We start from the raw sequence: 144,179 nt of genomic DNA, 5'->3' as shown, positions 1-144,179 counted from the left end.
AAATACCGTATCTGTATCCGACGTGATTTCTCCTTTGACATACTCAAATAGAGTCAACTCACCAGGATTGTAAATCTATGATAAAAAAGGGCAGTGACAAATTCACCCCATTTTTCAATATGGACTGTATAGCCCTACCGTAGGATGATCCAAACCGTCCATGGGCCACAATGTAAATAGGTTGTGCCCAAAAATCATTTCCATAGGGTGATCCTAGCCGTCCGATCTATATAGGTTTGATTATATGGAGTTTCTCTATAGCTCGGAGGGCTAGGATCAACCTATGGAAATGACTTTTGGGGGTATAAAGTCAGTAAGTGGACCACACTGGTTAAAGAAATTAGAAGTCTTGTGATTTCCTTATTGGGTTGCTTGGGTAGAAACATAGAGTTGAGAAAAAGATTCTTCTCTGCATCAGAAGAAGAGAGATCTTCCTTTTCCTCTTTTTCCTCTCCTCTCTCACTCGGAAGATGTTAGGGAGGATGGGAATTTAAAGGATGAAAATTGTAGGAAGCGTGAAATGTATGTTAGTTAGTTACGGACGTATCCCACTAAATCCCAAAATTAACGGTGAGCAATTAGTGGGGTAAAATGAAATTAGTAGTGGCTTGACTGTGTAGGGGAAAAAGATTTCCAAAAATTTGTTTTCTAAATAGGGAAAATTACATTTACACCCCCTCTAGTTTCTGACACACTCAACTCTAACCTGACTTTCAAAACGTGACAAGTACACCCCCCTGAGGTTTCAATTTGTATAAGTTAGACCCCTTCCGTCAACGGTCCCTCAGTTTAACCTGACGGAAAGGCTAAAACTAATCATGGTTAATATTTTGAGGAGAGAAATACCCTCATTTACAGAGGGATTAGGGTTACGCCATTTCCCACTGCCGCCGTCGCACCTCCGGCCACCGCCGCGGTCGCCATCTCCGGCCACCGCCATCACCTCCACCACAGACATTGAAACCCCACCCGGTGACTACATCAAACCCACATTTCAAGAAAAAAACATTGATAAAAACAAAAAAAAAGCCCTAAAATATTAGGGTTTATGTGCAAATCATGATAAGGATGTAAATGAAGACAAATAAAACTCCTAAATTGAGGGTTTATGTTGATAAATAGACAAGGGTTTGAATCAAACCCTAATTTTTAGTTTTCAAGTACAAAAATCCTAATTTTTAGTTGGGGAAGACGAGGGCATTTTGGTCATTTCCACATCGCCGTCTACTAAGTCACGTTAAAAAAACCTCAGGGGGTGTACTTGTCACGTTTTGAAAGTTAGGGTTAGAGTTGAATGTGTCAGAAACTAGAGGGGGTGTATCTGTACTTTTCCCTCCTAAATAAATACCGCAATTAACTGTAAGTCAGATTAGTGGGGGCTAGTGGGGCAAAACAACATTAGTAGTGAGTTAGTGACCCATAAATACTGCAAGATAATTATTTATTGCAGGTTGCGTTGGGTTGCTGATTTTAAGAGATAAGGCCTTCAAATAAGAAGGTTTGCCATCTTTTTAGGAAGAGGATAGTTTTTAACGGAGTTTGAATGCCAAATGGGCGGGCTCTGGATTTGGAATTTACATTTATTTGCTGAATCGATTGTGATCTTAGGCCCACACAACGGTTGTTATACCATGTTGGGCCCACCATTTTACACTTCTTGGTTTGATAGGTGGGGCCCACCATCTCCCCATGACCCAAGAATGTTAGTGATTTAGTAAATTCGATCTGCCTAGAAAAAGATCGTTTTTTTCTCAATAATTCTAGAGGTTTTTATATGTTTGTGAGTATAGTCTAATCATTTTTCAGCAATCCCGGGACGGCAGGAATCGGGAGTGTCATCTAGAATTCGTGTGAGAAGGTTCTTATGTCTTATTCGGGACCGATTTACGATTTGTATTTGTGATGCAAATGAAGCTGAAGCCAACACTCTTCTTCTCGGCCCTAAAATGATTCTCAAACAGCATGAGGGGTCTGTTCATTATTGAGGGTGATTCATCCAATGTAATCTCTTGGGCTTCTAATAAGTCGAATGGGCTGTGGCGTCTTCAGCAATATATATCCGAGATTCAGGATTTGGTTTGTTTGATTAATACCATTGAACACAGGTGAAGGTCGGCAAATGAAATGGCGGATACTACAAATTAATACATTTGTGGTTTGATTGGAGTAATTTTATTTTATTTTTATTATTATTTTTGCGTGTGTGTGTGTGTGTGTGTGTGTTGGGGGCGAGGTTAATAAGGATGGGTGATTTTTTATTATGTTTAGGGACAACTTGTCCCCTTTGTACTCTTCTTATGGGTAATGAAAGTCAATTTTTAAAAAAAAATAAAAAATTTCGGATCTATCCTTGCAAAGAATACGTTGCTGCTGTTATTGCCTGGACTAGTTAATTGACATGAGTCCGCCTTAGTAGTTTTTTTCAACCAAATGACCAAAATACCCCTGTACCATAAGAAAATTTTTGTAACAATAATGGAGATCACATGTGGATCGGATGCGACTAGAGACAACCGCAATCTCTCCACCCAGTCTATACAATGTCATAGGTAAGTCCCTAATGCAAAGGGTAGTCCTACAAACGGATCCAAAACCTAAAATCAGGCAAAATATATAGGAGATTAAAAATCATTCATCTGTTGGGGCCATCATAGTTTGTGAAAATTTGTAATTAAATGGTTTGTGTAAAAAAAAATTCAGAATGTTTTTTACACAAACCAAGGTGCAGATAATCAAGAATATAGAGGAAGTATATGTGCAGAAAGGCATGGTTTCAAATGCCAATTTAATATATCACAATCCCTTTCCACTCTGTAACTTCAAAGTTGAAACAAAGAAACATATACAGAAGGAACTTTTCTCTTTCTAAGTGCAGTATCTATCTATACAATAGATCCCCCTTCTATCTATGAAACTAAACATCTTCTTTTAACCTTTTCTGTATTATAAATGGAACCCTCTTCCCCCAAAAACATCTAGTATAGTTCAACCATTCTGATGGCTTCATCAATACATAGATTTACATGATTCCTCTGAAGAAACAGAAACATTGTGGTGGTGAACTAAGAATCCTCATCTTCCCTATTCACTTTTACCTCTGTTGGAAATTCAATACCTTGATGCAGTACGCAAACATGAAGGCGAAGAAGGCTGTAAAACCGACCAAAACCACGGCAACAGGACCCATGAAATCACTCCTATAACCAAAGTGGTTCTCCACATAGAATTTGACCGTCTGCTCTTTTTCACCTGGTACGTTGATCTTATCATTTAGATCACCGTATTGCGAGACAATAAGCCCATAAACTGTCCATGCCACTGGACAAATCCAGTAGTACCAGATCCACCACTTGGGAATTTTCTGCATTTTAAATAATTCAGATAAACAGCATTCAAAAGAGCATGAAACTATGCCATATATAGAAACACTAGTTCTTCTCCATGTTTAGAAACTTAAATTCAAACATGAATTAGAGTGACCAAGACAATTACACTCTGACGAGTCATTAACTAACCCAGCTGAGTTCAACTAGATTTTTCATTGACTGAACAGAATTTTTCCAGTTTCATTGACTAGGTATGGCCAAAACCAGTTTAACCAAACTGGGCCAACAAGCAACAATATTAATAAACCACAAACTTACAGAAGTGACATGAGCAACCAATATAATTAACAAACAACTTATTTATCTCATTTTAGTCCCTAATCATGTTTTTAACTAACTCAGAAGTAAAATTTCAAATGAGGGAGACAAACTTACTGGTCTAGGGATGAAAAAGCCAGAGAAGAGGTTAAAGAGAGAATAGAAAGCAGCTGCAAGGATGGATGCGACTTGGTGATTTGGAGTGATTGAGACGGTCATCATGCCATAGTAAGTGAAATATAGGAATGTGAAGAATGTGACGAAGAAGAACCAAAAGAACTTTGGCGCGGTCCACTCGAAGCTCACCATGGCATATACGATGACTGAATAATATGTCGTCTGGACGAATATATATGGTATCTCTATGATCACCTGCACCAAAACATACAAGATTGTGCTTGTTACCACTGTTATTTATCCCTCAATTTGATCATAACAACTGAGATAATAAGGTATCCTAATTAACATATATAATAATATATACCCTATGATAAGTTTATCACATCAAAATCAAAACCCAAGTATGAAAAATCCATTTTATACACGAATTCCTAGCTATAAAAGCTCACAACCCATTCAACTGCAAAATTGCGACCACATTTAAAGTCTACTTTTTATTTCCACATGAGAATAGATCTTAACCAGCACATGTTAGGGAACCTTTATCTTACCTGTGCAATGGCGTAGGGTAACGCAGAATACATTCCAGCAGCTTTCTCTCGATAAAACACTGTCCTTTCAATTGCAACAACCGGTTGCACGGTCGAACAGTTATTAATGCCAACAAATAGGACAGCAGAGTACATGGCTCCAATGATAATAGTTAGATCATTCGCATTGTCCCTATACCAAACAAACAACAACATGGTTTTATATCGGTCGATGAAAAGATCGTCTTATCTTTTAAAGAATCATAAGGTGCTACATCATTTTTGAGATTGAGTGAGAGAAATGTTTGATTTGCCCTAGTTAACTATGAGATTAATATGGTAATCTTTCAAAGATGAAAATTAAGCTCCCATCACCTGTGCTAAAACAGCTTACTAGAGGAAGAAGAGATGTTTACCTTTTGCTCCCAACCTTCCAGAAGATTGTGCCAAGCAGTAGAGCAGCGACTAATGTGAAGAAGAATCTGACAAGGTTGTAGTCGGGGCTTCTCCAGTAAGTCCACCACTGCTTCCAAATGCAGGATTTGAACTGCCCAAGAGGAGATTGAGAGTATTTTGTAGGAAAGTATAGATCTTTTGCTCCTGGAGCAGGGGTGCTCAGCTCCTTAACCAGTGCTTTGTTTCGCCTTATTACAATCGAGAAGCGAGTTAGATCGAACCCACAAAATCCATTAATCAACACGAAATGATAATCAGTAGTCACAGTAAAGAGGGATCATTTTGTATATACATTAAAACAAACTTAGGGAGTTGGCATACTTAACATCCATCTGATCTTGATGTGGCCATCATCTTTTGTGGGGACAGCCACTATCCCAGTTGCTGGCCCCACACTTGATTGGTTTTAGATTATGAAATGTGCATGTGATAATAGAAGGACAGGGATTTGACCATTTTTAGCTATTGCTTAGACCGAACAACCCTATTGCTTAGACCGAACAACCGATGTCAGCAACAGCACAAGATCATTTCTAACATCTTCAAATTGTAAAAAGATGATTATTTACTTACTGATACAAAGGCGATGACTGGTAATACTCGGCAAAATCCATTCTGAGTCTAACTTCAGCAGAAATCGAGCTCGCTTCTAGCATCCAAGTCGCAGGGTTGTACTTCTCTTTGATTTTTGGGACTCCTGGAATTTCCTGCAAGAAGAGCATCAATGGCAGTTAGAACATATCACTAGCTAGAAGAAGAAGAAAGAAAGAAAAATGAAAAATGAAATTGACATACCTCGAAATATTCAATTATCTTGTTAGAATTCCTCCCTAAAGGACCCGAGTATATTATTTGTCCTCCTCTTTTCATCAGTAGCAGCTGTTGCACAAATTTCTATGAGATTTATCATTCATCAAATTGTTCACATTTTCCAGGCTGACAAAAAACATATCCCTCAAACATCGAAAAGTACATCACATAATTTGTAAAAAGACAAAAAACAAGGGACAAACATGACATTTCCTATCTATGAATGATACAAGCAGCTAAGATTATATGGGTTATGTAGTACTCTATAAAATGTAAGGTCAGCCAATAGGGATGCAACTTGCGTCAGGTCAGGTTGCGCTTTCGCTAAAAAAATAAATTGGAATCAACCCGAACCCAACCCGATTTTATGGTAAAAGCTCAACCCAAATTCCCAAATATAGACCTGAGTTGCACCCCTATTAATAGTCAACCTCTAAATGAACATGAACCCCTGATCACCACTAATGAACAAAGAGACAGAGCGATGAGTTACCTCATCGAAAGCTTCGAAGATGTCAATACTAGGTTGATGGATCGTGCAAACAACCGTTCTTCCAGTGTCGACGGTGTTCCTCACTGTTCTCATAACAATAGCTGCCGCTCTTGCATCAAGACCAGATGTTGGTTCATCCATGAATATGATCGAAGGGTTTGCAACAAGCTCTACGGCTATCGTCAACCTCTTCCTCTGTTCTGTAGACAACCCTGTAACACCTGGGAGTCCGACCATAGCATCTTTGAGATTGTCAAGCTCTACCAATTCCATCACTTCATCCACAAAGACCTGAAAATAAATTATCGTTAAACATTTATTTCAATGTGGAATGTGCTTAAAGATCACTCAACCCATAAATGATTTTAACATATAATACATCTGAGTTTGCAAGGATAAAAGAAGAAAATGATGGTGATGATCAAACATATAAACTGTACACTATTTCTTAGTATATAGATCCACCTTCCATTCCCATAAAGATATCAAGAAGTAGAGTCTTGACTTGATTTTGGAGGTTAAGGGTAGACAATAGATTACACACTAATTAATTAGGATGGGGTGGATGATAGAAGACTATACACCATATAATGTTATAAAGTTTGACCAGTTGGTTGGCCCTCTTGTCACATTTACAACAACAGAAGAAACAACAATCTCACCATTTTATCTTCATTTTCGACCTCCTTGGGCAGACGGAGGAATGCAGAATAAATCAAGGATTCCCGGACAGTGACCTGAGGAGAGTGGATATCAGTTTGTTCGCAGTACCCAGAAATTCTAGCAAAGGTTTCTTGTACTTTAGGAAACCCAGAGATCCTGATATCTCCCTCAATATAACCCCCAGTCTTTCTACCGGCGAGAACATCCATAAGGGTTGTTTTTCCAGCGCCACTAACACCCATAAGTGCAGTAAGGACACCAGGTCTGAAGGCCCCCGTCACTCCCCTAAGCAGTTGGAGCCTGTCTTCGTTAACTCCCTGCGCTTTCATTTCCTATGCAATCAACAAAGTCACTCATTACCACTTACATAATTCAAATACATATGTACATAAATGAATATATGCACACATAACTATATACATTACTACATATATTAATACACATGTAGAAAACCAACAAAATCCCTCTAAATTCTACTGTACATATATTCATGCATATACCCACACATATGTATTATGGGAATCCTTGTATGTTTGCCTCAATAGAGCCATCAGCATTCATACAACTTTCTTTGACAAAAATTGCCCCCATACTTTCTATTTTTAATAAAAGAACAAAAAAGAAAAGAGTGAAACTTACTGCAGGCATGTCAACGTAGTAATTTACATCATCGAAGGACATAGCTAGGGGAGTGAATGGAAGAACCATTCCTCTCTTAGGAGCTACCCCTATTGCTCCTTCGAGAGCTGAGTCGGAATTTCGACTGAGTCCTCTGTTGACTTGGCTGCTCATACGTTGAATCGCCATTTCTCCTGAAAGAATCCAATTCAGGATCTAAATTTTAAATCACATTCTATCAATGACCTAGACTTTCATGTATTATATATATTTCCACATGAAAAGATAAATTTTACAGAGATATCAGGAAACTACAAAATCAAAAAAACTTTCTTGGGTTTTCTTACTAGTATTGTTTCCATCCTTAGCCGATAAAGATCGAGGGACGGAACCTCTTCTTGATCCTGCTATCCTAGGTCTTGAATCTTCCTTTGATTCATCTTGATTGCCTTCAATTTCATTAGCTTCCTCTTCAGAAATAATAGCTTGTGGTTTTCCAAGAGCTGTTGAGAAGAAGGAAAATAATACATTCATACCCTCCAGTATCACAAATCAAAAACTTAAGAGAAGAAAAGTAAAAAAAAAGGTTCATTTCAAACATCAATAAGGTAATATGGTCTTAACAAGTTTTTTCCAATATTGATCTTAACAATTCCAACTATAACTAAATTACATTTGGTGTGGAGACATCAAACTCCGCCCCCAGGCCTAAAAAAGAGATGAGAAAAAAGTACTCACGGTTTAGATACATGAGTGAGAAAGTGAAGAGAACATTGAAGAGGATGACAAACCCAGAAAGGGCAGCAGCTCCAATCCAATACCAATATGCATATGGGAAAACAGCAAAATTCTCCAGCACTGCAACTCCTAACCTTGTGACCCCATCAGATGCCTGAAATTTGATAAAAATTTCTGCAGTATATGAGACTACCTAACGAAATATTTTGACATCCATTTGGCTTTATTATCCAAAGAAATGATATAGGATTAACACTCCAAACCATGTGTATCACCATAGAGGAAGAGTGATACTCGTCGTCCCTAAGAGGACATGGTTATTTTGGTCTTTTAAGTGATGAATTTCTTGCTATCTATAGATTGATGTGCTCATGTGCAACATTAGAAGAAAGTGAATAAAAAGCTCTTTCCTTCTCACATATGAACATGTATTTCTAAAATGGCTGGGACATATTCATAATTGTCGTAAATTTTAGAGGCAAAACAGGAAAGAGAACTTACAAATTTGTTCATCCACCTCGGAGCGAGCAACTCATTGACAGCAATGGCATTGTAAGCATAGGTAAGAGGCGAGATCCAATAACCCCATATCCACCAGTTGGGAATTTCACCTGTCACCGAGATTCCCGTCCCCTGTTAGACTTGATACCCACAAAAATGCCATGACAAGGTGATGAATTTAAAAAATTATTGATAGGTTGGGGGGCAAAATCGAAACCTCGAGGGAGGATGAAACCTCCAAGCATAAAGACGATTAGCAGACTGAGAGCTCCTCCAGTGTTAGCAATGATCATGGTCCTACACACTCCTGCTATAAGTCTAAATATGCCAGATGCCATTTGTTGGATCAAGAAGACTATAAGGAGTTGCTTGAAGAACCTGAAGCAAGAGGAAGTTAATAAATTATTTTCTAATAATATAATGGCAATTTTTCTTGGTATGGTTAGAACAAAGAAGATGATTCATTGTTATATGGTAATGTAATTAATAAAGTTATACTTGGGTAGGAGCCATGACTCTAAGACAAGACAGAGTTCATAAAAGTAGACTAAAGGCTATTTATAGAGACTAACCACAAGTTATAAAGCCAAAAACCTATTAGAATGTAACTTCCTCTTTGGATACCTCTAAAAACTATTTGGATACATTCTTACATGCAAGTGGTTTAAGTTAAAAATCAGTATCAGTACAAAATAGTTATAGATGTTCTTTGAAATTATATAATTAATTAGTTTTCTAAATAGGCCTCAGTATTTCATTTGCAAATATGATTAACTAAAAATAATTTTATTTTGGAAATAAGAACTGATTTTGGCAGTATCCAAAGAGGCCCTATGGGCCCATTTGAGCAGCCACCAATTTGGAAACTAGATGATACCTTAAATCATGTCAGCAAACCATAAGAACACAAAGCCAATTAGAGAAATGTAAAACAATTGGAGTTGTCTCATTATCAAAACTGAGTTATTTAATAGCTATAAAAGAAAATTACAATAGCTATAGAGAAAATCACATTTATAAGATACTTAGTAGCCATAGAGAAACTTAAATTTGTGAAGAAATTCGTTTAATAAAACATCCAACTCTTCCTATTATGCATAGTATAGATAGGATATGATAATTACCTGGTAACTTCTGGTGCAAAGCCCATTGAGTAATAAATTGTGCCCGTCCAAACTAGACTCTCCACAACCGATATTGGGACTCTGAGGACAAAGTTTGGGACAGTGAAAGCCCAAGCTGGATAGAAGAGAAGATCTCTCTGCTTATAAAAGACAGGAAGCCTTAAGATTGTGAGAGAGAGCTCTGCAAATCCATTGAACATGTTTATGATTAAGGCAAAAAGAAGCGCCCCAATATAAAGAGCACCATCTGCTTCATTTCTAGCATGTAATCTCGTCCTCAAAAACACAGTTGAGGCAATCGCTGCCACTATGATAATCTGAAAAACAAACAGAATGTCAAAAAATGTAAAGAATTTATTTTGGATATTGATATTGGCACTGCCTTCTTTTTGGGTTTTGTGGTTAAGCATCATTTAATAACCATTGGAACATGATTTAACACGTACTTTGATGAAAAAATTCCAAAACGGGTGTAAAAGTATAAGGTTTAAAGTACTTTTATACTTTTACACCCGTTTTGAGATTTTTTTAATCTAAGTACGTATAAGATCATGTTCCCAATTGTATTTAAATGATGCTTAACCATAAAGGCACTAGTTAACAAAACCCTTTTTAATACAAACTCAGCTTGTTGGGAACTGTAATAACTTTTGACGGCTCTTTAAGTAATAAAAAACAACATGAGTTAGTGCAATTATCAAAACATTGTAGTGCCAATATCAGTAGCCTTATTTTTTCTAGTGATGTTAAACTAGATGGGGAATGAGAGTAGAGTTGAAACCTGAACGGTTTTGAAGACATAAACGAAGGAATTCCTTTTGATGAGAAGCCATTCCTTAGCAAAGTTGGCTTTGAGGAGATCCCATTTGGGAACTGAGTATTTTGTGAAGACTAGAGAGGCTTTGTGGGACTTGGTCTTGTCATAGGGAATGGAAAGCTCATTCTCTTGGTGAGCACCTACATGAAATCTCTTAAATAGGGAGGCGAATTCCGAGACTGGTATGTATCTGTAAGGCTTGTTGTGGTCGGCCCAGTACTGCTCTTGGTCCTTCCTCGAAGTAACCTGGCCAAGAGAAACACAATAAAAGTTGGAAAATGATATATTCAAACTTGCTTGGCTTCCCATAAAATGGTGGGCCTTAGTCATGGGTGTAAATGGTGGGACCCATCCATCATAACATTAGGTGTAAATGGTGGGACCCACCCTAATGCATGGCTATAAGTGGAGATGGTGGGAATCAACCATGGGTATAAAATGATGGGCCCCCTCCATTAAAAATTTTGGTGCTAAATGGAGAGCCCCACCCTTTGAATAAGTTTGGTAGAGATGATGAGCCACATCTCATGATAACATGATGTGGTCGCCACTCCATCAATATATGAGGTGCAAAATGGTGAGCCTCACCTTGTGCATGCACCCATGCTATGAGTGAGGTATTAAAAAAATTCATGGAAAAAAAATCGAATGGCTAGTAGGTTAGTGATTTTCTTGGATAATAGAGAAGAATATTTATTTTGGAAAATTTATTTTCCAAGGGGAAAAACTTCCAATAATCTCTCATTCAATAAAAACTGTCTCGGGAAGAAAAAATTATAAATATAAAATTTCCATGGAGAAAGAAAGGAATGACAACTGATGTTTTAGTATGAAGTCCCGTGCAGGCAGTACCGCGCTTGATGTTTGATCCAACAACAGCCCACTTTTTAAGAGACTGACATTGGATCAAATATCATAGGTGGTACTTTTGTCGTACCACCTAGATTGGACTTCACGGCCGTGCACCATTAGGAAGCGATCATGTGTCCAAACTCTTCTACCATTAGAAGCAAGGGAAATGTTATACAATTGGGTTTTGGTATAAAAAATTGGAAATTGTAGAAGAGAGATCGTGGACGTTGATCACTTAATCTGGAATGTATTACATACCTCTTGCAAGAAATCGGCGGTCCCTTTTCTATCAGGGCAGATGAATCCACAGCTCTGAAAGAAGTCAAGAATGTGGACCCTGGGACCTTGATAGATAATGTGGCCTTCTGATAAGAGGAAGATGTCATCGAAGAGCTCAAATGTTTCGGGGGCTGGTTGAAGGAGAGACATGAATATGGTGGCCTCTGTAAGATGGACGATTTGTTGCAGGCATTTCACTATCTGGAAGGTGGTCGAGCTGTCTAAACCCGTCGAGATCTCGTCCATGAACAGCGTCTTCGTTGGCCCCACCATCATCTCCCCTGTGTTTCTCATTTTTTCATTCTTCATTGAATAAAAGGACAGTCTTTTTTTTTTTCGTTCATCAATTGTTCCCAATGTGGTGTGTGATGCTTGTGTTGCTTGCCTTTTTATATGATGTTTGCGCGCGAAGTCTAGTATTTTACAAAAATTACAATGGGCCCAGTTTATTGGATGATCTAAGCCATATATTTGTTGACCCACAACGTAAATAGGTTGTACCCGATAGATCATCTCAATAGGATGATCCTAATCCTCTGATCAATAGAGGTCCCCTATAGCTCGGAGGATTAGGATCATCCTATGGAAATGATCTTTAGGGTACAGGCTATTTATGTTGTGGTCCAACAAATGAACGGTTTGGATCATCCTGTGAAGTTAGCCTCACTGTACTTTCCAAAAAATATTGCATCTCTCTCTCTCTCTCCAATATGGGTCGCGTGTTGGAAAGAGAGGCTGGTTTGTTAAGATTAATATTGGGGAGAGAGAGGGGGGGGTTATAAATTGAGAGGTTTTATTAGGGAATGAGAGGGTCGGTCGGTCCACTCCCTTCAGTCCAAACTTAGGGAATAATAGATTTAAATGTTCAATTTAGTCTAAGACTGACTATTGGACTCAAAATTAAAACCAATTTTGATTCCAATAATTAGTTTTGGACTCAAAACTGATTCTAAAAATCCAAAAACGATCAGCGCCTGTGTAGAGATATATCGGTAGAAGAGTGCTTTTTTGTTCTTGTGATTGCGACTCACCAAATGGATGGCCCAGATGACAGCAATGTCAAGAGGGTGCCAAATGGGTGGCCCAGATCTTACTAATGTCAAACGGATGGGACAGATGGATGGCCCAGATCACACTAATGTCAAGTGGGTGGGCCATATGGATGGCTCAGCTCTTGTATAAGACTTTCTGTGAAATCAATATTTGAGTAAAAGAAAACGAACCAGTGGTGACCCGCTTTTTTTGTCCACCTGAAATCCCTCTCATCATCTCGTTTCCGACCATTGTATCTCGGCATATGTCAAGCCCTAGTATCTGTTCCAACATTGTAACATAAATATATCAAAAATTCATAATGTATGAGAGAGAGAGATCCGGATTGATATTCACACTACATATTTGATAATGGCACTACTCAATTTGTTTAATACTTTATTTAGCTTTTCATGCCTGTTATAATACTCAAGATGATATCAACTAGGGCTGCAACAGGGTCGGGTTGGGTCAGGTTTTTCAAAACCCTAGCCCAACCTTGGATCCCATTATCTCGGTCATGACCCGCCCCGACCCTGAGTCAGGGCCGAAAAACCTCAACCCATTGCCCACCCTACAGGGCTCAGCGCGGCCGTGGCCCGCCCTAATTGGCCCTGATTGGGCAGGGTCGGGCCGGGCTGGCCCTGATTGACCCTAGTGAAAATACCTGTTAAGAGTGTCAAAAATAAAGCAACCAGATATCATATAGAACAAAATGATCAATAAACAGAAAAGGGGAACAAAATAAGACAATATGAATTCAACTACATGACGGGCAACAGAGACAATTAACAATAATAATCTAAATCCAAGATAATAGAAAACATTAGCAAAAGAAAGAATGCACAGCGGAAACTTAGGGTCGGGCTGGGTCAGGGTGACCTGAGGCATTAACCCAGAACCCGACCCGACCCTGAGTCAAGGGCTAAAAAATGAACCCTGACCAGCCCTTAGGGTTGGAAATCCAGCCAAGACCCTATTCGGGCTCAGGACAGGTTAGGACTGACAGGGCCAAACTTGCACCCATCAACATATGCAGGGTGGATATCAGTTCAAGCTTGTAAAATAGAAAAAACTTATTTGAGGAGAAATGTTTGTGTCAATGAAAAAAATCCGCATAGACCTATTGGCACTTATACAACGATATGGTCCATGGATACTGTTGGCCATCACACAAATCCAAAGTATATATTGCCTTTGATCTCACTACAATTGGATAACAATAATAAACCTTTGACTAAGCACTACGATGTCTGAATCATTGCACAAACTCATCTTATCTTTTCTTTTTTTAATTGGCTTCTTTGGAAATTGTAGTAACCTTTGACAGCTATTTAAAAAAGAAAAGACGAACTGAGTTTGCAGAATTATTGAAACATGGAAACATAGAGACTTTGTCAAATGCCTCGATCTTGAAAATGAGATCTCTTTCAGAATCAGACATGGGCCTATTGGGTCATCTTGTGATCATTGGTCCTTATCACCAAGCACATTGCCATGTGTACACTTAAGTCATGATCGTGATTGTCTTGCTAATCGATCTCTTCTAAAAAGTTGACCACAAATTCGCCCTTTCGTAAAGCTTGTATGACCATTTTCTTCACTTATAAAACAACTTCCTAGGGTAGCCCTATAACTAAAAGGGGTGAATTTATGATACCCATTATAAGGGGGGTCGCTCGTGGGTCAGCCCTAATCAAGAATTGCTATATGGTTGTTGATCTAGGGTTTCACTCTCGACCATACCTATTCTGGTATACCAGCAGACCCATTGACTGCTTACTGCACATGGTGATCTAGGTTTAGGTGCACCAAATTCGGGTTAACAGTCTATGGAAACCGAACCCAACTGCTCTATTTGGGTCCACCCCCACCTAATGGACATCATGTTTACCCAAGGGTTGTTAGCTTGCTGGGTCAGATCTATAATCCGATTTGGATATACAAAATTCGAGTCCGGACTGAATTTTGAATATCTGGGTCCTACACAATTAAGACTCGGATCGCCCATCTGGGTTGGGTCCAAGTATGAGTAGGTACACCTAATGAGGTTGGGTAAGGTTAGGGTGGATTTGGTTTGTATCTAATCTATCTTATCAGTTTTCACCAATTTCATTGTCCTAATATTTTATGAAAGAAAAGTGGCGGACGTAGAGTCTCATACAAGGATAAGTTAAACCCAGGCTTTTTCAGGAATTGTAAAATAAGGAGAGGAGTGTCATTATTAAAACAAAGGAAGAGTATGAATATGACTTCCCTCTTCTAATAATTTATCAATAGAAACGGCTCACCAACCAAAACAAAGGCCTCAGAAGTCAAAAAGACACTAGTCCATTTTCAAACAAAAAGTAAAAAAAAAACAACGTCATTTTCTCAACAAAAAAACAAATGGTCATTTTCTTCACGTTTTTTGCACTATGAGTTGGAAAAAGTCTGTGAAACTTACCCTAAGCGTGTAATCAGTCTGAAGGCTGCTTTCACCTCCTGCCATTGCAGTAGCCTGAAACAAGGAAAAAGGATAAAATAAAGTAAAATTGACTCTAGGTTTTATAGGAGATATCCGACGTGGAATTCTCTGCTCCTAATTATGATTTTATCATCTACAGTTTCGATCAGAGCAGTAGACCTATAAAATTGAGTTCAGCTACAGCTTTTAAAGATTTTATTATCTTCTCTTATCTTCTATAGGTTTTTTATTCAAGTAAATAAAATAGTTTTGAGCTTGCCTTCATGAAAAGATCAACTTCTGCTTCAGGAAATATCCCCGCTTCCTTCTCTCTCCTTGCCAGTTCACTTAGGAGCTCTACCACAAAACCCGGTCTTTTAATAAGAAGCTTGGAATTGAAAAAAATAAAAATAAAGAAAAGAAAATTGATACTCGTGATTGCAAGCCCCGTGTTTTGATAATCCCACGCCTATCGCGCTAAGAAAATGAAAATTAACAATGAAGTAAATATGAGAAATAAGAAAATACCATATTTGGATCCAACCCCTTGGCACCATGCTGAGAAATCTAGGGTTTCCTTGACCGTCATTTCCCCGATGTGAACATCGTTTTGGCTAATGTAGGCCGAGGTCTTTTGTGGCACGAACTCGTCGAGTTCGTGGCCATTATACGTGATTTCGCCTTTCACCTGCTCAAGATGAAGTGAAATCAACAAGTTCGTAAATCTACTCAATGCACCAAATAGAAAAAGGCTACTAATATTCCCACTGCCATGTTTTGATAATGAGACGAACTCACCTTGTCTCTTATTATTTAACCAGCTGTTAAAAACTATATCGATTCAGTTCTCAGTGCCAATTAAAAAGGAAAAGACAAGGTGAGTTTGTCTAATTATCAATACATGGTAGAGCAAAATTAAAACTTCGTTTAAGAGACTTTGAAGAACTTAAAGTAATATATATCGTTTACCAACCTTCAATGTTGGATCCAACTTTGCGGCAAGTGCTAGCAGCAAGGTCGTCTTCCCAGAGGAAGGGGGTCCTAACAGAAGAGTCATTCTAAAAAAAAAATGAAAAAACAACAACGGATTAGCTTCAATTCAATTAATGCCCTGTTTTGAATTTTGAGAACCGATTGTGAGTCCAAAACTGATTATTGGACTCAAAATTAACGTAATTTTCGGTTCTCAAAGTTTAAAACAAACAAGGTCTAACAGGGATTAACGAACTAAATTTTCATGTGTACTAAGATAAATTGAAATTTTTCATGGGAACCATCAAGTGCTTAATTTATACACTATTATACAGTGTATTTAACGTATCGCTTTTGGATTTCCTACAAAACCCATGATTATACATACCTTGAAGGTTTTATAATCCCAGAAACATCTTTGAGGATTTGAAGTTTTGCTCTCTTTGTCAGATTAATTCCTACCAAACTTAAAGCTGATTCTGCAACGTTTCTTGTACTGTTTAAAAGAGTAGGAAGTGCTCTATCTCCAATGTGGCAATCCGCTTCAATGGTCAACTTCTCAAACCTAACTTCTACTGTAGGAAGGCGAATCCCAACCCTACAATTCAAAAAAATTAAACCCAGTTATAATCATTCACTAATTTCTACTATCTCAGATACATCATGGTATGGGATTCTTTTCGATAATGAATCCTTTTCAATTTCAATTATGCAATCAGATGAGCAAAGCCAATAGGATGAATCAAAAGAGTTCTGCACCATGAACTTTGTACCGTGCACATCACTTAGGTGGAACATGAGTCTCATAATTTACTCTCGTGGGTCGCCCCAATTGAGTTGACTCGGGCCTTCGAGCGAGTCAATGATTTGAAGCACTCGCAAGGATAATCATTCATGACGCAATTCATCGATCACGTGGGGTAACAATTTTCAACTTTTTTTCTTTAATTTTATTCCTTTGTTGACTTAGTAGCTTGCTTGTGAAGAGCAAATCTTGTGATTAGCATTTTGATTATTGTTTTAGAGTTTTTATATGATGCCCGTGAGATTTACAAGGGCTAGGTGCAAACCTAGCCCTTGTTACTTTGACAGTCGGGCATCATATAAAATCTCATTGTTTTATGTGTCAAGTCCTTATGTGGAATGTGAAGAGAAGAAAATTTAGGACTTCTTTGGAAACAATTGTAATTATTGGGGAATAAACAAATGGGTGGAAACAAGAGAATCAAAATTGCCTTAAGAGACTCCATCAAGCTTCAAAAAACCTGGCAGAGAAATGAAATAATTATGGTGGAGAAGGTTGCCTAACACAACTTTAATGAACATTTTATGTGTCATAAGAAAATAGATGGAAATAATAATTCATTCTCCTGCTTTTCTTCCCCATGGCACCCCTTGTGTCTGAAAAGAATAGCCATAAATACACTAGGGCGTGTGGCCCACGGAAGAAAAGAGAGCGAATATATCACTTCCCAAAATACATCCCAGAGGAACACTGAGGAATTAGTGGGTCCCCGCCTTTGCTTAATCAGAACCGTCTATTTGATCGGCCTTGACCTGGGACCCTAATAGCCCAAAAATAAAGTTAATCAACCAATCGCAATGTTAAATATTGTGCTTTTTTTTTTTTGTAATTAAACATGAACAGTACAAAATATATATAAGCAGAATTCATTAGTTGGGGTTAAAATTGCTTGATTGGTGGGGGCCATATGAAATCCAAGGCAAGGCCTATCAGATGAAATCAGCAAAAGATAGGGCCCACTGTGACTCATCCAATTGCCTATTGGAATGCAAAACGAGACCTCTAGCAATAGGGTTTGCCTGTTGGTCCCATTGCCTGCCCAATGAATTGACATGCATGTGACATTGCTGCCGCGAGTGAGGCTAGTTGTTCTTCAAAATTTACAACAACCTATACCAATTGAGGAATGATAGACTGAAAGGCGCCCTTGCAAAAATCCAGTTACAAGGGCGACCCCATTGGTCCATCTCACCAAAATCAGGGAAATGGCATCGACAGATATAATAATTAAGGAATAATGAATGCACTTTATTTACAAGGACCAATGAGGTGCCCTTGTAACTGGTTTTTGCATGGGCACCTCTCAGACTATCACTCGTCTTACCAATTAAATCAGATTAATGATTGTAATATGATGAATGATAAACTTTAGCGCGTGCTTGCAAAAACCATCTACAAGGGGATCCCTATTGGTCCATCTCCATAAACTATGTATTTCCATTATAAATTCACTTTATGGAGATGGACCAATAGGGACACCCTTGTAGATGGTTTTTTCAAGGGCGCCCTTTAGCAAAACTAAAACCCTTTTCACAGCCATAGTTAGGAAAATGCGACTATGCTAAAAAAGGGATGGAAAAAATGGGTATTGGTTCAAAATGACTAGTCATAAAAAACTTATTCCTCAAAAAAATGGACATTTTTTTTTACTAAAAGGGCACATTTGGCTACCATGAATTTGTTTTCATGATAGATAAGTTTCTCCGGTGGAGATAAGTGGGAAGTCTCTAAAAATTAAGAAACAAAATCCAGAAAACTAATGTCTCCGGCGAGGCAATTAGATGTGGCTAAAAATCAACAATAAAAAAACTCTACTCAAAATCTGATTGACCTTTTCTCATGATTTAGCGACTTCTCATCAATGGAGACACTAGTTTCCTAGATATCTTGATTTTTACTTTTTAGAGAGTTCACCCTCATCTCCCGTGGGAGAAGCCAAACGTGCCCTAAGAGTTTTAAACGGACTATTAAACAACAATGGAAGCAACAGTTGAGCCAATAGCAGCTCCCAAAGAGAAAGCAAATGACAGAAATTCCTCCAATCACTTTCACTCAGAGGAAACACCATTGCAGTTCTTGTATGCTTCAATCCATACATAGAAAATCTAATAAAAGTATAAGACAAGAATTCTTTGTTTTTCTCTGTCAAAAAAAAAAAAAAAAAAACACACACACACACCATCCAAACCAATTAAAACATTGAAAAGAAGAACAATCAAGCAATCCCAATTTCCTTAAAATCTTTCAAGTTTCAGAGAATAGGTTTCTTCACTACCCATTAACTCTAATCACAAGAGAAGAAGAAAGATAACAACTTTGAGGTTATCAAAATTAGAAAAATGAAAAATACCCATCAAATTGCAGTAAAGAAATTGCTAAGAGAAGGGATTAAAAAAACTTACTTGTCAATCCTCTTCCTGAATTTCTTCAAGAACTTCTCGTTATCTTCCTCTGCCACTTTAAATATCCTCTCGATGAATTCTTGTCGCTCGTCCACATTGAGCTTACGAACATCGACCTCTTTGTTAATTAGTCGACTCGTTTGATTTTCGTTCCCGACGTATGATTTCAAAATACTCGTTCTAAGCCTATCATACGTAGGTAATTTCTCTAACGCAGCCCATTTAAGAGCCTCTTCATCATCTACGGCTCCACGACTGCTCCTATGAGATCCAAACACATCCTCCACGCCCCAATTTCCCCTGCTCACACTCCTACTAATGCTCCTACTCAGCTCCCTACTTGTTCTCCGTCCCGAATCGAACACTCTCTCTATGTTTTCCATCTCCAGGAAGAATAAATCATTCAATTAAGAAACAGAGGAAAACAGAGGAAAACAGGGGAAAACAGAGTATTAGGAAAGTCACATAAATATGATTGTAGAAAATGAAATCAATGAACTCTTACATAGGGAAAAAAACACAGAAATGAAAGAATAACATAAAAAAGAAGAAGAAGAAGAAGAAGAAGCCCACACTCTCTCTATGCTTTCAATTTTATTGGAGAGGAAATCAGTCATTTAAGAAAGAGGGGAAAACAGAGGATTAGAAAAGTCCTGTAAACATGATTGTAGAAAATGAAATGAATGAACTCTTAAACAGGAAGAAAACACAGAAATGAAAGAATAACAACAACAACAACAACAAAAAGAAGCATGTAATTGGAAAACCCAATAGAAATACTTACTCAGATGAAGTTGAGGTAACAAGAATTACTTCTTTCTTTGGCAAAGAGAGGATAAAAAAAAACTAAGTTACTTGGGACATTGAAATAGTATTGGTTTTGTATTGGGTTCCTTTCCTCTTTGAAAAGATTGAGGAAACTACATGAACTTCATTATAAAGCTCTGAGGAAATATATTGTTGAGGAGGGGAATCTCCAAACGGTGAGATTTTTTTCCCCTCCAATTGAAGTACTTTTATGAATCAAATTCTCAAAGAGGATTTTTTTTTCCCACGTATTGGGTTACTTTCACAGAACAAAATCTAAAAGATTTTTCTCTCCACACTGCTATGTTTTCAAGAGATTTCTGAAACAGATATGGAGCTCTTTATTGGAGACCCCTTGGTGGGAATATTTAAAGGGGAAAATTAATGTATGTAGTAAACACAGGAAGACTGTGAAGTGAATTCTCGATTCTTTTACGGATTAAATTACCATTTTTTTTTATGGCCGACACCTTGACCAATCCCAATTTAGTGAGTCATATAGTTTCAATTCGTGGTAGGTTTAGTGGTAAAACCAGGATAAAAGAATCCCGGAATCTGAAATTGCCATCAACTTAACCGGAAAAAGTTGTTGGAAAGTAGTGGGAAAGTCATGGTCTAGTACTTTTAGGTGGGCTGAATTGAGTAGGGTAAATGACCAAAATACCCTTTATCAGCTTTCATCAAGTCCAAAATTATTGAGGTTGCTTAGGCCTCTGTTTAAAAATTGTTGGATTCAATTCAGCCACACCCAATTGTTTGAATTTGCACTAACACTAAGTAGCGTAAATGACGAAAATACCCTCCATACGTTTTCACCAAATCCAAGATTATCGAGGTTGCTTAGGTATTTGATTAAAAATTGTTGGAGATATTTGCCATTTTGAAGAATGTAATTGTAGAAGAAGTTAAGTTATTAAGATAAGTTAGTGCAATAGAGACCAAAAAGAGGTGCGTTAGAAATAGTAAAAACGGGAAGTGTGCGTTTATCAATAATATTTCACCTTGTGGTTATAATTCGGGATGAATTTTTGTGGAAGAGAGTTGGTGGATTACCTTCACTTTTTAGGGGTAATACGGTCATTTCAATAGAAAGTTGGTGTGATTGTGGATTTCTCGTTTGAGGCTAGTAGAGCTAATCCCCATTGGCTTCCGTCCATATTGGGCCATGATGGGTTTGGATGGGCCCAAGGGAAAAGAAGAAAAAGATGGGAAAAAAGGAGGAATGATGAACTAAAGGGTGTCCTTGCAAAAAACCATCTACAAGGGCACACCCATTGTTCCATCTCAATTCTATCTTTTTCTAGGTCATTTTTGTAGTTGTTTATGCCGATTTAAATGCACTTTGTTGGAATGGACCAATGGGGGGCTCTTTTAGCGGGTTTTTGCGAGAGCGGTGGGCGGCCTTTCATGCGCATGCAGCACACAAAAAATGGTGGGGCCCACATTTTTAGGTTATCCAAACCGTTTATATGTTGGGCAATGATGTAGATAGGATGTACCCAGAAAATCTTCTCCATAGGATGATCCTCACCGTGTGATCCGTTGAGGTTTCTATGCTATACCGTCCCTTTTAAAACTCCACAAATTAGAGGGTTAGAATCAACGGATCAAAAGGTGAGGATCATCGTATGGAGAAGATTTTCTGGGTATATCCTATGTACATCATGGCCCAATATATAAACGGTTTGGATCACCCAAATAATGTGGGCCCCACTGCCTTTTTTGGGCTGCACGGCCATCGTGTTACCCAAGGCCTCAACCTTAACCAGGTCAAAATAAAATCGGGTTGGCATTTTGGAACCCTAACCCAACCCAACCTCAGGAATACCAACACAACCCGGGCTGACATTGGGTTGAACTGTAGGGTTCAGGTTGAACCCGGCCCAACTTTTTCTTTTTCTTTTTCTTCTGAATGTTAAAGAATTCAATTGATATCAATGGAAGAGGGAAACCCCCATCAATCGAGAAGATAGGATACAAAGAAGAGCAAGATGGAAAAAAAGATACACAATACATTAACCCCTCACAGAGGAAGGAAATCAAAAGTTTTTAGCTCCACCCTAGCTAGAAACTCCTTCCCTAGCTAATAGATCGACCTCACTATTTGGCTATTCGCTAATCTATTACATGATGAAACGAAATGAAATGGATGAGCCTGCCACAATGACCTTATCAAGAATACGTATGATCTAACAGTCTGATTCCTTGATGCACCGTTCTTATCTGTGGCTCATTAGAGTCGTTAATTTCAATGGGGCCACCAACTCCAGCTGGCCCTAGATTTCCCACACTAGATCCATCGAAGTTTAACTTTAGAAACTCACTACTGGGAGGCTCCAAAGTTTGAGAGATGATCAGCCTCATCTCACCACCATTACATATGATGTCACAAGGCATGCGCTGAGACGAAACATAAAGTAGGCAAACTCCAAAGTTTGAGAGATGATAAGCCTCATCTCACCACCATTACATACTTATGAAGTCACAAGACATGCGTTGAGACGAAACATAGAGTAGGCAAAGATCGAGCCCAAGCGATGGTCAATGCTAATACCTTGATACCCATACCGTAGCTAAGAGTATCACATTCCAAAGGACTCTACATTTACGAACAAGATCGAGCCCGGCCCAAGTTGTACCTCACGTAAAATGCCATATGGTGTCTCTCCCATTCCGAGTATGCTCCCCGCAGACCAAACTGGCCTACTCATGTCAAGAATTTTCAGGATTAGACATTCAAGTAACACTACATGAAGCATACTTGGATAAGTGGGGCCCAACTTGTGAAAGGGGCCTACCATGATTGATTAATGGTTCAAAAATTTACACTGATTGGATGATATTAGCCATTAATTTCAAGTCCATTTGCCTTGAGCTCATTGATTTTTTACGGTTCCTAGCAAAACTGGATTTTGTTTGAAAAAAAAATCACTACGTACTCTATGGCTCTGTTCACTTCTTTTCCCTGGTGCTGTTTTCCCTGGAAAACACCCTTTTTTTTCCCTGACAAGACATTGACAAGACAGAATTTCTGTGTTCACTTCTTTTCCAGGGAAAATGATTATCAGATGTGAAATTTCTTATTTAAAGGCTAAAAATGACGTGGAAATTGACTTTTTCCCTGTTACTTGAGATTTGCTTTCCGATTAAATATATCGAAAAGAGGCTTTCCATGGAAAACGAAGCCTTTTCCTCTTCATTCCTTTCCCTTTTGCCATGTCACCTGGAAAGGAAAGGAAAATGAAATCCTTTCCTTTCCTTTCCGGGGAAAAGAAGTGAACAGAGCCTATGTGACACATGTGCAAGAAGAAAAGAAAGTAAGCTCGCATCCCCACGAAATGTTAAAAGAATATGAGAAAATGGCTAAATCTTGGGTCATTTTCGAGCTTCTCTTTATTTTCTGAACAATCCTGTTTCACAAGTGTTTTCCTATAATTTTTTAGGGAAATGATATATTGGTCCCCCCATTTTTTGTCAACTCGGGACAGCCTTTCACATCCCCACGAAATGTAAAAATATGAGAAAATGGCTAAGTCTTTGATTTTTTCTGAACAATCCCTTTTTAGAAGCTTTTTCCTTGAATTTTTAAGGGAACTGATGTATTGGTCCCCTATTTTTTTAAAAAACTTGGGACAGCCCCTCTAGTGTATTTATGACCATGGTTTAAAATTTTGGTGGGGACCGAAACCGAAATTTTCCGAATTTCGATAATTTCTGTAATTTCGGTCCGAAATTTCGATTTAATGACATTATTTATTAAAAAAAAAAAAGTGTTACAAAATTTCGGTTTGAAATTTCGAACCAAATTACCAAATTTCGAACCGAATTTTCGGCGAAATCCAAAATTTCGGTTTTTGGTGGGGTCTGAAACGGCTACCGAAACCGAAATTTTAAACCATGTTTATGACTACCAAAGAGGAGCTGTCCCAAATAGAAACGGGGCGACTATATCAATTCCCTTTTTAAATTACAGTTTTGGGCCTTCCAAACGACACCTCAGTTGATAAAATACATGGCGAGGCATTTTCAGGTTCTTAGAAATCATTTGATTAAACGTTATATTGGTTTGATTTTTGAAGCAGTAAGGACTAAAACAAGAACCGCAAGAAACAGAGACTATTCAAAAGATTCATTAATGATAAAAGAAAAATGGAGGTGACCCCAACATCAGAAGAAGGAAAAAATAAGTGTTAGGAATGTATCACTTTCCTTCCAAATTTCCAATCAGGCTCAAACCAAATGTTCTTAACTCTCGCTACTCTTTTTCTTCAACAACAGTGAGCATTTTGGGAATATATCAAAACTTTTAGAAAATTTCACGTGTTTCATAACCTTTAGCTAATTGGGGCAAATGCAACAGTTTAATTTTCTGTAATATTTCGAAATTGCACCTTTAGGTAGGGGTGCAACCCGAACCCAACCGGTTCAACCCGAATATGGGTTGGGTCGGGTTAAGCATTTTTGCAAATCGGGTTGGGAAAAATCAACCCAATTTCGAAATCGGGTTGGGTCGGGTTGGGGTGTCGGGCAACCCGACCCGACCCGAAACCCGACAATTCTTCCACTCATGGCTATGGATATGTTTTGTACTAAATACTAATAAAGACAAGTATAGATATTCACTATCAGTCTCTGTTTCTTGATCCTCATGAAATTGTTTTAATTGAGTAGGGGTTTTTACAATCCACTTCAAAACAGGGTATTTCTGTGAAGCACAAGGAAACAACAAGGAAAGATTATAAAGGGTTGTTGTTTGAGGGTACAATTTGGCAACATTTTCAAGATAATGGGAAAAGAGAGCTTTCAATTATTGGGTGAGAAGTTTGAAATCTTTTGAATCATATCCAAACAACATGTGCATGATGGGCGGGTCAACCTGACCCAACCCAACCCAACCCAACCCAAATTGGAAATCGGGTTGGGTCGGGTTGAGCCCAGCCGGGTTGGAATTTGGGTTGGGTCGGGTTGGCCTCAACCCGACCCGACCCGACCCAAGTTGCACCCCTACCTTTAGGGCTTTTTAATTTGGTTAGAATGGAAAACCTTTTCTATGTTTTCACCACTTTCCCTTGTTTGGTTGTACAAGGTAAGGGTTTCGAAGTTGGAAAGGTCCATCAATGTGGAAAGGAAAAGAAGGAAAACCCCCATTTTTTTAGGGAAATGATTTCAGCGCTCCAGTGTATTGATAAACCTGAGCTCCACATTTTTGTCGTGTAGTATTTAAGGGCTTTAAGAGCTTTTTGAGAACCGTAATATTCCTCTAACAGTCCTTTAAATACTACACCACAAAAGTTGGAGCGCATGTTTATCAAAACAATGGAGCGCAGAAGTCATTTCCCTTTTTTTATTTTAAAGTTTTCCATCTTGAAACCTCAGATGCAGCTTTTCTTTCCACCTGAAAAGAAATATAGAGGAACATTCACACATGTAATTAGTATGGGATTTGCTAGGGATCATCGCAGAAGGCATTTCGCGGACAGGCTGTTGTATAAGAGTGGACACATAGGCTCACTTTTTGTCTTATTCTTGTAATTCATCTGAGGTGGTTGCTCTTTCATGCAACAGCCGGTCCGTGAAATGCCTTCTGCAATTGTCCCTAAATAATCCCAATTAGTGTATAACTTTTTACTAATTAGTATATAACTTTATCACATTCGACGATCGGGATGTGATAGAAGGGTTTGGATTTGAAACACCTCAGGAGTATTCGCAGTCAAATCATTCTACATTCATCTTGCTTCTTCCTACCCTCCTTCGCAGCTCTAAAAAATTTGGGCCATCTTGGCTCCACCTAGAGTCCGAGCGTTTGGAGTGATGGATCATCTTCGTCATTTCCACATGATTATTATCAGCCCTATGTGTGGAGGTGGGTGAGATAGTGGACCACACCCTCATTCACTGCAGGTACACCAGAGATGTTTGGTCTAGAATTTTGGCCCTGTTCGGGATTACATGGGTTTTCCCAACATATATTTCTTATCTTCTTGACATTTGGTGGTTCGTACCATGGCCATGTAAGGGAAGGGTCCTATGAAAGCATTCTCTATTGGCCTCTATCAGGGTCCTCTGGAAGGAGAAAAATGCCTGAACCTTTAAGAACGTTTTTAAGTGCTTTCTCTTCCTTTTATAAGAAAAACTACGTAACTGGTGTTAAAAAGAGGAGGTATATTAAATTGAAGGGCGCCCTTGCAGAAGAGGGCTGAAAGGGCGCCTTCATTGGATGAAATTAGCTGCATTTATGATGGCAAAAGTCAAAAAGTATTAAATGAAGCCATGTTCAGCCAATGGGGGTGCCCTTTCAACCTTTATTGCAAGGGCGCCCCTGAGTTTAGAATTCCCCTAAAAAGAGAAAATGGAAAACTTTAAGGGTCCGTTCACTTGTTTTCTCTGGAAAGGAAATGAAAGGAATCTGACGTGTGGCAGAAAGGAAAGGAAAGGAAAACAAACTCTGCTGGAAAATGAATCCTGCGGCTGTTCACTTGCGTAGGAAAACTTGAGAAATTCAAAGAAAAGGTTTCCTGCGCCTGTTCACTTGCCAATTAAACTGTAGTGGGAAAGCTAAATAGAAAAGTCACATTGAACCATATTGCATAGTCTGACATAGTTTCAGGCCTACAAAATGAAAATCAGAGTAAAAAAACCCACAATAAAACCTAACTGAAAGAGGAACTGGTCACAGTAGAACTTGTTGAGGCTTGGGAATCCCCAAGAATGTTGGTCTCTTCTTTCCTATCTTTGCTGGGCCCACTAATGCCATGTAAAAACGCCATAAGTTCAACTTTTGCCTCCTCCCTACTCCTATACGAACGGAAGCACACTCTACTAAACCCGTTAACTTGAACATGACAGTATTGTCAACTGTCATATACGCCTACCTGCCTTCCCTTAAAAACCACATAGAACTTGTTTTTTGCCATTAACCTACAGAAATGCAAATAAAAATAACCAAATAACCAACACTACTGAATCCATAAAGTCTACATAAACAGAGTATGGGGGCTTTAAGTTTACATTGCTAAGAGCCATAAACATAATAAGAGCCATAACAGTACAGAAAGCAACACTGAATCCATAAAGTCTAAATAAACAGAAACACTACTGGACTACAGATGCCACTACCCAGTTAGATAATTAGTAACCTAGTCGCGCGATTCTACTGAACGAGCCCACTGCCCATTTGCATAATCATCTCCAAAGACTACAAGGGATTCGTCAAACAAGTGATGTCATTGTGTTAACACACTTAAATCTTCAGGGTGAGACTGTATGGAAAACATAGAGTAAGAGATGTAGCAATTGTAATTTTATAAGAGAACAAAACATAAACATAGTACATGGACAATCGTACCGTAATATATGATGTGCCTAGTTCATTGCATATGAAAATCATCTTACTCGTTGAATCCCAAACAAACCCACCGTGTTCTAACAATGCCTTGACTTGTTTGTAGTTCTTTTTTAATGTTCTCAACCTCTTTTTGATTTGGGATATGTTTAGGTGCGGATTATGGGCATTGTTGACATGGATGAGGGCATTGTTAAATGCCATGTCATTGAATCCATTCATCCCTCAATTTTCTTCTGTTATTTGAATCATCATGCCAATTAGCAAAGTCTTGTCCATGTTTAGAGTCCACATATTGCTCTAATACTACAAGAATATAGAAAATAAAGTATTAAAAAGTAACAACATAAACATAAGAGACAAGTCCAACAAAATAAATCCGTGTAATAAACAAGTACAACAAACAAGTAGATAATAGGATAAGCGCCCACCAAACAAGTCCAACAAAATACAACTAGGATAAGTGCCCAACAAACGATAAGCACCCAACAAACAAGTCCGACATAAGATAAATAAGTCCGACAAGCAAGTCCGATAACATAGGATAAGCGCCCAACCACTAAAAAAGTCGGACAAACAAGTCCAACAACATAAACAACATCACAATAAAGCCCAACAACATAAACAACATACAAACAAGTCCAACAATGTAAACAACATAGCAAGTCCTCTAAAATATAGATGCAGAAAGTATCAAAGTCATATTACGATCATATCCTACGATCGTATGATTCCCAAAAAGGACCCCAACCCATATCAATCTACGCCAAACGCGCCACAATGCCTCTCATCATATGCAGACGCTCATCCTCGGAAAGGGAAAGGAAGACTTCAGCATCCTTGTGACTTTTTGTGCAGGTAGGTGTAGGCCCGAATCAGCTCCATCATGGCGAAACCATGCATGCACATCACAACGGCTTTCAGTTCAGCAAGGCTATGGACCTCACCAGTTGTTATGATGGCCTCAGCAACCATCCTAACACTATCTGACAAGTAAGTCATATCAGATGAAAGTTGTGCACCACTTCTTCGCTTGTTCCTCTTTCCCCTACTACCTGATGCTGGGGCTTTCAGTGGCGATGAGTCATTAAAGCCCATACTGGTGTCTCTGACTGGAGATAAATACGTGATCTGGAAGCACAAGGAGCTGGGGGAGGAGTAAAAGCAGGGGTCGAACCGTCGAACATATCATCGAGCCCTACTGCCTGGTCGATGAGAAAGGCCCCTCCACATCCTGTGTGTGTTCTGACAAGGGGCATGTCTGTCCCTAGCGAACTCCCCAGTGGCATAATCTTCCTCAAACACTTCTTTCATCTCCTCATATAGCTCCCAACGGTTATTAAATAAACGAAGATGTTCAGGATTCTTCTGAAAATAAAACGAGGCATTGTAAGGATTATGACCAAATTGTGATGAAAATAATGAAGGAATTATGACGACTTATAATTACCGCCAAATAGTCATTCTTCACTTGGTCTTCAACGGATATTTTTTTCAGCTGTGGATCCTAGCCAAATCCGCTCAGATTGACGATAGTGTTAAGAATCCTATAGTTGGTTTTCATCATCTTCATAAGGTTCTTAACATGCTCCTTTGTGATCTTCTTTTTAATGACAGTAGTAAGCTCATGCGCTGCGCCACTGTACGCAGCCTCTTTAGAACCGCTGGGGGCCTTCTGGCCCTCGGCAATCTGATGTTGTTTGGCTACTATGAGATGCCTATCCATATCGTCGCTCCAGGAGTTATTTTTCTTCCTCTTCTCTACTGAAGTTGATTCCATGATATCTGCAACATTATGAAACATAGTATAAAAATATCCAAATAATCAGTCACAACAATATATCATCAAATAGAGTACGATGAAACAGATTACTATTACAACCCAAAAATATTCCAAATCCTAATACAATCAATCAACATATGATGAAACACAGTTGCAGAAGTCTACTCGAAATAGTCATAAAATTATTACAACCTAAAAACATGTCATCCTAATGACGACCACGTCGTTGTGCTTGGAAATCATTCCACATATGATTCATAATTCTTATTCGAAGTAGATCGCCCGTTGTCACATCTTCAGACCTAGAAATAAAATGATCTTCCTCCTCTTCATCCTCCTCCTCCGATATAGTTAGCCCCAACTCATTGTCTACAATCAGAATGTATGTATCGTTCGACATCTCCCTCCTTATGTGATTGTGGACGCAGCAACAGGCTAAGACTATGTCGACCTGTCGTTCAAATGGGTACATGGGTGGCGTATTTATTATGTTGAATCGCTCCTTCAAGACACCAAAAGTTCGGTCGAATATATTCCTTGCTGATGAATGCCTTTGATTATACAACTCCTCTGCAGTTTGAGGTCTGAGCCCTCTAATGTCATTTAGGTGGTAACCAATTCCTCGGATAGGAGTTACAAAATTTCTCAAGCATAGGTACCCACCATTAGCAAGGTAAAAGTTTCCTACAGACACACGAAGGGATATATATAAGTTTCATAACCGAGACCAACAACAATGGTACGGAGTAAAAGACAAACTCAGTACTACCTGGTAAACTAGGAATCCCGTTCGGCTTTGATAAAGTAGATGCTAAGACCCTAAACTCTAATGCCAACCCTTCCCACCCAGCTAACACGTAAGTAAACTTCAGGTCGAAGTCACATACAGCTAGCACATTTTGAGAAGGCCACCCCTTACGACAAATAAATATGGGTTTCATATCCTTGGGTATTGTTGCTTAGATGTGTGTCCCGTCAATTGCACCAATGCAATCCTACAATATGGACATTCAAAATGCCAAATGTTAGTGCTAACATATGAGTCACTTGCTATGCAACTTACATGCCCACTACGTAGGTAATAAACAGTACCTTAAAGTACGGCATAAAATTTGGATTGTCAGCAATGTGACGTGGTGTTTCCCTTGATGGGGGAGAGATAAACAAGTCTTGCAGTTTAAGCACAGCAGCCAGAACCTTGTTAAAATACTTTTAAACAGTCGCCCCTAACCGTCTGAATCATGCCCTAAAACCGCCACTTGTTCCTCAACACAACAATGTATTGTGTCTTCAAGCAGGGCCGTGTTTCTAAATATGGCCACGAAGCTACGGAAGCAGCGAAGATCCATACGCAGAAGGGCAACACAATGATTCTTTGCATGCGTAATACGTGTAACCAACGTCCTACGAGTTAGATACCCACTTTCATAAGAGGCTTTTGTCACATTTTCTTCAAAGTAAAGTCTAATCCTAACTGCCGCTAGTAAAGCTGCAGCTCGAATAATCAACGTCGTCATATTAGCTGGTTCTCGAGCCATGATGCTTGATGGTAGCCCTACATGGAGAGATTCCAGTTCCAATCCATTAGAAACCCTACTTTGAAACCCAAATATTAGCAACACCAAGACATTATATCAGAAACACCGACATATCTTCTACTCCCAACCACCAAGGCATTATATCAGAAACACTCTCATAACCCATCACACATAGCAAAAAATATACCGATCACACAGGAAAAGAAGAAGAAAACAAAAAAGCTATACAGAACATGCATTAAAAAATCAAATTAGTACGCTAAACCAACAAAACAAGCTAGGGATTTTGATAAAAACCAAACACAAATGTACAACACCCATCCACCCACATATCATCAACACCATATCTTCAACTTCTCTCGGGAATTCAGATTGTAGATTTCATTTCCAAGCCTCTGAAGATTTATTGTGACAATTCTGCGGCAGTTATATTCTCAAATAACAACAAGAGTTCAGATGCATCAAAGCATATTGGCATAAAGTTTCTTGTTGTCAGAGAGAAAGTTCAGAAACAAGAAATATTAGTAGAGCATATCAGCACTCATCCACCCACATATTATCAACACCCAACAACCAAGCCATTATATCAGAACCGCCAATGCAAAAAACTATAATCTTAAAAATCAATGCAATAACCCATAATCTGCAACTCAATGAAAAAAGCCCCAAAAAAGTTCAAAATCAGTGAAATAAATCTTCAACCCCATTGCAAATACTCCAAAAAGACCCAAAAAACTAAAAAATCAGTGCAATAACCCATAATCTGCAACTCCTTTGCAAAGAGCCCCAAAAATAGAACCCTACTGTACAAAAACACCCAAAAGAAGGTTCAAAATCAGTAAAATCCCTCAAAATCTGCAACCCCATTGCAAATACCAAAAAAATCTGAACCCAAATGTTCAAAAAGACCCAAAAAACTTACAAATCAGTGCAATAACCCATAATCCGCAACTCCATTGCAAAAAAACCCAAAAATTCGAACCCTGGCGAACCAAAAACACCCGAAAAAAGTTCAAAATCTGTGAAAAACCCCAAAACCAGCAACCCCATTGCAAATACCCCAAAAAACTGAAACCCAAATGTACAAAAAGACCCAACAAACTTACAAATCAGTGCAATAACTCATAATATGCAACTCCATTACAAAAAGCCCAAAAAACAGAATTCTATTGTACAAAAGAAACCCTAAAAACTTCAAAATCAGTGCAATATCCCAAAATCTGCAACCCCATTTCAAATACACCAAAGAAACCCTAAAAACTTCAAAATCAGTGCAATATCCTAAAAACTTCAAAATCAGTGCAATATCCTAAAAACTTCAAAATCAGTGCAATATCCTAAAATCTTTGGCCTATTATGTCATGTCATGCCTTAAATCTTAAGTTTATCTAAGGCCAATGACAAATACTAAGGGGGAGAGCTAATCTTTGCTATTTTTATGTTCACATGGATCATTGTGAGATACTCACATAGTCCATTCAAATATATCCCAACTAATAGTGCTAAAAGTTGCATATCCTTCTAGATATACATTCATAGGAGTAAACTAAAATTGCTAATCTTAGTTTCTATGAATTTGAGTGCTTATCATTTGTATTTCTACTTAGCTATCCTCGTGCCCATGATAGAGCTAGCCGTCATGCCATATATCATAATAGTTAACCGTATTAGGATCAAATGTCCATTTATATGCATGACAATTTAAGAAAATATTTTTAACTTGAAAATATATATTCTTGCTTATCATGATGAGTCTATAACTCCACATCACCTCATGATAAGATTCTAATAGGAATTTTAAAAATAAAAGGGGGATTATCATGCTAAACTATACACTTGCTTATTTTCTTTCATGATAAGTAAAATATAAGCTTTAACTTGCTAATCTATTATTTTATTACGGGTCATAGGGTAGATTTATATTGGATTTATATATATATATATACTAAGATACACCCTAAAAATTTGTGCTAAAATTGAAATGTCTCTTTGTTTTGCCAACATAGGCTTGATTTGTTTTGTGATTATTCATTTCCTATGTTGATTGTCTCTTATCATGCCATATATACTTTGATTTTAATTGGTAACTCATGATAAGAAGTTAGGGGGGCATCATATTCTCATTGAATATCTTTGATGCATTATATAATTGTGCTTAAATGCTTAATCCTTCCTTTTTGCTAATGCCAAAAGGGGGAGAATTTGTGTAATTGATTAGATCCATAATCATATGCATTCTTGTACAATAATTTGTTAAATATAACTTATGCATATGTTGAGGGGGAGTAGTTGCACTCATCTTGCTTATCTAATCCTCATAAGAGGATCCTCCCACCTCTCTAATCAATTTGGTTTGTCATCATAAAAAAGGGGGAGATTGTTAGCCCAAGGGTTCCCCATGGGTTCACTCAGTCACCTTGTTTTGATGATTAACAAACGCAAATTGATTAGTCATTTATTGACTAATTATTTGCCTTGAGTGTTGTGCTATAGACAGGTAATTCACAAGTCAAATCATACTAGCACGCACCTTGTTGGCCTATGCTTGAAGATGGACCAAACACAATGGCAAAGGAGCTTGGAACATACTTGGACCAATCACACCTTGGATGTACCAATGAGAAGTTCATCATCAACCATCTCAAAGCATTGAACAAACAAAGGAAGATCAATGAAGGCCAAAGCTTGTGGATCAATAACTTGCAAAGGAGCTGGAACCAAATAGTGGCATCATCCTTGGAAGGTGTCAAGCAAAGAAGCTCAACCTTGAAGATCTCAAAGCAAGCCATGCACTCAAAGAGAAGATCAAGCAATGGCTACCTCAAGAGTTCATTCAAGAGAGTGGTAAAAATAGTAGATTGTATCACCTATCTCTCTTGTGTTTTCTCTTATCAAGGCACATCTTAAAACCCCTAAAAATATGTTTTTCAAAGAGACTAACACATCCTTTAAGGACTTAAATGGATAAGTGAATGGCCATGGTGGTGTACTAACATGTTGGGACCCATATGGCATTCAACACAACATTGAACAAAATAGAGTTCCGAATAAACAACCTGGACCAGCAAGTAAATCCTATCAAAACTTATTTAAAACATTTTCAAATATTTTTGAAAATATTTTTAACAGATAGCTCTCATTTTTCTCATATCCGTAGAGTACAGGAACGTCAAAATCCGACGAGAAATGAGGGAGATACGAATTTTACAAGTTGGACGCTAAATGTTGGAAAACCAGTCTCCGAATTCCGAGAAAATTCTCGGAGCTCCGAGAAATGATCCAGGTTCTAAAATTAAAAGCTCTGTTTGAATTCTCGGAACTCCGAGAATTTGCTCGGAACTCCGAGAAGTGTTTTTGTTCAAAAAAATATAGCCGTTGTGGTCCAACGGCCAGTTGACTGTTTGACCCAAAAATAATCGTTTTGCCCCTGAAACGGTCATATTGAGTTGGGACACCATATATACCCATCTAATGGGTCTAAAACATGAGATGAACATTGTCCAACTCTAACAAACCCTAGAAAATCATTTGTGAATCATTTTTTGGGTAAAAACTCTCACCAAACTCATTGTGCCTTGATTTTGGAAAAATCATTTGAGATTGGTTTAGGCTTTCATTTACAAATTATTCTTGAGAGAAAGTGTGTGAGCTACATCTTGTAGTCAAGCCTAGTAAGAGGCTAATACTTCTTCTTCTTCTTCATTCGATCGGTGGCAAGGGCATCCGTATTTAATTCCCTTGGGTGAAGCGCTTAGAACTCGGCGGAGAAGGAGAGTCATTGTAAAGGTGGAAGGGCATCCTCATTTAATTCCCTTGAGAGTGTAATCGCCTCGGAGCCGGGCGTCGTAGAGGTTTCAATAGTGGAAATCCTCAAGTGCGACCTTGAGTAGAGTGGACTAGGCCTTTGGCCGAACCACTATAAATCCTTGGGTCGCTTGCATTGGTATTTATCGATTTCTCACTCCCTCTCTCGCTCTCTTATTTGTGCTTGTCTTATTATTTAGAATTGAGTGAGTTAGCATTGCCATCCAGCGTGAATATCTTTACATTGCTAATTAGCCCACTAAATCTCCTAATTAAGTTGGTTGTTTAAACAAGGGTTTTAAGCTTATATGCATTTGTGAAAATTGGTTAAGCTTAGCTAATTCAACTTAATTAACCAAGGGATAAAACTAGGGTGAACTTAGTAAAAGTTTTCAAAAGGCAAAAGTTTTATAAACATCCTATTCACCCCCCCCCCCTAGGTTGCCAAACCAAGTCTCTACTTGGATTTCAAAAATGAGTTGAAGAGGTGAGGGTTTCTTGGTTCGTGAGTTTTGAAAGATGAGTCCCGATGGATTTTCCAGCATGAGAAAGGAAATAGAATCTCGCATATTTGATGGGAAAATAAAATGCCTCTACGCAAGAAAGTAACATTTCCACGTATTTTTTTTATGGCCACGTGGGTATTTACTCTTTCTCAAGCAAACAAGTGAACACCGACAAATGAGGTTTCTCGGAAAAAAAAACGCAGTTTTCATTTCCTTTCTCGTCTTGGGAAAGCAAGTGAACACTGCCTAAGACAAAAGAATAAAGGAAAAGGATATCAGCACAACTATATTATGATATTTTTACTAACCCATCTTGCCTTTTAGTATTTAAAGAGTTGTCAAAAGGTTACAAAAAGCTCCCACAAGCTCTTTAAATAATAAAAGACAAGCTGGTTTTGTGCAAATATCAAAATATGGATGTGCTGATAACATTTTCCAAAATAATAGTTTCCTTTTTTGACTTTAGCTCTTTCAACTTTGGAAATTAGTGAAACTTGGGAAAAGATATTTCTTTTTCCAATTTCAAAACAAGAATGGCCCTGTGCTTATGAAGAACTCTATCTTTTCCTTACAATTCTTATGGTTAAACAAGAGAATTGTTACTTTCAGTGCAAGTTCCAATTCTTTTCTTTCCCATCCGAGGTACAACTACAAGTTCCTAATTAAAAAGAAGGGATTTGCTAGCGTCTTTTGTTTCCATTCACGAGGTGGCGGTCTGACATGCGACAAACCTGCCGTGAAATGCCTTTTGCATGGACGCTAGCAATTCCCTAAAAAGAAATAGAGCCAACATAAAACCAATTGGCTGTTAAGGTGTTAAGAGACTAAAAAGAGTAGGAATGTTTCAGTGTCTGTTGGTTCCATACTCGGTTACCATATCATTATTCTTTGGACAAAAGTCGCTCATATTTTCAAAATACGCTAAACATAACAAAATAAATAAATAAAGAACAACATTAATACAAATAGGGAGGATTGCTTCAGTCGGGTGTGATCGACATCAATGGACCCATGCAGTCACTTATCCGAATCCAAACATTAATGGACAAGATTTAGACTCATTAGCAAAATCCATGTGGATAGATTTTGGATCCCTATCACAGGATCGAATAGCATTTCTGATTATTAGATATAGATAATTAATATCTAATATTCATCACATGGGACACGCAACTGCAGTGTACGTGGTAATCAAATCCGTTGAATCCTTTTTACGTGAAGTACATCAGCTCCTCTGCAGTCATTGATATGCTGCTACTGCTACTGCGGTGTCCCTAGTGATGAAAAGGGGAGCATTTATCATTTCCCTTTTGAAAATTCCTTCTGTTTTTTGGAATCGCAATAAACTTTTAACAGATAATTAAGCAATAAATTAAGACAAGTTTTGTTAGTTCAACCATCAAATCATAGTAGTGGGAATATCGGTAGCCTTGTATTAATTGTTAAAAAGTAATGGACTCCTCATGATTCGATGCTGACTGAAAAGGAAAGCTTCATTGAGGGTTTTAATTCTAACTCATTTTTCTTAGTCAAAACTCACTATGTGGGGAGTAAAAACAGGGAAAAGATGGAAAACAGAAGAAGAAAAATAAGTGCTTCTATTTTTAGATTTTAAGGCCTTTCAACTTTGAAAATTGGTGAGAAGTGTGAAAAGATTTACCACTTTCCTAGCAACAAAAGATGGAAAGATGCCATGTACTATGAAGAAGTATGGTTTTCTTTCAATGGTTATAGTAAAACAAGGGAACTGTTATTTTCAATGCAAGTCTCTATTCTTTGTTTTTCATGTGAGCACAAGTTCGGGAATAAAGAAGCATTTAAGGAGGTCAAGTAAAAGAGACAGACCAAAAAAATACTTGAATTGAATGGGATTTGGTGACGATCTTAACGTGTAATGATTATCTCAGCTTTTGATGGGTCATTTTGTAATTTCCTTGAAACCTTTGCAACAACCGGCAAAATCTCTCCCTTGAAAACATCGCTGATTCTTGTGCTCACGTTGCCACCTGGAAAGACTAAGAAGGTTTCTTTCAGCCGAATCTAGACATGTAGCAGTGGGACCGGGTTCAACCCGATTTTGGCTCGTATTGGGTTGGCATTTCCTTGGGTAGGGTAGGGTTGTGTTAGGGTTGGTAAAAGGGAACCCGAGATTGGGTTAGTATTGAGGCCTTGGCAACCCAACTCGAACCCGACCTCCATCCCCTACTTTTATCTTGATTTGTATTTTTCTGCTTGGCCCAAGATGAACCCGACTCAAACCGACCCGATTTTGGTTAGATAGGTTGAGTTACGGCTGAGAAATTTAGAGGCGGGTTGGGTTAGGTTTGACCATCCTCAACCCGAGGCCTGGATTGGGTTGGCTTAGGGTTGAGGTAATACTTGTTCATTGATCAAAACCTCTTTCTTTCTTGGCCTTGCTATGATGCACCATGGAGTGAAAACTACTTACCTTAACAATTCTAAAATCTAAAACCCTCATTTGAGGTCGTTAAATGGACAAGAAAACAAAGACGCAAAAGTTGATCTTTTTATACGGCAGGGAATATACACCGTTGATCTTTTTGGTTCCATCACCCATTTAATGACTACAAATTGATTTAATGACTACAAATTGAATGGTAAGAACTATCCAATGGGAGTTAATTTTGATGCGTGGCCCATCTACAAATTCTCATCAATTACTAGGGATGCAACTTGGGCCGGGTCGGATCAGCTTGAGGCCAACCCTAGCCCAACCCAAGGTAGCATTACCTCAATCCTAACCCGACCTAACACAAGCCTCAAGTCAAGAGGGTTAAACCCTAACCCAACCTACGTCAAAATCTCTCAACCCTAATTCAAACCATCTATTACGGTTTTCCAAATTGGGTCGGGTTGGCCAGGGATATAAATGGAAAGAAGCATAATCCTAAGATTCTAAAAATCATGATAATGTTAGAGGGACGGAGTCGGTCTATGGTCAGGTCAGGTTGCCCAAGGCATCAACCCTAATCCAACTTGAAATTAAATCAGGTTGATTTTTTGCAACCCTAACCCAACCCAACACGAGTTGAAATCAGGCTGAACCCATCAGATTGGGTTGAGCCTGGCCCAATTAAGTTGCTGCCCTACCATTTTACCCACTGATGTCACTTACTCATAAGTCATAACTGCATTTGGAACCGCTTTGCACTGATATTCACACCCCTCTTTATTTTTTTTTGAAATTCTCCATGTTGAGGTATATATTCCTCTGCGTTTTGATCCGCACACACACAAATTGCACCGCTAATATTCGCGATTTGTGTGTACATCATGCAATTTGTCATCCCAAATTGCACCCGGCCCCCATATTCCCGATTTGTGATATCTCTCACACATCTCGCATGGAACAACTTTTTCCCTTTTTCAAATACTTCCATAGTGTCATCTCCTCATTGCAACTTTTTAGCCTCATTAGTCAAAGCTATGGGACCCAATGGAACTATATAAGATATTAGGAAATGGTTTGGGTGGCATTGTTTGCTTCCTCCAAATATATGGAACATTGACGACAATTACCAATGTCACTACATCCCCACCCCCTTATCTTCTTCTTTCGCCCCCTTATCTTCTTACTTTTGGTTTGTTTAGTAGGTAAACTACGCTTACACAAACCAAAACCAAATGTGTGTTGGTTTTGGAATATGCAAGTGGAGGGTGATTACTGATTAGGTAAGTCCTCTACTACATTTATCAAATAACATTTTTAAGATTGAGAAGTGGCATCTAGGAAGACTTGATTTGATTAAATCACTTAAGAAATACTTCCTCAATCTAATCTTTCTTGGGTCACTTACATTGAATGTATCTCTTTCTAAATATTGTTATGGTTTCACGTAATTGTCATGATTATTGTATTTTAAAGAAGTACGTAGAAAAAGTCTACATGCATTGAGCGCTGTCAACACACTCCAGTGTGTGGTGTCACCACATGAATCCCGCACATCACTTCTTATGGATTGACGTGTGGGTTTAAACTTGAACTATTTTAGTTTGTGAGACATTTAGTTCTATTTGTTCTAACAAAAGAAATTTAGTGGGGAATCATGAAGGAGAAAATGGGGTCTGTATACTGATAAGGAAATCATACCATTCTCTTTGTTTTACATCCTTTCTTGGCAGGTAAGTCAAAGTGCTATAAAGAAGGGCTATATCCAAGAGTCTTATCGATACAAGCATACAACTAAGTCGTTTTCTGAAAGGCAAGTGGGACTTTAGTAGCCCCAAAACCATGATTATTAATTAATTATGGTATTTGCACTCCCTTGCTTTCATCTTGGCATTCCTGTTTGGAATTATTGAATTTTAACCAATTCGATCATACCCATCTCATAGAAAATTAACTGACTACCTTATCTCGTGAATAAGGACCAAAGTGCTCATATCTCATAAAATGACGGAAATATCCATGCCGCATGCGAAATGACAAAAATACCCTTTTCTCATAGAAAATGAATATATCATAGAACATGAGACCCAATTTTGTAAAGAGATGGCATGTGTCCAAAGTGACTGGATCTCTGATTTTTAATTCAAGCCAATGACCTCAATTAAAGAAATTTTGATTAGTGCAGAAGAAATCTATCTATGCTTAGGTTATCAGAAGGCTAAATTTCTTATTATTTTACACCCTTTAGTCTGATCCCTACACTTGGCAAAAGTCTTGCGTTACTGTTAAGAATGTTGATTTTAGGACACCATTCACTCATAACCCATGGCTTTTTTATTAGAAAAAATGTGAGGATGTGCCTCGAATATACTCCTTACTAATCATGTTTTGCCATATGAAACATTTCTTGCATAAATTCCATGACGGGGGAGCTCTGATTTGGAAAGATAGCTTTTTTGAAGATGGTTAATATGTCTAGACTTCTGTTGTCAAAAAATCATTATAGGTCGTTAAGCAAATATATTCACACCACATCTTGGTGTTGGTAACCCTAAATCTTCTAATTTCTTCGATTTAGGGCATGTTTGACTACCATGAAAAAAATATTCCATGGAATATTAATGGGGCCGGTTATGAGGATGGGTGGAGAGGGAGAGACTTGAGAGTGGGGGAGTGAGTGGAGCATGAAAAGCCCTTGAAAAACAGGAAAGAGAAACCTCAATCTGAAGTAGGGTGTTTTTTTCACTGGTTTTAGGAGTTTCTCATGCCCTCTCATGCTTTCTCTACTATCACCCTCTCATGTCTCTCCCCCTCCTTCCTTCTAAAGTCCTCTCTTACAATTGGGCCCACAAATATATTTTTTTTGAAAAGGAATTGGGCCCACAAATATTTAATGTATAATTTTTCATGGTTGCCAAACATGCCCTAATTAGGGGGAAATGTTTTGTTTGTATTTCAAGAAGCTGATGCAAGCGCCTTCACTCATGCATGTCTGTACATCAACTATAGTTTGGAGACTAGAAGAGTCGATTCAAAAGTCGGCCTACTCTACTATATTCAATAGAAAAGTGAATCTGACTCGCTGAATAACTCAACGGAAATAGAAGCCATGTTTTGGTACAGTGAATTTTTTTCATTGGAATATTAGTTACCACAGTGTTGAGAGAGGGGTAGGGAGAGTAGGAAAGGGAGAGAACTGAGAGAGCATGAGCGAAATAAGGAAACAGAAAACTATATGTTAATAGAGTTTCTCTTTTTCATAATTTTCAGCCCCTTCTTTTTTCTTTTTTCTTTTTTTGATGGGTAAGCTGGGGTTTGGTGGGGACCCCTGCTGGTTTATTTCATAAAGAGAAAGATGATCCTAAGTCAGAACATGTGAGAGACAGAGAACCAAGGCTCAGCACGTATGACCGACAAACACTAAGTCTAAGAGCTCTAAATGCTTATTACTTGTAAGTTACATAATCAGCTAATTTGCTAGGGTATGTTGGGCTCTTTTTTAGCTTCTTGGCCAACTTTTCTTGTGAACTTCCTGCCATGATTCATTTGATTCCTCAAGTTTTGGATTCTCTTCTTCACTATCCTCTTGCTCGACTGGGATCAGGTGGACTAGATGACATTTATCCGCTCAGGATACTTTCTTTTTTCGAGCTTCTTTGGGACCTTTTGTGTTTGGTGGAAAGTCTTCCTTTTCTGAGGAGGATTCCAATGTCGAGGGAATCTCTTCAGAGTCGGAGTAGTCCTCTGATTCCGTGTCCTCCTCACTCTCTATTCCTTCCTCTTCGTGTATAGCATAGGAATTGCATTCTTGGGTCTAATTTAAGATCTCTATGCCCTCCTCGGGTCAAGGGATTCAAGAATAGTGAAGTTGTTTTTAAGTTGGGTTTCATTTTGGCCGGTAGAGGATTTGATAGTCTGAACCCTATTGGTTTCTTTAGCATGGCCTCGATCTTTGAGTTACCTTCTGGACCATTAGCACTTTGATTTGAAAAGATTGCATGGCGCCCAAAACCAATTCCCATCAGAGTTTTGAGTTTTCCCGCTTCCACAAGTCTTGAGTTGATTGTGGGACCCAAGCTCTGAAGGGAGTCAACAAACTAAAATGGAAGCCTTGGGGAGTGGGTATTTTTCTTTTCAGCCAAGTTTCCAGAACAGTGCAATTTATCTTTTCCAGATTCAAGGACATCTGATGAGTCAATATCAACTACGGGTGGACATGGTTCCGGTTCGAACGTAGGAACCGAACCGAACCGGCACATTTGGTTCTGTTCAGTTCGGTTCCATTTCTATATGGTTCGGTTCCGGTTCAGAAATCTAGGAACCGGTGCAAATTCGGTTCAGTTCTGGGTTTGGGATCCCGGGGATCCCGGAACCGAGAACCGAATTGGTTTAATGTGATTTTTGCTTTGGATATTAGGGCCTGTTTGCTTTGGATATTAGGGCCTGATTATTTCCCAATTTTGTAGTTCATGGCTTCATGCATTGCCAAAATTTGTGCATGATTATCCCACCTGTTTGTACTTCTTCATATTTCATATAAGTTTTGCATTGCCCAAATTTGTGCCTGTTATTGTTACTGTTAGTGCTTGTAATTCATATATAAACAGAGCCATTGGTGAAGGTTGGGTAAACCCAGAACTGAACCGATTATATATGGTTCTGGTTCGATTCGGTTCCACACATATATGGTTCGGTTATGGTTCCAATTTCACGGAACCGATTATATATGGTTCGGTTCTGGGTTTGGACCCAAAACCGAACCATGTCCACCCCTAATATTAACTGATCTTTTTTTTTGAAATGAATATCAACTGATCTTAAGCCAACAATGTTTCCATTTTTTCTATGGGTTTCTTGGGTTAGATCGAGGTTACCCAAGGGAGTAATCGTCTTCAACCTCTCTATTTCCTCTATCTAGTTAGTGTACTGAGATCTTCATCCACTTCTAACCCTCTCCTCACTCATGCCATCTCAATTCGCTTCCTTGCCAATCTCCCACCACTTGATAAACCAATAATATGATATGTACATGTTAGTGGTGTATATGGGGTTAGTTAGTACATAGTTGTGGGTATATGTTTTAGAGTTATGGGTGTTAGTTATAACTTGTGTGTTGAGGGTAGTATGTGTTAGTTGTTGATGATGTGTCTTGTAAGTGGGAAAATAGATAGCTAAGTGTAACTATGTTTGTATTTAAATAGTTGTATTACAATGAAAAACATGAGAATTTTACAGCGCTCAACAAATAAACTTTGTTTTTATGAGAGTCATGGTTCCTCTCGAATTGAACTATTAGGAGGCCTAGTTGCCTCGAATCAACCTCTTTCCCCTCTTTTACTATCTTTTCATTATTTATTTGTCTTACGGCCAATTAGGCATGTAACAAGTGCTATCAGAGTAACGATAATGCTCCATAGCTGCGTCTGCGGAGTTTTTGGAATCCATTGGTCATGATTTCTGACAAATCAAAGTACTTGTTTCAAAATTGATAGAAGAGCAACGATTATTTGTGGAAGGCTTGAAAAAATTAGAATAGCGATCGAGGAAATACACAAAGATGAAGGAAGGATGAATCTTAAAATTTTGATATTCGAATAGAGATAAAAGCGACAATTGATGATCATGGAAAATCATGTCTTTTCAACTTTGGTCACAATAGATTTCAAAAGTGAGATTCGAAAGATCGTGATCATTATTTATGAAGAACATGACAGTTTCAACAAAATTATGTCCAGTAAGATTTAGGACCCCGGTAGAATAAAGCATTTTCTCCAATAATTCAACCTCAAGGACAAGGTCGTTTGTAAGGGTGAAGGAATGATATGTACATGTCAGTAGTGTATATGGGGCTAGTTATGACATAGTTATTGGAATGTGTTTTAGAGTTATGGGTGTTAGTCATGGCTTATGTGTTTAGGGATAATACATGTTAGTTGTTGATGATGTGTCTTGTAACTACCTTTGTGTTTGTGTTTGTACTTAAGTAGTTGTATTACAATGAAAAATAGGAAAATTTTACAGCAACAAAGAAACTTTGTTCTTATAGGAGAATTTTACAGCAACAAAGAAAATTTGTTCTTAGGAGAGTTATGGTTCCTCTCGAATTGAACCGTTAGGAGATTTGCTTCCTTGAATCAACCTCCTTCCCCTCTTTTCTTGTCTTTTTCATTGTTTATTTGTGTTGCGGCCAAATAGGCAAGTAAAATATCTATGAAAAGCACTTTCATGGCTGCCAAATATGGCCATAATGAAGATATATTAAGGTTCGTTGGCTATCTAAACAGAAATTATATGGGAAACATAATTGAGTTCTTTTTTAGTCCTGAGCGACTCAGTAGGGTATATTTGACTCACCTCACTTTACGATTATTATCGAGTACTCTCGAGTGTTTGTGATTTCAAGTAGGGGCCAGGGTGATCACACTTATCATAGATGCATTGTATTACCATGCTTCCGACCCAACAATATTGATGTAAACAAATCATTTGATAGATCTTGTTAAGAGATAAGATCTCAAATTTTTTTTCTCCCCATATATATCAAGAGTTATCAATCCATTTCTCTTTTCAAAGTTATTATATGGTGTAAGGTCGTATAGTTCAGTATTTTCAATAAGTATTGTACGGCCCACACAATAGGTTGATTCAAGCTGTCCATTTGATGGGCCACAATGTAAATAGGTTGTGCCCAACGAATCATTTCCATAGGATGATCCTTGCCCTCTGATCTATGGAAGAATTGCATAATATGGAAACCTCTGTAGATCGGAGGGTTGGGATCATCCTATAGAATTGATTTTTGGAGCACAACCTATTTATGTTGTGGTTGTACAGTTTTTATCTTTCTATGGTGTGGGCTCTATAGTACTAAAATTGGACAATATGGCCTTAGACTATAAAACAACTCAGCTTTTCATTAGGGCGGTGCCTCTTGCACGAGCATGCCTGATAGGGGACCATATAATTTCTCCTTTTCAAGTTATCTTATTTGATGAAATACTCATTTCTGATGAAAAATGACCAAATATCTCTATCTCATAAAATAACCAAAAATGACCGTCGGGTTATATAAGGCGGAGAGAGAAAACCATCTCTCCCCTGATTTTTTAATCCAAGAGAAAGCCCTTTTTCTTACTTTTCCTTGGTTCAAAAACCAAGGCAGCAGATTTTGTCTCTACCCGCCCTTTACATTCTCACCGTCGAGCATCATATAATTTCTCTAAAAACCCATATCTTAAGGGAAATGAAATTATGGCAGTTTATTTTCACCTGTTGAAAATTGACCGAGGCACGCACTCACTAAAGAGACCAAAATACCCATATCCCAAGAAAAACGACTAAATATCAATATCTTATGGTAAATACCAAAATACCCCTCTCTCATGAGATATGGATATCTTGGTCATTTTCTTTTTTATGTCGTTATTTTTTCCATTTTATGTTACAGGGACATTGTGAGCATTTTTCAAGAGATAGGTCCCTGTTTGGATTGCCGGAATTTCCGGGAAAAGGTTGGAAAGGAAAAATATTTCTAAAATTTCCTCCTTCTTTTTTAACACACCGAAGTGAGATAATTTGAACCAACCCTATTCAATTTTTATTTAGAGGGACCTTCAATTTATAATGATACCCCTCTAAATTAGCCATAATCATGTGTCATTTCCCCTAAATCATGGAAAGAAAAAAAAATCCCCTAAGAAATTTTTTCCTCCAGAAATGTTTTTCTTACAATCCAAACAGAGCGGTATTTTTATAATTTTCTATTAGGGTTACCTTGGTCATTTTATATGAGATATTGGTATTTTCGTTTTCTTCCATGAGAGGGGCACTTTGGTTATTTTCTATATTATATTTTTGACATTTTCCAAGGGAGAAATTTCGGGTCCTTTCGGTTGCACCAGAAATTTAGGAAAAGGAGAAGTCAGAGGACACATTTTCTATCTGCCAATTGGCAGGTTTCCTAGTCACATCGCATGTCAGTACTTGGTCGCTGTAAATTTTAATTTTTCAATAGATGGGCAGGTTGTTTTAGGCCTCATTTTACAGACTGAAAAAACAAAAGCGGTAGGAAAAACAAAAGAAATCTAACACTAATGGCCAAATGGTGAAGATTCATTGTTGCCCCTTGGTTGGTGTAGAACATGGGAACCAATCTCTCAACAGTTGACAAGTGTCTAAAAGTGATTCGGTTCTTTGTTTTTGTTCTAGCCATTCACCTAAGTTTCCTCTGCTGAAGGACTTTTGATGAGTTTTGAAGATACTCATAGATGCATAGGTCATCAGGATATTAAATTTCTTGTTCCTTTAGACCTTCTAGTCAGATCCCTTCTTTCGCTAAAAGTCTTGAACCTTTGTTAAGAGTTTTGAATTTTAGGACAAGCATTCAATTCTCTAAGCTAAACATTTTTCATTAGAAAAAAGGGTACCCCCAATCATGTTTTGCCACTGAGCATATCTCTTGTCACGACCAAGGTTAGCTCACCACTTCATAATAGTATTGATATGTTTACACTTTGTTGTCAACAGTCATTGGGTCATCTTACAAATTCAAACCAACATTGGTGGTGACAAGTGACAACACAGAAGCTTCTAATTTCTTGGATTTAGTGCAAAAATACGTTGTTAGTATTTCATTAGAAGCGGATGGTAATGTCATCAACATGTGTAACAAGTAGGGGTGCAACTTGGATCAGGCACAACACGAACCCGATGGGTTCAACCTGGTCTCTGACTATGGTTGGGTTAGCATTTTTTCTCAGGTTGGTGGGAAAAGCTAACCCGGTTTAATTTTGGGTTGGGTTACGGTTGAGGCCTGGAGCAACATGGCCCTGATTGAACCCAACCTCCATCCTCTAATTTTATCAATATGTTCAAAATCTTAAGGTTATGTTTCTTTGTATTTGTTTTCCGTTTTTTCTCTTGGCTAAGCCAACCTCCATCTCCTGTCACGACCAAGGTTAGGTCACCACTTCATAATAGTATTGATGATATGTTTACACTTTGTTGTCAACAGTCATTGGGTCATCTTACAAATTCAAACCAACATTGGTGGTGACAAGTGACAACACAGAAGCTTCTAATTTCTTGGATTTAGTGCAAAAATACGCTGTTAGCATTTCATTAGAAGCGGATGGTAATGTCATCAACATGTGTAACAAGTAGGGGTGCAACTTGGATCAGGCACAACACGAACCCGATGGGTTCAACCTGGTCTCTGACTATGGTTGGGTTAGCATTTTTTCTCAGGTTGAGGCCTGGAGCAACCTGGCTCTGACTGAACCCAACCTCCATCCTCTAATTTTATCAATATGTTCAAAATCTTAAGGTTATGTTTCTTTGTATTTGTTTTCCGTTTTTTCTCTTGGCTAAGCCAACCTCCATCTCCTGTCACGACCAAGGTTAGGTCACCACTTCATAATAGTATTGATGATATGTTTACACTTTGTTGTCAACAGTCATTGGGTCATCTTACAAATTCAAACCAACATTGGTGGTGACAAGTGACAACACAGAAGCTTCTAATTTCTTGGATTTAGTGCAAAAATACGCTGTTAGCATTTCATTAGAAGCGGATGGTAATGTCATCAACATGTGTAACAAGTAGGGGTGCAACTTGGATCAGGCACAACACGAACCCGATGGGTTCAACCTGGTCTCTGACTATGGTTGGGTTAGCATTTTTTCTCAGGTTGGTGGAAAAAGCTAACCCAGTTTAATTTTGGGTTGGGTTACGGTTGAGGCCTTGAGCAACCTGGCCCTGACTGAACCCAACCTCCATCCTCTAATTTTATCAATATGTTCAAAATCTTAAGGTTATGTCTCTTTGTATTTTTTTTCCGTTTTTTCTCTTGGCTAACCCGCACCCAACCTAACTCAATTCGACTCAATTTGAAAACACCAGGTTAGAGGTTAGGGTTGAGAGCTTTAGAGGTAGGTTGTGTTAGGGTTGGCCAATCACAACCCAAGGCTCAAGTTGGATCGGGTTAGGGTTGAGGAAATGCTATCATAGGTTGGGGTAGGGCTGGCCTCAACCCGATGGTCCTGGCCCAGGCCCAATTGAGTTGCAACTCTAGTATCACGGGCCTAATGTTTGAGCAACGGAATAACCCGTGCGGCGCCCCAACATGCACGAATGCTATGGCAAGCCTTCAATCGTGCAAGGCTCTGAAGGCCCTAGACGCCAACACCCCTTGATGCTTCAAATGTGCACACAGTCTCTAAGCTGTTCAACGGGCTACTTGGCTCAAATCTTGACAAGCACTCTAGATACCTACACTCATGATCAGCCTGCATCATGAGTATATTGAACATCAGGCCTTGGAGCCCAATGCAAAGTTCATCGAATACGAGGCATGACGATGCCACGCACCAATCCGCCAAGCGTTGGGGCTTGGTCATCCAAGAAGCAAGATGCTCCATGTACGGATCCGCAAGCTGTACACCTCGCGAGGGCAACCGAAGTCGCCCCGGCACGAACTCATGGAAGACCTAGAGATTGGCCTGCCCACAAGACGTACCGCGATGCAGAAGGGCAAACAGTATAGCTAGTCCCCTGCACCGGTCCGTACGCGCAATGCATGTAGGAACCCAACCCAACATGCACTGTCTTTGGCCCCCATTCTCGACCAAATTAAGAAACTGGAGCATCCCTGTGGATAGCTCGCAGTCCGCAACCCAAAGCTCCCTTAAGGCATGCCTACTAGTTGTAGTATGATTTATTGTTGTGTGCGTCACATGCACAAGCAAGTCCTCTTGCAACCCATGAGTAAACTGCCAAGGTTCCGGCCTACACCTGTTAGGCCTAAAAGGGGAGGAGTCAACAGGTCACGGGGCCAACTCTCCCTATGGAGTTTGGCTAACCAACCCTCTCAGCCAGGAGTGGCAACCAAAGGTGTTATAAATGACGAGTTCTCAAGATGCAACGAGAGGAGGTACGTTTGGATTTTAATACCGGTTGTGTCCTGAACTGTTTCCCCGTGACACTAGTAACAAGTAGTTTTTATATGGTGTCCAAGATATCAAGCGAGGCACTTTTGTCCTACCGAGTGTAACAAGATATGTTGGCACCCAAGCTTCTAAGCATGGACATTGAATGAGTGGAATGCAAGCTGGATTCAATGCTCTCATTGGAAAACACACTTACTCTTTAGTGCCGCCTTCATCCATTGTAAACCAAGTTGGAGACAATTGAGTTTTCAAGACCCACTTGTATTTTTGTCTATAAAATAAATTTCTAACATCCACATATTTTGCAATTTGTCGTAAAATTTCATGACAAAGCCAAAAAAAAAAAAAAAATTAAAGTATTTCCAAAATGTCGCTAATTTTATACCAACCAATTCTTGATGAAAATGCTTTAAATCAATTCTAAAATCATCATTTTTGTCTTCAAATATTTAGGCCCTGTTTTTTTCATTTTGAGAACCGATTGTAAGTAGGGGTGTGATACGTACATGTTATGGTATATAAGATTTAGTTGCAATTGAAGTAGTTATTGTATGCATTTTAGATTTGTGGGTGTTAGTTACATGTATGTGCATGTAAGTGGGTAGTGGTTACTTGTTATGTGCTATGTAAGTGGGTTAATGAGGTAGTGATGTGGCACTACATTTATGCATGTATTTAAGGAGTGTATGTTAATGAAAATGGGAGAAATTTACAGCAAACAATTGAAACTTTGTTTAGGAGACTAATGGTTCCTCTCGAATTGAACCTCTAGCAGATCCGGTTGACTCGAATCAACCAATTTCTCCATCTTTTCTCTCTTTTGTTTTTTGTTTATTTGTGTTATGGCCAATTAGGCATGTAACAAGTGGTATCAGAGCCGTCGATCTTGCATCATGACTACATCTTTGGAGCTTTTGGAATCCATATGCGATGATTTCCTGCAAATTGAAATACCAAAGATTTGCTGAAGGCTTAGAAAAATAGCAAAGCAATCAAAGAAATGCGTAAAGACGAAGAAAAGTTAAATCTTGAAAATATTGATGCTCATGCAAAGAAAAATACGAGAATTGATGGGGACAAAGGTAATTGGTTTAATAGCATGCTAATGATCATATTGATATTGTTCAACCATTTGATAATTCTATTTTGTTCAACCATTGGATTTGCTAAAGGAGGAGTTGGTTTCTCCTATTTGGTCGTCGCCTGATCCAAGGTGGCTCAAATTAAATTTTGATGGGTCTAGCTTTGGCAATCCAGGGTCAACCGGGGTAGGAGGTCTTCTAAGGGATAAAGGAAGTGTGACTATATGGGCTGAGGTATCAAGGAGGTGTGACTATATGGGTTTACTTTGGCCCAATTGGGACCAAGGACTCCAACGAAGGCTGAGGTAAGAGCAATGCTTGAGGGCATTGCTCTGGATAGACTAATAGTTGAGGGTGATTCCTTTAACACCATCAAATGGATTGATGAGAGCATACCACATCCTTGGCGATTTCGCAGAGTTGATCGATGAGATTCGAGACCGAGTATAAGGTCATTCGGACCGTTTTCAACATTTACATATATCGGTGAATAGTGAGGAGGACTGTTTAGCTAGGGATGGGGTGATTAGATCATCTTTGGAGATCTTTGATTATCTCCCCCTGTGATATAGCTTTGTTTTTTGTTTTTTTTCCTTCTTATTTTATCACTTTCCTTGTATTATCGACCTCCTTGGTCGAGGTTTTTGTTTTCATCTTTTAATACATATTCCACCATTTCAAAAAAAAAAATTGATCATTGTACCATTTTGAAGCGACTTCACGAAGAATCATATTTCTTTTTAACTTTGATCACAATGGATTTTGAGAGTTGGGTTCAAATGATCGCGTCCATTAAGATTTGGGACCCCGATGAAATAAAGTTTTCCTCAATAATTCGACCTTGAGGACAAGGTCTTTTGTAAGGGGGGAGGAATGATACGTACATGTTATGGTGTATAAGATTTAGTTGCAAAGTATTCTTGTTGGATTATGCATTTTATATTTGTGGCTGCTAGTTACTTGTATGTGCATGTGTAGGTGTTTGTTACTTGTTATGTGTTATGTAAGTGGGTTAATGGGGTGGTTATGTGGCACTACCTTTATGCTTGTATTTAAGAAGTGTATGTTAACGAAAATGAGCGAAGAAAAGAACTTTACAACAAACAAAGGAAACTTTGTTTATGACAGTAATGGTTCCTCTCGAATTGAACATTTAGGAGGTTTGATTGCCTCAAATCAACCACTTTATCCATCTTTTCTCTCTTTTGTTTTTTGTTTATTTGTGTTATGGCCAATTAGGCACGTAACATGGTGCAACTTGGATTAGGCACAACCCGAACCCGATGGGTTCAACCCAATTTTGGCTCGGGTTGAGTTGGGTTAGGGTTGGGAAAAGCCAACCCGATTTAATTTTAGGTTAGATTAGGGTTGACACCCCCAGCCGAACCCAACCTCCTTCCTCTAATTCTATCTTGACTTCCCGATTTAATTTTGGGTTAGATTAGGGTTGACACCTTTGTAACCTCAGCCGAATCCAACCTCCTTCCTCTAATTCTATCGTGACTTTCTTTGGGTTGCATTTTTTTTTTGTATTTTTCTATTTGGCCTTAGGTGAACCGGTCGAACCCAACCCGACCCAGCCCGACCCGATGGGTTAGATTGGTTGATTAGGGTTGAGAGATTTAGATTTGCTTTGGGTTATGGTTGACCATATAATCCTCAACTCGAGCCTAGCATGGGTCGGGTTGAGTTTCACGGAAGGAATGTTATCTCGGGTCGGGCTGGGGTTGGCTTCAACCCAAATCAACCCGACCCGAGTTGCACCCCTAATTGTAGGTCCAAAACTGATTCATAATCGGTTCTCAAAGTCCAAATCAATCTTCATTATATAAATCATGTAGTTTTCGTATTTTGGTGAAATTCTTAAATGGGGATTAGGGTTTTTATTTCATCATATAAAATCATATAGTTTTTTTCAATCTTTTGTTTTTTTATTTTCAGTTAATTTTTCAACCTATTTTTGTTTCCATTGAACCCTACAACTCATGGCCTTAGTAATTCCTTTAAAATTTGTGTTTCGGGATGGAAATCAAACTGATTGAGGAATGCTAATGTCACTCACCCTTGTGAAGAAAATTTATGTTGGGTGCACTAAAATTGGCGTTAAGGAACATGACACAAATTGCATCATGAGACCTAATTGATGATTCCAGTGGGTCCCATTACTGATTATACAATAGGCAAGTATGTGTACGAATGTTTATAGCTGTTAGAAAGTTTCTAGCAAGGTATATGTAGCATAATGTTGCTACTAGCTTGCAGGCATAAGAAGCATGCTGGATGGTCTTAGGTACTGTAAAGCACTTGATCCGTAAACAATGGATTGAAGCTGATAGTGAAGTACCGATTGAATTTATCTAGCAGGAACTACACTCTCATCCTAGAGTTGAAACCTAGGGCTGCAACTCGGGTCAGGCGGGTCGGGTTTTGGAGAACCCAACCCTACCCGAGAAATATCTCGGGTCGGGTTTTTTTTCGGAAAACCCACGATTCCCAAACCCGGCCCTACCCATGATAAATCTCGGGTCGGTTCGGGTCGGGTCGGGTTTTTTCACGTTGACGCAAATTTTTAAGGAAAATTCTTGTTTGGCAAGGCAACTCAACTCATTAGAAGCAGAAATTACACTCACATTACACTTGAATCAAACAATGATGTAATTACACTCACATCACACTTGAATCAAACAATGCTGTAATCAAATAATGTTGTAATTACAATCAAACACTTGAATCAACTCAACTCATAGAAGCAGAAATTACACTCACATACAGTAACAGTGGGTGCGTGGGTTTTCACTTTTAACTTTGGGATAATTACATTTACACCCCCTCTAGTTTCTGACACATCCACTTCCACCCCTATAGTTTAAAACGTGACAAATACACCCCTGTAGTTTCAATTTGTTTAAGGTTTGCCCCCTCAGCTGAAGGTTCGTCCATAGATTGAAGGGTCAGGATGATCCGATGGAGCTGATTTTTTGGGCACACCATATCTATGTCAGGACCCATCAAATGAACGCTTTGGATCATCCAAATAATGTGGGCCCCTACCCGAATCCAAACACTACCAAAAAATCATCCAAATAATGTGGGCCCACATTGTTTGGATGATCCAAAGCGTTCATTTGATGGGCCCTGACATAGTTAGAGTGTGCCCAAAAAATCAGCTCCATCGGATCATCCTAACCCTTCAATCTATGGACGAACCTTCAGCTGAGGGGGCCTACCTTAAACAAATTGAAACTACAAGGGTGTATTTGTCACGTTTTAAACTATAGGGGTGGAAGTGGATGTGTCAGAAACTAGAAGGGGTGTAAATGTAATTATCCCTTTAACTTTTAACTAACAATAGAAAAAAATGTACATACTATAACTTATGTAACTCGGGTCGGGTCGGGTCGGGCCCCTTCAAACCCGGCTCGACCCGAGATTCATGCGGGCTTTTGAATGCTGAACCCGGCTCGACCCGAAACCCATGAAACCTGAACCCGACCCAGGCTATTTTCGGGTCGGGTCGATGCGGGTCGGGTTTTACCCGGCTCGAGTTGCAGCCCTATTGAAACCGAAGATGTCTCATCAGAATAGAGATGCCAATCTAGTTGCCAACCTTTTGGCCAATTATGCTTGTGGTATGAAATCTAATAAATGCATTTAAGCAATCGAGGGATATGTGATGCCTTGGGCTTCCAGGTATTCGATGTAAGTAAGTCCAGTACGTACAGCTATGGGTTCTGAAGGAAGCGGGACCCCCCTCTTGTATTTTTGACCTTATTAATAAAAATTTTGGGGGAATGATATCCCCCCCTGACGGATAAAATCTCCCCCCTTTAACGTTTTCTGTGAGAATGGCTCACTGGCTTTTTAAAGTTAACGGATAACTAAAGGGGGGGGATTTAATTTATCCGTCAAAGCCGGGGCGGGGGGGGGGGGGGGGGGAGGATATCATCTCCCAATTTTTGGTGTCGGTCCGGATCCGTAGATAAATTCTGGGTTAAAATTAATAAAGTGGTTATAGATGTTAGAAAGTCTCTAACATTATATGGCTTTGCATAGCCGTTGCTCAAAGATTAGCTGCAAGTGCATAGTTTTTGGAAGCTTGTCATTCAAGGGATTTGGAAGGTTTCCTTCATGGTTTGAAAGATAAAGGACCTGTTTGTTTTAGATTTTTGTCTTTTGAGAACCTGACTAAGTCCAATACTGATTATTGGACTCAAATTTTTAGTCCAATAATCAGTTTTGAACTCACAGTCAGTTCCCAAAAATCCAAAACGGGGCCTCAGTTAGCAAGATGCATGCTACGTTGAGGAAATGGAAGACTAGAAACATACTAAGTTGGTAGAGCTAATCATGGAGAGGAAAGCTTGATGGAAGCCTTTCCAACAAGTAAAAAGGCTCTAAAGGTCCCTCTTCCCGCACCACTTGCAAGAACCTTGAATTTTTGCTATCAAGCAAGGGCATCCTGTAACGCCCCGGCTACTGTGTAGATATTGTCCGGTTCTAGGTCGCAATTCTCCCTGGTTTTAAAACACGTCTACAAAGGGAAAGAGAGGGTCTATATATATATATATATATATATATATATATATATATATATATATATATATATGATTGTGAGCTTGAAGCTCATATAACTTATATGAGCTTGAGGCCCAAACACATGTGGCCCCATATTGTTAGGATGATCCAAAGCATTTATTTGAAAGGCCCTTACATAGATAGGATGTGTACAAAAAATCAGCTCCATAGGATCATCCTAACCCACCCAAAAGTGGAGGGCAAAATGGACAGACACTGTTTGCCACAAATCTGCCCATTTTTGCCCTCCGCTTTTGGAGGGGTTAGGATGATCCAATGGAGCTGATTTTTTGTACACACCTTATCTATGATGGGGTCTTGTAAATGAATGGTTTGGATCACCACAAAAAATGTGGGACCCATGTGTTTGGGCCCTCAAGCTCATATAAGCTATATGAGCTTCAAGCTCACAATCATTTTCCTCATATATATATATATATATATATATATATATATATATATATATATATATATATAGAGAGAGAGAGAGAGAGAGAGAGAGAGAGAGAGGAAACTGTTGGCTCACCAAACTTATGGTGAGCTTAAGCGCCCAATCACATTGAGGCCTACTTTGTTAGGATGATCCAAAGCATTCATTTGAAAGGCCCTTACATAGATGGGGTGTGTACCAAAAATCAGTTCCATCACCCATCTTGGTGAGAGGGAAGAGAAGGCCAAGAGCCAAAACTCCAGAGAAGATCCAAACGTCCAAACGGCGACAAAATGATCAATTAAAGCTTGTGTAATCTTCGCAGAATGTTCAAGAATCAATGGCAACTGGTATGTTGAATTCGTTGTTGACTTATCGTTTTACACATCTTCTAAGTCCTAGATCTCTTAGAAAAAACCCCTTGATAAAGAATCCGAGAGAGTTACCGTAGTATCCAGTAGAAGGTTTAGATCTGCTTCACCATGCAATGTGTTAATGAACAACCCCAATTCCTGGCATATTGTAATATATCAGTGAGTTTTATATGGTTATCAGGTGCCACCCTTGATGTTTGATCCAACGACAACTGATCTTTTATCCCGATTGTTTTACGGAAATGTTAATCAGCACTACTGGGTTTTGATGAGGGCACTCCTCACTTTATTAAAAGTACGGTATGGCCCGTACCATACGAAATGATCCAAACCGTCCATTAGATGGGACACAGCCTAATGGACGGTTTGGATCATCATATGGTACAGGCCATACCGTACTTTTAATAAAGTGAGGAGTGCCCTCATCAAAATAGAGTAGTGCTGATAACATTTCCCTTTGTTTACCATAGTTAGATAAAAAATGAAGGGCGGCACCTATGCTGTACTCCCATCACAGAATTTCACCTAGCAGTTTGCTGCGCATGTATAATTAAAGAATGTTAGGATATTTTATATGCTGTGTGCACGTGAAGTCCAGTATTTTTCAAGGAATATAGTAGAGCCTACGAATCCCGGGACGAGAGCTAGCTAGGAAACGTTCAAAACTCAAGGATGATCAAACCATTCATTTGTTGGGCCACAACCTAAATAGGCTGTAACCTGAAAATCATCTCCATTGGATGATCCTAACCCATTTGGGTTGGGGGGGGGGGGAGTTGGGGTTGTAAAGCATATTGAGATGATTTATGAGTTGTGGCCCAACAAATGAACGGTTTGGATCATTCTATGAAGTGGGCCCCACTGTACTTCTTGGGAAACACTGAACTTCATGGGCACACAGCACGTAAAATCTCAAACAATGATAGAAAAAGCAACGAAAGAGGTGGTGAGAGGGTGGGGGGCAAGAAAGGACGGGACGAAGGCGTAGAAGGAAAAGCCAAAAGAATAAAAAGACTACAAATATAAGAACTAGGGCATGAAATTCTTTCGAGATGGACTGATGATCCGTGATCTCTTTTACTGTAGTAAGATGAGCAATGATAGATACAAGGGAGCCCTTGCATAAAGAGCTGCAAAAGGGCTCTTCATTGGATCCACATCATTTTCAGTTATATTTTAAATTCGGTTGAAAAAGTAAAATCAGTTACATTTGATGATGTGATCCAATCAAAAGCCCTTTTTTGGCTCTTTATGCAGGGGCTCCCTTGTATCTATCATTCCTCTAGTAAGATATTCACTTTATATATAAATTGGGGTCTAAGGAAAGGGATGTGGATCCAGTAAGTAGTTGGGTGCATTTTAAAAATAGGTGACTGAATAAAGTTGTGGATGCAACCAGGGAAATTGAGAGAGAGATTAGAGTTTTGTTTCTATTCGCTCAGGAGAGTGGGGACCCAAGTGGTGGCAGTTGCTTTATTTTCCAACTACTTCCTTGGAAAAGTTTTTCCACCTCATCAACTGAAAGATTTTCTATTTCTAGCCATGACCCATTCACAATCGATCAAGGTCGTCTATCTGGGTAGAGACTTTTTCATCTCCGCTACGACCCATCACTAATCATGCACACACACCTATGATAACCACCCTCTTACAATAGGAGGGGAAGTAATTTGTGTTATAGTCAAGCAACACCCTAGGTATCTAGTTTGGAATACCTAGTTTGTTGCCTCCATCCCCTATATATAGAGATACACTAGGGTTATTGACTGGTTAATAGACTCTAGCCCATGTAGGCCCACTATACCTTTCCATTATCTTATTGGGCTTATATTAGAACATAATTAGGGTTAAACCATTTGTAGGGTAATCATGTATCTTTCTATTTCTTTGTTGGTCTCTCTATATTTGCGCCTTTGCGGTGAACCTTAAGCCTCAAGCTTTGGATGAAGAACTTGAGAAGAAAAATAGTGTATATCATTGTTATTTTATAGATCTTTGACCCGTAGTTTTTCCTTTCACATTATGTAAATTTTGTGTTATGGTTTGGTTTGTAGATGCACTATTATTGTTCTTGCTTTCTAGTTTTTCCTTATCTATATGTGATCTGGTTTATTTTTTACATCATTTGTCCAGACACATTTTCCTTATGTGAACAAGCCTGGCATCTCCAATTTAAAGAATACAAGTCCCATGAAACTTGTGACACTCTTTCTTCCTCAAATTCTTCATCCTAGATTATTCGAATCACAACTAGTTTTGGGTTTCTATATTAGAGAGAGACTAAAACACCCCTCTAAAATCCGTTGTTAAGGTAGGACGTTTGAGTAATTCCCAACAAACAAAACAATAAGAAAATCAAATAGAAGGAAAGAAAAAGAAGAAGAACAAAAGGAAAAAGCAAACAATCGATGTTGTCCAACGAGTTCGAAACATGGCATCATTACTCTCTCTTTCTCTCCTTTTCCTTTCCTTTCTCCTTCACTTCTCTCCCCTCCCTTCTCTTCCTCAATGGCAACATCACCCCATAACTTCCAAAACAATCCACCAGAATTCCGTGCTCCCCCACCGTCCCCGGCCGGAGGCCGACGATCCACCGTCATAAACGATGACGTCCTCGCCGAATTCTTGGAGCACTCTCTTCACGTTCCCGATCTCATCTTACCAGATCGGATTTTCCCTCGAGAAATCTCGGCTGTTAATCCGCTAGAAATTGATTTCGAGTCCTTGATAACGCTTGATCACGATTCCGTCTCGAAGGTTCTGGAATCGATCGCGGGAATCGGTTGTTTTCAGCTGGTGAATCATGGGATTTCAAGTGATCTGATCGGATCGGTTAAAGCGTCAGCGGCTGGGATTTTCCGGATCGCGCCGGAGAAAAGGGAGATTATTTCTAGGTCAAATGAAAGGAGGTATGGATTTGAAGAGTTTTCGAGCGAAGAGGAAGAGGAGATGAGTGGAGAGTTCTTTTGGTGTAGAGATGATGAGGAGGAGGGTTTGAAATCGGCTATGGAGGGAATATGGCCTCTAGGTTACTCAAATTTCAGGTAATTTCTACCGATTTTCTATAGGGTGATTATCTTTTCGCCCCCCATGCAGGATAATACACCCCACTTTTAACGTAAATTGACAAGGGGGGCGAACAAATCATCCCCTTTTTCTATGTGGTGAAACCCTGTACAGTCCAGTATGTTTCAAAAAAAGTAATGTACGGCTTACATAGGATGATCCAAACAGTATGCATATCTACTTGCTTTGCTACATAGACACTGCTTGAGACACTCGCGCGTGTGAAATATTAAAGATTGGATGTGCATTTTCATGTCTGTGCTTACAATCCTATATGGTAGGGCCCACCACTTGAGAGCGTAGTGGTATAACTTGAGCTGGGTCGGGTTGAGGCCAACCCTAATCCAACCCGAGATAGTATTCCTGTCAATCCTAACCCGACCTACTTTTCAACTTTAACTCGACCCGTCTAACCCGTTTTTCTAACTTGGGTCCCATTGAGTCAGGTTGGGTTCGGATCTAGACCGAGAGTGTAACGTAACAAATCCCTACGTGCCGAGGGTTGAACCAGATGCTGATTTTCCTGAACCTTACGCTGGCTTACCTCACTTGTGATGATGTGGCAAGAACCCATTTGTTCGGTCTCCTCCTCGGTCTTACTCTTGGGGTCTCGCTAGAACAAAACTTGGGTCTAGAACAGCTTGGAGGAACTATTCTGGAAATATCAATTCAATGCTTACTTTAGGAATTGATATTTCCACACCCCTTGCTATTAGAGGGGTTGGAGGAAGTTCCTCCAAACTGTTCAGGAGCCAAAGTTTTTCCCGTCTCGCTAGCAATACTCTTTTGAAAATCACAGTAAAATTAGATGAAAGAGGTAGGGTCTAGTGGCCAAGGCCTCAATCCTAACCTGACCAAAAATTAAATTGGGTTGGCTTTTCCAAATTCTAATCCAATCTAACCGAAATCGGGATGAACCCAGGCTAGAGTTGAACCCAACCCAAGAAGTACCCACGCACATGAATGGCCCAGATGTTGCCTATGTGTAGACTCGTGATTTGATTTAAAAATTCCTTTTGGTGTTTCAGAAGTAAGACAGAAAGCCTTTGGACGGAGATAGAGAAGGTCGCTACCAAAGTTCTACAAACACTACTGGAAAATACAGAGAAGAATTCGAGAATTGAGACGAGTGTGACACTAGAAGGGGAAGAAGTGGTGACTCCGGTTCTATGTTTCTACAACCATGGCCGGAATATATCCGGCGGTGAGTGCGTCAGCTCGCTGAAATCTTACGTCATCCGTATGCTGATACGAAGATCCGATTACTCACATTCCTTATGTCTCCATATATGTGATGGTGCATCTGAATTCTACGTTTACTCAAAGAAAGGCTGGATTTCTTTTTCCCCAACAAAAGAAACTATAGTTGTGACCGTTGGAGATCAAATAGAGGTAAGCATAGTTTTAAAATTTCTTCATATTTCTTTGGACCCCAATCAAAAGAGACAGAAATGAAGGTAGACCAATTGGAAAGAGTAAAAAATGAAACAGGCTCAGAGCTATGTTGCTAGGGTCATACAACCCGGGCTCACCTGCAAATGCTACTTTCTTTGTGTGATTGTGGGTGGGCCCAGGTGTTGGGTCTAGCTGATGGAGTCAAGGGTGCAACTAGGGTCAAGCTGGGACCCATTCTAACCCTAGTTGCACCCCATTATGCTAGCCATGTTACAAAGTGAATAGCTGTCCCTGCTGTTTATAAACATTTTTTGGTTATTCTCCGGTGGCCCACAACTTGGTATGCACTAAAGTATGATTTTAAGGTCCTGACATGGCCCATATATCAAGGGCAATGATAAATTCACTACACCTTTACCGTTTGTAAAGCCACAACCGGTACAACACCGGACAGTACACACTACTTGACTGATTGTTATACACTAGTTGTACTTACTCTCTCTTCCCCTCTCCTCTCTTTGACCCGGCCCGCCTGTAATTTACGGGTCTGGGTCACTAAATCATGACCCGTTGAAAATTTGACCCTGGTCCGGGACGGGTGGACCTGCAGGTGCCCGTAAAAGCCCAAATAGGTCACCCACCAAAAATCATTTCCATAGGATGATCCTAGCCCTCCAATCTATAAAGGTTTCCATGAATAATAATATGCAATTCCTCCTTAGATCAGAGGCCTAGGGTCATCCTATGGAAATGATTTTTTGGACACAACCTATTCACATTATGGTGCATCACATGGACGGCTTGGATCATCCTATTATAGTGTGGGAATAAAAAAAGCAAAAAAAAAAAAAAGGGGGGGGTGGGGGCGCCACCTGCGAGTCCACTGGACCCATACGAGTGGGGTCCGGGTTCACCAAATTGTGATCCATAAAATTCTGGGTCATTTTTTACCCGGCCCATACGACCCGTACGGGCTGGGTGAAACCCGGCCCAGCCCACCCGTTTGCCAGGTCTATTCTCCATAAACCCTTGGTGGGGCCCAACAACTGAATTGTTTAGATCTTTGGACAAATTAGGCCCCACCTATACTTATTCTCACAAGGTCGAAGGAAATCAAAAATTTCCAAGTCCACCCTTGAACTCTTTCCCCGGCTAATCTATCAACCTCACTGTGATGGAAGGAGAGAGAAGAACCAACCACTCGATCTATGATCTCCTCAATCCAATGAGCAAACGTCAGAAAACCAGCTGCAAGTGCACCCTGATTGGATCCACATCAAGAAGGTGCATTTATTATTCCTATACATTTATTACTACTTATACGCAAATAATGATGATAAATAGTTTTATATCTAAGTTAATGGCTTCCGAATTAACCTTAGTGTCCCATTTGCAACTAAGATTAACTTAAAATAATATTATTTCCAAAGGACTAATTTTAGTGGCATCCAAACAAGTCCTACAACTCTTTGTGGAATTATCATACATGACTTGAACAACAACTTGAATCGATTGATAGACAAGACTGATTACTGGACTTAAAATTCAACATAAATTTGAGTCCAATAATCAGTTTTGGACTCACAATCTCAAAATCTAAAATAAAAAGGCCTTCTGAGAACACATCAATTGAATTTAGACATCATATCCATATTCCTACACTGTCATAACATTTCTAACATGGCACGTCAACACTGGGTCTAGCAAAATGAATTTTGAGACATGAGCAGTGCCAATGGATAATTGATACCTTCCCTTTGGTGCCTTGGTGGGCCTTATTATGGATATGAAAAATGACCCCAACTATGCTTTTTGCTCTGTTTTTTCAGGTATGGAGTGGAGGTCTCTACAAGCATGTCATTGGGAGGCCAGTTTTCAATATGGAAGTCCATGATTCAATATCAATGGCGTTCCTTTATTCTCCTTCAACACTCACCCAAACCTCCTCCTCAAGAGGCAACAACAAGACCATCTCACTCACCCAACAGGTCATAATAGCAATATTCCTATCAATTATCTATCACTTCTTAGTCTTCTTCTACAAGAAATTCTGAATTTTCCTAAGGAGGGTACTTATTTATGGACATTGGAATCTAAAACTGCTGTTTTGATGGTGATTTTTAATCTTGTTGCTGAATTTTATGGGGGCAATTGGTGAATATAATTCTCATTTTTGGCTGCTTGGCATTGTTTGATATATTGTGAATGCAAGTGAGAAGGTTTTGTTTTGACACCCAATGAAGTAAGGCCTTGATCCTTTTTATTTTGAGAATTTATTTTAAGTCCACAACTGATTATTGGAATCAAAATTAAGGGCCTGTTCGTCTTGAATTTTGAGAATTGATTTTGAATCCAAAACTGACTACTGGACTTAAAATTGAATCAGTTTTGGACTCAAAATCAATTCTCAAGATCCTAAACGAGCAGGGCTTAAGAGAATACAAGGTTTTGAGAATTCGACGGGGATTATTCTCTCTTTTCTTTGCCAATTTTTCTTGTAGAAGAGTTGAGATATCATTTTAGACAAGTGAATCCTATTGTGCATGTGTGCAATTGGGGAGAAACATAACTAACATTCTTCATTCCCACCAAATAAAAGGGAGAAACCTCAATAGAAAACCAGAGGAAAATCGTGGTAACACTGTTAGTGGGCATAGTCGTTGCATCAAGTCCCTTTGTTGTTTTCCTACCTCCCTGCAGGCATCTACCTCTTTTCCTCTCCGCCCTACACACTTATCTACAGTCCACCTTCCATTCCTTGCAAGTACACTTCCCAGCCTTGTGGAGCTCACAAACAAGACTTCCAAGAACCCTGACAGTCACCTCCTGAGCCATTTTCACCTATCCTATCTGGAGCCCTTTTATAGTCCTTCCACAAGATTTTGGCATTTTACAGGTTGGTGGGTCTTTTATTTTTTGTTCATAACTTCATGTACAGTAATAAATGAGATGTGGGTTATTATAGATTATTGTGAAGTCTTAGCTTTGGATTTCTATTTCTTTGTCAAGTATTAATGTGCATGGTGAATGTCACACTTTGGCCTGCTCTTACTCATAAAAGCTTCCGGTTATCAAAAAAACTGTGTGTGTGTGTGAGTGAATGAGTGAGAGAGAGAGAGAGAGAGAGAGAGAGAGAGATGGGTAGGGTCTCTTTGGATACCCAGAGATGCTTAAGCGAGAGAGAGAGAGATGGGTAGGGTCTCATTGGATACCCAGAGATGCTTAAGATCTCTTGGGATACTCATAAAAAGAAGGATGATAGATGCAAGCCCTTGCATAAAGAGCTGGGAAAGGATCCTTGATTGGACCCACATCATTAAGTGCAACTGAATTTACTTTCTCAACTGATTTTAAAAGGTTACCGAAAGTGACGTGGATCCAATCAAGGGAGCAAGGGCACCCTTTCATCTATCATTCCTCGCTATTAAACTTATTTGTATATATGATCTTATATGCGCATGTAGTCTTATTTACAAATAATTGGGAAGTGATATATCCGCCCCTTTTGATTACTTGGGACACCCCATGGCGAGTGTACGTGGCAATCAGCCCCATTGAATTCTTCTGACGTGAAGTACATCAGCCCCTCTACAGTCATTGATACATTGTTGTCGGGTGTCCCGAGTAATCAAAAGGGGCGGATATACCACTTCCCAAATAATTTTATATGAAAAAACGGTTATAATTGGCTTTATAAATATCTTAGTTGATGAGTTTCAAAGTGGCCTTAATGCCCCATTTGCAAATAAGATCAACTTAGAATAATCTTGTTGGCAAATTTTGCATCAATTTTGATGTTATCCAAAGAGAGCACAGCAGTAGAAAACAGGTGGAGTGAGCCCCACATCTTTGGATCATCTAAACCGTTCATTTGTTGGTCCCACTATAAATAGGCTGTACGCCAAAATGTTTAAAGGCTTATTTTCCGGCGACGCACGGAGATGAAACAAGCATTTCGCAGATGGTGTCGCATGTCAGACCGGCCAACTCGTGAATGATGACAAAATCTGCAGAAAAGTGAGCCTCTGTGGCTGGCCTGACATGCGACTGACCATCTGTGATGGTCCCTGCAAATCCCTGGATGGATACTCAGATTAGCGTGGCGTTGGTAATGATGGAGAATTTTGAGAATTATTTTTAATTTAGGCCATGTTTGGCAATTATGAACTCATCTTCCACGGATAGTAAGGGCAACGATATTTTCACCCCCAGTACGCAGGCGCCCCCTTATAATGTGATTTCACGTCAAATAACGTTATAAGAGGGCGCATGCGTACTGCGGGGGAGTGAAAATATCATCTCCCAAAACAAATTGTATTTTTAGAAGTTATTTTTCCCTTGATTTTCAGTCTTTTCTCACCTCCTCAGCCCCTCTTTAGGTCTCTCCCTTTCCTGCCCTTCCTCAACATTCTATAAAGCAATATTAAAAATACATTTTGGTTGCCAAACACAGCCTTAATGTGTAAGAAACGATTATTTCAGATGGTATTGACAGATTTGGAGTTTCTTTTTTTTTACAGGTAAGCTAGCTTGAATTTTGCTGACGTTCAAACCAAAATGTTTTTAGTATTGGTAATGTCTAAGAGCAGTTAGTAATGTCTAAGAGCCGAGCATGCAAACAGAAATCCCATCAATGACGTAAGATTTTATAGAGAATTACTTGAAACTAGAATGGAGGGGAAAGGATTGAAGGTCAGAGATTGAAGACTACAAGAGAAGATCAGTTTACTCCCTAGACAGCAATAAAGCCTAAAGTCCACTGCCAACAGGAGGAAGATGAGAGAACAAGAAAGAGGATTCTTCCCTTTCATTTTCTATTTGTAGAGTACACTCCAAATGCAACTCCAAATCTTCTATGGGAGTGACTTTCAACTCCAAATTTTCTATTTTCACTGCGTTAAGTTTCCATGTAACTAACCTGACTCATCTCATCTCTAAGAACTCGGGCAGTAGCTGTGTAAGTAGCACACCCTTGCTAAGCCATCAATCACATGGTTATGTACATGATTTTGCATAAATCTTAAAGTATTATATTACTTGAACTGGTTTGCTATGTTGAGTCACTCAGTGGGACCTACGTAGACCCCCTATAAACTCCAACTGGAAGATTAAGGCGATAAAAAAATCAATGATTTAGCTTTACTCGGCTGAACTCAAAAGTAGAAGTAAAGCCCTCTTTGTTTTGGATTTTGAGAAGTGATTTTTAATCCAAAACTGATTATTGGAATCAAAATTACATTTAATTGAGTCCAATGATCTCTTTTCTACTTTTTTTTCATATGAACAAAAGATAACTTAAATCAACACCATTCAATTTTCACTTAAAAGGGACATTCGATTTATGATAATACCCCTCTAAACTAACCATAAAAATTTTCGGTAAGAAATGTTTTTCTTGGAATCCAAACCGGTCAGAAGCGATGTAATAAGTTTATAAAGTTAAAAAAACAGGTCTAATTAGGATGTTGGTCAAATCTCGAATTAATTAGGATGATGGACCATCCTAGACTTGAACTAGAGACCTCACCCGTGAAGTAAATCATCGCACCTATGATCCAACCAATTGGGAGAGAATCAATTGAGTCTTCTTCGGAAGGGAAAGTACTTCACAAACACAGCATGCAACTCATTGTAGTGTGCTCTCCAAGTGTGCTTGTTTCCCCTTCTTCTTTACTCCTTACCATGGCAAGTCTTTGTGAAATAACTCCGATGAGAGACTACCAAACTTCCATGATTTAAAGGTAAAACTCATTTATATTCTACATAATAGCCCAAACATTGCAGAGTCAAATGATTTTAATTGTCCGATTAATGGACTTTTACCTTTAAATGTGAATTGTTGGCCATATTTGTCTTAACCTTCAATTGCGGAAACATAGGCCAATTTGATATAATCGACCTTATAGAAGAAGAATTTGGAGAAAGATGCCATGTGTAAGGCTAAGATTAATGCAAAATACCAAGGTTGTTTGGCATAATGGGGTTGTTTTACATGGGAATAGCAAGATGGGCTTTGTAATTATCAATGACTAATTGGAATATATACTACACATTAGAGATTTATAGATAAAAAGGAACCTTGGCATGATAAAGAATGCATGCTAACTGATGACTACAAGATTAGTGATTAACCCATTAAATTACAGAGGTTGTTGCCACGAAAATACCAGCTTTACTGCCATCGCTTCGCAGGTCTGGGTGAAGAGCTCGTCATCCCTTGGGTGGTCGTCGTCTTCCACAAACCTGAGCATTAAAACAGAAAATAATGGGAATTGATATCAGTACTCCCTTAGTAATGCTACTCTTTTTCAATTTACACTACCGTAGCTAGCTTTTAAAGGTACTTACAATTTCCCAAAAGATATCAACAGCCAATCAAAAATGTTTTTAATAAAGTCACACGTGCCATTATCAAAACAAGGAGTGTGGGTATCATTTCTATAAATAAAGAGGACCAATGTTTATATCTCTGCATTTTCTTAACGAAAATATAAGCTATGCAATACGTTCACCACGAAACAGTTCGAAGAGGAGTGCAAGGAGTAGGGAGTCGTAATAAGCACTAGTGACACGAGAGGTCGTTGATGTTCTCTTTAAAGAGAAGTTGAATATTCCTGATGCAGGAAGTTCTTATAGACTTAAAGAGTTTAATTCTTGATGAGATGCCAAAAAAACTATCGCAGATGCAAGATATTCAGCATCCCAACAATCTTGTTCCAGGATCAGTGTTACCTAACTTGTCAGTCTAAGGTATAAATCCAAAGAAACAAGAAGAGTTGAAGAGGAAAGAAGAGGAATTATGGCATAAAAGATTTATCTGAGCAAGCCAACGTTCATGCACAATGCCCGACTTGCTTGCTCCAAAGAAAGAGTATCTGAGCAAGCCAACTTGCTCAACGTACATGGAGGATGTATTTTGATCGTCGACTTATAAACAAGATTTCCGTAAAGCATAGATTTCTAATTCCTCGCCTTGACAATAAGTTATGGCCTACAGAGCTACCATTTTCTCTAAAATCAATTTTAGAAGCGGAGAACATCAAATCAGAATCCGGCCTGGTGACTAGAGGAAGATAGCATTAAACAGGTTTATGCAACGAGTTGAACAGGATTAAGCACAATACTGATGGTAGCCTTTGTTATGACAATACAGCAAGTTTATTTTTCTTAATGGCAAATTAATCTATATTGAAAAGGCTGTGACCGAATACAACTAGGAACATAGAACATAGCAAAGAACAATAAAGCATAACAAACAAAAGCAAATACAGAGCAACTATCAAGGTAGTAAGAAATAAAATATAGATGGGCTGTCTTTCTACTCGTGACCAAGCTAATCGATCGGTGTTGGTGTTAGCTGATCTACGAACAAGCCGATACATCAATGAGGCATCCTCCGCCCTGTCAAAAATCTCATCGAACATGTGCGTGAATCTCCATGGAGGCAGCTGGCTCCCACTTGCCCACCAAATAACATTGAGAGAATCCCCCTCAACAATCAATCTATTGAGATCCGAGCTTTCTATGAACCTTATCACTTGTAATAATGCTTTAACCTGAGCTTCACTTGAATATGTTATTTCGATCGGACCCGAAAAGGCCCAAATTGCAACATCCTTGTTGTCCCTAAGGACACCACCCACCCCAGCTAGTCCTGAGTTACCCATGCTAGATCCGTCAAAGTTGGGTTTCAGCTTGTTTTGGCTTGGGGGTTCCCAGCTAGGAGTAGGGACGTGTTCTTGCGCTCTACTGGCACATATCTCTCTCTATCCCCTCCATAAGTACTAACAAGAGATGAAAGTGAAGCTGGGAAGGCTCTTAACCCAGGATATCGTGAGTGCTATCACCTTCATGTACAAGAAGGGTGAGCTTTTTGTCAGACCCCTAAAAACGCTGGCATTTCCTTCCTTCCATATCACCCATATTGTAGCCAAAAGAACCACACGCCACTGAACCTTTCCTTTTTTTCATCAAAGGAACAGAGAACCAGGAGTCTAATAAGTCGGACAAATGTAGCGGAAATACCCAAGACATCCCAAATCTCCTTAGAATACGTTAGCATACCCAAGGAGCTCTCGACAGTGGTAGTAGCTAAAGATTTCAAAAGGGAAGTGAAATAGTTATTCAGCATAGTGGCAGCGTATGGGAGAGTGGTCCCCACTGTAGTGGTTGACCCAGTAGATCACTTCTTTTGGTGTTCAATGGCTCAGGCGTATGCTCCTAGCCACCTTTAATTGATCCTATGTAATGCAAGTAGGGACCCCTGGTCCCCAATGTAATCTCCATAGTATCGAAATTGTCAATTTTCAAAACAAAAAAAAAAAAAAAAATGTGTGCATATCTCCCTTGCTGTCCTACAGTGAATAAAAATGTGGTCCACAGCTCTCCTACTTCCACGCATAATGCACAATGGTCCCCCATGATGATCTCACAGTTTCTGAGGCGATCTACCGTCAGAATCTTGGCTATCCAATTAAACACATTGACCCTTGGAGGGACAGGTATGCTCCATACCTTGGTTATATGCGCAATTGGGGAGGCAAGGCACAAGGTGCTAGTAGAAGGATTTAACGCTGAAAGATCCAGACGAGCATCTCATAAAAATCCTTTTTCATCTCCCGATCTTTTAATGTAGCAGGACTCCAATAACACCATTAGCCGAGCTACCCTTCCCATCTCCCTCTCAAAGAAGTCCCGTCTAAATTGAATCTTCCACAATATCCTTCCCTACATCAAATGAGGCGGGGGGATTGGAGTTATGTAACATGCAACTACCAGAATTTTAAATGGCGTAAGTATTGCAGAGGGTGTCAACGTGGAAAAACTGGTGAGCTACCAGTGCCTTCAACACCTAAATGGGAAACCTTGCAACCTCAAAGTTCGGAGGAAGAAAAGGTTTGGCCCGACCCTGGGGTGAACTCATTTAGATTAGAGGATGGGTATCCGGTAATCTCAGTGTGTCTGGAAAGGAGGTGGACGAACGAAGGCAGATTTTGAAGTCATGCTTGATTGGAAGATTAAAGAAGACGGAGTGGAACCTAGAAGATTTGTGGAATTGGGCTAAGTGGTTTTGGGATATCCCTACTCTCACTAAACCTTGTATCCTTGCTCACAATGAAGTTCTTTTCATGTTTGAAAAGGAAGATATGGCTACTAGAATCCTGCAGTTGGGGGGAAAGGCTTGCGGTCATTATCTTCTATCTCTCATAGCGTGGCATCAGGATTACCAACAGGGGGCCAAAGCAACTTGGGTCAGATTTTTTGGGATCCCACTCCATGCGTGGGCTATATCAACGAAGGAAGCTCTAAGGAAAATTTTTGGCACAGTTCTTGAAACAGATATGAAAGGGAATCATGAAGATTGTATGAGCTTTGCTTCGGCAAAAATTTTGCACTAGATTGGAAATTTTCTAGGCCTTTCGTTGATCTTTGGATCCAAAATAGCCATTTCAAAAATGGTGTTGAAGTCCATGACCCCCAGTCAATGGAAAGGGCGTCAGCTCGAGGATCCACCAAGATTCCCAAAGAAATACCTCACAATGTAGATCCTTTACCCGCAAGACATCTGGCAATTGACCAGCAATCGGAGGGGCTTCTTCCTGAACAGGTTCCTGCCGAGAGAAGGCATGCGGTGGTACCTGATTCTAGTCCGGCGTTTTCCGGCGACACAGAGAGGGCCGGTGGGATGAGCGTTGGCACTACTGCCACTTGGCAGGCACATGTACAGGATCTGGGTGACCCAGGTCCCAAGACTCAAAGAAGGATCCATAGGGAGATTTCAAATTTCAAATTTCAACCTCATCTGACAATTTAGAATGGTCCTTCCCTAGCTAAGCTGGCAAGTAAGTCCAAGATTCCCGATGAAGAAACCCTTTCTCCGAAGCTTTTCTCATCTACTAGTCAAAAGGATTTGGAAAACTCTTTTCCAATTGTGTTTGGCCCACCTCATGTGGACACCCGATTGGATGGTCCTGACCATAGAAGCAGGAAACGCCTAGCGTAGGTGGGAAACACGTTTCCGAAACGGGTACAAAACGCTTTTTGGAAAATAGTGAAACGCCTGCGAAATGTTTGTGAAACGTGTTTCCCATTTCTTGGAAACGCGTTTCCAAGAAATGGGAAACGCGTTTCACTTCCATGGAAACGCATTTCTTGGAATTTAATACTTTTAAAGGGTACATTTAAACCCCCTATAGTTTTCTATGAACAACCCTATCTAGTTTAAAGATAAATACACTAAAGAGGGCTGTCCTTATCAATATATGTGTTATCATCACATTTATGTGTTTCACTAACATTTCCTTTAGGATTCACGTACGTTTCACTAGCGTTTTCTTTAGGTTTCCCTTGCGTTTCCCAAGACGTTTTCCAATGCGTTTCACATGCGTTTCTCTATTGTTTCCCGTTTCTCGTTTCCCCTTTGATTTTTTCACGCGTTACACGTTTCCGTTTCACGTACCCTTTCCCGAACTGGCAACTATGGTCCTGACAACACACGTGATGAACCTGTGCATACCTTAAGGGGACGAATAAAAACCCATTTGCCCCTCATTCCGTCAAGATTAAAGGAAAAAGTCATCAGAGCCCTAGAGGTTCTAAAAAAAGCTCGAAGAGATCTGTATCTTCAGGACTGATCGTAAAGACTCGAAACCCTTATCGGAACACTGCAGGGCGGTGGAAAATACCCCACCAAGCTTTTAGGGAGGAACACCTGGAGGAGGTTACTGGAGAAAAAAAAAACAAACAAAAGGAGGTACTGTGTAACAAGGGAGTGTCCTCTATATCCTGGAGATATAACGAAGCTGCCTCAAACATTAGGGACGTGGGCCCCCTCACAAGCACTACCGCTCGAGTGAAGTCCTCATCTAATAGGACATCAAAGCCGTTGGGAGCTCCAGTTCCCGCTCCCAATGAAGCTAGGATTTTGGAACATTAAGGAACTGAGGGATGACAGAAAGACACAGGAGGTGAAGGATTTTATCTATCAACGCAAGCTAGACTTGATGGTTGTCATTGAATCCAAGATAATGGGGGTAACAGACAATATCATCAATAAAATATGGGATAGAAATCATCGAGAATGGGTCGCAAAAGAAGCAATGGGTACAGCAGGAGGGATTATTGTAATTTGGAAAGAAGTAGATTTTATAGAGGAAATTCGAATGGGGAGGTTCTCGATTTCGATAATCTTCTCCTCCTCTGACTGGATTGAAAAATGGATGCTTACGGTCATCTATGGACCGGTCAAGGCCACTGAGAGATGAGAATTATGGCTTGATTTGATGAGCATTCGAGCCTCCTGGCAGGGCGCGTGGATCCTTGGTGGTGACTTTAACACGATTCGATTCTCATCAGAAAAGAACTCGCATACCAGAATCACAACCAGCATGAGAAATTTCTCAAAATTTATTCAGGATCACGAATTGATAGATCTACCATTAAATGGAGCAAGGTTCACATGGTATAACAATCATGAATGATTGATAATGAGCAGAATTGACCGGATTCTTATAACCCGAGAATGGGAGTGCTTCCCCCTAATCTCTTAGAAGGCGTTCCCAAGGTCTTTGTCTGAACACAACTCGATTGTGCTGGAAATTTCTAATTTCTCTGGGGGACCCTGGCCCTTCATATTTGATCTGGACCTCTTGGAGGTCCCAGGTTTTGGTGACAAGGTCAAGCAATGGTGGGAAGAAACTGAAATCAATGGCTAAAAGGGGTATGTCCTATGTCAAAAATTGAAGGTGTTGAAACTAAAATAAAAGAATGGCAAAAACTTGTGGATGAGGAGACCAGGCGAAGGAAGGATGAGATCCCTACCACCTTGGCGTTTTTAGAACGAAAAGAGGTTGATGGCCTGCTTTCAGTTGATGAAAAAATGGATCGTCTGAAACTTTTGGAGGAAAATGAGGCAATTTTACGAAGAGAAGAAATCATATGGAGGCGAAAATCACGAGCTCTTTGGCTTAAAGCCGGAGATATGAATTCGAAGTTTTTTCACCGAGTTGCAAATTCAAGAAGGATAACTAATTCAATCAATTGCCTGAGGGATAGGGATTCAGTAATTGAAGACCAAAACCTGATCAAAGCAAAAATTGTGGACTTCTACTCGGTACTATATCAGAATGGCGGCCGAAGTTGGCCGGAATTCAATTCAGAAGCATTACCCTTAGTCAAAGAATATTGCTGGATCGAAACTTCTCTGAGGAGGTCGAATAGACCATCTTCTCCATGGCTGGGGATAAGGCCCTGGGTCGGGATGGTTTCCCGATGGCTTTTTTCTAAAAGTTTTGGGCATCCTAAAGAAAGACATTATTGCCCTGTTTGGTTGCAAAAAAAGTGGAAGACGGCTGGGCATTTTATGGGATATGGAATGCCAAATGTTGTTTGGTTGTAAAATTTGAGCTCAAATTCCATTTGACTTCAAGACATTGAAGAGACATCATCATTACACTTTTTCCTAGGTGGCGCTGATGTGGCGGGAGATGTCCCCTCTACTAAAATTCCAATGGCAAACCTCCTTTTCGGAGTTTTTTGTGAGAAGCGTGGAATTTGTTTGTCTTATTTAATCATTGTCTTTTTCCTTTCTTTCTCTCTCTTCCCTTTCTCTCTCTTCCACGACCCATTTTGATAATGACACCCTGTAACGACCCGGATTTTTACTACACGACTCGCTACGGGCAACAAAACATATTTATTCCTGTAATTAGAGTTTTACTGCACGAATCGCTACGAGCAACAAAACATATTTATTCATGTAATTACACGGCGGAAGGTCAAAGTACATCCTGAATTTTAAAAAATCCCAAGTATGACATATTTAAAACCTTTTTACATCTGAGGAGATTGATTAGGTTCATCATTTCCGTATTTCCTCAAGTTGCTTTCACACTTCTCATAACTAAGGTTCCTTATTGACATATACTCCCGCATCCAAATTTTCAAATTCTGATGGGAAAAGGTGGGTTAGGAGAGCAGGTATATAGAAGCTTCGACAAGTAGCTGAAATCAATACTAAGATACAGTTCTATAAAAATATGTAGTATTTTGTATAGAACATAATGTGAATTTAAAACTAGTACTAGTAGGATTTTTTATGAAAACAATTTAATCAGATAGTAAAACAAATCATTTAAAGCCCAATAGTTTCCAGTTGTTTCTATTTCTAAAGTTTCCTGTAACGATCCGCCTCACCCTCGCATTGTCCTCTTTGGACTTGGCCTCTCTTCCTCTTTTGGGTAAGTCGACGGCTCAGAGGTACAAACACGTCACACGAGAGACTATCATACATTTACCTCTTTCGTTTCTTTCATTTCTCATTTTCGTTCATATGAAATCCAACATTTCATTTTATTTTCCAAAATAAAACACATTTCATCATTTTGAAACAAATAAGATTTGATATTTCCCAAATGTAAACAATGAATATTTGAAGTTAAACAGATAAGAAATATCTCAATAAAACAACATATAATCATATCCCTATCACTTTCATTGAGAAAAGATACCAGTCGAGTCTAGCTATCACCTGCCTTATCAAACCTGGGAAGTGGGAATTTGAAAATGCTTGACCTTGAAGATGACAACGATCAGGGAGAAATGATTCTCCTAGCCTTTTCATTTTTCTCCCTCTTCTTCCCTTTTCTTTCTCTTTCTTCCTTTTCTCTTCCCGGCTGCTCTATTTATAGGAAAAACTGTGGGGAATAGTAACATGTGAATAGTTTTTATGCATAATAACTGTTATTTTTACCAGGTATTACACACCCAAATATTTCCACACCTCTTCTAGCAACCAAACGCCGACCGCTTTTTTCCTTTTTGACTACCACTCTTCTCCCCTAGACAAGCCTACACAACTTCCATGCTTGTCACCTCCCCCTTTGACTACTTCTTCCAATAAATTCTCAGCAACCAAACAGGGCCTATGGCCTTCTTTCAGGAATTCCAGGAAAGGGGAATCATCAGTGAAGCAGCAAAAGCCACCTTCATTGCACTAATCCCTAAAAAGGAAGGGGTAATTGGGATCATGGACTTTCGCCCAATTAGCCTGATGCATAGCATTCCTAAGATCATCTCTAAGTTGCTGGCTAGGAGAGTGAAACATATCATGGGGGATATCATATCCCAATTACAGGGAGCCTTCGTTGAATCAAGGCAAATTTGGATGGGGTGCTGCTCATTGCTAATGAAGTTAGTGACTCGGTAAAAAGAAGTGGAAGTCCAGGTTTAGCGTTTAAGATAGACATCGAGAAAGCCTATGACCATATAGACTGGGATGTTCTTGACTTCATACAAGAAAGGATGGGCTTTGGCCAAAATGGAGGGTCTAGACTAGATCGCTCATATCCTTCAATTCTTTCTCGGTTATCAATAATGGCTCAGCGGAGGGATTTTTCAAGGCCACAAGGGGTATCCGACATGGGGACCACTTAGCCCCTTACCTCTTCATAATGGTGGTGGAGGCCCTTAGTCAGATGGTGATGAAGGTGAATAGGTCGGATCTGATTCGTGGGTTGCAAGTTGGGCCCACTGGTGAAGAAATAACACACCTCCAATTTGCTGACGATACACTCGTATTCCTGCAAAGCAATTCTCAGGCTATCCCTAATATCATGAAGATATTTAAATTGTTTGAGGTCACTCATGGCCTTAAAATTAACTTCAACAAAAGTATGTTTTTTGGGCATAAACATGGACCAGCGAGAAGTTCAAAATCTGGTACGGGTGGTTGGATGCAACGCCAGGACCTTTCTGGTGACCTATTTGAGTTTACCATTAGGTTTTGGGATCCCGTCGACTGCTCAATGGGACCCGGTGGTGGAAAGAATAGAAAGGAAACTAGCAATGTGGAAGAAACGATATATATCTCTTGGGGGAAGAATTACATTAATAAAAGCGGCACTCTCAAACATGCCGGTAAACTTTATGTCTCTCTTCAAAATTCTGGTGAAGGTAGCATTGACAATTGAAAGACTACAGTGAAATTTCTTGTGGGATGGAGATGGCCAAACAAAGAAGCTAAGACATTTAATCAATTGGGAGAGGGTGACCAAATCAAAAAGAAATGGAGGCCTAGGGATTGGGAAGCTAAGACTGCGAAACAAATCCTTACTTGGGAAGTGGCTATGGAGATATGACTCAGGGAAAATGGCATTGTGGCATCGGGAGTTGGGTCGAAATATGGATAGGAATGGGGGGACTGGAATATTAAGAAACCAACGGGAAGGAAGGGATCAGGAGCATGGAAGTCTATCTGTTCGGTTAAAGAAGACTTGGAACGAGAAATACGTTTTAAAGTTGGAAAAGGCACGGATGTGAGATTATAGTTAGACCTTTGGTGCGGTAAAACATTATTGAGTATGGAATTCCCACGACTACTTAGAATTGCAGTAAGGCCAGAAGCCACGGTATCAAACTATTTGGTTAGAGACGGCAAAGAGGCAGAGGTTTCTGGGATATACGCTTACGTCGGGATCTCAAGCAGCAAGAAATCCATGATGTTTTACCGCACCAATGGAGAATTCACAGCAAAATAGTTTGACCCCGGAGTCCAATGGAGAATTCAAAGCAAAATCCTTCTTTGTGGTCCTAAATGTTGGCCAGCCAACAGCGATCAGGCGTATATGGAAATCCCTAGCCCCCCCCCCCCCCCCCCCCCCCCAAGAGTGGTTGCCTTTGGATGGACGTTGGTACACAGGAAAATAAATACTTGTGATCACCTAAAGAAAGACATTTCAGTGATACCAAGCATGTGTGCAAGGTTCTGAAAATCAGAATTGAGTCGTAAATCGTAACAGGGTTCAACTTTTATCGAATCGTAAATCGTATCATATATATATATATATATGAGGAAATAGTTTGTGAGCAGCTGCTCAGATAAGCTTATCTGAGCAGAGCTCACAAACCATGTGTGTGTGTGTGTGTGTGTGTGTGGGGGGGGGGGGGGGGGGGGGGCATATTTTTTCGGGGATCCAAAGCATTCATTTGGAAGGCCCTTCCATGGATAGGGTGTGTACCAAAAATCAAAATCAGCCCTATAGGATCATCCTAACCCAATCAAAGGTGGAGGGAAAAATGGGCAGACACTGTGTGTCCATGGATCCCCCCCATGGTTTGTGAGCTCTGCTCAGATAAGCTTATATGAGCAGCTTATCTCAGCAGCTGCTCACAAACCATTTCCTCTCTCTCTCTCTCTCTCTCTCTCTATATATATATATATATATATATATATATATATGAGAAAAAAATATTAAAAAATAAAAAAATGTAACAAATAAAAATAAAATGAGTAATTATCTATTTTCCATTTGAAACTATTAAATTAAATATAAAATGCCATGATTAGTAATCTGAAGTACAAACCATATTCATCGCACAATAAATTACTAAGCAGAGCACAAACAATATTCATCATATAATAAATCATTATATAATTTATCACAACAGTAAACAATGCACATACTCAAATCTATAATAATAATCATACAAACAAATGTCAGCAATAAAAGCATTTTGAAAGGATTTTTATTTTGAAATCACAATCAGTTCTCAAAATCCAAATAGACAGAATCGTAAAAATCGTAAAAGGAATAGTAAAAATCGTAAAAATTGCATGATTCAAAGTCGAATCGTAAGTTTTTACGAAAAAAGATTCTTCGTCCGATTTGAATCGTTCAGCCCACGAATCGATTTGAATCGTAAGATTCAAATCATAAATCGTAAAATTTTAACAATAGAGCATGTGTGTCCTCTGTCAGAAGAATGAGGAAACATTAGACCCCCTTATGCTGCATTACCCATATTCATACCATTTGTGGGTAAGAGCGGTAGGAGTCTTTGGTATGTGCTGGGTATGTCCTGGCTCAATTAGCTCTCTTCTTCTTGGTTGGCAAAGTGGACCTTTCAGTGATACAGGAAGAGCATTATGATCGACCTTCCCCTACGCCATAATCTAGAATATCTGGAAAGAACGAAATAGACGGACCTTTGAGGAAAAAAGCAAAACTTGTGGTCGCCTTGCACCAGATATTAAGGTGGAATTAGTCTCATGGACCAAGGTTAAGAAACGAATTCCTTATGGGATGGGAGATCTCATAAGGAATTGGTGGTCAGTTATATGGAACAGAACAATCAGAACCAAGCCCAGACCCAAATGACCGCCACTGGGGTGGTTGAAACTCAATTTTGACGGGTGCTCTCTCGGTAACCCAGGGAAGGCTGGTATAGTGGGAATCATTAGAAATGATAGTGCATCCACAATTATGACATTCTCCAGACCGGCGACCGGCTGGCATCTGTGATGCAAACGAGGCGGAAATCAGGGCACTCCTTTTCGGATTGAGGTGGGCATACGAGAACAATCAGCGTCCCTTAATTGTTGAGGGTGACTCCACAAATGTCATGGCGTGGGCCTCCAGTTCCTCAAAGGAGCCTTGGAAACTGCAGGAACTGGTTCCGGTGCTGAACTTGATAAGACTCCTGGATCCTAGGATTGAACATCGTAGGAGATCGGCGAATGAAGTGGCTGATAGCCTAGCAAAGGCTGGAGCCTAAAGGGAAGAAACAGAGATTGTATCTTTTTTGCAGGCCCGTTTCAGGGAAATGACTATAATACTACTTGTAACCTCATGGGGACACCTTGTCCCAACCATATTATAACAAATTGTCATTTTTCAACAACAGAAAATATCCTTCCCTACACCCTTTCATAGCAATCTAGTACAATTGTCTCCTTGTCAAAAGCCACCATGCACAACTCAGGAAAAAGCTCCACTAGAGGACAGGTTCCGCACCATTCATAATGCCAGAAGCTAACTCTATATCCCTTATAAACTCTAAATGTGATCCCTTCATTGAATTTAAAATTGCCTCGGAATTTCTCTCCACATTGTCAACCCATTGAATCTACACCTATCGTCAGATGTCAACTTGGGTCGTGCCGTATTTGGCGTCAATAACTTTGGTCCACAACTGATTTCTCTCTTCCCCATACCTCCATAACCATTTTCCAAGAAATGCTTTACTAACTTCTTCAATTTGTGAATTCCAAAGCCCGCCTTAGTTGGTCTGCATGCTTCTTCCCAAGTTACAAGATGTAGTTTTCGTTTTTTCATCTGCCCCTCCCCAAAGAAATCTCCTTTAAATTTTCTCAATTCAATGATTACACTCACTTGGCACTGGAAAGTAGATAGATAGTATATCAGTGTATTCGTCAAGATTGCTTTAATTAAAACAATTCCTTCGCCCAATGAGACAAGGTTTCGTTTCAAGGTGGCAAGCCTTCTTTCCAGTATTTCAACAATCGGATCCCACATATTCTTCCGCGCTTTACTTTCACAGAGAGGGAGGCCTAAATAAGTCATGGGGAAGTGATCGATTGAGCACCCTAGAAGCCCTGCAAGATGATTGCTCTCCTCCTTTAATGTTTGAATACCAATCAACATGGATTTACTTAAATTTGATCGTTGTCCCGTCATCATTTCGTAGCATCACAGTATAGCCTTTAGCATTAAGACCTTATCTTCATCTACTCCACTAAAGACTTGTGTATCATCTGCAATTTGAGGGTGAGACGCCACTAGTTCTTGTGGCCCAATTGAAGCCTTCAATGAGTCCATGCCTTATTCCTTTGTCAATCATTCTACTTAGCATTTCAGCTATTATGATAAATAAGAATGGGGATAGACAGTCTCCCTCTAGAGGATTTGAAAAAAGCCTTTTGGAAGCCCTTTATTCAGATTCATAACCAAGCTGATGTTAAATATCTCATAATCCATGCATGCTATCCCGACCAAAATCTCATATCATCTTTCATTGGCTAGATTGATGTGAGATAAGCCAGTTTGCCACGTCCTCCGACAAAGCTCTTTCCCGGCTTGCTTACTCGATTGGCTATCGGCCCGGACCTCTTGCCCACGCGTGACCCAACGAAGTGGGATGCCCAAGATTAAACAAACGCGGGACCGACCCCTCCTTACACTTCTGGCATGTCTACTTGCGACACGCAATGCGCTTTCTTCCCCACCCGAGCCAACAATTCTTCTTGCCCTGAGATTGAGTTCCCGCTTGATCGAGTTGCTCAAGAGCGACTAGGAGTGAAAGCCTGGTAAAAGTATACACTTATCTTAAAGAATAGGCTAAAGCTAGAAACAAAACGTTTCCCTGGAGTGATAACGAGCTCGACTTTCATGGTTCCACTCTTCGTCGACATAAACTAGGTCCTTTGCGCACATTGGTTGGCTTCTCTATTCAAACATGAGGCGGTGGGATGAAAGTTCCCCTTTGCTTCTTTATTTGTTCCACATCGAGATGTCTCTTTCCGGCGCCACTATATTGTCGAATGGTCTCGATTCCACCCTTTTTTTTGGATGATTGCCAGGGAGTTCAATGATTGATTGCGCAGCTCGATTCTATTCAAGCATCGGGAGTAGTTTGTCGGAGAGTTCCCATTTTAGTCCTTATCAGCAAGAGAATCTTGGTGAACCCCCCTTGCATTGGCTTCAAAGCTGTTAGTAGAACGAGTATCGATGTTGTTTGACATTTCTATTCCATGCCAACAATGATAATCAAATAATATTTTTAAATGGCAATTGTTGAAGGAAATGGAGAAAGAGAATTGTGAGTTAGGGCACGGCTCCCCCTCACTGATGTATTTATATAATAAGAGAGGTACAATGACAATAATGTCCCTACTCGATTTTGTGAACATATCAGCCAACTGATCTACAGAACGAGTGAATACAGTACATATCTCCCACTTCTGAATTCTCTAACGAATGAAGTGAGTCGACTTCGATGTGCTTTGTTCGCTCACGGAAGACAGCAATATAGATGGAAGGCTTGTTGTCACAGTACAACTGTGAAGGCGAAGAAGATACAATACCAATCTCAGACAAGGGTGATCTCAACCAGATAATCTCTGTACTCACGTGTGCCATCGCTCTGTATTCTGCCTCAGCACTTGACTTTGCAAGAACGTCTTGCTTCTTGCTTTTCCATGACACCAGGTTACCTCCTACAAAGGTACAATAACTGGTAGTTGATCTCCTGTCTGCAGGAGATCCAGCCCAATCAGCATCAGAGAATCGCTCAATTTGCATATGACCATGTCTCTTGAATAATAGGCCCTTTCCTGGTGCACCCTTCAGGTATTTAAGAATCTGAATCACTGCACTCCAGTGTGAGGTATGTGGGGAGCTCATGTACTGACTGACTACCCCTACAACATAAGATATATCAGGACGAGTAACGGTAAGGTATATGAGCTTGCCCACAAGTCTTCTATACCTGCCAAGGTCCTCCAACAGGTCTCCTTCTGAAACTAATTTACATTGGGATTCATAGGTGCAGACACAGGTTTTACGCCAAGATTCCCCGTCTCCCTTCAACAAATCCAAAACATACTTCATTTGTGATAGAGACAAACCACAAGAGTATGCCACCTCTATCCCAAGAAAATATCTAAAGCGTCCCTAGTCGTTTGTAGCGAACTCTCTCTGTAAGAAGATTTTCAGTTTCTGTATTCCCCCTGAATTACTACCTGTGATGATGATATAGTCAACATACACAATTAATAGAATGCACCTTGCTAAGGACTGATGATTAAATATTGAATGATCTACAGCACACTGTCTCAAACCAAACCGCATAATTGCCTCACTGAATCTCTCGAACCATGCTCGTGGAGATTGTTTCAAGCAATACAGAGATTTCCTTAGGCGATAGACAGAGGAGGACATCTCCCCCTAAGCAGCATACCCTGGAGGCTGCTCCATATAAACCTCTTCTTGGACGTTGCCATGTAAAAAGGCATTCTGGACATCTAACTGATGAAGATCCCAACCATTATTGACTGCAAGGGAGAGAAGAACACGAACTGAAAGTATCTTTGCAACCGAAGAGAATGTCTCATTGTAATCAACCCCAAAGGTTTGAGTATATCCTTTAGCAACTAGGCGTGCCTTCAATCACTCAACAGTTCCATCAGGTCATTACTTGATAGAAAATACCCATCGACAACCAACCAGTCAAGCACCAGATGGAAGAGAAACCAGATCCCATGTCTGGTTGGAATGTAGAGCACCCATCTCAAGATCCATGTCAGCACGCCATCCTGGGTGAACGAGAGCCTCCTGTAAAGACTGTGGCAACACAACAGAAGACAAAGAGGAAACAAAACTTTTGAAAGTAGGAGTCAGACGATCATAGGAGACAAAGTTAGAAATAGGATTGCAGTACAGTGAGAACGGGTACGAGATGCAATAGGTGAGTCAGAAGCAACGACTGAGGAACGTAGAGAAGATACATGCGTAGATGATACTGGGATCTCGACCTGCGAAAACGATGTCTCGATTCAAGTAGGTGGAGGCTATTGGTTGCGCTGACGCCTCTGATAGTGCTTTTTAGTAGGCAGTGGAGCCGATGGCATTAAGAGAGGAGGACTAGTCCCACACGGAGGACTAAAGAAGGGCTCAGACTCAAAAAATGTAACATCGGCCAAAACAAACCACCGATGAAGACGGTGAATGTAACAACGATAGCCTTTCTGAGTGCGAGTAACCCAGAAAGACACAGCGTTCTGACCTAGGATGGAGTTTGTCGCTACCAGGACCTTAATGATGAACAAAACAGACACAACCAAACACAAGTGGTGTGAGTGGAAAAGGGTCCTGCTGAGGATATAAGACCTGAAAGAAAGAGGCACCACGAAGGACAGATGACGGAAGGCGATTTGCAAGGAAGCAAGAAGTCAAAATCGCCTCACCCCAAAAGGAATTAGGGACTCGCATCTGAAACAGTATGGTTCAGATAACCTCAAGTATCGCAATTTTCTCTCGGCCACACCATTCTGCTGAGAACTGTAGGCACAAGAGGATTGGTGAAGGTCCCATGAGATGAGATAATCCTGAAAACCATGAGTACTCGAGAAAAACTCCTGAGCATTATCAGTACGAAGACATTTAATACTGCAATTAAAATGATTCTTTATTTCAACATGGAAAGAATGAAAAGAAGAAAAAACCTGAGAACGGCCCTTTAGCAAATACACCCATGTCATACGTGAATAATCATCGATAAATACTATGAAATATTTAAATCCATTATTTGACGCGACCCTAGAAGGTCCCCATACATCTGAATGAACTAAATTAAAAGGACTATCAACTCGACTAACGACTCGGGAAGGAAAGGACACCCGGTGGTGCTTCCCGAGTTCACAAGACTCGCACTGGAATGATGAAACAGAAGAAGGAACTAAGAACGCTTGTTGGAGCCGTTGAAGTGATGGGTGGCCAAGACGACAGTGCCACTGAAAGACTTCCACAGAGCTATGCAACACAGTAGGAGAAGGTCTGCAATCAAGACGATAAAGGTCATCCACCTCACAACCCGATCTAATCGTCTTTTCAGTCGAAAGATCCTGAAACAAACAATAAGAAGGATAAAATAAGATAGAGCACTGAAGATTTTACGTTAGTTGACCAACAGAAAGTAAATTGAAAGGAGATTTAGGAACACATAGTACAGAAGACAATGAAATACTAGGAGAGGGACACACGGTACCAATAGTAGTGATGAGAGTAGTGGACCCATCAGCTAGAGTAATGGTCTGATTGTCAGATGAAAAAGAGCGAAAAGATGAGAGCTGAGATGAGTTACCAGTCATATGATTCGAGGCTCCCGAGTCAGTAATCCAGGACCCGGAGCTAGAGAGTAAGGTCGCGGGTGAACTACCTGGCTGAGCAAAGCCTGCAGTGGCAGAGCGAGTACTCAGACGAAGGCGTTGTAGCTCCTCATTATCCGCCCTAGTGAAGGTAAAGGAATCATCAACAGGGGCAGGCACAGCACTAGACGATGGAAGAGGCGCCTCAGAGGAACTGGCTGTCGAGAGATGAGCTGAGCGAAACAAATGAAGCTCAGGGTGAAGAGTGTAGTAAGTATCAATCTGGTGGCCATCTAAGGACGACCACGGCCACGGCCTCGTGGAAATGAACCACCGTCCCGAATAGACCGACTATCACTATCAAACGCTGAGAGGGCAGAGCTATCAGCAGGGAGCCGCGACGGAGGCTAGCCAAGACACTGTTGGGCACGTGAATAGGTCTCTCTCAGTGACAGAATGTTGCCTGGACAAAGGACCTGATAGCGCAGATGAGTGAACTAAGGGCCCAGACTCTCAAGATAGTGGACCACACAAATCTGTTTCCGTTGTCGGCGAAGAATGGTAACATCAGAGGTAAGGGGCAAGAAAATGTCAAGCTGCTGACACAAAGAGACAAACTGGCCATAGTGAGCCTCAAGTGGCGTATCACCACGAAGCAGTTACATCCACTCATAGTACGTGTTACAAATACGGGTGAGGTTCTCAATCCCAGAATACATCAAGGCAGTGTGATCCCATATCTCCTTCGTGGTCGGTAGAAGAATCACGGTAGAAGAAATGGAAGGGTCATGCTCTGCCAAAGGACTGTCTGAATCAGTGCGTCCTCCTATTCCCAACGAGCATAGGTACGATCCTTGGATGGGGGAGGATCCTGACGAAGGAAACTAACCTTGCCCCGGCCAAGAAGATATGTCTCAACCGCAACTTTCCAAGATAAGTAGTCGGTCCCATCAAGCTTGGCAGTGGTCAGCTGTGGGTAAGGTCCCTCCACATGTGCCATGCCAGGAGAAGAAGAGGTAGCCGAAGGAGGTGGTTGGGCACGGATTCAGTGATCATGCCCAGAGAGGAATCCACAATGACAGGTGGCTCCATAATGACAACAAACGATGAGGTGGAAGAGATACCCACACCAATCGCCCACCAGAGAATGAAAGAAAATATGAAGTGAAAAGCATACTGACGAGAAGAGGGAACTCCAATGATGGAGATCGAAGAAATCAATAAAGGAGAACACGGCTCCGAAAGGAAACACCACAGACCGAAGGCATAGAGAGCCCTGAAGACATGCAAAAAGAAAATAAGAAGAATTCGAAGCCGCAGAGAAAAGAGAAGGTTATTAGAGCTTTTAGGTTTCTTAGAAAACCTAAGTATAAAAGTGAAGACGTGAGTGTCTCTTGTGTGGCTAGAGAAAGAGAGTCAAAAAGAGAGGAGACAGAAAAAGATAAAGAGAGGAGAGAGAAAAATAAGAGAAAGTGGGCTTTTCTCTTGGGTTTTTTTTCTCTTGGCTTTTCTCATGTACGATTTTAGTTTGGGAAGCAAGGAAAGGGTTGCGGGTTTTGGGTTAAATCCATTGTAATCCTTGTATATTGTTTTTCTCATAGTGGAAGATCGTGTTTCTCGCCCGTGGAGTAGGCTTGGCCGAACCACGTAAAATCTCAGAGTTCATCTTATGGCTTGTTTGGTTTATTTTATTTTTCCGTTAAGTTTGTGCACGGTCGAATTGGATTGCCCGGCGGATTTTCTCAACAGGGGGATGGATATGGAGGTTTGGGGGCGAGGGGGATGATACTAGGGTGGATACGGGAGGGGGTTGATATTGGGGTGGCTACCGAAGAGTCGGGATACGGAAAAGGGGATACGGGAATACGGAAAGGGCGTGGGTACGAGGGTGACGTGGTGATACGGGAGGGGTTGATACTGGAGGGATACGGGAGAGGGTTACTGAGGAGAATACGGAAAGGAGGAGTGGGGTGGATACGACTGGGGAATACGGAAAAGAGGGCGTGGGTACGGAAGTGGCGTAGGGGGGTGGGTTGGATATGTGGGTATGGTTGTTACGGAGGTGGGGAATACGGTATACGAAGAGGCCGAAGGATGGAGGGAGGAGAGAGGAGAGGTTGGCGAAGGGGTCGACGATGGTGGTCCCTAGGGGATCAATACCCTAGGGCTCTGATACCATGTTGAAGGAAATAGAGAAAGAGAATTGTGAGTTAGGGCACAGCTCCCCCTCACTAATGTATTTTTATAATAAGAGAGGTACAATGACAATAATATCCCTACAAGACTTATTCTAACAGCAATGATAATAATATAGGGTCCAGTTACACACCAAGAGGCCAAGAAACGTAAAACTGGATTCCGTACACATTAAACAATCCAAAGGAAAAATTCTACCTTGGTTTGATTTACACAAAGGATGGCTACAAGCCAAGGATCATTGATGTTGATATCTAAAACCCAAACTCGAGTTTTTTTTTATGCATGGTGTAGGGTATACACAGTTAAAGTGGGATGATGATTGATAGGCAAAAAGAAATCACAGAATATGCCAAAACCCGAAAAACAGCCAGCGTAAAGTTTCATAAAAAAAAAGGATGATGATTGATACTTGACAGGTAAATAGAAATCACAGAATATGCCGAAACCCAAAAAAACACCCAGCGTAAAAATCCCCAACCCCCCCCCCCCCCCCCCCCCCCCCGATCTGAATTCAAGGCTAAACATTTAGGGTTTTGTTATATGAAATAGAAGAACAACATAGAGAGAACTTGAGTTCTTGCTCTAATACCAAATAGAAATCGTTAATTTGACGAATGGAAAGTGGACGATGGAAGGAGGAATGGAGAAGAGAGATGGAAGAAAGAGTTGGGAGAGAGTTAGAGTGCCTTGGTCGACCACTCTATCTCTCCTTATACAATATATGAAGTATTTACAGGTACGCCACTGGTAAGTAAAATAGAGGGAAATATAATTATACCCCTGTAAACATAAAGTTTCCCCAGTAAACCCCTATATCTCAACAAGTTTGCATTCGTGCTAAAGCACAAAGCCAGACTGCCAGAGTAGAGAACAAGGCTGCAGATGCATTGAGAAGACTTACCTTTTTGCTACCATGGCATTAGAAGTCATTGCACTCTATCAGCTTAGACAAGAGTACGAGAGTGATTGAGACTTTGGAGCCGTCTAGACAGGTATTGTGGTAGGATGTCTAGAAAAGCATCCATATTACTCTCTTCATGATGGATATCATTTCAAAAGGTACAAGTCTATGTTTGCCAAGCACATCGATGCAAGAACACCTTATCAGGGAGTCACGTGGTGGAGGCCATGGTGAATATGTTAGTTATGATGAGCCTATAAGGGATGGAAGAAAGACGTTGATCAGGTTATTAAGCAATGTCTTACTACATGGAATCAGACTGTCATTGCTTAGAACAGCTAAGTCAAATGTACTACAAGTCATAGCCTTTTGAGGTTGTATTGAGAACTCGGCTGAAGGGGCCAATTGGCTTGGTTCCATTACCTCCAAATGTCAAATCTAGTGATTATACAAAGGTATTCACTCACCATATCAAATAGATCCATGAAAATATTCCATGAAAGATTGCATTCAGTAATGAGTCTTACAAAGCAGACGCAGATATCCAATGACGGTTTGTGAAGTTCACAGAAGTAGCTACACTGATAGTATCCAATTGGCTTGGTTCCATTACCTCCAAATGTCAAATCTAGTGATTATACAAAGGTATTCACTCACCATATCAAAGAGATCCATGAAAGATTGCATTCAGTAATGAGTCTTACAAAGCAGACGCAGATATCCAATGACGGTTTGTGAAGTTCACAGAAGTAGCTACACTGATGGTACATATTATGCTAGAGCGGTTTCCTAATGGGAAATTCCAAAAATTACATTCAAGGAGTAGGTCCATATATAATTCTCGAGAAAATTAGTCCTAATGATTGTCTCCTAGAGCTTACCTGAAGATATGGCTATTATTAATTTTTTCAATGTTGAAGACCTGACTATTTACCATGGCCATCATACAGACGACGTAGATGGTGAAGAGGCATTAGACCACCTATTGTGTCCAAGAAACAAGGGGAAATAAAAGATACACTAAATGATCAGCCTGTTACTAAGAGGCGTGGTGGTTATCACGACTACGGATTTTCAATGACTCAACCCAAGCCAAAGACGAATGGTTTCAAGTAGGGGAGAGAAATGGTGGGGGCCGTCAACCGAAAGGAAGACCAAGGCCCCACAACTATTGATGGAACCAACTTCACGAGTTAGTGGGATCCATCCCACGCCCAGCTTAAGTGGGGTCCATCCCATGTCTAGTTTGAAGACAAGTCCTACCGACTAGCGGCTTTGAGTGTTTTTTAGTCCTATAAGGACTTGTGTTGTTTGTTTAAGTAGGACTTTGATTGCTTAAAGTTATTCGAGTCAGTTACAACTTTACTTACCTTTATAAGTTATTGGATGAAATTAGGATTCACATGAGAATCCTAGTTAAGTTTTAATTTGTTTAATTGCTGGGTTTTCTATTTAAGGAGAAGGGTATAACGTCCATTCATTTATGAATGACTAAGAGATTTAGCCTTTGTCAAGTAGAATCTTGGTATATGTGTGCAGTCTAGGTGGATTCCTAGAACCCTAACGTTATATCCTTGGGTGTCCGTCTCCTTCCTCTCCCTTCCACTTGAACTCCAACTCAAGAACAGGTTAGCGTTGACTTCGTTTCTTTTGTTTTTCAGATTCTAGTTCTGTTCTTTCCTTCTCTTATTATTCTACTTGTTTTTCTTCTACTTCTGTTTTTTCCCCTTTCCCGATGGCAACAGTCCTAAAACTATTGTGTGTGGTTTTGTCCTTGTTATCAGCAGTGTTCTTTCTGATTTCAAAACATCCCCTCCCCGACTTCCTTACTCTCCCTTCTCTTTCCATGGCCTGTTTTATGTGTGGTAACAGTTTATTAATGTTTTCTATTCAATTTATGCTGCCACGGAATCTAAATCTAGCTAATATTTTATTTTGATCACCGTGTGACAGCAGTTTTCAGCCTCGTTAACCATAGTGCTTGTTTCTGATTCTGGTTTTACAGCTATTAATCCCTGATATCCCCCTTATAAATTCCACTACATTAGAGCCCAATCTGACAGCTGTCCAACCTTGATCAGAGGTTTATGATGGTTTCCTACACTGAAGATTTGGTGAAAGTGGCTTAAAAACTGCATGCCATTTCCTAAATTTTATTTAGATTTCAAGGGCAAGTTGGCATCGCTGTAAGCTGTGTTCATTTCGAAGTTCAGTTGCTAGTGTCAATCTCTGACTGAATATCCTCAAAAGGGCATCTGCCTAAAATTCAATATGACTGGATAATCAATATGACTGGAAAATATGTAAAAAGATTCAACGCAGTTTAGAAATGACACTTCCTCATCATCAGCAATTCCATATTGATGATTCTGAATTTATCAGCAATTACTCAGATGTTTTAACCAGCAATATGAGTAATATTTGTATAAAATATAAATTTGGTCCATTAGAATATCTATCTTAATTCTTGAATGAGATATTCCACCTACCATTAAGGTTACTTTCAAGAAAAGTGATCTATCAGAAATATTTACAAATAAACTGACAAAATAGCAATATATGGGACCAGCAAATATGTGGGATCATTCAGTTGTGCATCAAAAGGACTGCCAAGCAAGGAAGCACGGGTACTCTTCCGGGGCTCCCGCACCCGCACCCGACACGTATGGGGTGCGGGTACGCCTCGGTACATCCGGGGTACGTACCCTTTTTTGTTTTTTGTTTTTTAAAAGCTAGTTTTGCGTGTCGGGTGCGCACCACGCGTACCCGACACGTCCTGCTTGTTCCTAAGTAAATGTCTTTACTATTTTATTGTCCATTTACTTAAGATTTACATGTAAATAACGGAATACCCCCCTTTTGGATTTATTAAAAATAGTTTCAACACCCAAATCTAGAAGGAAAAAAAGTCAACTCTCCAGTTCTAGTACAAAATTCAAAGAAAAAGCGTCGGGTCAAAATTTTAACTTTCTTAACTTCCAAACGGTGGGGTATTTTTCAAATTTTAAAAATTCATAAAATCTATTTTGTCCAAACATTATTAAATCCCAAAAGTCCGGTAAAAAAAATCTCATAATTTGGTCTCTAAAAATTATTCATCTTGTCAGGCACTGGTCAACACACCGGTGACAGACTTTTTTTTCTAATGAATGATGTATTGATGCCTCATGTTATGAAATATGGAACTTAATCACTTATGAAATGAAGAGTAATATTAGAATTTTCCATTTTGGTGATGTTATTGTTATTTGATTGCTCTATAATTATTTTTTTAAAATTTTTATAAATATATAATAAAATATTAAAATATATTATTATATTCGGCGTACCCGAACGTACCCGCACCCGGTTTTTTTGGCAAATCACGTACCCGTGTCGTGTCGTACCCGCACCCCGTACCCGTACCCGTGCTTCATAGCTGCCAAGCAATGCCTAATATCAACTGTAAAAGTGATGCAGTGCCAACATGGCAGCCAAGTCATGCCTAGGTGGTTTTGGTGGAGTTCCAAGGTTCATTCCCTCATTAATGTTGCTGGACCGTTTTGAACCTGATTGTTGGGCTTTTAAATGGCAGAATCATGGAAAGTGCTAAACTACAAAGTTGTTGGCCTTTTTGAGATCTTTCTAAAAAGTACTTGTGCTCGAAAATTGGCCAAGTGGAAAAGTTATGGCAGTTTTAGTGGACTGTGTCTGTGGGTTCCCAAACCAGTCAAAGTTAGATGTTATGTTAGTCCCAAAATTAGCTAGTGGAGGAGCTTGAACGAATTTTCTTTGCTTGTCTTTTATTTAAAGGGTTAGAAACCATCTTGGGAGGGGATTTTGGATTTAGATAAACTTATGTAATTGATTGAATATCAATTGGGTTGAACATTGCTCCCATTTTCTTCTTTTCTTGGATGTGATCTTGTGTTCTTATTTTTCTTCGTCTTCCCTCTTAAGCACCAGCATTATCTGGTATCAAAGCCAACATCACTCTCTTGGGCTAGCTTCAATTTGATTTTCATGGCGGCACGAAGAGGTAGAGGAAGGCGTGGTAACCAAATGATGGAAGATTTGAGAGATGAAAGAGATGATGAACTTCAAGCGCTTCAAAGACAAGTTGAGCAACTTCCCATGCGTCTTGAACACCAAGAGGCTCGTAGTGAGCGTGGTGGATCAAGCCGTGGAGGTTCTAATGATGAATCCGATGTGAATCCCTTCGCCAATACTTGTGAGGAGGCTAGTTTGGGAAGTATCTATCGTGATTTTGACACTCTGAAGATTGACTTGCCGGAGTTTCATGGTCGTCTACAACCCGAAGAATTTCTTGAATGGCTTATGGCCATTGAGAAGTTCTTTGATTATAAAGAGACACCTGAAAGCCAACGTGTGAAGCTTGTGGCTACAAAGCTTTGTGGCTACGCTTCAACATGGTGGGATAAAGTTAAAGAGATGAGAATCCGCAAAAGAAAGCGTAAGATCTCTTCTTTGGAGAAAATGAGAAATTTCTTCCCTTGGATTTTTCTCAAATTATCTTTTCACAATTCAACAACCTACGCCAAGAATCCAAGAGTCTGTTAGACTACACTGAAGAATTCTACAAACTCATGGCTCGTAATGATATTCAAGAGGGTGAAGATCAACTTGTGGCAAGGTATGTTGATGGTTTGAAGTTTTCCATTCGTGATGAGGTGAAAATGCATCGATCATTGAGCGCAAGGTTTTAAATCTCGGTTTCGGTTTCGGTCATCAACGAAACCGAAACGTTTCGGTTTCGGTACGAAATTTCGGACGAAATCTTGTAAAAATTTCACCGAAATTTCAATTTCCGAAACGTTTCACCGAAATTTCCGAAATTTTGGGTGAAATTTTGTACTTCACCGAAACGTTTCACCGAAATTTCCGAAACGTTTTACCGAAATTTCCGAAATTTCACCGAGATTTCAGAAATTTCACCGAAATTTTACCGAAACGAAACGTTTCGGTGAAATTTGGTACTTTTCAGACTCACTGTGAATTTCGTTTCGTTTTCCACCGAAACCGAAATATTTCGGCCGAAACGAAACGTTTCGGCCGAAATTTAAAACCATGATTGAGCGTCAATAATGCTTATCAACTAGCCTTGAAGGTGGAGGCTAAGCTTTCTCGTCGTGGTGCTAAAAAGTATGTGGATGTTCGTAGTCTCTATCCTTCTTCCGAAGGTGAATCTTCACATGATGGAGGTACAAAGTCAAGGTCTGAATATTTCAACAAAAATTCTACAAAATCAGCCCCTACACATCAAGTTGGAAATCAACTCAATCGTCCCAACAATTCAAATGCTTGTTTCAAGTGTGGTCAAGTTAGCCATCGTTTCAAAGATTATCCAAAGAGTCAAGTAGTGGCCTTCGGTGATGAAGAAAATGATGATGATTTTGTTGATGATTCAAAGCAGCCCATATATGATGACGAAGATGACATAAAACATGAGGAAATCAAACCTGAAGAAGGAAAAAGTTTGGTGATCCAAAGAGCACTTGCTACACCAAAGGTTGAATCCGAGATGATGATTGGCTTTGTTCCGATATTTTCAAAACTCGATGCGAATCTCATGACAAGGTTTGCACCATTGCAATCGATGGTGGAAGTTGTGAGAACATCTTATCTCATGAAATTGTGAACAAGCTCAAGCTCAAAACCGAACCACATCTAAAGCCCTATAGGATCACATGGTTCAAGAAAGGGAAGGTGAGTAACTTTTTTCTTTCCAAGAATGAATTTAATCAAGAGACCAAGGATAATGGTATATCCGATGCTCTACTTGTTGTTGAATCTAATGAAGAGCACGAGGAATTTCAACGGCAATTCAATGAATTCATCACCAAAGAAATTGGATCTGATTGCATATTAGGTGAACCGATGGATATTGAAGTGATGGGTGAATGGAAAAATATTACATCGATTTTTTCATCCAATTACATCGATCCATTTTTATTCGATCCTACATTGAAGCTCACAGTGGATATTTGCGTATTCAAACATGTTCAAAATCTAGACAAATTATCACTTCTTCATGGAGATTATGAAGTGGAGTTTGATCCTCGGATGTTACAATTGATGATCATTCTTCGATACTTCAAGGTTCGAGGGCGAGTTTTCTTGAACTAAGGAAGTTTGGCAAATTTCAAGATCGTGTGGATGCCCCTTTGCGAGTGCTTAAGAAAATTGGGGATAATGCATTCAAGGTTGAGCTCCCTCCAAATATCAATACTCACTAACTTCAATGTTAAAGACTTGATAACTTATCATGGAGAGCTTGATGAGAACTCGTGGGCGAGTTCTTTCTCACCCGGAGATAATGATGCAGTGCCAACATGGCAGTCAAGTCATGCCTAGGTGGTTTTGGTGGAGTTCCAAGGTGCATTCCCGCATTAATGTTGCTGGACCGTTTTGAACCTGATTTTTGGGCTTTTAAATGGCAGAATCAAGGAAATTGGTAAACTACAAAGTTGTAAGTCTTTTTGAGATCTTTCCAACAAGTACTTGTGCTCAAAAATTGGCCGAGTGGTTAAAAAGTTGTGGCAGTTTTAGTGGACTGTGTCTGTGGATTCCCAAACCAGTCAAAGTTGGTGAGTTCCAATGCAATTAATGTTACGTTAGTCCCAAAGTTTGCTAGTGGAGGAGCTTGAACGAATTTTCTTTGCTTGTCTTTTATTTAAAGGGTTAGAAACCATCTTGGGAGGAGATTTTGGATTTAGATAAACTTATGTAATTAATTGAATATCAATTGGGTTGAGCATTACTCCCATTTTCTTCTTCTTCTCTTGGATGTGATCTTGTGTTTTTATTTTCTTCTTCTTCCCTCTTAAGCACCCGCATTAAAAAGGCACGAGGTGGAAAACATTAAAGTCAAAGCACTCACTTTGAACAGCAGGAAAACTATGGTAAACATCTTATAGCTTGGTCCACACTCCGGTTTAGTTTACGGCAGCTTGAAACTAGTAATGGGGAAATAGCAGCATGAAAGTACGTACTTGCTGACATCTTTGAAGAGTCCTTTAAAGCAGGTCGAGTTGATGCTGTTGGCCCAGGTTTTTGTGGTGGTCGAGGAATGCGTGCTGGAACTTTAGCTCTGCATCCAGTATGCATGACAATTAATAAGCATTTTTTTTTAAAGTAACAATTAATAAGCATTAAGATTCAATGATTACTAATTAAAAAAACCTTCAAGAATATGAGTTTGAAATGTACAGGAAAAAAAGGAGAATCTATTCACCCATTGTATCCATAAAATATTCAATTCAACAAAAATATGCAATTAATCAACAGTACAGAAGTAATTACATAAATTAAATTCACTAGAACAAAAAATGCGATTAATTGGGAAGACAGCTAATAAGATACTGGCCCATGCTGATGCTCAGGTCAACCAACCAGAAAATTATTGAAGAGAGCAGGGGCAGAATGGGAGCAACAAGAACGAGTTGGGATAAAATGATAATAAGAAATAACTGGACATATATAGGTACGTTTAATTAAATAAACGGAATTAAGTTGTTGAGAGTGGTGGATTTGTGATAGCAGTAGAGTAGCTGGTCAGTGGAAGAGGAGATCTGGAAGTTTGGGAGTGGGAGAAGCATTCCAATGCAATAGAGGCACAGTGGGTAAATGATGGTTTCTGTTAAGAATAATTACTCGTTGAAATTTTAAAAGTAGGGAGTTTCAATACGTTTTCATTCAATCAATACTAACTAACCTAGCGAAGAAAATTTATTCAAGGAATATTACACATATAAGAGATCTGTGCATGAGCATGCAAAGAAGTCTAAAGGATATGACAATACTCACTTCTCCGGGCTCTCTGCTGGTTTTACACCTTCAGGGAAAAGGGTGAACTCGACGACACTGCAAATTGAACCCTCAGTTTCTGCTCCCATGGAAAGGCCACCATCAGATATATCGCTTAATCTCTCTTCAGAATCTGCATCGCCAAACCCTAAGAGCTCAACATCTGCAGGAAAATTCTGGCCTGTGTCCCTCCCATCAAGCTTTGACTGCCGACCATCATCTGTAGACTGCTGAGAACTGCCCTCGGAATGTTTATCGCTGAGCTCCGAGCAATTTTCCAGATCAGAAGCTGCTTTGTCAGTGGGTCCCATGGCTCTGCCATTTGACAGTCTTCGGCTTCGGATGGAAGGCCCACCATGGGAGAGCTTCCCGGGAGAGGAGGATGAATGCCTCAAGGAGTTCACACCACGCTTTTCACAGTTTACACTGGGGGATGAAGGTTTGAGATCTTTGAGTAGATGCAACCGTTCAATCTCCTCATCTTTCCTCACTATTATGTCCTTAAGGGATGCCACCTTCAGGGAACAAAAAAATGATCTTTTTCAACAAAGCATTAATTCATTATAAATAGTTGTTGCAGAAACCACCATTCTCGATGAGCTGTCAATTTTCTGAAAGAGAAAGATGGTTTATGTTGATAGTTTGTATCTGAAAATTGTATTGTATCATATCCTTTTTTGGACTCTCAAAATTAATTAATTAACCTCATAAAAATAACTCTTCAGTTCTTCTGGGAAGGAAAATATCCAAAGCCATTAAGGAAATACAAAAGTATTAACATTGAACCTGTTCCATCAATTCTCTAACATCCCTGCCATCTTTATTGCTCCTTGCAGCACCTAGCTCAACCCCGGAGGTCCTTTCAGCAAACTTCAAAGTACTTATAGTCTCAGAATATGATTCCACATCTGGATTAAGCTGTACAAGCATAAGGGTCTTTGCCTGACCTCCTGCAAACCGGAAAAAAAAAAGGAATGTGGAAATTCACTGAATTTAAATGGAATATATAAAGTGTTTAAAAGAAAATATTTTATTTAACAGTTGATGCAATCTAGTGCAGACCTTTACAACTGAAATGAAAATATCGGGACAATACCTATAGAACTCTGAAGGACTTGAGTTAATTTGCTATTTCTGTATGGTACATGAGGACTCTTTTGTGCAAGAGCAAAGATGACGTCTCCAAGCGCAGACAATGATTTGTTGATATGCTGTGCTTCCCTAAGCCTGTCTCCAGTTGCTTCAGAGCGATCTACTCTTTCACTTCCAGCAAGATCTACCAAATGAAGAGAACCACGGAGAGAAGCACCATTCTCCAAATCCGAACCCCGAACATGAACAGTGAGAACACTGTGGACATAAATCTAGTGAAAAAAACATAACAAGGAAATCCAAAATCCATCTAAGATAGACATATTTATGGATAAGATCAAGAACTAAAACCTATGGGACCGGCTACTTCTTTCATTGAGAGCGGTGGCACCAACAGCCCGGTTCATTAGTCCAATTTGCATCAATTCCAACACATCTGAGGTTGATTTGACAGGATACATACTGGCATCAGGAACTGCAAGTCCGTTGGGTTGAGAGGTACTCCAAATCCCAAGTGTGTGCAGGTCAAAGGAAACACAAACTCATTGAATAGAAAACGAGAGATTTTTCCATTTTTGAACTAGAGTAAACAGGAGATACTTCCTCAGAAAATTCCAAAAGATTACAGAATAGCTCAATAGATGAACTCCAAAACTAAAATATATATAAATTGAGAATTTGGATTACCAACATAAATCATTAGTTTGGCCAAAAGACGCAATATTAAGTAACGAAGTTGGAAATCTAGCAACAAGTGAAATCCCCAATTATCTCCATAAACCAGAAAATACATCTCAGGCGAAAAGCAAAAGAAATGAATTGAAGGATATCTCTTTTGTTGACCATCAGTCGTAAGTAGATCACGCACTTGTTCGTTATATATTTCAACCATTTGAACTCCAACTTCATAGAAAAAGGTGCTTCTCCTACTCTGGGAAATATGGAAAAGGTCATTTAGAGCTCGGTAGTTGACCCCCCAATCCTCCTTCGACGATTCATTGGGACCACTCTGTAAAAAACACAGTTTGGATACATAAGGAACAAATTTGAAGATATAAACAGATACAATGAAGAATTGCAGCCAAACAAGCAGAATACTGATAAATGCATCAGCAGATATGTAAAGCAAGAAAAGAGACGCTCATACCATTGTGTAAGTCTTCCCTGAACCCGTTTGACCATATGCAAATATACATACATTGTAGCCATCAAGAACAGACCGTATTAATGGCTGAGTGTCCAAAAAGACCTCCTCTGTCAACAATTTTAAAAAGGATAAGCATACGAAAAAATAATTTAATTGATTCTTAAAAGCATCCCACTGGTCAACTAAAACTATGTAATGTAATGTGACAAGAGCATTAAAGACCATCCATCTCATATAGATATTCAGAAACACTAGTGAGACAACCCGTGCGATCCACGGGCCAAAAAAAAAATAAGTGCACCAACCGTGAATGCAATCCAATGAATGCATTTTTGCTAGGGAAGGTTTATCATCCCTCATTCTTTGCAACCTTTTATAATAGCTAATGTAGGAATCCCATGTATAAAATAGAAGAGTTCCATTATCAAAACAATAGGATGGGGATATCATCTCCAGTCAAGGGAAGTCTCATAGACGCTATTCTCAAGTTTTTGTCTGACTTAAGTAACACATGCAGCAAAAGAAGCGATCAATAGCAAGGGCCTGTTGCCCTGATTCACACTAATATATGATCAGTATATATGACACGTGTTTGTGATTAGGACCTTTGATTTGATGGGCAGTCAATATGTGACCAAGACAGTCCATGTCTCATGGGAGATCCCTCCCACAGGATCAATGTATTGGACAATAAATGGCTTGGAGAATCCCAAAATGATACCTACTTTACCACACTTGATCAAGGAGCTTAGATATCTTCTCTTTGGAAGCTTTTCATATGAATAAACACAACCCAAAAGAGCAGCATTGCAAGTTTATAAACAACAATAACTTCAAGAAATATAATTTCAGAATGGCAACTAAATTCTTGTAGGCATTTCATTAAACAGATGATATATCTTATGTACCCTTGCATTTTAATTTTAAACAGATGAAAAACTCAAAGAGAACTAAAAAAATTTAGAAGCCATTTTTTCCAAAATAGAACCATTTTAATTATTGGACATTGAAATCAAGAACAATACACACCAAAAACTTGTACTGAAAGAAAACGAATGTATTGAATGAATGGAATAAAAATTGGCAATGTTCAAAGCATGGTTCCTAATCTCAAATTTGACCCAACACCAATCCCGCAAAACCAAAGTCCCATGAGACCAACTATGATTGATCTGGCAATTCAATGTGGTAAACTTTTTGTTAGTTTGAAGCCCAAAATATTTTATAATCACGAGATCCTAATTATATGATCAAGATCCATGCAGAAATAATAAAAGTTGTAATCATATAAATATACAAATTAAATGACCAAAAGAACCAAATTAGTCGGCTTTGGATCTATGTCCAATCCAACATGGAGAAAATTCCCAAATTTGTAGCAATAGCCACATAAAAAGCAAAACCATTGATCGACTACGGCATGACAAAATATTCTAAATTTGTATCAACAGCCAAATCAAAAAATGGAAAACTATGGACGGATTCGACGTTTAAAAAAAATACCAAAGTTGTAACAACAGCCAAATAAAAAAATGGCAACCATTGATCAATTCTAACATCACTCCCCAAAAATATATATATCCCAAATTTAAATCCACTCAGGTCCATCGATTCAAACAACTCAACAAACAAACTCTAGTAACATAAACCCATGTTTAAAAGAAAAAGATTAAGTAAACCAAATTTGTAAAAAAAAAAGGCAAAAAAGAAAGAAAAAAATAGAAATGCTTATTACAGAGGATTCGACGACCCTCTAACCGTCACGCTACTTAGAATATATTGGTGTCGTCAACCAATCTCGCTGAGAATCCATTAATGGGATGCTTTCTGCTTGAATCCTCTTTTAATCGGCATCTACATCTCAAACCAACCCAAAGACTGTAAAAAAATGGGGACTGTGAACGATAGAGGGGTGGGGGAGATAATTTTATTTTTTTTTTGCTACACCAGGGGGTTGGGGTTAAATTAAAAATTGCATCGCTGATCTGCTTTTAATACACAGAATGGAAACTCGGTGGAGGTGAGGAGGCCATTCTGGAAACACAATGTTTTGGAGGTTTTGGGTAAATGGGAATTATGGCTGGCGTTTCTGGAGAGACACGACGTTTTAGAGGTTTTGGCCTTTTGGGTAAATGGGAATTATGGCTGGGTGGGAGATCTGGTGTGTGTGTGTGTGTGTGTGTGTGTGTGTGTGTGTGTGTGTGTGAGAGAGAGAGAGAGAGAGAGAGAGAGAGAGGGACTTTATGCAAGGGTTTCACAAAGATGTCGTTTCAGATTTTAGGGATACATGTAATTTCCGTTGGGCCCTCGAGATGCCTTTTGGTATAGTGACTCTCTCATCCAACCTAGCATGTCGAGGGATCTTTAGAAGTCAGAGTGACACGTAGGATTGGGTGCCATGTTGGCAGAAGGTGGGGCTGTCTACCCCATCAAAAGACGGTTACACGTCCATCATCTTTAATATAATAGATTTAACTGATACTTGGGAAGAACAGCAACGCCAAGCTTGATACTCTAGAAGAACCTCATCAAGCTCCAAAGCAAGATATGATATGGGCTTAATATAAGGGAATGCTAGGTCAACACTCAACACACCCTGCACACTCCCTGTCAGGTTGAGAATGATAAGGCCCCCACATTGCTTGGTGCATCAGTCTAGCATTTACCTTAGAGCTAAATGTCTTCAGCTCTACTAATAAAAAGTTTTGGTAGGATTTGAATTGTATATTGTAATAGATATCCCTTGCTTGGAAATGACAAAGGCAATGTTCATTGGGAAGAAATAAGGCACCAACGATAAGAGATCAGACAATTGAAAACCATATGCCACTGACATAGTAATGTTGGGCACTTCCTACGATGACAGAGAGATGAGATTCCTAGGGAACGTTATGGTTTCTTCTACGTGTCTTGAGTTATAAGTTGACTACTTAACTATTCTGTGTAATCTCTTGCTGTTGTCTTCGTATCACTTGGTTTATTGACAGATCTGGTCAAAAAAAAACAAAGGGTGCTTGTGTCGAAATAACAAAAGGAAATCAAACAGAAGTTCATTTCGACTCTAGGGTGCCACCGACAAACCTAGGACCCCAACTTAAGAAAATCCATTGACAGACCTGGACAAAAAAAAACAAAGGGTGCTTGTGTCGAAATCACAGTAGGAAATCCAACAGAAGTTCATTTAGAGTCTCGGGCACCACTGACAAACCTAGGGACACCCAACTTAAGAAAATCCACATGCATTAACCATAATTGCATTTTTTTTTAAAAATAGAAACACCAAAAGACAGAATCAACTCACCAAAATACAACAGAATCAGTCGGTCAACTCCACCTTTTGTGTGGGGTGACTCCTAGGATTTGGTATGGTAGATTGTTACATCGTCTTGAAAATCTATAATTTGATTTCCTATTTAAATCTTATGACTCAAATCAAATCTTATGGATTACGAGTTGAATCCCATGATTGAATCTTAATTTGTATGAATCTTGCAAGTTTCGATTAAATCTTATGATTCAATCATAAATCGTATGATTCATGCAATTTATCCTAATTAAGTTTTGTATAAAAGGAAATATGATATTCTTTCAAAAAAACTCCCTCTCTTTTCTGCATGAGAAGAAGCCTTTAAAAAACCCTCTTGAGAGACGGAAGAAGACGAAGGAGTTTGAATGAATCGAACTATTTTGAACCAGTCAAGTACAGTGGATGGACTTGAGGGAAACGACTATAAAGGGAACAACATCAGTAACTTACCAGTTTTTATAATTGATATTTGAGACTTTGAGCATTGATAGGATCTTGTGTCATTTATTATCCAATATGTATGGGCTTGGATGGGAATTAGATTATTAGCATGTGACAAGTATGGTAGCTTTTATTAAAATTAATAGATTTGGATGAAAAAGAATAATTAGTTATTTTATTATTCTCTAATTTATTTATGATCTTTTATATTTTTTTGATGTGTGTGTGTATGAATCCTGCGATTTACAATCCGATACAATTTGAACCCTATTACGATTTACGATTTGATTTCGATTTTCAAAGCAATGAGCATAATTATGGCAGATGATAGGGCCAATTAAATAATGTTTTTTTCTAAACAAAGGAAGACTTTTAGCAAAAAAATGCTTCTATTTTCTTTAGAAAATTATTTCTCGCCCTACCTTTTATAGTATCTTTTTTTATAATGGGTTTCACTGCTTGAATGCTGGATATTTTTTATTATTTGCTGCGCTGATATCTTGATTCCGCATTTTTTAAACCACGTCAGATTTTGCTTTCCTTTTAACTGCAGATCATGTTCTTGGCACAGTTTGGCTTGGATTAAATAACAGAGATATGCGGTTTTATATTTATAATTACACATGAAGATGTATTGTTAGCCCAACGGTCCCATGGTTTCAACCAATCACCCTTCCATGTTGTTTTGATGCTAGCAAACCCAAATTGATTAGTATTTATGAACTAATGTGTTGCATTTTAAGTGTTGGGCCTTAGGCGGGAATTTCAATGTTCAAACCAAACTTACCACAATTCACATCATGCTTGAGGATCAACATGCACAAATGACCAAAGGAGCTTGAACACATTGAAGAGATCATCCTTGGAAGATGCACAAACACAAAGCTCAAGATGAAGATCCCACAAGCATGCCTTGCACTCAAGAGGAGATCAAGTTGAAGGCTGTTTCAAGAGAAAGACTGAAAGGACCAAGTTTTGGGTTTAACATTAATCCTAAGTGATTTAGAGAATAAGAGTGATTAAGTGATTAAGTGAGATTAGTGTTTATTATTTGATTTATTTAATTATTTAAGCTAGAAGGGTATTTTGGTAATTTCACTAGTGTCACAAGTGTAATTAATAAAATGCCAAGTCTAATAGTCAAGGGCATTTTGGGTGTTATATATTAGCATGGCTAGGAGAGAGAGAAGAGTGACACTTGAAAATCCAAGTGCAATCTCTCTCTCATGCAAGGTTATAAATCCATTTTAATCATGATAAAATCAAGAGAAAAATGGGAAAAAATTAAGAGAAATTCGTGCAAAAATTGGAGAAAATAAATGTTATTTGATTTGTTATCTGGAAGCATTTGAAACCAAAGTTTGATTGCAAAGAAGTGGAAAAAGAGAGGAAATTTCTAAAAATGAGTTAGTTTAATCTTGTCTTTCTTGATTCTTTTGATTCTTGTGTGACTTACACTCATTTTTAGCAATTTTGATTAACTACAAAGTTGTAGATCTTTTTTATCTAGTGTAATTACATATAAATTTTTTCTAATTTGGTTTTGAATTGAGAAAGTTATAGCAGTTTTACTAAACTGAGTTTTAAGTCATTAAGTGGTGATTTTCATATTTTCGGGTCACCTCCGGCGAGATTTCGCCAGAGGGATGACCATAAAAGTTCTTGGAAATCATATGTAGAATAACTTTTATGTTAATGACTTATCCCAGTTTTGAGTTTACAAATAGATACACTAAGTTTAAGATTTCATTTTTACTTGAAACCCTATTTCAAGCATCAGATTGGAAAATCTACTTTTATGGCAAGATTTGGCCAGAGGTGTCAGCATGAAAGTTTTTGAAATATTTTACCTAAAAAGTTTTATGTTTTGAGCTAAGCCCAGTTCGAAATATTTTAAGAGTTATGATTATTGCAAAATTTCAATTTTGGAAGGAAAATGCAAATTTTGTGCATTTTGAAGTTTTAACCTTCCGGCCATTTCCGGCAGGATTTGGCCGAAGTTGTCAACTAAACAAATGTTCTTTGGTTTATAATCTATAAGTTATATGTTTACAAGTTTTGATAATTCATCTTTTGATTTGTGTTTTAGATGGTGCAAAAACCCAGTAATATGAATTTCTGCTTCAGAGCGGTATATTGGCGTTACCAGTATACCGCGACCCCTCTGGAGTTTACATGGTGCAGTTGCGGGCCCGATACACCAGCAAGGTCGATATACCGCCACCAAGTATAAGTGTAGTTTACACTTAAAAGCGTGTTTTGGGTTTTGAATCGTGGTTTCACCACCTCATATGACTTGCTCTTGATGTTTAAGACCTAAGAAAGGCATTGGTTTGGAAAACCCCAATATTGTAGAGTTTCAAGAAGAAAGAGAGAAAGAGAGAAGGCAAGGATAAAGTAATTCCCTGGTAAGTAACCTAGTATCTTCCTGTGTTACATTATCTGTTATGCAAACCAAATGAATAAAAGACATGTTTGATTATGGATTGATTGAGATATAGTATATATACGTATATACATGTATATATGGGTGTACATGTATATATATACGATATATAGACTATTCTGATATTGTTTTCGTTTATGATTATATATTTATCCAGTATGTATATATATACATGTTATTCTGTATTAATATATGATCTAACTATACTGGTATGGGGCAGCATAGTTAGGTTATATATTAATATCAGTTAGTATATGTTGGTATATATTTATCTCGCATATGCATCATACCATTCAATTTGATAACACTTTTGATGATACAAATCGGAGGTTTGTTCGTAGAATCCGAACATCAGAGGTAAGAGTAGCAATGAAAAATATGAAATTAGGTAAGGCTAGGGGGCCTGACGATATTCCTATTGAGACATGGAGATGTTTGGGTGATGTGGGTTTGGTTTGGTTAACTAGATTATTTAACAATATTTTGAAGACTAAGAAGATGCCCGATGAGTGGAGGAAGAGTACATTAGTACCTATTTATAAGAAAAAATGGATATTCAGAGTTGCACCGATTACCGGGGAATTAAGCTAATGAGTCACACCATGAAGCTTTGGGAGAGGGTAATTAAGCATGGACTAAGAAAAGAGACTAAAGTGTCAAAGAATCAGTTTGGCTTCATGCCTGGACGATCGACTATGGAAGCTATCTTCTTGATTAGGCGGTTAATTGAGAGATTTAGAGAATAAAAAGGACTTTCATATGGTTTTCATTGATTTGGAGAAAGCGTATGATAGGGTTCCCTGGAGTGTTATGTGGGGGTCCTTCAAAGGTAAAAAGTGCCTATTAAATATGTTGATGTGATTAAGGATATGTACGATGGAACAATAACTAGTGTCAGAACCATGGATGGCACGTCTAGTGAGTTTTCAATTACAATAAGACTGCACCAAGGATCAGCTCTAAGCCCTTATCTTTTTACGCTAGTTATGGATGAGCTTACGGAGGGTATCCAGGAAGAGGTGCCGTGGTGTATGTTATTTGCAGATGACATAGTTTTAATCGATGAAACCAAAGCAGGAGTAAATGCTAAGTTAGAGTTATGGAGAACTACTTTGGAATCCAATGGTTTTAGACTGAGTAGGACTAAGACAGAATATATGGAATGCAACTTTAGTAATGTAAGGGGGCGGGACGAGGAGGGAGTAAATATGACTGGACAAGAGGTACCTAAGAGGGATATCTTTCGCTATCTTGGTTCAATTCTACATACTGAAGAGGATGTTAACCATAGAATAAGAGCAAGTTGGTTGAAGTAGAAGCTTGCCTCAGGAGTTCTATGCGGTCGTAAAATCCCTACCAAGTTGAAGGGAAAGTTTTATAAGACAGTTGTGAGGTCAGCCATGCTGTACGGCTCAGAATGTTGGGCCACCAAGAAGCAGCATGAGATGAGTGTAGTAGAGATGCGAATGCTTAGATGGATGTGCGGCCACACAAGGTTAGATAGAATTAAAAATGAAGACATTCGTAAAAAGGTGGGGGTGGCACCAATTGAGGAGAAGATGAGAGAGCACAGCTTAAGATGGTTTGGACATATCCAACGTAGGTGATGCAGATAGTAGGCCAAAATATAAATCCTAGAAACTAAATAACATGGAAATAATAATCCTAATGGGCAAATATGCCACTTATTGGCCTACTATCTGCATCAGTAGGCCTTTGGATGCTTCGGTGGCGACTCGTGCCAAATTGATGGAGTAAAAAGAGGTAGGGACAGACCGAAAACAACTTGGGTAGAAACAGTTAGGAAAGACTTGATAGCTAGGAACATAACAGAGAACATGACCTTGGATTGGATAGAATGTAAGAAAATGATCCACGTAGAAGAACCCAACTAGAGCCAGGATTAGAGCAGGGTAGATTCCTTATTCATGAAATTTTTTGAAGGATTCATTTAGCCGACCCCAACTACTTTGGGACAAAGGCTTTGTTGAATTGAGTTGAGTATGCATCATACCATTCAGCATGCATGGGGGTGTTTCCTCCCTCAAGAGTAGGGTTGCAACTTGGGTCGGGTTTTACCCGGCCCGCATCAGCCCGGCCCGAAAAAAGCATGGGTTGGGTTCAAAGTGGCCGGGTTTACTTTTCCAAAGCCCGACTGATTCTCGGGTTGGGCCGGTTTTAAAGGTGGAAACCCCGGCCAGCCTGAAAACCCGCATTTATTCCTTTTTTAATATTATAAGTTATAAATAATAACATTGATATAGGTAATTTAGTAATTCTCATTTCTCATCTCACCAAGACAGTAAGAGTGTAAGACACGAAAGAAAGAAGGTCTATTTCTCGCATTTATGCCTCAATTGCCTATTGCTCTGATGGCCATCGAAGTCATAAGAAGGTCTATTTCTCGCATAAAATAATCTTTGTAGCTCTTTAATTTGTTTACAATGGCATCTTCACTCATATTTGATTGTCCATTTTATTCATGCTTTCCATTCATGCTTTCCATTCATCTTCACCACCACAAAAATATTTTTTTGTCATTCTCTATAGGCAAACAAAGGCCATGACTGCATTCTTTTTTTATCGAACCTCAGAACCTTGTTTTGCATAAATATTTAGTGAGTAGTGTTTAAAAGCTTGCAGATCAGTCTGGCCACTAACGAGTTCATTGAGAATTAGAAAAATTTTAAATCATACTTTGTCTAATCATATCACTTATCAACATGTTTCAATCAACATGTTAAAATCAGGTTTAAAGTGGGTTTAGAGTAAATTAGGACAATTTGGAATAAAAAGGAGAGCATTGCATGAAGTTGGAGGCGGCAATGCGGAAAAACCCGACCCGACCCGACCCGAGAAATTATCTCGGGTAGGGCCGGGTTTAAGAATCACGGGTTTTCCCCAAAAAAACCCGGCCCGACCCGACCCGAGTTGCAACCCTACTCAAGAGTGCTATGAGTTATGTGCATTCTCACATACTTAGCCACACAGCTAAGTTCTGTAAAAGATACCGAAAAGATAAGGATTCTAAAAGCCTACGGGCGCCAATTCTATAAATGCCTGCGGGCTCTGTAAAACAATGGTACTCCTCTGGCACAATTGGGTTGTGAGATGATTTTGATTATGATTCTAAAAGAGAAGATTCTGATTCTGAGCATACATACATACATTTGCATATGCATCTGTTGGTGATTCTTATTCTGATTATGATTCTGATTCTAGTTTTGCTTATGATAGTGCCATATTATTGGCCCAATTCTGATATGTTATATACCCTTTTATTTACAAGGAAATAAGCAAGAATATGATATATATATATATATGAGAGAACATTTCCTACACACTTGTGTAGGTAAGTTACCTACACACTACCTTAAAATACAGTGGGGCCCACATTGTTTGGGTGATCCAAACAATTCATTTGAATGGTCCTCACATAGATAGGGTGTCCACAAAAAATCAGATCCATAGGATCATCCCAACCCTACGATTTGTGGAGGTAAAATGGACGTGTATAAACCTTCACAAATTAGTCCATTTTTTGCCTCCATAGTTTGAATGGTTAGGATGATCCTATGGATCTGATTTTTTGTGGACACCCTATCTATGTGAGGATCATTCAAATGAATGGTTTGGATCACCCAAACAATGTGGGCCCCCACTGTATTTTAAGGTAATGTGTAGGTAACTTACCTACACAAGTGTGTAGGAAATGTTCTCTCTCTCTCTCTCTCTCTCTCTCTCTCTCTCTCTCTCTATATATATATATATATATATATATATATATATATATAGTATAAGTACACATTACCAAAACTTATATAGCGTGTAGTATTACACTATTAGAATACTTTGTTGCTTACAAGCTTTATGCTTATGCAATGTTGTTGCATTCTTTTCAGATAGTAGTTGACCAGCTAGAGGAGCTGATTCTAGTGTTGTTTCTTTTGAGATCTTATTGAGACCATATTATAGAGTGAGTATGGGATTGTGTGTTTTTCTTCTTTTGTCAGATGTACTGTGACTCAGATGTTCATGTATATATATCAGAGAGTTTATTTTATATACTTCTAGTTCATTGTGGATGTTATGTTTGTTATTATGCTTTTCTGGATAGTTATTTGATTCAGAGGCCTTGAACCTATGAAGCACGGGTACTTTAAAAAAGCCCTCATACCCGTGTCGGGTGCGTATCCGGTACGGGTACGCTCGAGTACGTTCCGGGTATGTATTGAGTACGCACCCAAGAGTGGGTTTTTTAAAAAAATCAATTTTGGGACTTGGGTCCGTGTCGGATGCGTTTGGGGTGCGCACCCCAACGCACCCAACTCGTTTCACTTGTTTTTTTTTAATTTAAGTTACGGGGGGCTGTTTGGGGTAAAAGTGGGGGGTTAAATGAGACATACAATGTAATGGGTGGGTTGTGTGGAGTAAAGGCGGGGGGGTGTTTAAAAAACACTTAAAAGAAAGAATTAGGGTTTCTATTTCTCACCCTAACGCAAATCTCTCTCTCTGTCTCTCTCGAGCCCGACTCCCTCTCCCTCTCCCGACGGAAAATCTCTCTCCGGCTCTCCCTCCCTCTCACAAAGGTATTTATCTCTCTCACCCTCCCTCTCTACAACTCTCTCTCTATTCCTCTCTCTCTCTCTCTCTACTGCTCTCTCTTTCTCCCATTCTTTTTTTATTTTTTCCTGAGATTATGCCAACTGATTGTTCCCCAACCTATTTTGTCCAATAATAGGTTTAGGGCTGACAATCAGTTGTCATAGACTCATAATCTCCAAACTTAGGCCCTGTTCGTTTGAGATTTTGGCAACTGATTATCAGCCTCAAGCCTGTTTAGGGCTGACAATCAGTTGTCATAATCTACAAATAGGCTTTTGGAGAACAATCGGTTGTCAAAATCTGAAATGAACAGGGCCTTAAACCCTAGATCTTTACTGTTGTACATGGGATTTGCTAGTCCCATAATAAGTTTTACTGCTGTATATGGGATTTGCTAGGCAATTTTGCAAAAAACCATTTCGCGGCTCATTTTCTCAGGAGAAAACATACACCTCAGATAAATTAAATGAATAAGAAAAAATCTGCTGCTAGTTGGTTGTTCTCTTGTGAAAAAGTGAGCTACAAAATGGCTTTATGTAATTTTGTTCCCTTGTTAGGTACTTGTTTGTTTGTATTTTCATTGTTTGAGATTGTGACTACCAATTGAGAGCCCAAAACTGATTCTTTGATTGCTCTCCTATTGTTTTTTTAATTTTTTGTAATTTTTATAAATATTTAATAAAATATTAAAATATATTATTATATTCGGCGTACCCGAACGTACCCGCGCCCGGGTTTATTGGGAAATCGCATACCCATGTCGTGTCGTACCCGTACCCGTGCTTCTTAGCCTTGAACGCTTGCCGTGTTCGCCTAGCGAGTGTGTGGCGCCTGCCACGTGCCCCGAGGGTCGGGTCGGGGGTGTGACAAACACCAAAACCTGTGTTTCTTTAGGTAGATTGTACTCCATCTTTCTGTTATATTTCTCTATCAAGGCACACCTAAAAAGTCAAAATGACCTTAAAAGATGTTTCAAAACCTAAGAACAAAGTTCGCAAAAATCTCAAGTGAGTTTAAAACAAAAAGAAAACAATTTCCAAATGCAGGGCAGTCAACTGGACCTACCCCAGTCGACTGGACCGCAGTGGGTTTCCACATGTTGTCAAAACAGTGTGTGGAGATCAGTCGCTAGACCCCCCAGCCGACTGGACCCATGTTACTATTTTGAAAATACACTGAAAACTGGTTTTGGGCAGTCGATTGGACCCCTACCAGTCTCGACTAGACTCCTTTTATACTGTTTTTAAAAATAAAACAGAGTTGCCTTAGGGCAGTAGACAGGACCTGGTTGACTGGCCCTTTTTGAAAAATATAGTCGTTGGCCCGTTGGGGCTATAACGGCTAGTTTCCAAATGACCCAGAATTTACCAAAATGCCACCCAATGGCTAGTTTGACTTTGAACTTTCTATATATAGATTGTTTGAGCTTCAAATAAAAGACTAATGGTGTTCCAACTACATTAACCCCAATACAAACTTGGTTTGTCAATTTTTGGGTAAAAATCTTTCTCCAACTCTCCTTGTGCCTTGATATTTGAGAAATCAATTTGAGAGTGGATTAAGCTTTACTTTGTAATCATCTTTGAGAGAACTTGTAGTGACCTATAGATGGTACAATCAAGCCTATCAAGAAACTAAGAGTGCTTCATTGTTCTTCTTCATTGTATTAGTGAGAAGGGTTTTAATCCCTTGATTATAGGAAGAAGGGAGTGTGTCCCTCATTTGGAAGATTGCAAGACGCCCTCCGATCCGGGCTTTGTGTGGTGTCGGATATAGTGCAAAAATCCCAAGGAGAACCAACTTGGGAAGTGGAATAGGCCTCAAGGTGGAGGACCGAACCACGATAAATCGCGTGTGTACTTTCTTGTGTGGTACCTCTCTCTTTGTCTCTCCCTCCTATCAATTTAAATTTATTTGGGCGTTTATCCTTTCATTAGCACTTAAATCCAGAATCAACATTTGAATCAACCTAGCACATTTATAATTACTAATAGGGGCAATCACCTAGTTAATAAAGTAGTTAATTTCACAATTGATGTCTTTACCTACCGAATTCAACTTGATTAATCTAAGACTAAAACTAGGGTGAACTTGGCGGAAGTTTTAAAAGGACAAAATTTTATAAAGACAACCAATTCACCCCACTCTTGGTTGCCAAACCGGGATTTCAAGTATTAGAAGATATAAAAAGAAATAAAAAGAAATAATTAAACATAGGTGAGACCATGAGAGAAAAGGTCGTGTTCGGCTGCGACCTTCCTTATCCTTCACAAATGGAACAGAAGAAGGAGACTCAGAAAGAACGAAAGGGAAAGGGGTTTGTAACAAACAGTTTGCCCTGGGTGCAATTTACCAAGATGGAAGATTATCAAGATCGTGTTAGTAGATTTACGTAAATTTGATTAACTAAAAGGCAGAGCAATCGGTATCGTTTACGTCCAAAATTTTGAGGATTCATAATTTGGTATTGAACCTAGACCAAACCAAATTGTTACCTGGTTCAGATCATAGCAATCACAATCAACACTAGCTGACGGCAACACCATGGTTAAAAGTGCCCAAAATGTGATGCAAAAGATACCCAAAATCCATAAATCTCTTTTCTTTTAAGTCATAACTAAATTGAAAATAAAGATCAATAGCTTTAGAAAAAGAAAAAAATACAATATAATTAAGGAGTATGAACATCTGATTATTAGCAATTGGTAGTTTCACAAATCCCTTATGATGCCTCCGCCTCCAAATTCTTCTGGGTTATCCTTGGACGCACCGTATATGTTAAGTTCGAGTAAACCTTCTTCCGGCATCCTCCACCTTATCCACACGGCTCTTTGAGTTTTCTGTTTGAAAACCGCAATATGGAGGTGTGCTAATGCCAAATTCTCTAGCATACTCGACTCTTTCGATGGGGTGTAGGCTTCTCCCATTTATCTAGTTCCCTCAAATATGCGATTAGTGATCCATTCCGTATGGTGATAGCGATTGTCCATCCTCCTAGAGCATCTCTCTTTCCATATTTCCCATGTTATGAATATGGAAGAGATGCCAAGAAGAAAACCGGCTTGTGGCTTCTTTTTCAAGACACGGTCACAAGTCACAACAGTCTAGAACTCTGCTTCTTAGGTTGATGGTGGATTAATTTTACATTTTAGATTGTGGCAAAGGAGTTCCAAAGGCATCTTGCTAGATAACTGTTGACGAAGAGATGAGTAAGAAAACCTTCTTTTTTGCGTGATTGCACATGTTTCACATCCACCGAAAGAGCTCAGGGACAAGAAGAAACAAAGCGCATTTCAAGTTCATTGTTCCAGAGGTGCCTAATCTTCGGGTTTCCATCTAGATTAGTCATACTGTCATAGAGTTGCATAAATTCATGAGGTCTGCCACCTCTCGAATCTCTCCTTCTCCAGCCATTGGTTCCAATAGCACCATAAAGCAGTGATTATAAATTACCTTTTAGCAATTTTAGGCCCCCTGCGAGAGTCCTTTTTCCTTACCCCCCAGACATTCCAAATGAGGCCACTGATCATGGTAACTTGATTCCCGATGAATTACCCATCCAAGTTTTTACCCCTGTTAATTGGTTTCTATTTGCTTTGTTCACTTTACTGTTCGGTTGGCTGCTTCTGACAGTCCCTTCCTCTCGCTCTGCTAAAAAGATTGTTGCTTGTTCCTTCTCCATTAGCAAAGCATTGGTAAAGTTTTCGTCAAATCCCTTGCTAGTTAGTTTGCTGATTTTTTTCATCTAGAATAACTGATTCCTCAGATAGTTCCTCTCCTTCCATGATCACAGGAGGTAAAACTGCAGTAGAAACAAGGCCAAGATCCTATTCGGGTCTGTTAGACTGCACTGGGACAGTTCTGACCTACAAGCAGTAGCTAATTGCCCTAGCTAATTTTCTCCGCTGATTCTTTGACAGTATAGAAGCTATAGTGGGGGAACCCGAGGCTGCATTAACAGTCTGGGCGTTCTAGCTCTATTCCAACAGAGTTAATTGCTGCATTATCCACTCCATATGTTGTTGCCTCTTCAGATCCAGCCATTATCTCCCTTTGATTGACTATGAAAGGGATGTGGACTGTCATAATTTCCAACTGATTCTCCACATCATCAAGAGTTGAGGACCGCAAACTAGAAATGCTTCCTTCCCTTGCCAGTTCAACTGTCCCTTTCTTACTCTCCGTAGTTTCAGTGGGACCTTGGAATTCAGTTTATCTCCCCGCACCGCCCACCCCCCGACTCCTGTCTCTAGCAATTCAGATCCTTTGTGTCTGCCTGTTCTTTATGTTTCGAGAAGACTTCCACCCAAGCTTTGGTGGCTTCCTTGGCCATCAGTAGTTCTATCATCCATTCTTTCTTTCTCTGGAGTTGATCTGTCCTACGTCCTGAGGAGTTCTTTTGGGATCTTTCTCATTGGTATCGGCATTGAGTTTGCAATCAGTCATCGTATGGCCAAATTTGAAATAACAGCCACAGTACTTTGGCATCCTTTCGTAGACAATCTTCTACAGTTCTACCATTTGCCTCGATCACCAGAAGTCACTAACCAGACCCTTTCAAACTTCATAGCACTTGTGTCCACTTCTACACACAGCCTTGCGGCATCTGTACGCTTACCCCCGATTGTCGGGCCATCAATTTTAAGTGCTTTCCCTATGAGACTTCAAACAGACACCAAGTAGTCCTCGTTGTAACAGACCAGAGGGAGACCTGGAAAGTTGATCAAGACTGGAGCAAATCCCGGATCAGCTCCAGGAGAGAAATCAGAATTCCATCTGAGAAAGTGCAACAAAAAGCCCTGGATCTTTATGTCATCCGCGTCCAGACAGCCAAAAAATTGCCATCGTTGCAGTGTCTGATCAGAAGATGCTTCTTATCCAGGACTGTGACTAAGTTCTTCATGAAGATACAGCTTGGATTTAAGTGCTTCCTTTACCGTGAACAGAGAGGGCCTACCGTAGGAGCATTTTGCTATTAGCATGAGGTGGAAGGGACCAGATCCTCTTTGAACCTCGTCGTCACTGCAGTATAATGTGGGCTCTCCATGGGCTGTCTTTGCTGCCTACTTCATTACCGGGACATCTTCGGGAGGAAGATTTTACTGGCAGTCACTGCGGCAAAGGAGAGGCCTCAGAGAGGCATTCCATGAGGAAACCTTGTTTAGACACAGGCGGGGGAGGGATTGGGGACAATGCTCCATTGGGATGCAATGCTGGGAATTCTGCTTCAGCAGCGAACAAGGGGGGAGTCTCTAAAGGAGGAGACTCCCGAAACAGATGGTGCCCTTCACTAGAACATTCCACCAAAAAGACAAATCAGAAACCCAAGATTTAAGGTCGCAAAGGAATTAGACAACAAACGGAGGGGAGGTCTAATAGGACACTTTGGCAGCGATAAGACAGTTGCCTTGTTGGAGAGGTATTATTGGTTGAAGATGCGCATGGGTGCAGCAACCTCGGGGAGAAATGTCATGGATGTTGGGTAGCAAACGAGAGCCGGATCTAAAACAACGGGTTTTACACTCCATTGCCAATCACACCTGCTCCACTGGAGGTCATTAGTAAGGACTTTGTTTGGGTCCCCAATGGCATGGTTTTAAATTTCCCTGAAATTTCCTCGAAACGGCTGAAATGTTTCCATTTATATCCCCACCGAAACGAAATCTCAATGAATTCCTTCCACATCATTATTTCCATCGAAATTAAATTCTAGAAATTCGATCGAAATTTCCAAAATTTAATCGAAATGGTCAGAACAACAAAAAAATGGGAAGATGTTATGATTTGAATTTTATTTAATTTCATTAATGTAGGGAATGATATTTGGAAGGCAACATCATTGACCTATACAAAAAAGTAACCGTATCTTATGCATGGGATGTTAGATCGGCATAGAACCAATAATACACCGTAACTCTGTTTTTTTTTTTTTTTTTTGGGAAATGGAATACCTCGTAACTCTATGTGGTCTTGACATAGAGTTTGGGTCCTTGGAGGAGGGGAGACTGGTCATTGTACTTTCTTAAACTTCATTGCATTGTACTTCTTTATTAACTTTACTATTCCAGACAAGTGCAACAACACATGTCAGTGTCACTAGATGTTCGATGTGATTAAGCCATTATGGATGGCTTTCTTGTTTATGTGATGGTTTCTAAGTATGTATTTGTGTTTCTTCTAGTATTTCCCAAAGTTCCATATTAAAATAACAAATTTTCATCATTTGCATATGTTTCATATGGTTCCATGATTTTAAAAGATTTCTACCGAAATTTCCACCGAAACCAAAATGTTCCTGTTTCCGTGCCAACCATTTCGTTGCATGTAAGAACATGATGATGCTTCACATACAGCATTATAGCCAACTTCTATTTCAGGATACCAAGGACAAACGCGTAAGATAGGGACAAAAAGTTTCTCACTAACTTTTTCAGGAACTTTATGGAGGATCTGAAAACAGATGCAGTATAACAATCAATTTCCAAAATCTCTTAGACCTTTTTTTCATCCAGGAGAATAATGCACTACTAGTTTTCTTTTCTTTTCTTTTCTTTTCTTTTCTTTTACTATCCTCTTTCATTTCACTTTATTATGTACTTCTATGTGTATATTTCTTTGTTCCTTTTCAGTACCATTGTATCCCAAACAGTCAATTTTGGGAACTCCAATCAATCAAGGTAGCACGAAAGTCAATTGGACAATTTCTAGTTGACAGATTATAGATTTGGGAGTAGAGAGCAAGAGAAGACCCTTTGCGCTAGAATATCGCTTCTACAAACTTACCTGAGCATTGAGCCTATTCAGTTTGGCAGCAGAAAATTTAAAAAGGTTCCAAAACATTCTTGTAGAAAAGGGAAATGTGCAAAGTCCATACATTTCGAGTGAGTTTTAGAAGATTTAGCATAAGGAACCAAATGATTAAGTTGATAACTAAAAATTATATCGGTCAAAATGTTAAAGTTAGTCAAGGAAAATTTAAGTCAGTTGCCAAGTGTGTTACGTGACATGCAGCATATTGGCACTGTGTGAGAGACATATAAGCCAACATTTTATCACTATTAGTGGCAAACTAACTATGAATTAAAGATATTTCAGCATTCAAGTCTCCTCTAGACACAATGCCATTTGAGATACCACAATAGAATAAACCAATAAAAATTCACAAGTATCATGTATAATAGTAATAACTGAAAACAAAAAACAGAATATAAATTGCATAATGTAAAAGAAATGAAGGAAAGGTATAACGAAGTAAACCTTGAGAAGCTGTTGGACCAAAAACCTTGTTAAACTTGAACATCCGGTGCCCATCTTTTCCTTGTTTAAAGGGATTTACTACAAGCAGCTCCCCATTCTCACCAATATATTCTATGGTTGTCGGCTTTCCAGTTTGGCCTGGAAGGAACGGCCGTATTCGACAATATACTCTAATGTTTCCTATCCAAGAAATTCCATTAAAAATGAGCAACTAAAAACCAAGAAACATAAATAAATTCACACTCTAATATTGATATGCTAAACCGTAGCACCTTTTAAGTCTTGAACTTCATTATACAGCTTCCGATTTTCAGCAAGAACGGCATGATAATTTTCAGCAGCATCTGCTAATCCTTTAAGTTGTTGCCCTGAACAAAGTACAAGTAACAAAAACTTACAAATAAAAACATGCCAGTGAAAGTTCCAAACAGTATAATAAGCATTATTTCCATAAACATTCCTACCCAATCTATTAAATTCCTCCGGCCAGCTCCGTTCTGCATTTAAAATTTCCTTTTTGATGGACGCAGAAGCCACTCTCAATTCCTGAATGGTATTAGAATTACAAATATTCCTCTCATCATAATACTGTAAAAAAAATCAAGAAGATGATTATGCATGACATACCCGCAAGGCTTGGAATTGGAAGCTTATGAAATTCTGGTATCTTTTTTCTTTGTTATTCCAACTTTCAACTTTTGATTCTGAGAATGCCTCGAGTTGTTTATTCTTCTTCAATGATCCTGCTAGTAGGTACTCAACTTCCTTTAACCTCTCCTCCAACTTCAGTTTAGCTTCTATAGACTCTGTCCCCAATAGCATGCAATGTTCTTCGTTTGTTCTTTTTGTTATTTCTAATTCATTCTTCAGTTTTGAAGATGCAAGATCACTAGTTTCCTTCTCCTTCATTAACCTAACCACATCTTGCTCGACAAGTTTCTTCATCTCTTCCATTTTGATCATCTCAGCCTGTAATGAACAAGTAATCTCGGTACAAAGCTAAGAAGGAAACAAACTCAGTAATATCTGTATAGAAAGTATCCATCATTACCATATTATCTGTCGTTGGTATTAGTGCATCTTAATATGTAGTAAACTAGTCATAGCACATATGCATGTGATCCAGGCCATTCATTTTGTGAGCCCCATCGTGGATGGATCATAGCCAAGAAACTAAACCAATTGGGTGATCCTAAACATCCGATTCAAGGAATTTTATCCACTGAATGTAGACCTTCAGACAATTTTTTCTGTCTCTGGAAGTCCTCTGATTAGATTGTTAGGATCAATCAATTGGTGTGATTTTGGGGCTATGGTCCATCCGTGCTGGGACACAGTAGATTAACAAACCAGATCACAGAAACAAATGTACCACATTGTTTGGATCAAACAAACCAGATCACATAAACAAATGTACCACATTGTTTGGATCACTCAATAGGTGTGATTTTGAAGTTATCGTCCATTGATGAGGGGACTCAGTCAATGAACAGTTTGGATCACATAAACACATGTACCAGATTAGAGCGACTACCCCCCCCCCCCCCCCCCAACCAACCAACACACATATACGTACGCAAAAAAAGAACTGCACCTTCAAAAAAGATTAAAAAGATTAAAAGAAAAAAAAATGAAAAAACCTAGAGCAAATATGAACAGCACCTTCAAATAAACTTTTTTTTTTAAAAAAAATGACCTTCAAATAAACATTACCCAGTCCCATGATAGTTTATTAGGTTAGAAATTCACATGCAGTGAAAAGCATGTGGAGAAAGAGTTAGGGAAACAAATAAAGTAAAATACGAGAGAACAATATAGAATGGTACAATTAGAGCCATCATATAGGACAAATCTTCCAACGTGGAATGATGCATAGTTTGAATCCATGGCTAAGGAAACTAAGCTAAATACTAGGGTTCCAATTTGGGTCGGGACCCGCATCGACCTGACCTGAAAATAACCCGGGTCAGGTTTAAAAATCATGGGTCTTGAGTTGGGTAGGGTTTTTGGTTGAAAAACCCAACCCAACCCAATCTCGGGTCGGGTCGGGTTTAAAGAGAAAAAAAAACCCAAAACCCAAAACCCGACTCTTATACGTGTACTGTGACTTTCTTAAATATCTCTTGAATAACATGGCAAATTATTTTCTAATATATTGATATAATTGTTTTCATTAGGCTGATCATGTTTGTGATATGAAAAATATTTTCCTTCTTAAATTTATGCACTTGATGATAAAAATTTAGATATTTTTGGCGTGAAAATTTGTTGTTTTCTACAATATTCAAAATTAGTCATTATCCTATGCTAAATAATAAAAACCAGACCCAACCCGAACCAACCCAAGAAAATATCTTGGGTAGGGTCGGGTATTTTGCAACCCATAGAAAACTAAACCTGACCCGTCCTGAGATAATTCTTCGGGTAGGGTAGGGTTCTGGAAAACCAGACCGCCCGACCTGGGTTGCAACTCTACTAAATACCTTACCAGAGCAACAGATTGTTCATGGGTCGCAAAATACCTAAAGGGAGACTTTTCGTTTATGTGAAAAGACGAATTGCAACTATTGTAAAAGACAGGACACGAGAAAGTGATTGTGAACTACTGATGAGACCTGAAATTATGTAAATTGCTCCTCTCTTCATGATGCCACAAGCTCTTTAGACGCCCCCACTTCAAACGGAAATATTGTTCAAGTTGAAACACATAGATTTGCCTCTACAACAAGTCCTCAACTTTTGCATTGTCCTCATAGTAAATTCAGATGTTGGCATATGAACTTGCTTTAAGTGGTAACTCAGGTATTGTTCCCAAAAAGCCTTGCTGGGATTGAACTCAGGGGCTCGTAACTTATTACAAGGAAGTTTGAAATTCTATAGAAAGCCTGTCACTACAAAGATAATGATGAAATGCTTAGGCTATGTTTAACTGCACAAACGCTAAGCATTCATTGGAATATCAAATGCCGATTCCTTGTTTGGTTGCCAAAATTGCAATGAAATTCCACTTGACTCCCCAACATGTTTCAGACATCATTATTGCTTTTTTTGCCAAGTGGCGCCCATGTGGCACTAATGCCCTCCTACTCATCTTCCAACCAAATTCTACCAAAATGGTAAAATTTTGGCAGAAGAATAGTGGAAAAGGCTGTCTTTTCTTTCTTTCTCTCTTCCCTATCTCTCTTTACTCTGTATATTGGTAAGGACACCCCTACTTTTTCCACTACTCTCCGAGAGGACTGACGCACGTGTGCGCAACCAAACACTACTTACCACTATTCCACTATTCTCCAAGTGGTAATTATAGACATCTTCTATGCTTGTCTCCTCCCTTTTGACTTCTTATTCCACTACTCTCCGCGCAACAAAACATAGCTTACAGTAAACGTACTATTCTTTGAGTTTATGGGATTGAATCCTTGTATACTCGATCCTATCAGCGACATTCGATTAGCTTGCCCAAAGCATCATTTTTCTTTTTCCTTTTTCCTTTTTCTACTTTTTTTTTTAAGAATGATCATAAGAAGTCTTTTACCCTCTTAATTTGGATCCATATGGGAACCGTTGAGAGATCCAGTTTCTCCATGGGAGTTCCTGATGTCCATTTTCGTAAAATAAGTGGTCGGCTAACATATGAATGGTATGTTGCTTCGTGGACTTGAGTACAATCTTTTGGGCGGGTAAATTTGAACAAGAAGCAATTGCTGAGAGTGAATAATCGGAATTCTCCACGCAGTTTCCACTTCCTTGATAGATTCTCTTTAATGGCCTGAAAGTAGGGCCGTTTGCCAAGGAAGTACCCCACTAGACAGTTTTCCCATATTCTCTCTGTTTCTTTGAGTTTCTCCACTTCAAATTTGATGATAGGGTTGCCTTATGTGTCCTCAATTTCTATGAACTCCAAGCTTGAAACATGCTAGGTTTGTTTTTTGGCAAATAGGGCACTCCATGTTTGGTCCGAGGTGGTAGGTTTTGTGATTTGAGAGGCAGCTGATTTAGCCCCATTTCTTCTTGCCTAAGCTGAGGTGTTTCCATTTCGGGAGTCATCTTCAACCTCTTGCTAGTGTGAGCAAGGTTGGAAAGGGTAGACACTGACGAGTTTTTCCTCCAAAAATTCTGTCAAAGTAAGGGTCTCTAGCTGGTTTGGTAATTTCCTTTAGCCTTTGAATTGAAGTCTTGATGTGATTTCAAGGGTAGAGGCAGTTTCTATTTTCTCATCAATGAACTTTTTTTTTTATATAATGAAGTCATCAATGAACTTTTCCGAGGATTCAATATCATTTTCCCAGGGAAGTGATGAATAATTTTTGCTCTTTCTCTTCTCAGCAGGACTCTTCTCTTTTGGAGATGAAGGGCCCCTATGTTGCATCGTTTCTACAAGGAAACTGAAGTCTAGAATCTTGGGATCGTTATTCTAACATAGAACAAATCCCTTGACCTTAATGTGGATCTCCTCCTCAGGCAACCATGGAAGTGGCCATGGAAGTGGCCTTCCTTCTCAGGTGAATAATAACTAAACAGCAAAGAGTAAACTAGGAAATTCTGGAGGTAGTAAATCAAATAGGGTTTCAAAAAACATGGACTTAACTTCTTTTGCACAAACCATGGAAAACCATAGCAAGTTGGGCGTCTATGTTCACCTTCTCCATTTCCAATTAAACCAATCTTGCCCTCGCATAAAAGAAAATCTCTCAATGGTGATCGGCAAAACGCTAGCTCGGCACTTCTTCGACGTCCCAACAAAAAACCTACCTCAAACCCTAACCCAATCCTCTATTTCTCCCTCTTTCAAAACCCTAACCCGCCAAAACCCCACAAAAGCTGTGGCTACAAAAAAAAATTTTAAGTTGACAAATTTTCATTGATACTATGACGAATACATTGGGGACCAGGAGTCCCAACTGGCATTACATAGTAACGAATAAACTGGCCAGGGTATACCCTGGGTCAGAAGGACAGAACCAAAAAAGAAAAATCTAGATTCTTTTTTCCGTGTTTACAATCAATTCGAAAAGGATACTTTCCCTGATATTGCCTATCCGACTGCCCTACACTACAATCATTCCAACCTACATCCATTCTCTTTCTCCAGAAAACCAAAACTTCCTTAGCAACAACGCTTCCACATACTTTTGTTAATAGCGTAGTAGAAGGATCCAGACAAGGTAACCAAAACTAAGTGAGAGATCAAGTCTCTCGAGCCGTAATTCGGTCAAAACCATACCTAGTCAAGCTAGATGCATACAATTCATGGGACAAATACTACTGCTAATGTTTCAATCTACAAACTAAGGTCTACTCACCGAACTCATACTTCACTTGTTAGAAGGCAAACAATAATTCCAGAAAGATTCCTTTCTCTCCTATCCATCCCTCTTTTTGTCTATAATTCTTTCCTTATAATGGATTCTGTCATTTTCCAAAACCAGACCCATCTCCCATGCAAGTACCACCACCAAGTATTACCCTTGAACTGTCTAATAAAGCTCAGGTCCCAACCAAGACCACCGGGATTGCTATCTACCTGTGCACCAGCACCTAAGGTAGTCTCCCCAAATACCAGAATTTACCCCAGACACTCTGAAATCTCAAATTCTAGAGAAAGGTGCTGATCCGTGAAACCAGTTTAACAAGATTCAAAGACTGAAATAACCTTAAAAGCCAAAAAAACTCCTATACATATCCATAATAATATCCCCCTAATTACACAGGTTCCCTTCCCCGTTCTTCTTAATAGCCTCTTTCTCCTTTTTCTCTTTCAAGTCCCTTGCATTCATAGACTCAAACATTGCCCTCGTTGCTCCCAAATTCTCCGCATACCCTATTCCGAAAACGTCCCCAATAGATAACATGTCATCGAACTCTCCCAATAGGTATCCTCGATCCTCCAATAGCCCTGAACTATCTTCCACCAATTTTCCTTTTCCTTCGATATCCTCCTCCGGACGCAAGCGCTCTCGGACTAATTGACTAACCTCCAAACCGTGGCTACAAAATTAGAGTTCTAAAGATCGAATCAATTGAGACGATGACGGTGTCTTTAGGTTTTTTCTCTTTTGTCATGCTTCTCCATCATCGAAGGGCTAATTTTCATTCAGATGGTTACTCCCATTGCACCCAAGGAGAGGGAAGAGAGCCTAGGGTTTCATCGTCCTAGAACGAGGTGAGTTTCTGATCTGAGAACGGAGAGAAGGTTTGTTATAAATAGATCTATTCTTTACAAACCCATGGAAATTTTTGGTTCTCATCTTGATGAACAAAAACAAAAGTAACTCATTAGAGACGTGGAATGTGCTTGGGCATCATAGGGTGTCCGAGTTGGTCCAAGTCCAATGGTGAAGAGTGCTTTATTCATGTGTTGAGTCATTCACGTGATAAACCTGATCCTAAAGTTATTCATTCCATCACATATAATATAAAATCGTGGCTCATTCAGATTATGGTTCAAAATGAAATCACGGATTTATGTGAAAGCCCCAATATTTTTTACCACAGCAACATCAATAATATCATGCGCTAGGGCTTCATATAATTATCAATTAAATAAAGAGGAATGATAGATGCAAGGGCCCTCTTTATGCAAGGTCCGGAGAAGGGCCCTTGAATAGATTCACGTCATTAAGTGCAACCGAATTCAGTTTCTCAACCGACTTTAAAAATGATGTGGATCTATTCAAGGGCCCTTCTCCGGCCCTTGCATCTACCATTCTAGTTATTCTATATATCAATCCTTGCATCTACGCAAACCCAACAAATTGGAGGGAAACAAGATTTCGGAAAGGTAAACCATGAGAAACATAGAAATTTAGAAATTTACAAGCTCTGATTTATGAGTTCTTTTTACTCAATCTAGGTTCTGTTCTGGATTTTAACCCAGAATCCTACTTGTGTTTTGTCTGTTTCCATTGTTAGAAAAATCTGAAGTTAGAAAGTAGGTTTACAGTAGGAAAGTAGGAATAGCCGATTCATTTTACTGTGGAAAATGTAGCAATATTTTCGGTAACAGTCTACAAATGCTAGACAGGCCATGTAACGTTTAGCTCACAAATTTTTCCAATGAAGTTGCTTAGATGGTCATAATTTCTGAAGCAAACATTTTCCTTGTTCAAGAATCAAGAGCATAATCCTCCCTAGTTTGGTGCTGCTATTGTTTGAAACATTCATCTAACTCAATCATCAACATCGACGTAGATATTCAAGTTTTAGAACTACAACACAGTTGAAGTTGTTGAATCGGCAGGTCCAGCCCCTGCCTCTATATTTAAGGAATTGGTTTGCATCAATGTGTCAAAGCTTTTTTTATGTCAAAGCTAAAGCAAATTTGACAGAACAGATGTAGCAAGCACAAAAAAGGAATATGACAATGCACTATGGCTTCCCTGAGGTTGGGGGGTTCGACCCCAGCTAACCTATCACCAAAAAAAAACAATGCACAATGGCTTCTAAAGATGAACATGAGAAACAATTTGCCCAATGTGAGAAATGAAAACTAGAATCTTGATCTCTATTATCTATGTATTTACAGATTAGAAATTGGACCTTTATCTGCTGGAGCTGGTTCATAAGATTCTGTAACAAGAAAAACAAAGGGAGTTTCAAACTGACTATATAAATCTTTAGTAAGCAAGAGTGCAAACTGTGTACATAACAACAACGTTATACCTGCAAAATATATGATTAAAAAATCAACAAATACCTGGGTTTCATCACTGGTCCCATTCACTAGTGTTTCAAATACTGTAATTCTAGATTGATACTTCTCTTCAAGTACTCTATTTATAGATTGATATTTCTCTTCACGCGCTTTTATGAGAATGTTTTGCTGCACATATACAAGCATTAAAGAAATTTAGTAAGCAACAAAAATATATTAATTAGAAATATTGAATCCCCAAATGCATCTCACAGTTCTTATATGCTCTGCTTGAGTTGAAATCCGACGTTCAATCTCTTGCACAACTTTTCTCAGTAAGCATGCTACCCGCTGATAGAAAAGAAACACAAAAGAGTGATGTCTCATTAGAGATTCCAAATAACAAAGTATAACGATGGATCAATTAAGTGTGTTTCAGCATAAAACATGCTTGTGTGTCTCACTATCATACATGAGGAATTTCCCCATTCTTCCTTTCGATGCTTTCATCTAAAATCCCATTCACAACACTCAAAAGTGATTGAGTTGGGGCATTCTGCAAGAAAGAGATGCTGAGAAACATTAGAACAAGAAAACAAATGGATAGAAGTACTGATAGAGAAACTAGCAATCAAGAAATGTTTGTGCTCCAATCATAATAAATGATTCCAGGAATTTACATCTATACTGTTGGACTTCATCATTTCCGAAATCTTAGCAGCAGGAAGATCTGAATAGCGTCCTTGCTTCAGTTGGAAAACTTCATGGAACTTATGTCCGGCATGATGTATTAATGCAGTTGATGGCTCTACAAAATAAATTTTAAATAGAAGGGTCAACTATGTGAACAATATAAAGAAATTTTTCAGATTATGGTAAATTTAAAACTTATGGGCATCATAAAAAAGCATAAGGCAATCAAATGATGTGTGATACCTTAAATAACTAATTACCACTAATTCACTTTGCTTTGCAAAAGGACTTTAAAAGCCCCCCATGTTCTTAGCAATTGTAATGGAGCAGATTTACAGACATTGACGCTATTCATTCGTGCATAAACAAATCGTCCGTATATTTCAGCAATATATAACAAATAAAGAACTTGTACAAGACCAAATTATACATTAAATATGAAAGAGGAGGGCTGGAAATATTAACTAGAAGTAAACTCAACTCAACTAAGCCTTTGTCCCAAACTAGTTGGGGTCGGCTAAGTAAAAGATATAAAAGAAGAAAGATGGAGAAAACGATCTAAATTGGAGAGCTTGGTCAACTCTCCCCTTCAATTTATAATGTCTCTAAAACAAGTATGCAGAAACTACAAGAATGCAACTCTCCTTAGCATATGTTGACAAATATTTGTGCATCTTTAGTGCATTGATAGGGCCCACAAATCATAACAACAGAAAGGCTCCATTAGCTTTCCAAAGTATAGGTCCACAACTTCCATGATGGACCCAAAATTCAAGTGGGTGAAAAAAACCCAACATTTTTCATGTTTGAAACAGCACATGTGAGGTTACATGTTAAGTAGACATGGCCCATTATCTGATACATGCAAAGAAAGAAGAACCAGCCTAGATAGAAGATGACCCCACATACAGTTATGCATGGTTTAAAATTTCCACCGAAAACAACGTGAGGCGACCGAAATGTTTCCGTTTCCATTCCCACCAAAACACATACTGAAACCGAAACGCATACTGAAATCAAAACCGTTGGTGTATTAGTAGTATACTATATGAGTATGCATGACATAATTATATTTATATTAATTGCATGTGCAATGTGAAATTCTGAATTAGATGTTAAATGTGACTGAAATGAAATACAAATATTCAATACTGTAAAACTATTGTGGATGACTTTCTTACTAATGTGATGGTTTTTAAGCATATATTTGCGCTTATTCTAGCAATTCCTAAAATTCCATCATAAAATTCTATCATTTAAATATTTTTCCATGTGTTTTCACGAATTTACAGGATTTCCACTGAAATTTTTAAATGAAACTAAAACGTCTAATTTTCCATGATGACCGAAATCGAAATCGAAACCGAAATTTAAAACCTTCCAATATGTGCATGAGTGATTATAGAGAAGTTCCAAACCAAACCCATCTCCTAAACAATACAATTTGCAGACATGAGAAAAAGAAGGGATTTCTAAACTTGTCATTAGGCACAACAAAATAGGAATAATATTCAATCGCACTTGTCATGAGGGAATCATCCTAAGTAGAACTAATTTGTCACAAAAGGGATTTCTAAACTTGTATAGCAAAAGAAGCATAGCGAATATAAGATACCATGTGGCATCATTTTAAATCTTTTCATGCATTATTACCATCTCAAGTGGCTTCATTCCAAAAAATACGCTCAAGAGAGACAATTGCCATATACAATTAATGATAAAAGTAGTGAACTACCATTAATGAGATGAACCATAACAATGACTTATTTCTAGCACTCCCCCTCAAGCTGATCTATTCCCCAGAGCATGTACAGTCAATCAAATGTGAATAATGATCACTGGTGAAGCGTTTGGAAATAATGTCTACGACCTGATTTCTGCTTAAAACAAAGACTGGTACTATCTCACCATTTTCCACTTCTGCTCCAACAAAGAGGTAGCTGATCTCTTTGTGTAGTTATAGCGTGAAACACTTTATTCGGTGATAATTTAATGGTGCTTTTAATATCAAAATAGAGCGTTGCATGTGAGTCTGTGTACATGTGTATCTCTTCTTGTAGTAAATATCTCACACAAATCAACTCTGCGGCGGAGGAAGTCGTACCCGATATTCAGGTTTAGCATTAAATCTATCAAGTATGCATTGCTTTTTGCTACACCATGAGTCAAGAATTTGTTAATTAATACACAATACCAATAACTGATCTCCTCATTCCTGGATCTCAGATCTCGTTGGTATGTATAAACCCCACACCATTGACTCACCTAATCTGATAAAATCCATATAATTGGGCATGATCGAAGATCCCTTTAATATAGATCATAGTTACAAGGGTGGGAAAAATTCGGGAAGCGAAACATGAAATGGATTAATGGAAACGGGAAACGCAAGGAAAAAAAGAGGGGAAACGAGAAACGGAAAAATGATAGAAAATCATATGAGAAACCTGCATTGAAAAGTTTCAGAAACGACAGAGAAACTTTAATGAAAACATATGAAATACAAGGAAACACGAAATACGTTTTCCATGAGTTTTCTGTACGTTTATCACAAGTTTCACTTATGTTTCACATAAATTTCTCATATGTTTCCCAAGTGTTTTCCATGCATTTTGGAAACATTTCAGAAACGTTTCCCCTTTTCTTTTCTTTTTTTTTCATCACGTTTCAGGAACGTTTTTGAAAAGCGTTTTAGGGGAAACGAGTTTCCCACCCGCCCAAGGAGTTTCAAGCTACTATGATCTATCTAATAAAATTACATGATCATTCAAAAAACCCAACTTAACCAAAAAAAATTGCAGATAGATAGAGAGAAGACGACAAACCTAATGTAAATCCAATACAAAAAAACACAAGAAGCACATTGATTTCTCATCTAGTTATGCAGATTCAAAATGTTCACAGCAAATTGTTATTTCCTCACACTAGTGAGGCATCTAGTATTTTCCATGTAATCTCTTCTGCTATATACAATTTATTTAGTAGTCTGCAGTAACTTTATATCGCATTTTTTCCAACTAATAACGACTAGAATTGTACCTGACATGACTGGACTCCGCAGAACACGTTGAAACATTGATTCCGGGTAACTCTTCTTCCTCTCTTCTCCTAGCACGGGAGAATTCTGTTCTTGTGCGGATTGATCCCCTCGGACGCTATCTGTTCCCTCCAATGTTTCAAGTTCTGGAAATTTCCACCTCTTCCTTGGCAGGCTTCCACATTTAGAAAATGAATTTGTACCATGAATATTATATCCTCCAAGATCAGAATTAAAATGATCCTTGAGCCGCAAAAGGCACTCGACAACTGCTGTCATTGGTCCCTGCAGAATAAATCTATGTAATATATGTAACTGTGAGCATAAGATATCAGTGGATCACTCAATGGCTGTGTGGAGCACAAATCCATCGAATAAATCCATTGGCAGCATACTCTTAAATGTATGCGTTTGTGTACCCATAAATAGATGGGCAACTGATGTTGAAATACATGAAAAAACATCTGAAGTACCCAAATCAGATGAGGTGTGGACACATTTTATATCTTGAGTTACTCCAAGTAAAAAGGAAAAAAACTAGCCATTAATAAAGCAGAGCATAGATTACCTGCTCAAGGTCCGCTGCTTCAAACCTGGGTATCCCCATCTCATCCATAGCTGACAAAAACTTCTTGGCATTATCTAAACGCTGCTCAGAAGAAAGATCAGAACCACCTTGATTCTGCAGAAGAAACAGTTATGAACCTAAATCCAAAAGTATATTCGAACAGAAAATGAATGCAAGATCATGAGAAAAGAAGGACATTAACACAACCTCAGCTCCAGAACCAGGACAAAGCCTGTTCAAAATGCTACATAAGACTGTCCCATCGATTAAGCACACCTTTAGTTCCTCTTCCGTAGCTTGAGATGGCATTTTTAAATGAGGAAACATACTGTTTAACCACTCCACTACACAAGCTCGCTTCCTAGCTGTATAATGAGAACAAAATTAAGATCGAAAAGTTCCCAACCTCACCCTTTGATGCCCCCACTCAATACCCAAATAAAGGAATTGTGTTACACACATAAACACACGCACACAACAAATAAATATATACTGTTACTTACTAGCATCAGCCTCAAGATCAGCATTTCCGGCCAGTTCAACTACATCACCATTGGGCCTATTGAATTCACCATCTTCTTTCACATGATTTACTAAATGAGAATTCATTGTGCTATCTTCAGCAAAAAAGCCTACTATTTCTAGCCTATGTTCAACAGCGGGTACAATGCGGCAATCACCATTGCCCTTTATCAAGGGAGACGAGTTACTCCTCAAAGAAGAACAAAACAAGCATTGTTTAAGCAAAGCAGCATTCCTCAAAGACTCCTCAACATATCAATGCCATCAGAACTTTCCCTCCATTTGCAAATTCACTCGCGAAAGTAGGAATTGTACACAATTCTTGCAAATTGTACGGATCTACAAGCCTGACAATGCAAAATCAATCCAAATTAACAGTTCTTTGAAAGATGCAGGTATAGATCTATAACTAAAAAGAAGAAGAAATCAAATTAGGGCACCTATTGATGAAATAAAACAATCTAATGAAATTTTTTGGAATTTTTGCAAGACGAGAAATTTTTAGAGTTTATCTTTCTTACCTCGATTCAACGCGAGGAGGAAAAATCGAAGAAATTTCTCTTCTGCAGGCAAGATTCATGAAATACGGGGAAAATGCGGCTGAAATCGAAGGGAAAAAAATAGATTCAGAAGAGGAAGAAAGGGGTAAAAACTTAAAAACCCTAGCGGATGGGAAAAAGATGCGTGGAGAGGGTTTGAGCGATTGGAGGTCCTGAAAATGCTGAGTTTGATGGGGATTTTTACCTTAAAATGCGAATCAAATGCTATTTATACTCTCATCCAGAGGGAGATAGAGAGACGTACGTTGTTGGAAGCTGAAATGGTGGTGGTGAGATTTCAACGTGTGAGTTTGGGATCTCTTTTCGGATCTAAGGGAGGTTTTTGAGTTTCGGATCTATTTTCGGATCTCTGTCACAAAAAGGTCGGTTTTTGAGTTTAGGTTTTTGAGTTTTGACGCCGTTAACATCGCAACAGACCGAATGGCTCCAAAAGGAAAACATCAGTGAGAAAATTAAAAAAGCAGATCTCCGTCTTCGAGCTTAAAAAAAGAGAGATGATTTTTTCACCCCCTGTAGGATTATGCACCCCACTCGTCACGTGAATTGTGGCAGACTTTAACGCTTTTTTACGTCAAATTGGGCGCATAATCCTAGGGGGTGAAGCGTAAATTAGTACAAAAATAGGTGTTGAAACTTGAAAGTAGTGGGATAGGGTATATGTGGGGCATGGTTGTCATTTTAAGAAAACGAGGAGAGAGACGTCAACTTTTCCGTTTCTTTCTCGCCGTTAGCCAGAGACGTCTTTGATTGGACAAACGTTTTCAATACGTTCCCGCCTTTGTGGACTCGGAATCTCTAATTGGAGTTTTTATAGGGCGACGATATTTTCGCCCCTCTGCAGGATAACGCGCCCCATTTAACGTGATTTGTAGTCAAAAAAAAGCGTTACCAGGGGGGCGTATTATCCTACGGGGGGCGCTCTTCCTTTTTATAAGGTGAAAGCCCGTACAGTCCAGTATTTTGCCAAAAAGTACCGTAAGGCTTACACCATATGATGATCCAAACCGTCCATTTCATGGGCCACAACGTAAATAGGTTGTGCCCAAAAAAACATGCTCATAGGATGATCCTAACCCTCGGATGTATAGTGGAACTGCATATTGTGGAAACCTCTATAAATCGGAGGGCACGACCTATTTATATTGTGGCCCATGAAATGGACGGTTTGGATGATCGTATGGTGTAAGCCTTGCAGTACTTTTTGGAAAAATACTGGACTATAGGGGCTTACCGTATGAAAACTCCCGTGATTGTAAGAAAAGTCACGAGACACTTGTAATTTTATATTCTGTTGATGCAGCCTCAAACTTGTATGGCAAGAAATGCTAAGAATTCTTCCCTTCTCCTTAACCACTCCTACATGTATGGTACACATTCATTAACCCTTTATGGGCAGCTCTTCTGCAATTTTATTGTTGCAGAGTATAATGAAAAAAAAAAAAAAAAAATGGAGAATGACATTTGACAAAACACTTGTTTTTATGCTACTAGGATGTAAGCGTCCTGCATTGAAGCGAGAGATCCGATAATCTATGGATCAAGGTCGACAAAACGGCATTATTTGAAATTTTAAGAGAAAACTGATGGCACTCAAGCGAACACAGATCTTTGCGAGCCAACTTTGAGAAAACAGGAGTTGGTTATCAATGAAAATGGGAAAACCCCTTACCGGAAGCCATAGATCTCATTTACACTCGATGGGCATGATTCCTCTCCTGATTTCTCCTTGATCAATAACCTACGGTGATGGGACCGGGTTCCTCTTCCTTCTTGCCGTTGCTTACAAACGATAGGATGTCAGGGGCCTGAAGAGGTTTTTTACATAAGTTCGAGGGAAGGGGACGCTACTCTTCATCGCATCGGTTCTTCCCGCAAACAACCTTTCAATTGATTTACATCTCTTTCCATAACCATTAAGCACCTAACTTGATCTCGGTCGTTGATCTTGCCCGGGTGACAACCATGATTATGATTATGTCCCAACAGAAACACCAAATAAAGTCCGCATTTTATTGTAGGAGTGAGTATATCGAAAGGAGGAGTTTTCTTATATATATAATGTTTCATACCAAAAGGGGGAGTCTTTATACGTATGTGCATATATTTTTTAAAGGCCCATATTATTCATTGATCCAAATCATTTATTTGTTGGGCTCCAAATTAAGTAAGTTGTGCCCCAAAAATTATCGCCATCCTATAGTCCTAATTCTTTGATTAGTGGAGGGATTGACATTTTTTTTTAGGGAAGTGATATATCCGCCCGTTTTTTCACTTAGGACAGCCAGCTCATGTGTATCTATGACCGGAGAGGTTGTCCTGTGGAAAGAAAAGGGGCGAATATATCATTTCCTTTTTTTTTATGATCCCATGGAGATTATTTTCTGGATGCAACCTATTTAAGTAGGGGCCAAACAAGTGAATATTTATATTTAGAGAAATTATATATTCGCCCATTTTCTTTCCCGGCCACCCCCACCCCCTTGTAGTGTAAAAAGAGTAGTCATAAATACACTAGAGGAGGGTGGCCCCGTGAAGAAAAGGTAGCAAATATTTAACCTCTCTTACGATCAACAAATAGTTTTTTTTTTTTTTGAAAGATGACAATTTTATTGATACTATAAAAGTTACATTGGGGACCAGAAGTCCCAACTTGCATTACATATAAACAATTAAGGATGGCCAGGAGCATACTCCAATACCAGATAAAACCAAAGGAGAAAATCTACTAATTCTTCCGCTACAGTAAGGATTGGTAGTGTGTCCCCATTATATTTCAAGATAAATGATTGGTAGAATACTCTCGGAGAGAGAAGAAGAAGATTGGGCTATGCAATAGGGCAATGATAAATTCGCACACCCTGCAGGATATATAATTTGCACCCTTTTAATGTGAATTGACGTTTAAAAGCGTTAAAGTCTGCCAGTTAAAAAGCGTCTAAGGGGTGCGAATTATCCTACAGGAGGTGCGAATCTATTATCTCCAATGCAATATTTGTGCTATATGAATCGTTAGGTGACATGCAAATCACCCAACTTGGGAATAATGAGCTAGTTCCCACGTCGACAGTTAAATAAACAAAGAATCCTTTATTCTTCACTTGGAAGGGGTATTTAATTAGGAGAAAGCTAAACCGACGTGCCAACAATGTTGACTCATTGACATGGTTGGTGGAACTCTTTGCATCTGATGTCCCACGGTTGAGCCCACGCTAAAAGTGCACGAGCACGTTCTTCTGGGGTCGCATTTCCCGTTTAATTATCCTATAGTTGAGCCCACGCTAATAGTATACAACATTAATGAACTATATAGTTGTGAGGTTCGGCTGGTAGCTAGGTAGCTCATTTTGAGAAGGATTTATGCCCCAACCAAACCAACCTCCCAAAAAAATAATGACACTTCTATTAGGGCCTGGTTGGTGCAGATGGAATCTGAGTTCGGCCCTCAACGACTCATTGTATATACAAACGTCGGAGCTTTCGTTGTAAGCCTTATCTCCCTCTATCGCCTCACTCAGCCCAAACCTTGGGGGAACACAGTACCTATCCCTAATGTCCACCATCATGGACTCATCAAGGTAGTTCTCCTCGTAAAGAGCCCGTACGTTGTATTGAGGATTGGCGTCCATCCGGGCCCTAGCTAGGACCTCAACGGCCCGGCCAGGGAGAAATGTTATGGACGCCTCGGCGGCGTCACTACCAACACTCGCCTCTGCTCGGAGATAACTATCCGTTGGGAGCGGGGTGGTATTCAGATCCAAAATCACCTCATCCTCAATCACCTCGTACTCACTATCTACGATTTCCACACTGACATCAGGACTTGCCATTTTTGGCCCTGGAGTCCTGATCGGCTTATTCTGGGTCCTACCTGACGAACTAGACCCCGAGCTACTGGAAGAGGACTCCCCTGAACCGGACTCAGAGCTAGAACTACTACAGGACATGAACGCAGGAAAATAAACGAATAAAAGATGCGCTCAAGAAGATTACCGGTTCGAACAGAGAGAATAGAGAAGTGCTCCAAAGTCAGCAGACGTTCACAACCTCGAGCTACACGAGCCGAACTGGCAGAGCGAAAAGCAGAAAGGAGAAGGCGAAGGTAAAAAGTGAAAAGATAAGAAATGAAGAGTGAAAACCTCATTTTTATAAACCTTGTCTAAGGCGGTTCGCATTTAATGGAGGGCACCCACTTCGAAAGCCCTTGTAGGGTGCCACGTGTCTTTCATTAATGACGGACACACACTTCGAGGCAAGGGCGTAAACAAATACGTGCGTATCTCCAAGGGGCTAAGGGACATCCGGAAGGTGCTCGTGTAAGGGATAACTTTTAAGGAGGTTGTGTTCGTCAAGAAAATCAGTCTGGCCCAAGCCGGACAGAATATGACGTGATTCGCTACGCGACAAAAATCAGTCTGACCTAAGCCGGACAGAATATGACGCAATCGCTACGCGACAAAAAGTAGTTCGGCCCAAGTCGGACAGAATATGACGTGATTCGCTACGTGACAAAAATCAGTCTGGCCTAAGCCGGACAGAATATGGCGCGTCCGCTACGCGATAAAAACCAGTCTGGTCCAAGCCGGACAGAATATGACGCAATCACTACGAGACAAAAATCAGTCCGGCCCAAGCCGGACATAATATAACGCGATTCGCTACGCGACAAAAGCAGTCCGGCCCAAGCCGGAGAGAATATGGCGTGTCCGCTACGCGACAAAAACCAGTCTGGCCCAAGCCGGACAGGATATGGCGCGTCCGCTACGCGACAAAGACCAGTCCGGCCCAAGCCGGACAAGATATGGCGCGTCCGCTACGCGACAAATATCAGTCCGGATCAAGCCGGACAGATGGCCCAGGCCGAACTGACAAATTTCCGGACTGATTCCCAGGCCGGACAAAGAAATTTCCGGACTGATTCCCAGGTCGGACTGACACATTTCCGGACTGATTCCCAGGCTAGACTGACACATTTTCCGGACTGATTCCCAGGCCGGACTGACACATTTTCCGGACTGATTCCCAGGTAGGACCCAGAATAAGCCAATCAGGACTCCAGGGCCAAAAATGGCAAGTCCTGATGTTAGTGTGGAAATCGTAGATAATGAGTACGAGGTGATTGAAGATGAGGTGATTTTGGATCTGAATACCACCCCGCTCCCAACGGATAGTTATCTTCGAGCAGAGGCGAGTGTTGATAGTGACGCCGCCAAGGCGTCCACAACATTTCTTCCTGGCCGGGCCGTTGAGGTCCTAGCTAGGGCCCGGATGGACGTCAATCCTCAATACAACGTACGGGCTCTTTACAAGGAGAACTACCTTGATGAGTCCATGATGGTGGACATTAGGGATAGGTACTGTGTTCCCCCAAGGTTTAGGCTGAGGGAGGCGATAGAGGGAGATAGGGCTTGCAACGAGAGCTCCGACGTTTGTATATACGATGAGTCGTTAAGGGCCGAACTCAGGTTCCCTCTGTACCCATTCTTCACCGCGGTCCTTCGATATTATGGGCTGGCTCCGGCTCAGGTTGCGCCGAACTCGCAGAGGACGCTAACCGGGTTTGTATATCTCGTTCAGGGCCGGCTTCAGAGAAGTTTGTCTGTGTCGTTGTTCCGCGCTTGTGCGCACTTGAAGAAGCACAAGGACGGGGGTTGGATTTACATTAGCCAACGCCGGAGGTGAAAATGATCACTGGCATCCCATCTTTCATACATTTATGGAAGAACAAGTTCTTCTACGTTGAGGACAGGGAGTCCACTGAGCCCTGGCCGGTTCCTCTTAGATGGGACATCCCAGATACAATTGCGATGAGCCGCAAGCCAGTCCTTGAAGGCGACGATCTGAGAACGTTCGCCTTAGTCCAGGAGGAGCTGGACCGTGAGGGCCTCATTCATTGTTCGGAGTTCCATGGGGAAGAGGTTCTGGTCGGGCTCGGCCTTAGTACTGCGACCCCGGCACGTATGTGGCTAGTCCTGCTTTTAAACTCATTTTCCTCTTTTTGTTGTTTCTGATTGGTTTGTTCGTCTGTGTTGACTTTCAGAGATGCAGAAACAGACAAAGACGGAGAGAGTGAGGCAGGGAGCATTTGGGAGGGCCCAGCAGGGCCAGAAAAGAAAAGCCGCTGAGATATCAAGTCCGACTCCGACCCAGGAGACGCCACCTCCCAAAACTAAAACTACAGTGAAGCTGGTCGGCGCCTATGGCCGGAGGACGGGGACCTCAAAGTCGGGTGGAACATCCACCGGAGCCCGTCCACCCCCGGCGAGATCTGTAGACAATGTTTTTCGGCCGAACTGGGCCGTTCAAATAAACGACTCCGGCCTTGGTGAGACCCGGGTAGCTGCGGAGCTCCTTACCAAAGTTCTCCTCAGCAAGGACAAGCTCCAAGTTCTGATCGAACCTCCACCTGCGGCCGACGAGGCCATATTCTCTTCACTTTACCAGGTAAGATGGCCCGCGAGAGTTTTTTTTTGTCTTTCTCTTCTGCCTCGTTTTCTTGTGTTAACACTTTGCTTGCCTGTAGATTGGATTGTACTATAACGACCTTCGAGAGAAGAGCAAGAAGTTCTCCGAGGAAATAACAAAGTCCAAGGAGGAGAGCGGACAGCTGATGAAGGAGGCATAAGAGCTTCAAAGGTCCATTGGACAGACGGTCGTGGAGAACAAGCGGCTCAAAGAAGAGTTGGCCGCTCAGAAGGAGAAGGCAGCCGAGGCCCTCAACGCACAGAGGGAGAGAGCTCGGGAGAGGCTGATAGCGGCTGTTTAGAAAAAGGAGGATGAACTCTTCAGTTTGTCCAGCGAGTCCTACAAGGTTGGATTCTTTGACTGTCTTGAGCAGGTTAAGGAATCCAACCCGGCAGTGACCTTGACGGGACTGGTTCTCCCTGACCCACCGACGCCTGACGACGATGAGCCGGGCACCACCGCTACCGCAGTAGTTCCGGAGGCGGACCCCTCACGGGGTGGTAGCCATGGGGTGCCTTGAGCTCCCCTTCTTTCTTCTCTTTTGATTTGATTTTTTTTTGTAATGGTCCTTTGGAGGCCCAACTTTTGTAACAGCCTTTTGAGGCCTTATTTTTGTAATGGCCCTTCGAGGCCCTACTTCATGAATGGAAATTAAATTTTGTTGTCCACCCCTTGTCCACTTGTCTGTTTCTGGCTAATACTGCTTGATTCTATACTGTGTGTCGATAATACTCCAGACAGGAGTTTCGAGTACCCTAGTTTTAGCGAACTGGGTTTCCAAGCTACGAGTACCCTAGTTTTAGCGAACTGGGTTTCCAAGTGATGTTGGTTTTTGCGTCCGGGCTTGTTCCGGACCAAGTGTGTGCTCCCGGTCTTTGCGGAGACGAGCCGTGGCGAACCAAGCAGTGAGTACCCTAGTTTTAGCGAACTCGGTTTCCAAGTGGTGTTGGTTTTTGCGTCCGAGCTTGTTCCGGACCAGGAGTGCGCTCTCGGTCTTTGCGGAGACGAGCCGTGGCGAACCAAGCATCGAGTACCCTAGTTTTAGCAAAATAGGTTTCCAAGTGATGTTGGTTTTTGCGTCCGGGCTTGTTCCGGACCAGGAGTGCTCTCCCGGTCTTTGCGGAGACGAGCCGTGGCGAACCAAGCATCGAGTACCCTAGTTTTAGCGAACTGGGTTTCCAAGTGATGTTGATTTTTGCGTCCGGGCTTGTTCCAGACCAGGCGTACGCTCCCGGTCTTTACGGAGACGAGCCGTGGCGAACCAGGCAGCGAGTACCTTACTTTTAGCGAACTAGGTTTCCAAGTGGTGTTGGTTTTTGCGTCCGGGCTTATTCCGGACCAGGAGTGCGCTCCCGGTCTTTGCGGAGACGAGCCGTGGCGAACCAGGCAGTGAGTACCCTAGTTTTAGCGAACTGGGTTTCCAAGTGGTGTTGGTTTTTGCGTCCGGGCTTATTCCGGACCATGAGTGCGCTCCCGGTCTTTGCGGAGACGAGCCGTGGCGAACCAGGCAGCGAGTACCCTAGTTTTAGCGAACTGGGTTTCCAAGTGGTGTTGGTTTTTGCGTCCGGGCTTGTTCCGGACCAGGAGTGCACTCCTGGTCTTTGCGGAGACGAGCTGTGGCGAACCAGGCAGTGAGTACCCTAGTTTTAGCGAACTGGGTTTCCAAGCGGCAAGTACCCTAGTTTTAGCGAACTGGGTTTCCAAGTGAGTACGAAGAGATTTGCAAAAGAGCTTCTATCATTCACATTCAGTATATATTTACAAGTCACTTTCACGTCGGGTATCCTACTACTGATAGTATTTGCGGAGATTCTTCGAATTCCAAGCATGGGGTAATAGGTGCTCCTCCAGCGTCTCCAGCTTATAACTCCCCGGGCGAATCACCTCTTTCACTCGGTACGGCCCCTCCCAGGTCGGGGAGAGTTTTCCAACCTTTTTTGGTTGAGAGACAGCAGCTTTCCTTAAGACTAGATCCCCTGCTCGGAATTCTCTAGGGCGTATCTTTAAATCATGATAGTTGGACACTTTCTGCTTGTAGGCGGCGACCCTGATTCGGGAATCTTCCCGGGCTTCTTCCAGTAAGTTGAGATTTGCGCGGAGCCCATCTCCATTGAGCTGCTCATTGAAGTTGGTGACTCTAGGAGACGGGGCTCCCACATCGACGGGTATTACTGCCTCCGTCCTGAAGGACAAGTTGAATGGTGACTCCCCCGTCGGCGTGCGCGGGGTGGTGCGATACGCCCATAAGACATGATAAAGCTCATCTGCCCGCCGGCCAGCTTTTTCGTCCAGCCTCTTCTTTATCCCCTGTAGTAGGATTCTATTTGTTACTTCTGTCTGCCCATTCGCTTGAGGGTGCGCCACTGAATTAAATCTTTGTTCGATCTTCAAGTCGGAGCAAAACTTTCGAAAGTTCCGACTGATTCGGGAATCTTCCCGGGCTTCTTCCAGTAAGTCGATATTTGCGCAGAGCCCATCTCCATTGAGCTGCTCATTGAAGTTGGTGACTCTAGGAGACGAGGCTCCCACATCGACGGGTATTACTACCTCCGTCCCGAAGGACAAGTTGAATGGTGACTCCCTCGTCGGCGTGCGCGGGGTGGTGCGATACGCCCACAAGACATGATAAAGCTCATCTGCCCACCGGCCAGCTTTTTCGTCCAGCCTCTTCTTTATCCCCTGCAGTAAGATTCTATTTGTTACTTTTGTCTACCCATTCGCCTGAGGGTGCACCACTGAAGTAAATCTTTGTTCGATCTTCAAGTCGGAGCAAAACTTTCGAAAGTTCCGACAGTCTAATGGTCTACCATTGTCTGATATCAAGACGCAGGGGATCCCGAATCTACAAACCACAGACTTCCAAAAGAAGTTCTGCACATTTTGCTCAGTGATCTGGGCCAGAGGTTCAGCCTCCACCCACTTGGTGAAATAATCAATGGCCACTACTACGAAAGCGCCTTCCGGAGGCCGGTGGAAAGGGGCCCAAGATGTCCATCCCCCAAACTGCGAAGGGGAGTGGGCTGATGATCGGGGCCATAGACACAGCAGGTTGGTGGATGGTGGGAGAGAACTTTTGGCATCTCTCGCACTTCTTGACCAGGCTCAGTGCATCCTGCCTTAAGGTGGGCCAGTATAGACCTCTCAGCAACACTTTGATCACCAGGGCCTTGCCCCCTAGATGCTCCCCACAAATACCTTCGTGCGTCTCTTGTAGGGCGTACGCGGCATTGCTGGGCCGGAGGCACTTTAGGTACGGGAGGGTGTATGACCTTTTGTACAGGTTCTCACCATCGAGGGAAAATCGGGCAGCTCTCTGTGACACTTTGCGAGCTTCTTTCTTGGCTTCAGGTAGTTTTCCACTACGCATGTAGTCGATGATCTCGTCCATCCAGCAGGACTCGTGCTCCACCTGCATCACTTCAACGGCCTCATTTTCGATACTGGATTTCTGTAGAAATTCCATACATATATTCCCGAGAGTTGTGTATCCGGATGCGGCCAGCTTAGAAAGCACATCTGCTTTTGTGTTTTCTATTCTGAGAATTCTGATGACCTCAAAACTTTTGAACTTGCTGGATAAATGGCAGACCTTGGAGAGGTATTTGATCATACGCTCGTCGCAGGCCTCATAGATCCCTTGAATCTGGTTTGCAACCAGCTGGGAGTAGGGCTGTTCAATCGGTTTTAACCGAACCGAATTTACCGGAAATAACCGAACCGAAATATTTCGGTTACCTAAATTTGCTAACCGAAACCGAACCAAATTGGTTGCTAACCGAACCGAACCGAAACCGAAATATAATTTCGGTTGATCGGTTAGTTCGGTTAGAACTGAATAATGAGAAGTACGTGCCTAATCGATTAAAATCAAGCCGATTTAACCAATATGTTTTTGTGTCCAAAACTGATTACTGGACTTAACCGATTTAACCAATATGTTTCTGTGTCCAAAACTGATTATTGTACTCAAAATTAAATGCAATTTTGAGTCTAATAAAGAGTTTTGGACTCTAATTCTGCATTTCCAAAAAAATCATGTAATCCAAGCAGGGCCTAAAAGAGAATAACAGATTTTAATATAACAAGAGAGATTTCTCAATAAATATCTTCAAATAACCATTTTTTTGTTCAACTGCTATAGAAATAGGATTGGGTTTCATGAGATCTACAGAGATAGGGTTGGATTTCATGAGAACTATAGAAATAGGGTTGGGTTTCATGAGATCTAAAATGATATATACCATTAAAAAAACAAGAAGAAACTGAACTCACCTTTCCCTCTCGATCGTCCAAGGAAGGAAGAAGATACAGAGGCGCACAAGTTGTTTGGGTAAGATATAGAGGCGCACGAGGGTGATTGAGGTGGCTGATGAAGTTAGGAATGATGTTGGTGGGAAGGAACTAGGAAGCAAAGTGGTGAATAACTGGAGAGAAGAGATGGCCGAAGTTGGGAGGCAAAGCCGCGGAGGCGAGACTCGAGAGAGAGAAACGGTAGAGATGAGAGAAGAAAACCCTAGCTTTCTGTTTTGTGAGATGAAGTGAATAGAAAAGAAAACCCAAGTTTTAGCTTTTAGGTTTAACTCATTCACCCCTTTTTTTGTTTTTATTACTCAGGACACCAACCCTTTCACTTATTTTACATTTTTACTCATGAAAGTAAGGGTTTTCATCTAACCCGTTGTTCGGTTATTCGGTTAACCGAAATATTTTTTGATGGAAACCGAAACCGAAATCGATAACCGAAATTTGGGAAGATATGAAACCGAAACCGAACCGATATGTTTTTTAACCGAACCGAAATAACCGATCTAATTCGGTTCGGTCGGTTATTTCGGTTTAAACCGATTAATGCACACCCCTAGCTGGGAGTCACAGTATGCTTTCAGTCTTTGGGCGCTGGTCTGGACTGCGAGATTCATTCCGGTGAGGAGGGCTTCATACTCAGCCTCATTGTTGGATGCGCGGAATCCGAACCTCAGGGCGTAATCTAATGTGAAGTTGTCAGGCCCAGTGAGAACCAAACCTGCTCCACAGCCACCCTTGTTCGAAGATTCGTCCACGTACACTGCCCATAGTGGTTCGATGGCCGGTAGATCCTGTTCTGCTAGTATGGGGATGATTTCTGTTTCAGTTCCATCTTCTGTTCGCTCCTCAGTTGTGATTACCATCTCCACAGCTGGGGTCTGGAATATTTCGGATTCGGTGATCTGCTGGGGGATGGCGCATTCAGCCACGAAGTCGGCCCGGTCTTGGCATGTACTGGATATCGAATTCGCTCAGCTCCACGGCCCATTTCACGAGTCATCCTGAGGTGTCCGGCTTATGGAGAACTTGCCTGAGCGGCTGACCGGTCAGGACCTTTATTGTGTGGGCTTGAAAATACGGCCTCAACTTCCTGGCTGCCATGATCAGGGCGTAGGCCAATTTTTCGACCCGCTGGTATCTGATTTCGGCATCATGCAGGACTTTGCTAACATAGTAGACTGGTTTTTGTCGGCTGTGCTCTTAACGAACTAGGACAGCTGCTAGAGTCATGGGGCTCACGGACAGATACAGGAGTAGCTCCTCACCCGGTTCTGGCTTTATTAACAGTGGTGGGGAGGACAAGTATTGCTTCAGTTCCTCGAATGCGTGCTGGCATTCCTCTGTCCAAGGTGCTGTCTTGATTCCTTTGACGGCGTTGAAGAAAGGCAGGCATCTCTCTGCGGACTTTGAGATGAAGCGCCCTAGTGCGGCCACCATTCCTGTTAGCCGTTATACTTCTTTGATGGTTTTTGGTGGAGTGAGCTCCACCACGGCCTTGATCTTCTCTGGATTGGCCTCTATCCCTCTTTGGCTTACCATAAACCCCAAGAACTTTCACGAGCTGACGCCGAAAGTGCACTTGGTGGGGTTAAGTTTCATGTTATGTTCTTTTAGGACCTGAAATGTTTTTCTCAGATCGGACACATGATCCTCTGCACTTCGGCTTTTGACCGGCATGTCGTCGACATAGACTTCCATGTTACAGCCGATCTGATTCTGGAAGAGTTTGTTCACAAGCCTCTGATACGTGGCCCCAGCCTTTTTTAGGTCGAAGGGCATGACACGATAACAGTAAGTCCCCTGATCCGTCACAAAGGAAGTCTTTGGTATGTCTGACTCATACATTCTGATTTGGTTGTATCCGGAGAAGGCGTCCATGAAGCTTAGTAGTTCGTGACCTGCGGTGGCGTCAATGAACTGGTCGATTTTCGGGAGCTGGTGTAGACACCCCATTTTGACCGTACCCTAAACTTCCCGTGTTTGTGCGAAATCACATCAAATCAGCTAGGTAAGATCCCAAACTTCACCCTAAGCTAGATTAGAGTTCCACCAAGGTCTCTACAAAATTTCATCGAAATCCGAGCGCGTTTGCCTAGCGAACGAGCCGAAGAGGTGTCCATAGTGTTAATCAGAAAAGGAGGGTGAATTTATCCTAAGCGGTACAGATCGTAATCCGAATAAGACACGATCTGTTTTCGCGCTCATCAAAAATTTCGTGCGCTCATTAATTTTCCGCATGCCTATCAGAAATGGTAGTGTTAATATCATCACTTGAAAATGCATATAAATACCGAATTTTCTCTCATTTTTGAAAAAAAAAAGAAAAAAAAGGGAGGAGAGAAATCCGAGAGAACGAGAGGAAATCCCCAAATTGAAACCCTAGTTTTTTGTTTTCTTTTTCCCCAATCCATTCTTTCCGGCAAGATCTACCGGAACTCCGGCCGAATATTCCTTTACTCGATCATCTCTTTTTCTTTTTCTTTTTAGTCTTTTGTGTTATCATCTCAGATCTGATTTGTTCCTTTCGCCAAAAGAAAAAAAAAAGTTCGTTCCAAACTCTAGCAGAGCATTTTATGCGAGAAGCTTTGTTCAAACCCTAGTTTTTTTCCTTGTTTCTTCAAAATCCTAACTCCGATCATCTTCTCGGCAAGATCCGGTTAGATTCCGATCAATTTCGGCCAAAATTCTCTTTTATTCCTTGGATCTACATCCTTATACTTTAGATACTCCTTTGAAAGTCTTTGATCTATCATTTGTTAGCTCAGATCTATAGTTTTGTTTGTTCATTTGCGGATAAGAGCTTTGATAGCTTCAGAAATTAGTCACAATTGCTTTATTTTCTGGTGAGCGTCATCGCTAGGGAAGAAATCCTCTTAAACAGCCAGTTCATGAGAAAGTAACTTGAATTCATTTGAAAAGAGCAAAAAAATCGTTATCAGGTATTTCATTTAAATTATTCTTTCTTTGAATTTTGTTAATATTTGCATTATTGAGTGGATCTTGCTTTCTATGTTAAGTAATTCATTAAATTTCTGGTTTACATGAGGCTATGGTTTGTATTTTTTTAAAAAAAAGAAAAAAAGAAAAGAAGAAAAAAGAAAGAAAGTAGGCTACAGTATTAGGTTACTAAATAAATTATCGTATGATTGGAATGCTGTTAGAATGTTTGTTTTAGGAGAAATTTCTAAATTTTACATGAAGATATACAAATATTTGCAAAGATAATATATTTACAGTCATGAATTCATGTTCTGTAATTTGTATTCTTTTAAAATTGTAGAAGTTTTGATTAATTTAAGTGAAATGATTTATGAAAAAGATGAAATCTTGTTTGAAGTCTTATTGAATTGGAAGTCTTTATAGCAAAATCTGAGAGGCATTTTTACTAACTGAAAAAAGTAATAATTCTGTTTTTTTTATGTCTATTTAATTATTAAGTGGATGTGTTTATTATAGCTTTGTCGAGTGGCTTGGATTTTTGAAATACTGTTAGTGGTTGATATATGCATTTTTTTTAGTGTTACAAGTGGTTTATGCGATATTTTTTTTTATATTTATAAAAATGACATGGAACTTGATATGTAGTGTTGAAATCTCATAAACTTTTGGATTAGCCCCTGTTTCTTGAGTGAATAGATGAGATATTTTTTTATAGCCTTTGCTCCAGCCTCTGTTTTGTTTCCACCTCTGTTTCTTGAATGAATTAATGAAGTTTTATATATATATATATATATATATATATATATATATATATATATATATATATCCCTGTCTCAGCTCTATTTTGGATTAGCCTTCTTAATTAAAAGAGTATTTATGTATGCAATCTTATGTAGAATGTGCACATTAAGTGATTTTTACTGTGATTCTTGTGAATGGTTTGTATTAGGAATTTAAAAGGTTTCATCTGTTTTCTCTATATTGGATCTAAAAATATATATTCAGTAAACGTAAGTTGTATCCCTGAACTTATTTATGCAAGTTTTTTTTTTAGTTTTTGGATATGCTTTTGAGTATATACTTTGTTTCCTTACGAAAGAATTGCTAAGGCTTCATCCATGTCTGCTGTATCCTTTTTATTACCTGGAAAGTCGTTTTTCTTGGCTAAGTTCTTTTCATTTGAAAATAGCTGCATAACTTGTATCAATTGAATAAGATAAAATTCATTAGGGATGATCTATGTGACTGCTCTTTCCTTCAATTGTTAGCTGTGATTCTTGCTCAATCGGTATAAAATTGTTCTTTTTCTCTTGATATGTGCTTTACATCAAAATTTTGAAATTTTTCAGTTTTTTTTCTTTTTGAATCGGTTTGTGACTCTCCTTGTTCAATGATTTTGTTTAAAAATTCCAAAGTATAAATTTTATTGATTTAATTTATGTATGATTCCGAGTAATACTAAAAAAGACCTTTCAAGAAATGCTTTGAGTATTTGATCTCTCAATCAAACAAAGGGCAGTATTTAAAAAAAAGGGGCATTTCTATTCAGAGTTTATATTGGTTCATTTAATTGATATGTGAATATTTGTGTTTGCAAAGTCTATTGTGGTTGTTATTCAATGTGAAGTAAATTTGATTTATAGGATTTTTATATCAGTACTTGTGACCATTGAGGTCAACATTATCATGTTTAATTTCTAATACATAATGACATGTCATAGCTGCTATATTTTTTATTTTTTATTTTTATGTTGCAAACTGAAATTATCTGGATGGTTGTAAGAACAAAAGAAATTTGTTTGATATCAGCCATCACAATTTTTTAGTATTATTTGGGCTTTGCAATAGTTTGAAACATTTTTTTTTATATACTTCTAACCCAGTTTATCTCATAAATATATGCATTTTTGAAGATAGTACTGAAGCACACCTCACCAAGTTGGAATTGTTTTTTATAATGGGCACCATCTAAAATTAACCACGTGATTATTAGGCTTAAGTTGACAGAACTTGAGTAGAGTAAATTAAATTGAAATGGTGTATGTTGATATCTCATCCTAGTATCCTTTACATTCCCTGTTTTTAATGTTATGAGACTAATCAATTTTTAAAGGACATTGTTATTTGCAAAAAGGTCAAATATAGATGGGTATTGTAGTTAGCAAGGTCATGTAAAAAGGAGTCTAAATGAACAATTATTCTTTATTATCTAATGAATAGCTTGCTGATGTTTGTGATTTGGCACATACAACATGAGGATTTATGTAATGGATATTCTACATGTGTTTGATAAAAAATATATATATATATATATATTTCAACCATTATTTTCATGTACGTTGAAATTTTTGCTTTGGCTTGTTGTTGTAAGAATAGGGCTTGTCTGATGAGTTAATATTGTTGATTAAAATGTACAATACATGCACATAAATCTGTCTCTGTATGGCACAGATTCTGCCCACGAAATCTTTCCCAGTTTTGAGTATAAACCTGTCCTAGTTTTGAGCAGTGAATCTGTCCCATTTTTAAGCATGAACCTGTCCTAGTTTTGAGCATGAAATCTGTCCCAGTTTTGAGTACAAACCTGTCCATGTTTCACCCGTGAATCTGTCACAGATTCTGCCCACAAATCTGCCCCTGTTTTACCATAACTTCAACACAGAATTTGTCTATATTTGAGGCACAATTTTCGCTCAGAATCTGTCCACATTCGAGCATAGTTTTCACTATGTTGCTACCCAGTTTTAATGCAAATATTGCACATTTTCTGCACAATAATCCAGTCTCTGTTTTGGGTATAGTTTGGTCAGCATTTCAGCCTCTGTTTGAGATGCAAATCTGTCCATAGCTTGGTGCTGTTTTGACATAAAATCTGTTCATGTCTGTTGAAGTTGTCCTGTAATAATACCTATACATTTGTTTATGTAAAATTCTTGATTCTTATCTCATTGTTGCATACTGCTTAGATAATTTCTAGCCCTTCTTTTCAATTTTAATTTTGAACCGAATGATTAAGAATCTACAAGATATTTTCACACTAGTTGTTTGTATTCATTCACATTATTAAAGGACTTACATAGTATGAATAGCGCTCCCCTTTTCATATTTAGGCTTATCCAGCCTTTAGTAAGTCTTAGAATTTTCCCTCTCACACCTTAATAGTGGTAGCCATTTCCATTTTGATATTAACAGCCTTATTTCACCCTGGCAATAGCAAATATCATATTTTTAGATTTAGTTATACTTCGCTGCTTACATATATTAAATAAATGCCTCTTTTAATTTATACTTTGTATAGATTAGAAATATCATTGGAAAAATTTGTATAAAATATTGAGAATTTATTACTTCTCTTTCATACTAAGTTTTGAGTTAGATTCTGAAGATAAATGGATTGTTCATGTGAGATTATCTCAAAGCTTATTATACTCATTCTTTTTTTATTTAAATAAATTGTTTAATAGGAAGAATGAGATCAGATGACTACTCTATTCGATATTATCGACATGAGTACTGTCTGATTTCAAGGCGGGATATAGAAATATTATCATGTGTATATGATATCAGATGATTACTTTAACATCATCTGATTTCATCCCCATATTGGGGTGGTGTTTGTGGTTGGGCATAGAAGTGTTTGATATTGTTTTCTTTTACTTTATTAGGCTATCCAGCGGCTGGTCTGGACTAATTAATGTTGTTTATCATTTTATGATTGCCGTTGATTTTTTTTTATTGAAAATTCTTCTTTGCTTAGCACTTGATTTATTTTTTAGAATGGAATTTGCGATTATCTGGTAGCCTTTTCTTTTCTCTTTGATAGACTAACACAGTCTTATAGATTTCTGTTAAATTTCTTTAGATACTAGAATCTCCTCTCATTGCGAGGGCGATGAAGGCGCTAACCCAAGCCCATCCTTAGGGGACTTGCTCAGTCCAAGTAGCATACCCCTCCTTTGTATATAGGAGACTTGCCCAGTCTCATTCTCTTGCTAAACCTCCTCTTTGTGCGTCGTTTGGTTTTGGAAGAACACCCTATTCGGCTTGGCAGCATACCCCTACCCTTATGGGTATTGGGTTGCACATTTGTTGCACCCTAGGGCTAGGCAGCTGTCCGGCCCGGCTGGGTGTTTTACCTTTGCCAAATATGCACAGGGTCTCTTTTTCCTTTTTACGTCATTTGTGTCTCGGAGACAAGCCTTGTCTCATGTAGAGAGTTTCCCCTTTTGGA

At 39.7% G+C, this 144,179-nt stretch overlaps 4 protein-coding genes and 1 long non-coding RNA gene across 8 annotated transcripts; 2 read left to right on the top strand and 3 right to left on the bottom strand.

Annotated features, from left to right (window-relative positions):
* Positions 1-2,756: 2,756 nt before the first annotated feature.
* LOC143852561 (ABC transporter G family member 42-like) lies at positions 2,757-19,720 on the bottom strand. The gene is made up of 23 exons (XM_077361994.1): positions 19,303-19,720; positions 16,484-16,693; positions 16,097-16,181; positions 15,652-15,811; positions 15,404-15,480; positions 15,124-15,177; positions 12,869-12,959; positions 11,625-11,926; positions 10,479-10,760; positions 9,698-10,014; positions 8,791-8,951; positions 8,574-8,683; positions 8,073-8,226; positions 7,682-7,837; positions 7,356-7,528; positions 6,716-7,048; positions 6,054-6,344; positions 5,546-5,629; positions 5,324-5,457; positions 4,711-4,938; positions 4,316-4,487; positions 3,762-4,016; positions 2,757-3,361 (listed from the first exon to the last, which is right to left on the bottom strand). Exons 1-23 carry the CDS (start codon positions 19,683-19,685, stop codon positions 3,092-3,094), a joined length of 4,482 nt encoding a protein of 1,493 aa, XP_077218109.1. The 5' UTR covers positions 19,686-19,720; the 3' UTR covers positions 2,757-3,091.
* A 37,538-nt stretch (positions 19,721-57,258) lies between these two features.
* Positions 57,259-61,559, top strand: DTA4 (downstream target of AGL15-4). The gene is made up of 3 exons (XM_077372493.1): positions 57,259-57,947; positions 58,998-59,361; positions 61,194-61,559. The coding sequence occupies exons 1-3, from the start codon at positions 57,412-57,414 to the stop codon at positions 61,416-61,418; spliced, it is 1,125 nt and encodes a 374-aa protein (XP_077228608.1). The 5' UTR covers positions 57,259-57,411; the 3' UTR covers positions 61,419-61,559.
* A 380-nt stretch (positions 61,560-61,939) lies between these two features.
* Positions 61,940-64,406, top strand: LOC143861586 (uncharacterized). Its single transcript, XR_013239974.1, has 2 exons — positions 61,940-62,260; positions 63,885-64,406. It is a non-coding gene; the product is annotated as an uncharacterized LOC143861586 (long non-coding RNA).
* Positions 64,407-65,278: 872 nt separating this feature from the next.
* LOC143852539 (P-loop nucleoside triphosphate hydrolases superfamily protein with CH (Calponin Homology) domain-containing protein) lies at positions 65,279-126,625 on the bottom strand. 4 transcript variants are annotated; one of them, XM_077361957.1, is made up of 23 exons: positions 126,426-126,625; positions 126,203-126,281; positions 125,663-126,028; positions 125,367-125,524; positions 125,160-125,273; positions 124,594-124,876; positions 121,542-121,669; positions 121,334-121,417; positions 121,135-121,212; positions 120,925-121,050; positions 120,768-120,797; positions 113,856-114,197; positions 113,693-113,774; positions 113,501-113,596; positions 113,229-113,408; positions 95,173-95,279; positions 94,856-95,034; positions 94,377-94,541; positions 94,030-94,283; positions 93,720-93,883; positions 92,934-93,448; positions 92,120-92,217; positions 65,279-65,607 (listed from the first exon to the last, which is right to left on the bottom strand). In XM_077361957.1, the coding sequence occupies exons 3-23, from the start codon at positions 125,766-125,768 to the stop codon at positions 65,537-65,539; spliced, it is 3,360 nt and encodes a 1,119-aa protein (XP_077218072.1). In that variant the 5' UTR covers positions 125,769-126,028; positions 126,203-126,281; positions 126,426-126,625; the 3' UTR covers positions 65,279-65,536. The 4 variants fall into 4 exon arrangements, with proteins under 4 accessions (XP_077218072.1, XP_077218088.1, XP_077218097.1 ...); XM_077361973.1 differs by having other exon boundaries at positions 126,486-126,601; XM_077361982.1 differs by lacking the exon at positions 126,203-126,281.
* Positions 126,626-132,954: 6,329 nt separating this feature from the next.
* On the bottom strand, positions 132,955-137,871 carry LOC143866205 (uncharacterized). The gene is made up of 4 exons (XM_077375956.1): positions 137,560-137,871; positions 135,801-136,346; positions 134,636-135,382; positions 132,955-132,996 (listed from the first exon to the last, which is right to left on the bottom strand). Exons 1-4 carry the CDS (start codon positions 137,869-137,871, stop codon positions 132,955-132,957), a joined length of 1,647 nt encoding a protein of 548 aa, XP_077232071.1.
* Between the last annotated feature and the right edge of the window lie 6,308 nt (positions 137,872-144,179).

This window comes from Tasmannia lanceolata, unplaced genomic scaffold (assembly GCF_043159265.1).
Source record: "Tasmannia lanceolata isolate RefF3 unplaced genomic scaffold, GAP_Taslan_0.1 ptg000003l, whole genome shotgun sequence".
Classification (NCBI taxonomy): domain Eukaryota; kingdom Viridiplantae; phylum Streptophyta; class Magnoliopsida; order Canellales; family Winteraceae; genus Tasmannia; species Tasmannia lanceolata.
Note: the sequence above shows the minus strand (reverse complement) of the source record. Positions and strands in the feature narration are given on the sequence as shown.

Excerpts from the sequence above, each read along its gene's own strand:
- DTA4 (XM_077372493.1), top strand. The coding sequence starts at position 57,412 with ATGGCAACATCACCCCATAACTTCCAAAACAATCCACCAGAATTCCGT. Across the intron at positions 57,948-58,997 it reads CTAGGTTACTCAAATTTCAG|AAGTAAGACAGAAAGCCTTT; the intron begins GTAATTTCTACC and ends TTGGTGTTTCAG. Across the intron at positions 59,362-61,193 it reads CCGTTGGAGATCAAATAGAG|GTATGGAGTGGAGGTCTCTA; the intron begins GTAAGCATAGTT and ends CTGTTTTTTCAG.
- LOC143866205 (XM_077375956.1), bottom strand. The coding sequence starts at position 137,871 with ATGGTAATCACAACTGAGGAGCGAACAGAAGATGGAACTGAAACAGAA. Across the intron at positions 136,347-137,559 it reads ACTGTGACTCCCAGCTAGGG|ATTCAAGGGATCTATGAGGC; the intron begins GTGTGCATTAAT and ends GTTGCAAACCAG. Across the intron at positions 135,383-135,800 it reads GGCAGGATGCACTGAGCCTG|GGGATAAAGAAGAGGCTGGA; the intron begins GTCAAGAAGTGC and ends ATCTTACTGCAG.
- LOC143852539 (XM_077361957.1), bottom strand. The coding sequence starts at position 125,768 with ATGAATTCTCATTTAGTAAATCATGTGAAAGAAGATGGTGAATTCAAT. Across the intron at positions 93,884-94,029 it reads AGTCCTTCAGAGTTCTATAG|GAGGTCAGGCAAAGACCCTT; the intron begins GTATTGTCCCGA and ends TCCGGTTTGCAG. Across the intron at positions 65,608-92,119 it reads CTCTTCAAAGATGTCAGCAA|GTTTGTGGAAGACGACGACC; the intron begins GTACGTACTTTC and ends TTTAATGCTCAG.
- LOC143852561 (XM_077361994.1), bottom strand. The coding sequence starts at position 19,685 with ATGGAAAACATAGAGAGAGTGTTCGATTCGGGACGGAGAACAAGTAGG. Across the intron at positions 8,952-9,697 it reads TTTGCACCAGAAGTTACCAG|GTTCTTCAAGCAACTCCTTA; the intron begins GTAATTATCATA and ends CTCTTGCTTCAG. Across the intron at positions 4,488-4,710 it reads TGGAAGGTTGGGAGCAAAAG|GGACAATGCGAATGATCTAA; the intron begins GTAAACATCTCT and ends TGTTTGGTATAG.